This window comes from Mercenaria mercenaria, chromosome 6, assembly GCF_021730395.1.
Source record: "Mercenaria mercenaria strain notata chromosome 6, MADL_Memer_1, whole genome shotgun sequence".
Taxonomy (NCBI): Eukaryota; Metazoa; Mollusca; class Bivalvia; order Venerida; family Veneridae; genus Mercenaria; species Mercenaria mercenaria.
In genome coordinates, this window is record NC_069366.1 from 33,818,452 (window position 1) to 33,962,630 (window position 144,179).

Below are 144,179 nucleotides of genomic sequence, written 5' to 3' on the forward strand. Positions count from 1 at the left end.
TATAGAAAACATTTGCTCACAAAAAATATAATTTTACTCGGAATTGATACCGTCACCCTGCCCTAACAAATGCACCGAATCGACAATGTAAACCCTTAAATTGTAGATCACAGATATACCTTCAATGACAGAGAGGGACAAACGCATACGATTAAGTCACTATAGCCCGATATTAAAAAAAGTCTTGTAATGCGGTTCCTACCTGGGTTGACTCGTATACAGAATCGTTTTGTGAAAGCTGAAAAATTAACTAGTAAAATATATCTTAGGTCATAGTAGCACGAATTACTAAAGCTTTTAATATCGTGTGAGGTTCTCATTTACGTTGAGTCCTAAACGGATAAGTTTTGTGAAAGCTCAAAGTAATCACCCAGTACCATATATTTTTCATATGCAATGTATAGAAAACATTTTCTCTGTAAATATATAATTTTACTCGGAATTGATACGGTCACCCTGCCCTAACCATGCACCGAATCGGCAATGTAACCACTAATATTGTAGATCACAATCTGAACTTTAAAAATATACCTTCGACGACAGGGAATAACAAATACATAAGTCACTATAGCCCGATATTAAAAAAGTCTTGAAATGCGATTCCTACCTGCGTTGAGTCGTATACGGATGCGTTTTGTGAAAGCTGAAAAAATAGTGAAATATATCTTAGGTCATAGTAGCCCGAATTACTGAGGCCTTTAATGTCGTGTGAGGTCCTCTTTTAAGTTTTGTGAAAGCTCAAAGTAATCACCCAGTACCATATATTTTTCATATGCAACGTATAGAAAACATTTGCTCTGTAAATATATAATTTTTACTCCCAACTGATACCGTCACCCTGCCCTAACAAATGCACCGAATCGGCAATGTAACCCCTCAAATTGTAGATCACAATCTTAACTTCAAAGATATACCTTCAATGACAGGGAGGGACAAACACATAAGTCACTATAGCCCGATATTAAAAAAGTCTTGTAATGCGATTCCTACCTGCGTCGAGTCGTATATGGATGCGTTTTGTGAAAGCTGAAAAAAATAACTAGTAAAATATATCTTAGGTCATAGTAGCGCGAATTACTAAGGCTTTTAATATAATGTGAGGTCCTCATTTACGTTGAGTGCTATACGGATAAGTTTTGTGAAAGTTCAAAGTAATCGCCCAGTAAAAAGTAAATAAACCTCTCCGGAGGTTGTGCCTATCCAATTGTAAGAGGCGGAATCTACATTTTATATAATACAATATGCACAGTGTTATTTGTATTCTAGAATCTACCTTTACATTGATAGGGAATAGATCCTACGCGTAGCGACGAAAATCGGGATCAATCCCTAGATACGGTAACATGAGATATACCGAATGAGATATCTGACATCGAATTAAAAGAAATGTGTCCCTCAGTGCTGTCATTAAATAGTTCTTATAAAAATATTATTGGATGGGTTGAATTCGGATCGATTCCTGTTTGAGGCAGTACCTTATTTCATATTATATATGAAAAATTGAAAGGAGAATTGAAAGTGCATATTTAAGTCATTACAATCAAAACAAAACTTTGGGTAATATTCAATTACGATAAGCATCGGTTCTTCGTACAAACTTGTAGGATTCCTTTACGAAAACATAGGGTCTGTCTGCGAACTGAGAATTCCGATGTAACAAGTCTTAATAATATCGTGCAACTGTAACTAAAGCGTTTATAACTCACTTGCAACGGAAGTATATTAAACTAGAAATACTTCTCTGTGGAATCGGTTCAGTCTTAAGGGATGACTTTCTCTAAAGTTGGACAAGAATTGAAAGCTTACATAGCAAAAGGTAGTATACATGGCATATAAAATATATGAGGCACTGGGTCAGTTGTTTCAGTCTGTCACAGAATTCAACCATATACATATTACAAGTCTTAGTAATATCGGTCCACTGTAATTCAAAGGATTGTCGACCTATTGCAATGAAACTATACCTGTGTATAAGCTTGTGAGCTACAGCATTCTCGCATACCAGATATTTACCATGGGTACCATGTCCAACATCTGCTAAATGAGAATGAAACTGCAGCTGCTGAATTGATTAAGTGGTAAGGACAGGCTGACGGTTTGGACAAGACTTTTAATTTTACATAGCAAAAGGTAATATACATGCCATATGAAATATTTTTATGCTGGTTGAATTGTTACACGCACACAAAACTGAAATTCTACATGGGAGAAATTGAGAACTGAACACGATACTAAAAGCCTTAGAAATATCGGGACCCTCTAACTTAAGTGTTTGACGATCTATTGCAATGAAAATGTATCGGTGGCGTAAGCCTATGAATCACAATTAGAGATGATTCATTGCTAAATCACTTCAGTGGTTAGGGCAGGATTATGTTTCAGATGTATACGCAGATTTGATACATTTCCGGTTATTAAGTAATCGTATAAGGTAATTTACAGTGACGATCGACAATATCCGTACGTTTATGTATTCTCCGTAAAAGATGATGGAATTCTTTTGTTTTACGGACAACTAGTCTAAGAATGGCGTTGGGTGTATAATTATATGTTAGGACGGCGATGGGTTTATATACGTTAAGACGGCGTTAGGTTTATATACGTTAGGACGTCGATGGGTTTATGTACGTTAGGACGGCGGCGGTGGGTTTATATACGTTAGGACGGCGTTGGGTTTATATACGTTAGGACGGCGTTGGGTTTATATACATCCGAGGAATTTCGAATATTGTCGAGTGTCATTACGGGCACAATACCGTTATAGGAAACAGTCAAATGTATTTTGTTTCAATACAAAAGCGTATGGTTAAGGGGATTTTCTAGGGGCAATAAAACTCGTCTACAAATAAAGACTGACATTTGTTGTATAAGATTTTCATGCTAATTACACTAAGCCGCAATCAAAAAAGACATACACAGAGTTTTAGCCTGAAATTTTGTGTTTATGGCATTTAATCAGAGATAAAACAATTTACGTGTTCCTTTAGGGCTTACTGTTTTACAAGATATAAATTGCCCCTTTGAAAATTCTAAGAAAGGTTTTGGACAAAAAGATATGTATAAAACGAGAGCGGTCAGGAGACAGAAACGCTCAATTATTAAACAGCTTGGTCAATTGGATGAATACGAAAGTAAAAAGGGGGCATAATTTGTAAAAATACAAAGTAGAGTTATGAAACCTGTACACTGCGTTTCAGAACATCACAGTTAACAAGTGTGTGAAGTTTCAAGCTATTCCCATCTGTGGGTTCTGAGATACCGGCTAACATACAAAAACGTAACCAGATTACTAAGTCAAAAAAGGCACAACCTTGTAAACAAGTGCTGTCCGTAAGACAGCGCGCTCCACTATTCGGGGATTTGACAGTAAAATGAATATATGTCTGAATAACAGACCTACTTTAAAAGGAAGATACACCAAGGGACATAATTCCATCAAGTACACAAATTTGAGTCATTGGGATTGTTACAACACATGCAGAAGATGATGATAAAGATATATTTTGAGTTTCAAGTCATTATTTTATATAGTACCAAAGTTATGTCCAGATGTTATGTTTCAAGTCTTTATCTTATATTGCCTTAAAGAAATATCCAGAAAACGAAGATTGCAAAAACATGTTTAAGTACAAAAGGGGCATAATTCTGTCAAAAACACAATTAGTGTTATGGGGTATGTAGCTACACATGCAGATGATTATAAACAAATACTTTTAATTTCAAGTCATAATCTTTTGAAAGTACCAAAGATATGTCTATAAACGAAGCTTTCGAAAAAATTTAACATGAAAATATTTCAAAGTATAACTCCTTGGTGACCTTGACCTTAGGTTTAATGGGCCCAGCCCCTGCACATTATTTGTCTGTATGCTGGACAATGTTTATGTGAACTTACAGTATGATATAAGCAAAAGTAACAAAGATATTACAGAAAAACAAAGGTTGCCGAAAAACTTTAACCTTAAAAATAACCTAAGTATAAGACCTTAGTGACCTTGACCTTGTGTATAATGGGCCCAGTCCCTACACATACTTTAGTTGTATGCTGGACAATGTTTATGTAAAGTTACAGTAAAATATAAGCAATAGTAACAAAGATATGACAGAAAAATAAAGGTTGCCGAATAACTTTGACCTTCAAAATAACCTAAGTGTAACACCTTGGTGACTTTGACCTTGGGTATAATGGGCTCAGTCCCTACACATACTTTGGTTGTATACTGGACAATGTTTATGTAAAGTTACAGTAAGATATAAGCAATAGTGAAAAAGATATGACAGAAAAACAAAGGTTGCCGAAATCTTTAACCTTCAAAATAACCTAAGTATAAGACCTTAGTGACCTTCACCTTGGATATAATGAGTCCAGTCCCTATACATACTTTGGTTGTATGCTGGACAATGTTTATGTAAAGTTACAGTAAGATATAAATAATAGTAACAAAGATATGACTGCCGTAAAACTTTAACCTTAAAAATAACCTAAGTATAACACCTTGGTGACCTTGACCTTGGGTATAATGGGCCCAGCCCCTGTACATAATTTGTTTGTATCCTGGACAATGTTTTTATGAGCTTACAGTATGATATAAGCAAAAGTAACAAAGATATGACAGAAAAACAAAGGTTGCCGAAAAACTTTAACCTTAAAAATAACCTAAGTATAATACCTTAGTGACCTTGACCTTAGGTATAATGGGCTCAGTCCCTACACATACTTTGGTTGTATGCTGGACAATGTTTATGTAAAGTTTTAGTAAGATTTAAGAAATAGTAACAAAGATATAACAGAAAAACAAAGGTTGCCGAAAAACTTTAACCTTCAAAATAACCTAAGTATAACAGTTTGGTGACCTTGACCTTAGGTATAATGGGCTCAGCCCCTACACATACTTTGGTTGTATACTGGACATTGTTTATGTGAAGTTACAGTAAGATATAAGCAATAGTAAAAACGATATGACAGAAAAACGAAGGTTGCCGAAAAACTTTAACCTTCAAAATAACCTAAGTATAACAGCTTGGTGACCTTGACCTTGGGTATAATGGGCTTAGCCCCTATACATATATTATTTGTATACTGGACAATGTTTATGTGAAGTAACAGTAAGATATAAGCAATAGTAACAAAGATATGACAGAAAAACAAAGGTTGCCGAAAAACTTTAACCAAGATTTGTCTCGCCGACGCCGACGCCGGAGCGAGTAGTATAGCCCCCTATTCTCCGAATAGTGGAGCTTAAAACGGAAAGTAGAGTTATTGAACCTGTGCAACCTTAGGCAGTTTATCACGGTAAATAAGTGTGTGAAGTTTCAATTTATTCCAACTAGTGGTTACTGAGGTAGATTTAGATATTTTTTTTGTCATTTTTCTATTGCCTATCTAGATCACACCAATATCATAACGCTGGCTTACTTGTATGAATCGATGTGGCCTTTGGTCTTGACTCCGCTTAGGAACCCAGATAGCAGATTTTATAAACATACATACATTTACATTTGATTTCTAAATTCACCCGCCTTGTGACCTTACTGTTAGTACCCCTTAGAGGCAATTAAGTAATCACTAGCTATATCTTGCATCTAATGATACTATGGCTTGGTTTGGTTATACAAGTAATATACCTCTGAGATATTCTGCTTTTTATAAATTATATAATCCACGCTTATTAGAAACGAATTTATATTTACTTTCTATGATTTTGCTTGAAGACCTGTATTAAGCAAGAGATTTGCATACCGTCTTCAGAAACCCGAGCAAAAACTAGTTTACCACGCAAAGAAATGCAAGAAATCTTGAAGTCAGTGACGCTCATAATATTGCCGTAGTTAAAATGGCAATCAGCTTACTTCATTTGGCAAGCCGCAGCGAGATGAATTACAAAGGCAATCTTTTTACAGTATAGTAAATTACAAACGTTTTATTTAGAAGTATTAAACTGTCTGTGGCGAATTGAGAAAATAAGCTTCATAGACATTGTCTTGGTTTAAACATTCAGCTTAATTTTCTGATACTACTGGTCGGTTTAAGGATGAACGAGCGTGTCCTTTTTCAGGATATCCACTATAATGTTGAATAAGTTTCTTCAAGTATTTCTTTCTAACAAAATTTGTGCTAAAAACTAATGCTATACATTTATAGCTGCTGTTGAAAAAGCGGTTCGCACACTAAAATTGGCAAGCGCCAGTTTTTGTTCTTTCGGCACAGTCCATTTTGTTAGATCAATTTCAGAGGCATTTATATTTCACCAGTTATTTATAATTGTTGTATTTGTAAGTATTTCTATGGATAAGTAATTGTAAGCTGAAGTACTGAAATATTGTATCAAGTTTATTGGCTTCCTAGAGATGGTCGAAGCCAAAGCATGAACCTTAGTTCCTGATATTAGTAACCGTACAAACTTGCTAAAAAAATCTGCAAAGTCGATACATGATCAGTACACATGAGAGGCAGTGAAGTAATTACTAGCTTATCATTATTCTTGTCCTGGCATTAAAATAAAATGACGTGCATATTCTCCATACTGACCCCTATCCAAGTTAAATGTAAATCTCAGTCTGTCACTTTTGTACTAATTGTTATCATGCGTGTCACAGCATCTGCATTTTTTTTTTGCCACAGCAACAAAACAAAAGGACATGCCTTATATCTGTATATTTCCTTAATTTCCGTTTATCAGATGCTTTCCGAATGAATGCTATTTACAGTTCGAAATCAGCAATAACAAGACTTCCATTTTCCGGAACAGAAGACGTTTAGATTAGGACAGAAACATAAACTCCTATATTGGATTTGCCGGACTTTCATATAAATTGCCGCTAATCGCAATAAACAGAATACGCCTGGAGATCTTAGTTTGAAGTACGTGTTTATGTCGTTTAATCACAGAAGGTAAACACGTCTTTAGGAAACAGTTGTTTGGAATATTTGTTTCCTGCAGTAAATTGCTAGTAGTTAAACTGATGTATCTTTAATGACGTAAAACACTAGTTCATTGCTGAATTGTAAATAAATTGCAAGATAATATAATATAGACATTGGTTGTAATGTGTAGGCCTATATGTACACAAGTTTATAACTGAAATTTTGAAACAGCCAATGTCCAAAGTGTTTTATTCCAGAGTGAATTTTTTGTCATTACCTACCACATGTCTACGTCCTTAAAAAGAAGTAGATTTTTAACGCGTTTTGAACAGGTCATCCTCACCATAAATATACCTTGATTTTCCAAATTTCCTTAATTGTCTAATTTGGACAGACTAAATAGACACCACAGTTACATGAACAGTGACAACATGGAAAGCTTTTTAAAAACTATTGACAAAATTCTCTTCTCCACAATTAAATATGAAAAGAAATTTAAAATAAAATATTTAAGGGAATACCATACAGAATTTACCCCGCGTTTACATTCAAAGTAGTTTGTTTGTTTGTTTGTTTATTTGTTTGTTTTGGGTTTATCGCAGTTTTTCAACAGTATTTCAGTCATGTAACAATGGACAGTTAACCTAACCAATGTTCCTGGATTCTGTACCAGTACAAACCTGTTCTCCGCAAGTAACTGCCAACTTCCCCATATGTGGAGGACTAATGATTTCAGACACAATGTCGTTTAACAAATAGTCACGGAGAACATACACCCCGCCCGAGGATCGAACTCGCGACCCCGCGATCCGTAGACCAACGCTCTTACCTACTGAGCTATGCGGGCGGGCTCATTCGGAGTAGTAGCAGCGGGTTCTTTATTAGAAGATTAAGGTAAGATAAGTTTTCATTAGCAATAACTTTCAAGGAACCACTCTCGTGTCTGCTTCCTGTAATAACCAGTACTGGTGTCATATGAGAAGTCATGATCGTGACCCCAGTGAAGTATTTTGAGCCCCGCCCGCTTAACTCAAAAAGGAGAGCGCAGCTCAGATCTACGAATCAAGGGATCGTGAGCTTGAAACCGCGGTCAAGGCGTAAGTTCTCCATGACGACTTGATAACAGATATTGTGTTAGGAGTCAATTCCTCACCCACTTCTGAATCATAGGGAGAAGTTCGCAGTTACTTGCGGAGAACAGGCCAGTACTGGTAGGTTTATTGTCCAAAATGACATGACTGAAATACTGTTGAAAAATGACGCTTAAGAAAAAAAAACAAGAAATAAAAAACATACAAATAAATCAAATATAGAAATTAGAGAAAGATAAAAGCAACTCTGTTAAGGTCAAGAAGGCGTAATATAGCACCATCTAGCGGAATGTTAAACATTATGCTTGACGACGCCACGTTTTTTTTTTTTGCGATCTATGAGTTGATGGTAAAGATGGCTAAGATTTTGTCAGCATTTGACCGTAACAGTATTCATATTTTACACTCAAATAAAACATTCAACCTTTTTATCACTATGTGTTTCTTTCTTTGAAATTTGAAGTACGTTGTTATTATGCATGGATGTAGCCGCTAAATCAATGACACTTCCTACTAACAAGGTGAAATAAATGAACCGAAGTATAAAATATGAAAGATTGGTAAATAAGACAAAAACAACAACAAAAAACGGTATATCTGATATGAATAAATGGGAGGGTTGTGATGGCAATGAATTTGCGCGTTTAACAATTAACTGCTAACTTCATTCTTATTAGTTGATTGCTCTTTGTTACATACACAAAATAATACAAGCATTTCTTTGTAAATCGGGCTACCAATTATTTCGATAAAACTTAAACCAAACAGAAAATTTAATAATACAACAAGCCGTTAAAAAATGGCTGCAATTAAATGTTACAAACAGATAATGCGAACTTGCTTGAAAAACGCAGTGAAAAGACGTATCTTTTTAACTGTGCGTGTACTAAACTTTACATTTTTTCATAGCACCGTAGCGTGAAAATGAACTCTAGTCAAGGAATTTTTTAATCCTGTTTAATTAAAAGGATATATGTAAATAAGAACGAGCAGTAAAAAGTACCATTTTTATTACGCTTTTTGTGTGTAACATGCATTCGGATATACAAGTGTGACCATAAAAATCGGCAAGAAATTGGAAAATGGCTTACAAATTAAGAATACGCTTAAAATGAAATCTATGTTGCTATAATTAACTTACTTTTCCCTTAATTACAAACAGTTCTGTGTAAAATTTTGATGCACAATATATACAAAATCTGCGCGAGGGGGTGGGGGAGCGTATTTTACACACTATTTAGCCATTCCGCTCGAAAAAGGGATTTAGTAATGGTATGTTTTTACATAAAGTTAGCATTTATTCGGCGAATAGTTGGAGTACATACTTGAAAATTACATAAACGGGCCTGTTATATTAAATAAAAAAAAAAAAAAAAAAAAAACAAAAAAAAAAACACTGGACGCTCCAAAACGTAATTAATCGACATACAATCGTCTATGTCACAACTGTTTGGAACTAGGCTAAAATGTGATTTTTCGACGCCATTAGCGTAGAAAATATGTATTTGACATTTTCAATAATTGTACATCGGGTGAAGATCAGCTTTTGCAGCTTTTGCTATTATTTGAACATGATATCAAGGATTCAACTTGTTTTTGAAATTTCTGCTCATTACACCTTCTTGACCTTAAGATATTTAGTCGTTTCTACAACATAATCAGTTTTTTTCTAGAAAATGACTTTTCTCCAAAATGACAGGCTTTTTGCACTTGGTGGCACAAAATGGATATCATTATGAATTACTTTCTTCGATTTGCTTTTATTTCTCCTTTATGCGGTTTATATTAATATTTATTGGTGTGAAATTAGAATGATGTAATTTCACAATATGAAGGTTCCTTTGCCTATAGAGGTACAGAGAATAAAGTATACTTTCCCTACTTCCTTTTTAGTGCCCCGTATTTTACTACAGCATTGGTAGTAATAATCATGACTCTTCCTTTCCTTAATTCCTACTATTGATCAAGCATCAATTGATAAATGAGCCGCGCCATGAGAAAACCAACATAGTGGCTTTGCGACCAGCATGCTGTTCGCTAACAGTTTTTCTAATTCCAATAGGCTTTAAAAGCGAACAGTATGGATCCTGACCAGACTGCGCGGATGCGCAGGCTGGTCTGGATCCATGCTGGTCGCAAACCCACTATGTTGGCATTTGTTGACTATATCATGGCACGGCGCAAATTATTTATGCACGTGCTCTCCCTTTTCAAAATAAGAGTTGAAATCGAAATTAAATGTTTAATCATTGTTTCACTGAATGTGCCCAAGTGTTACTTTGATAAAATCTCTGAATCAACCAATCTAATGTTGTTTTTTTATACATTCTGGCTGTAAAACATTTGTCCGGTATTTGATTCAGTGAGACATATTGTCTGAAACCAAGCGTCAGATCTGAAAATTGTTTTAAACGGAAGTTTTAGAAACAAAGCCTTTGAATATTTACAAAAAAATCAACGCATATAAAAAGCTCAGCTCATTCGATAGAATACGTTTAATATTTTTGAATTTTTAATAAATCTAAACAATAAGGAATTAATGATAATTATATTATAAACTTGACCATACTGCTGAATGGTTTGTTCAATGGATTAACTTTCATGTTTTCTTTATTCTGTATATTTTATATTCTTGAAATGGACAGGAATAAAGATAATAACAACATATCGTAGGATAGTTTTTATGCTTTACACGTTTAACGTCGTTCTGCCAGAATTATAGATATACGTTAGTACATTAATCCACTGTTTTGATTCCTGTCTTCATATCATATTTCGTCATCGTTCTGACTATGGTTTACCTTCAAACTGTCTTCACATTTGTGTATTTATGTTTGTGACAGTTGTATGTTGTTTGTATGTTTTTGGGTTTGTTCTTCTTTTTTTCTGTTGTTGTTGTTGTTTTTGTTTTTTGTTGTTTTTTTCTGTTTTTTTTTGTGTCGGAGGAGGGGGGTACTTGGCTAAATTTAAAGCAGTTTCTTTTTTCTTGATTATCGATCCTTACGCAAGATAACTTTTGCCTCATTCTATGTTGAGCACGCTTGTTACGTAAAAAAAACCCAGATGAGAGCGAAATATAGACATTTAAAATACAAGGAAATAGTCTAAGCCACAACATAATTCTTTATTCATTTCTATCAGTTCAAACCAACTCATCAAGCGGACAAATATTCAACAAACTAATGTTAAGTAATTCCAAATGTATGCGGTACGTTATCGTTATGTTAGTCGGGCAGCAAGCACAACACAGAATTTACAATACAAAACGGAATTTGCTTTCTTATTTAGTTTTTACTGGTGAAATATAATCCGTATTTTTACAGAATTTGTAGAGGTATATAATAAAAAGTGACATTTTTCTCCAAGTGGGTACATTTTCTATATTTTGAAGCTGTTATTTTCCAAATTCTGTTTCTATTATAATTAGTCTGTTGTTTTTTCTCCTTTCGAATAACCTTTCACTATATATTACACAGTTCTGATCTGTTTGCAGTAGATAGTTTTGAAACATATTTGAACTAGTTTTATCTTATAATAAAATTCCGAACTAAAAAGTTTCATTTACTCGTATAAGTCAATCGTTGTTTTAACTATATAAACTATAGTTCGTTTGGTATTTTCTCAAATTTTAGTAGTTTTTAAATCGATATCTACGCTATTGGAGGCTTAAAAGAAATACATATACAACTTGAAGATGTTTAATATTTAAATAAATTTTCTTGATCGCCTCATTGGCGAATTGACAAATGAACACTAAAAATATGTAGTATGATAGATGGTCGTACCTTATCAATAGGCTGGTATGATTTATTTTGAATTATCCGCAAAGTGTTAATCAGATACTAAAACTATGCGTTTTTATTAGAACTACAACAGAATCTCAGTTCAGATACGTATGTAAGTGTCAGCCAGAATTCACCTCGATAAAAATAACAATTTCAACGTCTTCAAAATGAAAACAATAATTGTAGACAACGAACCACAACTGATGTTTAGTCACTCCAGGTATAGATATTTGTTTCGGTACAACATCCACTTAAGCTGCATTTGCTGGCGTATACGTGGTAAAACCTATTCATCAGTTCCTCTCGTATCCATTTATAAAAGCATCTAGCCGTTATGAACGATTACTTGAGAAACGAAAATTAAAACATGCAGTTTGTTCAATAATCATACTTTTATGACCTGTATGGCCTAAACTTTTATGACAGGTATGGCCATTTTATTTTGAAATTTACTCGAAATTGCACATCTCATAAGTATATAACACAACGACACAAACAAAATGTGAGTGTTTGTAAGAAAAGCTTTGAGGACGTAAACAACCCTTTATGACCTATAATTGTGTCGGTGTGATGTTAAATCAACAAAAAACAAAACTAAAGATAAACAACTTTTAGCCGTGCAGATTCAAGATCGATGCTATATTCAGGGATTGGTCCGTTGGTTTTTCCATAACGCAAACCAATTTAGCTCGTATAAAAAGTTTATCGTAACAGTGGTCAGTTGTTACCAGTAAATGTTAGTTTACTCCAAAGTATTATTACGCCCCACTCCGCCAAGGAAATGTAGAAATCGGTTTGCTTCATTGCCAAATGTCTCACTTTCTAAAAGTTTATGTTAACAGTACAGTTTTCTTTATTAAAGTATGACTACAGTATGGAAACTTATACTCCTGTGGTGTATCATTCAGATTTCACAAATATATTTTTTGTGATCACTGCAATAAAAGTCATCCCATCTGCTTCCATCGTAACCAATCCATACACAGTTCATGCCGGTTGGTTCTCCAGTAGCCCATGCCTATAAGGAGAAAATGAAGTTACGTATACGTCATATAGTTGTTATATTCAATTCCATATTGTGCGTCTTCAACGTGTGTCAAAAGCATCAATTTTCAAATGGATGGCGATATATTTTAATATTATTTTAATGTTGATCTGAACTCTAACTGTATATAAAACCATGTTATATTAAAACCTGAATGAGCAATCAATGTAGTATTAACCTTTTTCAGCTTTTAGTGACGACTGTTTATTCGTGATAAAATTATTTCTTTTCGTAGGATAACAATATCATATTAAATGTTTACACTTGATTTATTCATTTGAAATTGGAAGGTTAGCCATTATACAAATTATCTAAATAAACACGAAGTTTCAGTATATATATATATATATATATATATATATATATATATATATATATATATATATAGGTAGGCAAATATAATGTTACTCATGTAATGTTGTTTATTTTTTCTTTATAATTTTCTTGATCCGGTAGAGATTTTTGCACATATTAACACAACATGTGCATTGGCCTACCTGGAATCCGCCATCTACACTTCTTCCATCAATCCATTTGCAATTTTTACCATAATTACAGGTCATGCCGATCCAGTGTTCAAATTCTGAAATTAAAGTAAAAGCTAATCAAATAATAGCGGGCGACCATGAAATTGCATGGTTTTGGCCATACTGATTAAATTGTGGCAATATAAATTCGTAGATGTCAATTTTAGAATTAAGAACTGTACATGAATTCTGCTCCTTTAGGATTTAATTTCGTGCTTTTTTTTTTTACTAAACTATGAAATCCACAAAAATGTTACCGGTTACGACGGTTTCGAGAAAATCTATTTCCTCTTGACTTTCGAGTATGACTAGACTGGCATTCCTGGACTCACATTCATACTGTAAAGTAAAATTATCTGCTGTTACACAGTCCCATTGTGCCTCGCATAATTATCGTCATTACAAAAACAATGAAATGCCGGCAAAAAATGCATTCTATTAATACATATCCAAATAGACAAAGGTTTCGTTCTTTGTTTTTTCTTGATTTAAAACCGTCTTTTTTTCTGGGCTGAACAGTATTTCTTTTGCTCCGTTAAACACTCTTTGTTTACAGCATTTCAGTTATATACGTTGTTTATCTTCGGTTTGATACCAACTCAGTAGATCAATTCCTTGGTGTCTGCACTTGGTTAGGGAGCTGGTTTAGTTTGATCATTGGCCGCGTCAAAACAGGACGTAAATCCGGGTACCGGCAGCTCCCTTTCTTACTTTTTACCTTTAAATAATTACGTATTCTCATTGCCGACGAATGTCTTTAGACAGTATGGAGTGTGTTTGAAATATATATAAACTAAACTGTTTTTACAGCATGAACTTTATCCTCATTAACAACATATTATGTTACAACGCGCAAACTATGCACTAACTAGATTTCAACGGTGCAACTGGTATTCTTGTAATTAAGAGATAGTTTATAGCAAAATAGTGCTTTAACACTATTTATGCACGATGGGTGGGCGCAGCCCGAGTGAAATTATTTGAACGACGTATCACCACCCGAGTGTATAAATAGTGTTAAAACACGATTGTGCTATAAATTATTTCGATTCTAATATGCCCTTAATCCAAAACAGTAGATAAAATACAGAAGCGCTCTTTCTTGGTCGCAATAAAAACTTTGACGTCACCACACGTAAATGCGACGTCATTCTAGCGTAAAAGTGTTTTAACAGAGGCAAGTATATTAAAATTAGGTGTATGTGCTAGTCGCACAGCATAATATTACAAAGGAACAGATCATAAATCGTATGTATATTAAGTCTACATATCATAAAAACCAATTTGCTACACGCAGGACAATAATTATCATAAAAAATATAAACAAAAGCGAAATGAAAATGTTTATATTATATACAGAGTTATCAAAACTTTGTATAATGTTAGCTAATGTGAGAGAGTAGTTAAAAGCCTACTTGTTATACGATGATATTAATGTATAATAATCTAAGAAATTATATACAATTCAAATGACCGTTTCACGAAAACATCAACATATACCTTTGCCGATTCCCATGTTACATATTCTTCACCGAAGTAGTAATTATCTTCTGAAAACAAAATTTATGAGTTTGGTTTAGAGTGTGCGATATCTAGATGACAGGCAAAAATATTTTATACTCATGGCTCTTTGTGGAATTGTACTTGTTTCATAAGCACCGCCTGTGAAACCATCTGCGGGTGTCTCTAAATCAGATTAGTGCTCTTTGCATATGTGGAGATGTTGCATACTGCTCACAAACTGTTCTCCTCAAGTAACTGCCAACTTCCCAACATGAATCAGAAGTACAGGACGAATGATTGCAGACACAATGCCGTTTATCAAATCGTCACGGTGTATGTTCTCCGTGACGGTTTGATAAAAGACTTTATGTCTGCAATAATTTGTCCTCCACCTCTGATTCATGTGGGGAAGTTTGCAGTTACTTGCGGAGAACAGGTTTGTACTGGTAAGGAATCCAGAAACACTGGTTAGGTTAAATACCCGCCATTACATAACTGAAACACTGTTGAAAACGGCGTTTAACCCAAAACATAAAAAAAAAAACTCGTGGCTACAGGATTTGAGGAGTAGCTTGAATTCCCACCCCCTACAGGCTCGGTCGAATCGGACCTGCAACATTTTTATTTATGTCGTGCTGTAGTTTTCCTTTTTTTTAATTCATATTGACCCAATTTTTGAATTGTACCTGTTTAGATCAAAACAGTAGGATAGATGTTCAACATCAAATACGCAGACAGCAGCAGCTTTGCAAATGCACATCATTTTGAGCGTTAATGACTTACAAAAAGTTCTTCTCAGAAACAACTATACGAATACTCCTGTGGATGATCAAACATAGTAAACTTACCCAGAAAGCAGCATTGTTCACATGTTTCAATTTCTGTAGTATAGCCGGGGCATGGCAAACCTCCATTGCTCGGGGGCGGATCCGTACATGACCTAGCTCTTGTTCTTGTGCCATTGCAACTCTCAGAACACGTGCTCCAGGACATCCAGTCAGCCCAGGCTCCGTCGACTTGAAGGAAAATGAAACATACCTAATGCAATAATATTGTTTATATGAGAGCTAAAATGAAGTTTCACTCTAAACCAGTAAACGTTCTCATAGACATTTCCTAGATTTTTTTCTATGAGTAGAATTTTGAAAGATTTTACATTGCAATTTCAAAATAAACTCTATTTCACTGACCATTAGGGAATGTCACCGTGCCAGGTATTAAAGTATGGGCAAGACAGGTGCATGGCCAAATTGAAATTAGTTTTCAAATGCTAGTGCGAGAACCTAGAACTGAAGCAAACTATGAATTTAATTTCATGGCAAATTGTTATAGTTTTGTAGTCACTTCATCGCATAGAACATTACGCTACTGACTCAAATAATTATAATTTGAAATGTTTAAAGAAATATAAGATGAAAAATAATTTTTTCTGTAATTTTTATTTCAAAGAAAGTTTCTCTTTATACTTAAAATGCAACAAAATACTGCACATGTTCAATCATATAGATGTTCAATGGACGACATTTTACTTTAATACTGCAAAAGTAGTTTATTTCATATTTATCAGGAAAAAACAATAGAAATCATAGGTATCCATGCCTTTTTCTGCAATATTTAGGTAATTCTCGAATTTTGTTTCATTTTTGCCAGGGGTAATAATTATATACGCCTGCATTGTCTCAATCCTTGAGTGTCCGGTTCAGAAAATCGTCAAATACGTTTCTAACTGATGCTTTTTAACGTGGATATTTTATAGATTGAGACCAACCAATTTGTCTTTTACATACTTGAACATATTCATAACTACATTGTTTCAGTTAACGGAAAAATGTTCGACACCGACGGAAAAAATTAAACTTTCTATTTAACGAAACACAGAAACTATATGTAATTTTCTGGCCGCTGCGCAACAGGTTGCGAAGTTAATGTAACAACTGCTAAAATGCCATCAACAATGACGACTCGTTCTTCGTCAGTAAATACGCGCTGATGGAAAAATAGATTTGAATAAAGGAAGCGATTATCCGATTCCTTATCATATTTGCGCCTGAACCATTTTCATAAATATTGATGATCCATTATAGAAATAGCTCTTTGCTTCAGAGGAATATTTAATCTTTTTATTTAAAATAAAAGAAACAATAGCTGGAGATATGATACAAAAGAGTTTTTATAACAGCAACTTTATCTGAGATAAATTTTACTCCTGAAAATTTCACAAACTCATGAGCGAGACAAAATCAATCTATTAGATCTGAATAAAACATCCATTATTAAACTCCGTTTTAACAACAATGTTATATTAAGGCAACTGTTTAATGAGTGAATAAATACTCATTTAACATTATATAGTGTAGATTAAAATACTTTAGCTATAATAAATCGTAAGAAAAATAGTTTTTTACTCAATTATTCGATCTTACTAATATTTTAATTTTCTCTCTCTCTCTCTCTCTCTCTCTCTCTCCATCTCTCTCTCTTGGCATGCATTATATTTCGCTTCGGTATCATGTGCATGATTTCATTTATGGTCACTTAATATTAAATAAAAGTGCTTTATACTAGCAAGAGTAAAAGTCCTAAGGCGATTTGTTTAATTTCATAGTTTTATTCATCACGGAAGTTTAAGTTCCGCAAACAAATTTATATTCTCCTTTAAAAATATAAACGTCGAGTTTAGAAAGGGCAAAGTAAGCAAAAAGCTAAGAAATATGCCACACATTTGGAAAAAAATTCACTGGCTGAAGATTTAGTTGGAAATATCTGCCAAACATTTCATTTTGTATTTTCAACTATTGATAGTTTCCTTTTCTTGCATACCGGATTCTTCAGTTAAAAGCATAAATAAAATAAAACGAAATATTTTTCTAGTACCGGATAAATACAGAAAAAATCCTGTCTGGCGTGCAAAAAAAATATATTGATTAGTCACAAAGGGAGTTTTGCTTAAGAGTAATGAGTTAAATAAATTTTACATTTGACACATTATATTGTATTCACCTTGCCATTTTATATCAAGTTAATTCAGAAATACAGATTGTGAAGATATAACAGAAAGCATCAGTACCAGATAGCACATCATTTAAATCATTTTGACACTTTTTTATGAGGGAAATCATTACGTATAATAGATAAATAGCGCTTGTCTGAACGACCGAGTTATTTAAGTCGCTGACGTCGGAGCATTTGCCCCTCACCGCTGTGGGTTCAAAACATCGCCTGCCCTGTATAATTCTTTAATGCGATGAAACCGACCAAATTGCTTACGAAAAGCATGTGTTTCTATCATGGTGCCCATCCTTGATGAAATAAAGAGGCACCAAGTGTAAATCGTCACCTCAACGCAACAAAGTCGTAACTTATATTAAATTTATAATAAGTTACGACTTTGTTGCGTTGACGAAATGACCATATTACCTACAATTATGTCATTGTTTCTGTAAAACTTGTCAGAACGGCATTAAGATTCGAAATATAGGTATTGAAACATGTGAACAAACTTTCGTACACGTAACGGAAAAATGTAAGGTTACAACCATATAAGTAATGGATAATGTAAACTAATACTCACATTGGACAATATAAACTAACATTCGTATATTCGTATATAAGTAATGAACAGTTTAGACTACACTCATATGAGTAATCGACAATTTAAACCAACTATCATGTAAGGAATCGACAATTTAGATAACACTCATATAAGTAATGGACAATTCAAACTAACGTTCTTATTTACGGATTATGTATATGCAAGAAGACTCAGTAAAACCGAACCTGCTATAATTGTACTAGGTTCAGTCATTAACTCTTAACAGTTAAAAGAAAAAAAATCATTCAAACTTTCATACAGGATAAAGGTTTCATCAATGGAGTGATTTGTTAGTCAAGATTCAGGTTCAATGATGAGACAACGTACAAACAACGTAACTTGTCCTTTCTTCCACATGACCATGATCAATGTTTCTAAAGTTGATGGTTTTAATCAACATCACATGACAATGAAAAGATTATAAGCTGATAAGATTTAAATTTAAAGTTTTAGTAACTATAAAGGCTACAAGTTGTGGGCGCAAAATGCCTCACTTAACTTTGATTTTAATATGATTTATGATCTTGCCTTTAGGATCATTCGGTCAATGCAATACACCTGAATAATAAAATGATTTCATCTTATTGTTTCTATTGATAGCTTGAGAATCTACAACATATAAAGATCAACTGTATATAAAAAAAAACTATCAAATAATACCAATTTTTGTGTACACTTTCCATCCTTCAGCATCTGTTGTTGCGTTTTCCGGGAAAATGTCGCTCAGCTCGCATTTACTTTCATCCTGGTTAAAGTTAACCGACAAACTGTTCTCACTCTTTTCCGAAAGAGCTGCACATTCAGACAATGAACGCGCAGTATGAGTTGCAGTAACGTTAGAAACGCGTCCGTTTGACTGATATTTCTTCATTTTTCCACAAAAACAAGGCCTAAGAAATACAGTAGCCAGACACAATACAAACGCGTACTCAATATCAGCTCTCATTTCTTTACAGTTTAAGGAATAAAACTTCAACACAATTTGCTTGATTTCAACATTAATATTTGTCCGTCACAGCGGTTTCAGATTTAAAATCACGCCAAAGAAAGAATGTTTTCCTTAAATTTATGGCTTAAAAACAAACGCGCATCTGTCAGATCCATGTTAAGGGCGGGGGTGTTTCAAATGTTAATAAGCCCTAATTTTGTGCACGAATCATGAAACCCTACACATGCGCAATAAGGAAAAAAGTTAGCCTGGGAGTTTGCATTCAAACCTTTGAACAAATAACTTGGCATTATATGTTATATCATGACAGACGCCGCTCGTGAGTGAAAGTGGTATGAATTATTAAGGCAAACCAGTCCCATATTGTGCTGCAATGTTTTGTTAGTTGGTTACAAATTTCGTTCATTGACGCAAACGAGAAGTTCATGAAAATTAGTCCTTTAGGAATAGTAATATGACCACAGGAAGCAGTTTGTTTCAACAGAGTTAACAACGGATGTTGTAATGAATAATAATAATAATATGTTACAAATAACAAAAAAAAAATCTTTCACATTTACTGCTACTAGTATATTTGCGCATGTCATTTTAAGTAATTCAGGTGTGAACTCGACATCCTGTTCTGAAACGGGATTTATTTCCGATGGTTCGAGTAAATATATCAAACAATGCATGGTAAGACCGAAAGTGTTTATCAAACATTGGTGAAACCGGAACTGTTTATTTGTTCATGTTTATGGTTTGGTTAGCTACACAAGTCAATTAAATAATCTCGAAGGCATAAATCAAAAGGAATCATATGAGCCTACAAACGATCCTCAGTTATATACGGAAGTAAATTAATATGGCAATTGGCACTTACTTTCAATTAGAAACGCTGTTCTCACTGGCATAAAAGGATATAACACCCGTCATTTTGTAAATTTAATTCATATCTGAATAAAATATCGCATGTTTACTTTAAAACGACTAAGAAATAAACTAAGACTTATTTAACGTTTAACATTTCATTCACTTTTTCCGAAACAATGACTTTCTCTTTTATATACCCTTTAATATGACAGTATCATTGATAGTATTCATCATTTGTAAGAGGGTGGTTTAAGGAAGTTTTTAATTGGTTGAACAATCATTATTTAACTTTGAATTCATTATCAATAAACGATTTTGATTGGATATTTTTTCTTTGTTTATTCTAATAATTTTTGACAAAACAAATCTAAAAATATCAATCATGAGTTTATTTGTGAAAGGATTTTATAACACTTTCAATATGTCTTCGTTTCAGCACAGCAACAACATTTACATGTAAACATTTTGTAAAATTTCTGTGTTTTTTTTATCTTTGGTTAAATAATGGGTCCCTTTATAAATTTTATATAAAATTTTGACCCACCAATCAGTTATAATTAAAGAGACCCACTTACCGGTTCCTTGGCTAGTTGCATAGGGTATTATTTTGTATAGGCTTTGTGCTTGTGTTTCGATGCAATGGTCTCTATTATAAAAAACTAGACATTGTAAAAGATACTTCCCTTCCCTGCTGTTTACCTTATTTATAAATGTCTGTTCTTTGTGATTATCAGTACTGCATTCGTGCTTTATAATATAGGTTATTGTATGCATTCTTTTGTCAAATGTTTCCTACTGGACGTTTGCCCTCGCTCTTCCCCTTAAATTAGGCAATTATAAATAACAGAATGACTTACGTTGCCTTATATATGTCTACATCCTGGCACATGGAAATCATTTGTGTTATTGTGATATTCAAGTTGATGTCTTACTTGAAAGGTGTTCATCACAATATTTTGTGCGCAACTCAATTACGCAGCAAGCGATAACCTATGGCATGTCAAACGTTGCTAAATTATATATGTATGTTATTGTTATTGTATGTTTGTTATTGTTATTCAATGTCGTGTCATTCATATTCTAAAATTTGCAATTGTTACTGTATATGTCGTTATTCTTATTGTATGTTCGATATTCTTATGGTAAAAGTCATTATTGTTATTCTATATTTCGTTATTCTTATTGTATCTTTGATATTGTTATTCAATGTCGTGTCATTCATATTCTAAGTGTAACCATTGTTATTCTATATGTCGTTATTCTTATTTTATGTTCGATATTCTTATTGTAAAAGACGCTATTGTTGTTGTATATTCATTATTGTTTTTGTAAGCTTGATATTCATATTGTATGTGCGATTTCCCGCGATATAAATAGCACAGCGACGCTATACAAATACAATCACATAACAATGAATAAGAATGATACGTTTTGTAAATAGAATCGTCAGATATTGAACAACAATGATGACTTTTACCATAAGAATATCGAACATATTATTATTCATTGTGATGCAAGAACTGTAACATCAGAGTGAATTTTTAAGTAAATAGCTGTATGTATGTATTGTTTCTTCAGACAAAAATTCCAATTTGGTGTTCTTAATAAACTTTGAATATTGAAAAAAGGACGGGTATCTATCATTTTTATTTTTTGTTTTAACTTGTAAAACATCAATATACGAATATGCAAAGTTATAAAAAAAAATCTGTCCGCTAGAAATAATTGTGATATTTTGTGAACTGTGACTTCAGCTTGCAGTATCCGGGTGTTCAAGTGTGGTGTAGGATCATTTTAATTTGTTTGGTGTTAAATAATGTTACTTTGATGGCCGAGAATGTATATTTACCTTTGAAACTAGATAACCAGTGAAGCTACATTAACTTTCTTACTTTCCCCATATATATTTATATCGCCACTCTTCGTTTATATTATGTATATGTGTGCCACCGTGGGCTTATAGCCCAGTGGAATATATTTGAATACACTTCAAATTTCATTAAGTAATATGTTTTAGTGACAAATTTTGCTTTAATTTTAACTAGACGTTTGGTGACATTCCATAAACAAATAAATCAAATATTGAAACTTTTAACGAAAATACTAAACTGCAAATAATATCATATTTTTACAGTCTGTTTTTTTTTTCTTTGTAATTCCTCCAACATTGTTTTAATTATTTCAATATTGCATACTTTTGTAAATCATAGTTACGTTAAGGCCAGCTCACGACATAACTTACGTAAATCTGAATTTCCAGTTTTAGAGAAGCGAAAAAAAAAATGTATACAGAAGGCCTAGGCCTGCCTACAGATTTATCATATTACAAATTTAAGGACGATATGTCTTATCTGAAACCGAACAACAAGTAGTTCCATGTCCTCCATAAAGTTTACGTAATTCAAGTCTGTTTAACTTTCAGAAGGCTTCTGAGATTTATCAAAACATACACTGCTTACGTACATATTTGTCGTAATCTATATTTAAATGAGCGTGCTTGCTTTGATCACATGACCAAAACAATTTTTTATCACGTGACCAAAATAAACTATAAATAACCTACAAAAATAGTCCTTCAGCACCATCCGTGTAGATCTATAATCGGTGTTAAAAGCAAGTTGCGTCTTCTGTAAACATTTTAAATCAAAACTCAGTTCCTTCTAGATAGGTTAATCGAAATTTTATTATTATAACACCAAAAAGCTTGTTTTGTTCACATGATCAGAAATCATCTAACTATCACGGCGATACTGAAAGATAAAATTGCACCCGCGTATCCGTCGAAGTTTGTAGCATAGAAATGGGATTATGGAAACAATTATTGCATGGAATCAACAGAAGAGGTGTTTGTTTGTTTTGGGTTTAACGCCGTTTATCAACAGTATTTCAGTCATGAAACAGCGGGCAGTTTACCTAACCAGTGTTCCTGGATTCTGTACCAGTACAAACCTGTTCTCCGCAAGTAACTGCCAACTTCCCCACGTAAATCAGAGGTGAAAGACTAATGATTTCAGACGCAATGTCGTTTATCAAATAGTCACGGAGAACATACGCCCCACCCATGGATCGAACTGTTATCTTATTTATATTTCATAGAGAAAGATACGATCCTTTCATAATATTTACTGTTATAATTTTTATTTGCACGACCTTGGAAAATAATATCAATATTAGCATCTTTGGAAGCATAGAATGCACAAATATTATTACAAATTTAAGTTGGAATTCCCTCCAATCCAAAAGGAAATATATTAGGTTGGTTTTATTTTATAACAAAGGTTCATAGATCCTAAACAATATCTCGCGCCAAACACAAGACAATCTAGACATTACCATCACTTAGCTCTGCAAATACCTTCTACCACTAGAACGAGGCCATAATCGTTAAAGACGAAGAATGCAACCAAGAAGAAAAATAGCAGACTCGTTTTGATTGAGTCTGTTTATGAGAGGTAATGAAATGTGCAACACCTCTTACGTCCCCTAGAACCGGCTTAAGCGAAACTCTGTCCCAAAGGAACAGAAAATATAACAACACTAAAACATTCATGTTGTATTATGAGAAATATTACAATAATCTACAGCTGAACAATGACTGAATGCAACCTGAAGATCATGATGTATGCTGATATTGAAGACAGTAATAGTTGTTTTGGTGTTTTAAAATTGAATTAAAACACCTTAATTTCATTATAAATATTCTTTTATGGTTGCTTTAGTTTAAGAACTATTCTGAAGTGTCTTTTATCTATGTAATTTATGCATAATATATTCAGAGCCTGCTTTTACCAAGATGAGATCTCATTTGAAAAATTAAAAAAAAACCATCACCTGTCAAGGTCACAGGGGCCTGAATATGGAAACCCGTTTCTGATCAATAACATAAGAACCACCTGACCCAGAATGTTGAAACTTCATAAGATGATTAGACATGTAGAGCAGATGACCCCTTGTGATTTTTTAATCACTTGATCAAATGTTAAGGTCACTGGAACTAGAACATGGAAAACAGTTTCCAACCAATAACTTTAAAATCATTTGACCCGGAACCTTCAATCACGAATTACAGAGGAATTACAGAGTAGATGACCCTTAAGGTTTCTTGGGTCACTTGACTTAAGTGAAAGGTCACAGAGGCCTGAAGATGGAAAAACACTTTGTGATCAATAACTTGAGGATCTTTTGACCCAGAATGTTGAAACTGCATAGATGATCGGACATGCAGAGTAGATGACCCCTGTTGAATTTGGGTTCACTCAATCAAAGGTCAAGGTCACATGGGCCTGTACATTGAAAACGGTTTATTTGAGAACCGCTTGACCCAGAATCTTGAAACTTTATAGGGTGACTGGACATGCCAAGTAGATGATCCCTACTGCAGCCAACCGTTATATCATCTATTGACTTCTTGCCTATTACGAATAGGCATTGCGAGAGACATGGGCATCTTCTAGTTTGGAAATTAATAGCCCTCTTTCAAAGGAGGAGGTGTATGTTGTAAGTATTATTGTTTGATGATGGATGTCGGTCAGTCTGTAGACCAATCGGTTTCCGGATGATACCTGGAGAATGCTTGGGCCTAGGATCATGAATGTTGATCGGGAGATTTGTCATGACCAGCAGACGACCTCTATTGATTTTGAGTTCAGTAGGTCAAAGGTCAAGATCACATTGACAATAGAACATATTTTCATTTGGCCAGAAAACTAGATAATGTTTTGGTTTTAGATCACATTTGATACGGAGGTCATTTAAGACTGGTAAATGACCCGTACTTGTTGATTTAAGGCCAATACGTCAAATGTCCAGTACGCAGTGACTAAATAATTTCTGTTCCTTGTCAGTTTTTTCATGCAAGTGTTCGACAAGCTCTTGTTATAACTAGATATAACATTTGATGTTATTCCCCTTGTTGCAGTAAACGCAGAGTGTTTTCTCAATATTGATTGAAGAGTATGAGTAGCATTATGCATTTTAAGCATTTCTTACGTTAAGTTCGTAATAACCGTAATATGGTATCAAGCCATGTTTTGATGTTACGAGGCAGACACATTTGTTTATACTGTCATACAATGAAAGCTTCTTCTAATTCACGTTTATGAAAGTTCCTACGAGATTTTTTTTTCAGAAACAGGTTTTTGTTCAAGTCTCAGTTTAAACGAATTATTTGAAATATTACAATAGATATAGATCTGAATATTTTAGTTAGCCATTCCTTAGTCCTAGCTTTGTTGTTGAATTGTCAAGGGATTTATCGCTCCTCGTCATTTTTTAAACATATACTTCCGTTTCAAATATTATACAAAAGGAAAACATTAATTATCGTCTGCGCATATATTGATTCAGCCTAAGGTCTATATTCCAAAACGGAAGTATGCAAACTTTAGAATGTGCAATAAATGAAGCATCTCTCCGGTATGCATGATAAAGATTAAGATTTGTCAGAGTGGCATTTAAGGACAAAATAACTATTATATATAAATATACTGGATTTATTAATAAACACGTTGTTCCTCTTATGCATTAAACATTTCTACAAACTACTACCAAGGATGAAATCTTCTCATGATTTAAAGTGTTTAGGAATTGGGCGACAAAGTTGAAAATTCCTGTCTCCACAAAACCTAATTTACCTTCTCTCCTTATCATGATTTGAATATGTTGATGTAATGTTTCTGTAAGGTAACGACGGGAAGTTAACCTAAGCAGTATTCATTGATTCTGTAACGGCACTAATCTGTTCTCCACAAGTAAGTTCAGGGCGAACGATTTCAAACTTAATGTCTTTTATCATTCATCACGGAAAACTTTTACCTCGCCTGGAGATATATAATATACGACCATGCGATCCGTACATCTACACTCTGCCTACTGACCGCTCTGACCAAATTATTTGATAAATCTGTTTCTGCTTGTGTATAGAAATCAAAGATGGCTCACGATAAATCGAATAAATGGTTATATGCTACATTAATATAACGTACGTAGTTTATTAATCTTAAGATATCGCCGCAAATATTCAATTTTTTAATCTTTTTATCGCTAAGATTGAGGAAAACAAACTATTACAACTGGACATTTTGGGGGATTGTTTCGAAAACGTTTATATAAATAAGAAACATTCCGGTGACAATTTAAATTAGATCTATCTAAAAAATAAATTGCGAAGCACAGAGAGCAGTATCGGGACTGCTCCTATCGGATGGAAACTATGCACTTAAGGAAAGATTTAGTAAAATACAGGATGCAGTTGACCTTCAATACAGTCAAATTATAAATTCACACCAGCAATAAAATGTTTAAACTGCACGACTGTCTATGCAATAACGTAATTGCTCGCTAAAGGTCAGAAAAGAAAACATAAACAACAGTTAAACATACATACATGTACCACCCTCGAAGACATTTAAGATAATGTATAGTTTATATATTGACCTTGATATATAAAGTCAAAATTCACGAAACACGCTGTTACCTATAACACTTATCAAACAGTAGATCTTAGATCATTTTATAGCTGAATCATTTGTCATCTCATTTTGGTTAGGCCTTGTAACAGTTAACTGACAAACGTACGTATGATACTTCAAAAACAGGAGTAAATGAAAAGGCTCTAAATAGACATAAATTGTAAATAAACAGTGTAATTATCAATCAGAATACTAGATTTTTATCTGATTTTTCACATGCTATCCTCTGTACATATTTGTCAACAAGACAACAATCCTCATTACATAATACGGCTGTCACCAGTACAGTAGGGTAAACATTTCTAAGATTATATCTTTAACTGTTTAAAACAGCCATTTTTTTTTTCTCAACAAAAATAGGTCGGTCACTGTTTGTAAAATCACAAGCCTCAGTATTCTAATCAATTAAAAATAAATAACAAAATTTTTCGACATTCTGTGAATTTCGAGGTGATCATCTCAGATTTGAAGTATTACTGTTCGTGATCTGTTAACTCGTTGGCACTATACAATACACCTTTGTCCAGTTTTAGCATTCAATTATTAGTTCATTTTGTAGATAAGCGTTAATACAGCAAGGTCTTACCTCTGCTTAAGAAAATTGACTGTGTTCGTTTCTCCACTCGGGTTCATAAAAGTTCAATTTGGCTCCGAGATGAAAATAGTTGTAACAACTGCCCTACTCTGGCACTGCATGTTCGTAAGAGGCAAATAATACGGTCTGAACATTAGGTTTTGTTGTATCTCTGTGATTTCAGCAGGTATAAAAAATTGATTTTATACCTCATATTTTTATTTCAGTATAAATCAGACATAAAACCAGAATTTTAGTCCTGTTTTGCGCCATATTGCATGTACTTCGATGACGAGTCGCGCAACAAAAACCAAAATAACTGTTTGTTACACGTAATGAAATGTCCAATCCCATGCAGTCTAAATAAAACATGATTTTTATTCAAATCTGCTATACTTAAATTAAGATAATATTATGTTTTCAAAAATGCTGAGGAAGGCACAATTCTTTACACGGTTTTGAAATTCTCGTAAATAAACTAAAATATCAATATCAGTCCAAATACCGGACCGGTCCTACAAATGGGTAAGTCTTCTATGCCAAGGTCAGCTAGAGATGAACAGCCAATAATACTGAAGACTTTAAAACTTTAAAGTAATATTTAACAGTGATGATAGAAAACGAAAATTGAGAAGTTCATGTCTGAAATCATTATACATTCCGTAAGCAACTAATTTGTCCGTTGGAAAGAGATGGGTTTTTTTAATATCTTGAACTGTCTACCCCGAAAATATTTCTTCGCATATTTTTATTAGACACAAAGCATTCATGTACATGTGACGTACAGCATTACAGTATCTTAATGTATTTCAGATGTATACTATATATTAAAAGGTTTCAGACAAATTTGATTGGCGAGATTATGTAGGATTTTAGAGGATTACATTATGTTAATCATAGGACAAAATTTATGTATCAATACAGACATAACCTATTAGGAGTAACAAACCAGCGTAGAATTACAAAATCAATTCAAAAAATGTCTGGGTAATTTCAATGGAAAGTAGATTTCTTCGTCTTCGCCTGAGCTATGATATAAATTACAACAAGAACTGACATATTCAAACGAATGAATCTGTACATACAAATATAAGCGTCTAAAAAATTCTTAATTCTTCGATTGTCATGATTGGATAGAGTACTTGTTCGTTTCAGCAACGCAAATCTGGCTTTCTAAAGCATATATAGCTAATAATAGTGACACAGCTAACAAGATCAGAAGAAATAATTTTCAATCCTGCACCTTTGTGACACGGCGTACAGAAATGATATAGTAAAATGTTATTAGAAATATATTGCATTGCTATACAAAAGTGACAGAAGCCGGTCTCGAAAATACGCCACCATTTCACTACAGGCAAAAAGGGTTCATAAATTAGCCGCACTCAAAAATAAGTCGTTCAATTTTTTGTATCAATAATAGTATCAATGACTTTATTAGGACACCACATAAGAAAGCAAAAGTTGCCAATTTGTACATAGCAGATTTATAACCATATGTAATAGCAATAAAACATACTTTGGAATAAAAACACTTACAACAATGCAAGTTATGCTGATTTTTAAAACCCTGGACAAATTAAAACTTTAAAACCAATAAAACTCCTGTCTCAAACACTTCTTGTCACGTCAGTTCTATTAAATTAAAATGACCGGTTTTTATAACACAATACCGTGTTTATCACATATTGTGTAAGTTCTTCATACTTGTTGGGCGATTTAATCATAGGTGTATTTGTTTGTTAGGCCAGACAAAACTTTTTTATGATTAATTATCTGTTAGCATCGGATTATTTTCTATAAGAAATTGTAACAAATTTAATCAAAACAGATGTGTCAGAAGTATAAGTATTTACCGACGTCGATGTTTTTACTAAAAAGCAAAAATATGACATCAGTATCTTCAGTATTTCGGTACTCGAAAATACGCCGGTTTTAACACGGTTACTGAATATATGTACTCAAAAGTTCGCCGGACTCAAAATTAAGCCGGCCTCGATAATAAGCCACCAAATCCTTAGGAAAATTAAGCCGCTGGTTATTTTCGTGATTTCAGGGTATAACATACACAAATTCCGAGCCATGAATTTTGGCCAACATTTGCTACTTTCTACTACATACGTATCTACATAATTATTTACAAGATGTATTAAATGAATGTAAGCAAAAATTCCTAGTCCTGAATCCGGTCAAAAACTATACTTTTTACGCAGAAATACAAGAAATGTCCGTTTTTGGCACTATATTTAGTGTACTGCGGCTCATCCGCTCAAATCACACTTCAAAGATACATATATATTCATATAATTATGAACAAGAATTGTCCTATTTTGGGCACTATATTTAGTGAACTGCTGCTCATCCGCTCAAAGGTACATTTCAAAGGACTTAATATCGATAGAAGTACATGTGCCAGACTACAATTTGATACCTTTAATTTCAACCGAATTTCTACCAATCATAAACCGAAGGAGAACACTGTGCGTGTAAAGAAATATACAAGCATGGATGAAATTTACCCGAAGAAAATTGACAACTAAAAGTTTGAGGGCCCTAGGTTGGGGCTTCATATTGCTATTTCGTAAATAAGGTGAATGCTTGATCATATTGGTTCACCCTAGCGTTGATAGCTAGCTTAACTTCTGGGTCCTGAACTTTGGTCAAACTCCCTACCTTCTACATAAATATATGTTATAATTACATGTCCGTTTTTTTTTTATTTTATTTAGTGCACTGATGCTGATCCGTTCAAAGACTAAGTGTCGTTTGAAAGTGCATGTGCCAGACTACAATTTGATACCTTTCAAATGGGGGAGGGTCCTGGGTTGGGGCTTAATATTGCTATTTCGTATTTAGGTCATATGGGATCACCCTAGCGTTGATTGGACAATATGATATTTACAAGCTTCACATTGAACGGAATCAAACTGAAGAAAACGTCAAATAAGAAAATATTACAATAAATACCGGAATATTACTATCATCTTAAACTTTATCTAACGTACTCCGTGACAGTTTGCAATATAGTATAACCTGTGATGATACACAAGTTTGATTTAAATGCAATACAACGGTCAAAATAAAATTATCCGCAAACTGAGATCATTTATCGAACTTTGAGTGTAAGAATGATTTGGGAATAGAAAAGTTAAAAATAAACAAAATAATATATCAAACTTTTTCTTTACATTAACGAAATTAAGGAACTTCACCATCTGTTGCTAGCAGTAGTAGTGTTACTTTCGCAAGCTATATTAAAATAAAAAATATGATAAAATTTTGATTGTATATGGCTTAGCTTTACTTATATCATGACTCCTACAAACTGCCAGTGTCTAGATAGTTCTTTGTGATCGGCCGAAAATTCAACAACATGCAATGTCAACATTGTCAGCTAATGAAAAGTAACTAGTTGAACTTTATTTCTAATGACGTGTAATAAAACACTTACTGAATGACTTGTGGGTTAATAGTCAAAATTATTCTATGGATTTAAGTACCCTGGGCAATCTCTTATTATTAACAGGAAAGGCATAAGAAAGAGTACATGTATAATATTACACATACTTATTATAAAAACTACCATATTATAACAACTGCGTATGTCAGTTGTTTTGACCTAAGATACATCTGATGTCTTTGGATTTGATACATACGTAATAGCGCATGTATTTTTTAAACCAAAACAAGCTACACAAATTCAGTTGAAAGACTTTTAAAATAACATTAAAAAAGAAAACACTTTCTCAAATGTACACAAATAATCTATTGTTGTTACATCAAGTTTACTATAGATGAATACTGGCAACTGAATTTAAAATATATAGCACCCAGCATAACTTTTGAAAATATTTACTTCGAAAAACGTATATTTCTTTCGTTATAAGTTATGAAAATATTTATTTGGAAAAAAACTCCACAAATATACTACATTCGCCATTACTTACGACAACTATTTATTTGGGAAAACATACTTAACTTATTTTGTCAATATTGTCCCACTGTTCACAGCAAGAAGTTCGGTGGAGTATCTGAACAATGACAGGTATTCCAGTCATATAAAGTATAATGGATTCGTTTTGAAAATTTAAAAACAAAACAGAAGTTTACGTCAGGGTCTTCTTCTTTGAGCGTCCTTAACCTATCATTTTCTACGGCTTCCACGAATTATATGCCACGGGATGGAAGTTTTAATGTCAAAGTATTAAAACTTGATATCAATTTATCAATTAAGGAATTGTTACAACAAATAAAATTAAATTGAGCTGGAGTACTTGTTACTTTGATTCAACCATTTCACCAAAGAGTTTTTTTCTATTAATATTAAAAATCTTCTTTGGTTAAAATATAACTGTGAGAGTAGTTTAAGTGTAAACTGTTTCCTTTATCAACAAATATGTTTACTCCATTTATCCTCGTTTGTTGAAAACTTTTCAAAAATTTCAAAATAGAATCAGTCAAATAATTGAATTTATATCTCCTTTTAAATGAAGTGTGTTCCCTAAACACTAATATAAAATCGATGATTCAAACACTATCTTTTCAAAATCCTCTATGCTCACGTAAAATTCTCCAAACATATATCGTGGCATCGTCAAAGGTGCCGCTAGAGCCAACATCAGGCTCACCGAATTAGAAATCGTTAATATAATGCATCCTAAGCTAAAGAAGAAATGAAAAAATAAATAAACAACGACACGTCTTTGATGTTTAATTTTTATTTTTACTGTGCTATTTTGCAGAGCTATATGGCCAGACAGAATTTAAAGCAGAGGTCTGAAATTAGGTGGTACCGTACTGACAATCGCCAAATCACCTTGTTTCCTTATTTAATTTCGTTTTTTTATGTTTTTAGCGGGCCTTCATCTACAGTTACGTATCACAAATGCCATATTGCATAGTGGAAACACGTGATACTACGGGAATATCCAAGTGTTATTTGTAAAGTGCAGGTATTGTAAAGGAAAATATTTTGTCCAACCATTAAAGAACCAGGTTTAGAAACTGTCGGGTTTAGTTTTGGCAATGCATTGTTAGTTTGTAAAACATAAGTAATGCAGGATTGGTTGATGAACTTTAAAGAAGGTCCGATACAATCGAGATACTCAACTTTTCGTACTTAGGTCATATGGGATCACCCTAGCGTTAATTGCAAGCTAAACGTCTGGGTCCTGAACTCGGGTCAGAAACCGCTATTTTCTATGCATATATAGATAGTTGTGTATAAGAACTGTCTACGGGTTAATTGGCACTTCTTTTTAATTTACTGCTGCTCATACGATCAATGTCACATTTCAAAAGTCTTAGTGTCATTGGAACATGCATGTGGCAAGCGACAATATGATATCTTTTACAAGCTTCACATTGAACGGAATCCAATTTAAAAATAAAACGTCAATTAAGGAAGTATTACAATTAAAAACCAAAGTCTTACTGTCACCTTATTCTTTTTCGAACGTTTGGTCCCTGTTTCCGAGCCAGCTTGCAAATAGAATATTAAACATGTGATAATGATAACCTCTGAACATGTCTATTTTTTCGATAACATATGCTCCCTGTATAATCAGTTTAAACTTGAAAGAGAATTAAAACAAGTCTGTAATCCTTCCATAGCATGCTCCGTACAGACAAACTTTGTGATCATAACGAGAACGTGTGTTCATTTAGTGACATTCTAACTCAATAGTAAAATGTGTTCGTTCCAAGATTGCAAAGAGATTTGAATCCCAAATGGCTTTATCAGTTTACTTAATTCTACCTGTTTTATTATACACACATAATCTAAATTTAATTCTTTTTTAATTTATTTCAAAGGGCAAAAGGGCAAAGAAACAGTCAGAATTCAATGTGTTCGATATATTTCAATTTCCCCTTGGTTGGTATAAAGGTGTACAGCACATTTTTTTTTCAGAGAGATTTTACTCGCACTTCATTTTGTTCGTTTTGTTGCAAGATGTAAATATAACAAAAAGTAAGCTCAACAAACAACTATGCTTGTTCACCCTGCCTAAAAATCAGAACGTAGGTAATTAAATGTTAGCTATGTTGATATATTCAAACATTCAACAATCGCATTGCTCATGCATTATTTTTATTTTTTAATACAAATGAATATTTATGGGTTAAACTTTTGCTATAGTCCTTCTTCAAGGATGACGTGTTATGATAACAGATCGATATGACGAAATTGTCATAAGTTTCTGTGACATTTTTGCAAAATCACATACCATAGAATGCAGACAGAAAGGTTGGCAACAAGAATATGACAGTCGTACATTTAATTAGGTTCGGCTTCAAATTTGTTTTATTACAGTTTATGTTTTTTGTGCAATGCAGTATTTGGTCCTGATGTTTATTTCAAAATATTGACATTCGCCCTATTCTTTTCCGTTGAAAATTATGACGTTCATTTCGTATAAACAGCTAAAGGCCAGGCGCGAAAGTGACGTCAACGCTGCTTAATAAGTGATAACGGGCTACTGTTTTGACAGCAACAGAATGTGTGCAATTTATAATATAATCTTGTTTACAAATGGAAAGGAAATATAATGTTAATATAAGAAATGAAACATTCTTTCGGTGTAAGCGCGTTTCATGGATTTACCGATCCTATTCTGTCATTCATTTTGCATGAACACTGAAAAAAATATTTCATTTCTTAAATCCATCTGTTAAAATTATCTGCAGGTAGACATTCAGAAATAAGAACATAGCTCATACTACTGTCTGTAAGAAGGCATAGAGAAAATATTTACTTAGTTTATACCATTATGAGTACATAGACGCTGAGAAATATCTATGTAGTTCTTATAATTGACATCATCGTTTAATCATTTAATTTAAAACACACAAAGTGATAGCGGCAAAGCGATTAGCAGACTCGGCTAAAACGTCAAGTCAAATACAGAGAGAGGGTGAGTAGCGATATGTTTAGCAGGTGGACTGCAACACCTTTAATCCCGATTCAATTTCCGGTTGCGATTGATGTTTGACCAGTGTTTAGTTATAAGTGATCTACTATTCTATTTATTCCGGCAGTATCAGCATAGAGTGGATGCTGAAAATGTAAATGACACCTGACGTGAGCCCAGCTACAAGTAGGTTTTTTCCCTCCATTTCAGATGAGAATGTTCATCGACTTAACACTCTAAATGAGAAAATGATGGTACTTCACTGCGTTTAGAATCTAAAATAAAGGATTCCATGGCCATGCGGTTAAAGTTACTGACTGCTTATGGAAGATCAGTGGTTCTACTCAGGTACCTGCTTTGTCAAGAATAATGCCCGGATGAAAACGCTTTGTCTACCTCACAATTAAATGCTCGAAAAAGCTGCATGATTTATACTTCAGTATAGGTGTGACGAGAACTAAACAAAGTAAAGCAATGTTTAAAAGAACAATGTTAAAACAATAAAATTATCAGTCAAAATGTGACATACAAATTATCACCAGTATGATATACCACAGAACACACTCGCGGGTAATGAGAAAAGATGGCATCTGTAATATACATATCATTTCATAGTTTCAACTTTATTTAGTGTTTGCCATATCATACATGAATATGCTTCATTAATATTAATACATACTAAAAAGTTTTTAAAATGATTAGATAAAAACAGTTCCCCGCTAAAGAAAATAGATCTAGTTTTGTACAGCCATGACATACAGCATTGACGATATCTGACAGATTTTATCATAACCTTGTCCGTGGCTGAGTGCTTCCTGCAGTAGAAATCTTTAACATATCAGTGTTACGGATATTCGATGTCTGCCCGTATCTAGGAAAGTACGAAATATATTAATGTTGACCTGGTTTTTACCCCCATCGTTAAAGCTTAAAGATCTTCTTATGATTTGAATGTGTGTCAAATGAAAAAATTAAAATTAGATCATAATACCTCTGCTATAACTATACACATAAAGTAGATATCAATGCTGTATAGACCGGAGCAGTATTCCAGAGAAAATACTGCTGCCTCTAAGAGAAATGTCTGCAAAAAGTAATAGAATTTCTTCTTCTTATATGTAACTACATGATGCATTTAGGCTACAGTAGGTTTTTCATCTTAATTGTAAAGAAATTGAAATTTACTTATACCACAATCTTTAGAACTATTAAGTGCGGTGTTTGTTGTGTTAGTACTGATATCAATAGTCAATCGTTTCCCACGTTTATGTTTTAATCACGAAGTAATTTACGTTTAAATTATTTTTACTCGTTTTGATTTTACGAAAACTTCAAATCAGGACTTCTGAAATATCACTCTTAAAAGTATGTTAAATTTCACGGAAATGAAAATTTCCAGATATTTGGGTACTTGTATGGATTTCCTCTTCGTTCCCAACGATAATTTCACACCGACATTCGATTAAATTGTAAAAACAGATTGACTGTTTCCCATTTGAAAGCAAACATTACTTAAGTCAAGGTACCGGTATTATATCATTACAAAATTAACGCCTCTGTCCCGCGAAAAACGTGTGCAATATTATCTCAAGGAGTGGTGTAGACTGGAAAATTATTAAGCGGGAAAATAACAGTCCACAATCAAAACAACGAGAAATACACAGTAAGCAGAAGTTTCAAAAAATAAATAAATAAATAAACGGTTGCAGTATCATCTAACTCAACCAATGACCTTCTTTCCTTGACCTGTCCGATACGTCTATGAAAAGGATTCATTTTAAACACAGAATGCAACCATGCAAACGCACATTATACTGGGTTTAATCGTTTGATATTGATATACGGTAAGTTTTTCATCATTTTTTGTATTTTATGATGATATCTTTATTAAAAATGGAAGAGCTACAAAGAGCTTGATCCCATGCAACATACTGCTATTAAGGAAATGCGTATCTTCTCGTAAATAATGGCACAATTCTTGCAGACAGTTGCATGATCGCACACAAATGTTTACTAAGTAAGGTGTTACGTCTTAAAACAGAAAAAAAGAAAATAAGAATAAAGACTGAATAGAGCGATTTTATTGTAATTACCCCGTCCGAATTTATGTAAGATATCAATTCGATATGTTTTGTTGTTACGGAGATATTCATACATACTTTTTGATGACCTGAAGGTGTGCTGGGGATAGACGAAGCAATTAGATTACTGCGCAGGGAATAGCTATTAAGTGGACTGAGGATAGTAACAATGTATTTTGAATAATCAGACTTATCCATTGCATACGTCTGTTTACCCAAAGTCGGAGTGATATGGTTTTGACGTTGTTTTCCATATCAAGGGATTAAAGCAAATTTTTAAACTGTTCTAGATGCTTCTGAATCGATATGTTCTTAGAACATTTCCGCTCCGACCCCTCGATATGTTTTTATTTACCAATCTAATTTTTCAAACCCATGAACTTCCTACACATGACACGATCAAATACAGTTTGGCTACTAAAGCTTAAATGGCGCTACAATTATAAATCAGAGGTCCAAAACAGTAAATAAACATCCCAGAAGCTGATCTTTCAGCTAATTCAAAGAACTGGAAATACATTATTTTGTTTCCACCATAAGTTAATTGTTTGTTAACGTATGCTTTGCCTGACTGATTGGTAAATAAGCTACGAAGTCTGAAATCACAAACATGAAGTGACTGACACGCTGATGGTACATTTTACCATTTTTAAACATTGTCTTTGCAATAGCTTCCGATATTTACGTTAGATCAGATTTATTTATTGCAAAATATACTATTTTCAGCGATTATGCGCAACCGTCATTCCGTTCTTCTTGAGTCAATTCTAATATTGAGATAAAACTTTGAAATAATCTTAGCTTGTCTAGGAAAATATGGTCACTCAAGTTTAACTCTGATTAATTGAGGAACACAAAACGTATAACCCTTTGTACGTTTTTGCACAAAAAAGACATTAAATAGAAAAGAAATAGTGTGATCAAACTTGGAACATGTGAAGCTTTTTCAAAATTTTGGTCACTGGTCGATGTTGCTGTTGTAACAGTACACATGATTTCTGTTTTTAACTTCAGTGAGAACTTAAGCAGCTTGCATATAGACTGTTGTATTTCGGGGTGCATGGGTCAAAGTTAGTGTTTCTTAAGTAGAGATACAGTTTGCACCCAATAACATTTTTTAGAAATGTTGTGCTTTTTAAGAAAATATGTAAATAGTTCAGCTTCATAATTTCAGTAAAGAGACAATAGTGATATATCCATTTTGCTAATTATTTCACTTATTTGTGGACAGAAAATGAAGCCTAAACTCGTTCTGCGGGAGATACCAATTAAGTGTATTTGTCTTAATGTTACCATCTTTCAGTGATATTCTCTGAAAGTACAAGCGATAAGGAAGGATTATTTAATCACCTATGCTGCAATAAAACCTACTGATTACTGACTAGTTCTACAAATGAGTAAAGATTCTATGTCAGGTTAAACTCAAGATGAAAACAGAATTCCACCTGCTAATTATATTGCAGACATTAAAACTTTAAAGTGGTATTAGTGATGAAAGAAAACCGAAAATTGAGAAGTTTACGTCTACAATTATTATACAGTCCGTAAGCAATTCATTTGTCTGTCGAAAAGATTCTCTTTTTTTGTCTGGAACTGTCTGCCTCAATAAAATTTCTTCGCATAAATTCATTAAGCACAAATTATTTATGTACATGTGACTTGCAGAATTTAGGTATCTGAAAGTATATCAGACGTGTACTATATAAAAGGTTTCAGACAAATTTGATTGGTGAGATTATGTATGATTTTAGAGGATTACTTTAGGGTCATTGTGTACATTCACAGAACTATGCATTATGTTCTGCTTAAGGTTCATTCTATCGGAAAAAGAGTGGGGCTAAATAATTAAGATTGTCGGGTTTGTTACTGAACAAAAGTTACAAAAAGTATACACCAATGGATTTGTCTTGGAACGAAGTATACGACCAGATAATCAAACTACGACTACGACTCTTTCATAAGTCGTACGATGACGAATTTGATGACAAAATTGGTCATGATTTTTCAAAATCAAGGACTGCTTCAAAATACATGAGGAGTCCATTTAAAACGTATTAATAGACAGACAAGACATGTATCTAGTTCCTGCTAACCTTTGAGTTACCCAAACTTTTTTAAAAGGCTGACGATTTACGATTAAAAATATACTTTAGAATGGTTCAAACGATTGTTTTCATCGTGCTTTGTTGACATGACGGACTACTTTTTAGTTACTATAAATATTAATATAGCACGGGGAAATCACGTCCGATTCCCGCCAAATATGATAAAGGATAGTTCTTCACGCCGTTTACCTAAAGGGAGTTCTTTATTCCGATTATCCTTTTCGGCAGTTTTATAGATCCAATAATAACACTATTCTAATAGCACAATCAAAAAGTATTTTCAAAATATTGTAGAATCTATAACCTGAAATGAAATCTAAATTATCTGCTACATTGAACTATCTTACTTTTTTCAAAGTTAACGGTCTATTTAATATGATAAAAGCGTTATCATTCAAATCTTAGTAAAAAATCTAACGTCCATTACGTCTTTTGAATAATTTTGACTACCAGGCTTGTCAAATTGTAATCAGGGGCGGATACGGGATTTGGTGTTAGAGTGGGCGTAAAATAATTTAAGTTCAAAGCAAATAGCGGGGTCCGGGGCATGCTCCACCGGAAAACTATAAAAAACAAAGGATCCATCTGGTGCATTCTGGGGTACTTTATTTGCTATTGATAAAGAACTGGTTTTGTGACAAAATCAACAGAAATAACATGCGTAGCGAGCGAGAAAAAAATGCATTCTTTTCACTCAGAACAAAAGATAAATTATCAATGCAAGTATTTTATTTTCTTTAGTCAGCATAAAAGACTAATTATGTACGCGAGCGTAGCGAGCGAGAAAAATGAATATTTTGCAATTATTTTACCCAGAACAAAAAACAAATTACCTATGCTCCCTCGATTTTAGCCGTGGGGGGGGGGGGTGGGGTGGGAGGGGGGTGCAGGGCGAGGGGGGCGCCCCGGTGCGCCCCCATCAGACATGTTGAGTAGATCACCCCTATTGATTTTTGAATCACTTGATCAAAAGTTACAGGAACCAGAATTTTGAAAACAGTTTCCAAGCAAGAACTTTAGAATCATTTGACCCAGAACCTTCAATCACGATGATAGGAATTACAAAGTCGACTACCCTTATTGTTCTGGGGTCACTTGACTTAAGGGAAGGTCACAGAGGAATGAAGATGGAAAAATTCTTTCTGAATCAATAACTTGAGAATCACTTGACCCATGTTAAAACTTTATAGGAAGATTGGACATGCAGAGTAGATGACTCCTGTTGAATTTGGGCTGACTCAATCACAGATCAAGGTCACAGTGGCCTGAACATGAACACGGTTTACTTGAGAACCATTTGACCCAGAATTTTGTAACTTCATAGGGTGATTGGACATGCCAAGTAGATAATCTCTATTGCAGCTAAACATTAGTATCTCTTTGTCTTTCGCTCCTATCCTCTATTGACTTCTTGCCTATTACGACTATGCATTGGGGGACTAGGGAGACATGGGCATCTTCTAATTATAAATTTAGTTGCCTTCATCTAAAAGAGGAGAGGTATATTATAAATATTAATGTTTGATCATAGATGTTGGTCTGTCCATAGACAGATCAGTTTCCGGATGATAACTGGAGAACGCTTAGGCCTCGGATCATGAAATCGGGAGATTTGGCATGACAAGCAAATGACCCCGATTGGTTTTGAGTTCAGTAGGTCAAAGGTAAATATCACATTGACAATAGAACTTTTTTTGCCAGAAAACTAAATTATGATTTTGTCTAAGATCACATTTGATACTGAGGTCCTTTAAGACTGGTAAGTGACCCACAATTATTCAGTAGGCAGTGACCAAATAATTTCTGTTCCTTGTCAGTTAATTCATGTTCTACAAGCTCTTGTTATAACTAGAATCTCCAAACAACACATAATTATCAATTAGTCCATCACATTTACTGTTATTCCACTTGTTCCAGTAAAAGCAGGGTGTTTCCCATTGATTTGTTGAAAAAAAAAAGCTTATAATTCAAAAAAGAATTTGAGCAAAATTAACCAAACCTCATAAATTTTTCAATAAGCACACGAGCTTTTCTCATATATTATTTTATTCCCTTTGACAGAGTAAAAGCAGAGTTTTACCCATCGATTTGGTAAAAGAAAGGTTAAAAATGCTTATTAATCAAAAGTAGTTTAACTAGAATCACAAAACTTAACCTAATTGTTCATGCCCATTACCAGATGCTGTCAACCGCTGTCCAAATCAGTTCTCTCAGTGCTTTGATTATTTTTTATTGCAGGCATTTGTCTTGTTTTCTTGTTAGTAAAATTAAGAAAGGTCTAAATTTTATTTGAGATTAAGCTAGCTAAAATTACGGTTAATTACCTATCTAGTCTTTGTTAGCAAACTTAGCTGAAGTCCTTGATATTCCCCCATAAGGCTCATAATGCATTTGCTCCTCACGTGTCTGCCAAAGTTGTTGTTATGAACATAGGCTATTTTTCTTTCGCGTTATATCCTATTTTCAATATTTTTTCCAATTTTATCAAAGGTACGAATACTGATTAACATATGGAAAGTTTTACTTATTCCAATACTTTTGATTACCTTTAACTGTATAAGATCATAAGCATTACCCAAGCAAAAAAATCAAGTAACAAATGTTATCAAAATCGTGAATAAATGGTGAACAAATCGGGATTTGCCGATTTATTAACACCATTTGTTTACGATTCATTTAATGAATCGGAAGCAAATCGGGTTTTGCAGAGAAAGCCCCTCCCAAATTCTTTGCAAATAACTGATTTGTTTACCATTCATTAGAAACAGATATTTTGTGCAGTACCATTTATTACCGATTCATTAAAAAGTAAAGTTGTGACTTTTTGGGCGGGAAACATGAGTATATTGTCAGCCATCTTTAATGCATTTTGACGGGATAACTGAAATACACAGCCAGAGACACCATGCACATGCATCCTCTAAAATACTGGAATTTTAACTGCTATGGAGTAAGTGTAAATGTTTGATTGTCTAATATAGCTCTAAAAGGACATGTTTAAGTGCATACATTAACACTTTACACTATATTTGAAGCTGTTAAGTTTTTAGGAAATAATTACAAGATTGCCATATGTTTTCATAACAACTTTAAAGAAATTTTATAAATTAGATCTGATGCATAATGTTCTAATATGTATCATATTTTTGAATTTTGCAATTGCTATATTGTAAATAGAAACTATATATTCCATGTTGTTCTTTCCTTACTAGAACATTTAGTTTGCCATTTTTATAGTTAATGCTACCCTTTCTAGAGAATTACAATTCGTCCTCAAACTTTTTGTACCCATGCTTTCGTCCCTTAAAAATAATGCTAAGTTCTTAGTACGATTCATTACCGATTCATTAGCACGATTTATTACCGATTTATTAGTGCCACTAATTTCCAAATTCCTTTCATTTCAACTTCAGCATAACCGATTTGTTACCGATTCATTATTTAGCAAAACAGTTTAAAGTCCTGATTTGTTACCGATTTATTAAACGATTTGTTTACGATTTATTACCGATTCATTAGCTCATTTGCATACCATTTTAATCGTGATCAAATCGTGAACAAATCACCCGATTTGTTTACCATTTATTACACCGATTCATTCCAATCTTATTTTTGTTTGGGTACTTACAGTAGTGCCTGTCTTACTAGAGGTTTCTAACTATATAAGTATGCATAACATCTATTTAGACAGCTGCTTCATCTGTGTAAAGCGCTATGGAACGTAAAGCTAGCTCTCATTTTCTCAAATAGGTCTTAGTATTGATTTTAACTTGCTTATTACATACGGTTAGATAATAAACAATGTCTTACAATCGCTTTAGTGCTGTAGTTCTTTCCCCTTCAACACCGGGAGCTTTTTGAATAAAGGTCTTCCAGTGATTAAATAGGTAGGCAGTTTATGATATTCTTCGCTTCCCTCGCTTCTCATACATTTTGTAGGGACCAATATCCCGACACTCTATCATGTTTGATGGTTTTCATAAAAAGGATTTTGAAAGCATGAAATGCAACTCAACAAAAATAAATGATCAACACGGAGTGGAGATGCACCTGGTGTATCTCGAATTCATCTTCTTTGATTGTAATACTTTTTTAGAGTACAATCCTTCATGTATATGAGGGGTAGTTAATGGTCATGTTTTGTGCTATCGTTTCTATGCATCTTAGAAGACTAGCACTAAAATGTCCCATTGTACCCCGAAACCGAGTCACCCCGGGAAATATCATAGCACCCATATGGCAATGACAGATATAAACAATTTCATAAACTTTATTTCATCTGAATTTCAAGGATAACAAATGCTTAACAATCAACATAAACAAATATCAAATGTCATTTAATTACAAAGACAGACCTACCTTTAACTTGAAACAACCATTATAACTGTTTATTAACTGCTCAAAATCTGTAACATGACACACTCAATTTAAATATAAACAATTCTATGCACTTTACTGAACCTTAACTGCAATGACAATGATTCTAAAACATCAACATCAAATTGTGTCATTTAATTACAATGGCAGACCTACCTTTAACCTGAAAAAAAAAACAACATTTATGCCTTAGGTAAAACAATACAACAGTATCAAATAAACACACATATCTGCTTATCTGCTTATTAACTTCTCAACTTAATGTATAAATTGACTTCTCATAACTGGTTTATTCAGTAATAACATGTCAACAATATTCATGCCTTTACACAGCAATAGTGGGTAAGGTCGAGGTCAAACCTCAGCTATTTTTCAGCTCTTGCAGTGCCTTCATTATTGTTTGGCTTAGGCAATTTTCTTTACAATGTCATCAAATTCCACCTCATCGGTTTTCTAAGCTTGTTGTCTGGTATTATGAACATTAAAGTCTGATATATTATGGGTTGACGTTTAAAAAATCTCAGTTGATAGGTCAAGTTTTCTACATTTGTATGCATTAATTAACCAGTGTAATAACATGTGGGTTTCTTTTAGTTGTTCTCATCGTGCCCAAACCCAAACACTCTTACATTTTCAAAACAATATGAAGATCATCTGCTTTACTGAGATTAAATATTTTGTGAAATTATCAATCAATGAGTGATCTACAAATGATTTTAAAGGGTTCACTGCATAACTTTAAGAGACAGTACTAATTTTATGATAAGTTTTTGTTTGTTTGTTTGTTTATTTATTTATTTTACTCAGAGTAGTAAAAAATAAAGAAAAAAACTCAACTGAAGTTTTCTTTTAAATCTACCCTCTTCAAACTTCTATTAAAACAGCTTGAAAAAGGCAAGTGACTCAGATAGATAGTTCACTTTCCGGAAAAACGTTACATCTGATGTCCCGTGGTGGGAATGTCCTATAGTCCTATACTGCCCCGGTCTCCTCTACAAAGGGGACCTACCCTAGGCTTCCATCAACCGTCTGCAAAAAACGTTTCGGATCGAATTACTTTCACATTTTGTAAAATTACTGCAGTGAAACTTTATGCAAAAGATCACCATGAAGTGCAAATATGCATGACATATTTAGTTTTAAACAGACAAACATGGGGCCCTGAAGCCGCTATTCCCATTCTGCAAAATGTTTGATGAGCTAAATACCACATTTTGAAAGGGATTCCATTGCAACTTCGTACACATAATCAACATGTGTAGATATTCGTTCTGAAATGTGTTTTGGATGAGGGGTACCCATGCGCTTATCTTACCTTAGATTTTAAGTGTGGTTTGAAATGGATTACAAATGAAGAAATACGATCATCAGGAAGTATAAAGGTGCGTAACATATTTCTCTGGGGAAGGCAGAAACGAAGGCTCCCATATCTAGAACCTTCATAACCTTATAAAAATATAAAAATATAAAAAATTTTGGCGCCAAACTGTCTTCATTCCTTTGATAAACTGTATTAGGAGGTATTATAATCACATTTCAAGACAGCTCTGGTTGAATACAAGTTTATATCTTTTTCCTTCGTCTTTAGGCATTTAAGGCCTTTGAATGAAACACACATCATTTGACACCGGTCCTCACCATTCTTTTGATCAAACAATAATACAACAGACACATTCCTATCCGCGGTTTCATTTCATACCAAGACCTGAAATATTTTACTAAAGTAAATATTTATCTTCAATTCTTCTTGTACCTGCCTTGATGGGATACGTCTTTAGTGATTGAAAAACAAGTTTATGAAACTAAGTGTTTTGCCTGTATCCATGTAATCTTTTATAGATGAATGCACAAAATATGATATGTACGTATATGTAATCTGAACTTTGGCACTGTTTATTTCATGAAGGCACAATAAGCTTTTCGCGATGCTATTTTCAATCTATCAAAATACCACTTTTGTTAAACTTGAAAAGGATTAATTTGGGTAATGTGCCTTAAGATTTCTTTATATTCCTTTGATAATACAAATAGCGAGGACGGTAGGTAAACACAGAACAAAAAATCAAGTTGTGACATATTTACAGGAATATGAAATTCTACTCTTGGCGCAGAATAAAGCTGATTAAGTGTTTTACCTTTAATACTATGGCAGGTACATATATATATAATAATGCAAACATGTCTCAAGAAAAATAAGACATTTATTTTTTGAAGTACTTTTCTAATTTTCAACAGACAATCTTCCTATGCTTCATAACGCAACGCTTTTCCCCATACTGCTTAAATTAAATAATACTAAAGATTGATAACATATACGATCATATCCATTGTATTGCACTATTCCCTCAAGATGGTTAAGTTGTCTGATATTTCTTTATTTATTTATTTATTTATCTATCTATCCTCCCAACAACTACTTCTGAAAGAGTCCTCCATATAGGTTACAGGTGGCAATTATTAATCCCTTACTGATTGAATACCAGCTTCGAGGACTATAGGATAGTGCTTTTCCGTCCGTCTGTCATTCCGTCAGTCCGTCCGCAATTTGGAGTCCGGTCCATATCTCTGTCATTCATCTAGGAATTGTAATATTACTTGGCACTAATTTTCCTCTTGATGAGACAACTTGTCATGTGAAAACCACGGATCCCTGGCTCAAACGTCAAGGTCATATTTGGAAGATAAAGGTCAATAGGGCTTTTGTCCTGTCCGGTCTGTAACTCGACAATTTTAATATTTCACAAATGTTACCAATAAAACTACGATCTGCCAGGCACAACTTTTAAACCCAGTCAAATGTTAACATGACAAGGAGAGTGTGTGTTTTTGTCCGATCCACTCCATCATCCATCCACGTATCTTAATATTACTTAACATAATAGTTCCCAATAATCAGACAACGTAACCTGTTTAACATTCAGAACCCTAGATCAATGGTCAGACTGAGTGTCAAACTTGGAGATCAAAAGTCAGTAGGGATTATTTCCTTCAGGTTCATGACTTTGTCATGCAAAACAGAATTGAAATATTAGTTGGCATAAATATTTTCCAGGATGAGACAACATATCATGCACGACTTCCGGACCCTAGTTCAAAAGTCAAGGTCCCACTTTGAGGTCAAATGCTTTTTTCTCTTACTGGCCAGTTACTCAACAATCCTTACAGTGATTTATATATTATTTGGTACAAATGTACCCCATAATAAGACGACATGTCATGCGCAACACCCAGACACCTAGCTCAAAGGTCAAGGTCACACATGGAGGTCAGATTGTAATAGGGATCTTTTTTGTGTGGTCAATAACTCTGCCATTCATGAAGGTATTTAATATTACTTAACACAAACGGATTCCATAGACAATGCAGCATCCTCTACTCTAACTCAAGGTCAATATCACAGTAGTATGTCGAAGGTCAGAAGGGTTTTCTTTCCTTTCTGGTCCATAACGCTGTCATCCATTCAGGGATTTTAATATTATTTTACAAAAAATTCCTCATAATGAGACAGTGTGTCATATGTGATACCCGGACCCCAAGCTCTTCTCTTATAATTTCATTTAAGAAATCACCCTGAATATCAAAGGCCTTGAATTCTGACAACAAGGCGGTTCTTCATGGCCTCATTTAGAAATAATACATAAAGCATCCTTTGAAAACCAGGCAGTAAGTGTCAAACTTTTCATAGAATGACATTTTTAATACTAATTATCAAATATCGATATTCAAATAAGATATGTAGTATGTTCTACAGTTTGTAAGAGCTAGTCTATTCACAACTCCACTCTAAGAGAAGCATTCTTGTCATTATAAAGTATCATTTAAAGGATGTTTTTTCTATTAAACATGGTCTTGTTTTAATATATTACAGAAAGATACTATTGAAAAAGAACAACCTTAAATACATTGAACAAAATACGGTCAGTCGATACAACTACGAATGTACTTATATAACCCCTCTCAGAAACTTCTGCAAAATCCTCAGAAAACCGGACTTTTGAATTGGTTCTGTCAGGGTCCGGTTTTCAAAGTTTTTACTGTATATGCTTTATTTAATTGATGATTAGTAAAACTTTATTATATCTGCACCACCATCTTAGCTTATGAAACAAGATATTTAACTCATTTTATTAAAAAGACTTAAATTAATTCTCACGAGTCTGATATTGTTATTGTAATGTTTTACATAAAGTTGTTATTTTTTAATCTTAGTTGAAGACGATATTAAAATATAAAAATAAAGAAAGAATCAAAACACAACTTAACCCGGTTAGTAAGGTTTATAAATGTTCTGGAGTTTTAATTCAATTGTTTACAAACTCAGTTATTCAAGAAACAGGCTGAAAATGATTTATTATCTTGATTGTTATATACAATAACACAAGATAAATATAAATGTCTTACAATTTTCTTATATGAGAAAATGAAGTGGTCGAGTAACCAAAGACAGCACGTGTATACGTATGTAAGCAACAGGTTTTGACTTTTTTCATATATCATATATTTTGTTAGATACTTCCTATCACGTGTTATTGTTTGAATAAAATTTTAAATAACCCTACTGGATGGGTATATTAACAAAGTAGCATTAGATTTGGCCACACTCTTAAGAAAACACACATCGAAAATGTTTTCAATGACTTTCTTTTCCATCATGAGACACTCATTATATACTTGTATATGTAGAAACACGATCTGTTTGACAAGATTTTGGGTGATCAAAAGCGGCAAACTAAATATATTACATTTGAAGATCATTCCAAGGTAAGCGAAGGGCAAACATGTTTGAACGAGTTTCTGCACTATCATTTTGTAAGGGCATGCTTTGAGCTGGCACACACCTTGAAAGGAGAATGTCAAGGTTTTCCACGAAAAACTATTTGTAAACTATCAAAGTATAAATTTTCACAAAAGGTGTCATTCCAATATGAATAGAAATTTCTTTTCAGATTAGAGAATACAAATAGATCGACATTGATAGGAGTGATCAATGCGGCATACAAGTTGCATGAAATAATCACATAAATGGGAATTCTTTTGACAGTTAAATCTATAACCTCTAAAAAGTCCTTAACCTTTTAATAAGCTAGGTTCATAGCCAAGTTTTGAAACCATTTTAGGCTGATAAAGTAACTAAGCATAACAAATAAACAGTACAATAATCTGGTTGTACTCTTTACATTTTTAATTATTTTTAAAAAAAATGTATGACATATACTACAAAACTTTATACTCAAAACGATTTACAAATATCGGACATTATGGAGCTTTATAAAATGAAAAAGAAAACATTTCCATAAAACATTAGTTAAATTAATAAATATGTTCAGTAATAATGATAATTTGTACAATACAAGAGTGAATGTACACAACGTATTCACTCAAATTTTCAATTATAAATTTTATATCAATTGAACATCTTCAATCTTTTGAAAATGTATACTATACAGGTATGACTTTATCTCATAATATAGGTTGCCAATCACGCATGTTCGACAAATCCCAAAGTCAAAGTAGGGATGGTAGGTCATTTTAAGCCTCTCCGATTATCATGTTTCATGAAAATGTGAGGATTGTAAATGATCTACACTTTAATAAGATTCTGGGAAATAGAGGACGCACTGCTTATTCCAAATTAAAAACAAAATAGCTTTTTGCGAGACGGGGCGTGGGGTGAGGCAGGGGGTTGTTGAACGCCTGTGCGGCATGCAAGTCTACACTTACCCTATTTGCAACCAGTTAGACATGGTAATGAAAATAAATTTATTCCCCGCTAAAAAGCTCCTTAAATAACAATACTGTAAACATATGAAATGGTTCAGTCCGAGGAATCAGTACTCAATTATAACTTGTCTGAAACCAGAGTTTAACAGCAGGAGAAGGCAATATAAAAATCCACTTCCTCTGTCCATCTTTGTAGCATTTAGGAGAAGAATATCACAGACTAAGACATGAGAAGTAGTCACAGCATCATCAAATAGAATATCTGTAGAAGGGTCAATCCCCAAACATGCACTGTGTTTTACAATTTTTGAATTGTATCCTACTTTGATAAGCTCCCTAACAAATTTTATCGGTATTTGATTTAAATAAGCATTATGTTAAAATTTCCTATAATCTACATGCCCATAGTAAACAGTGTGTATATAACCAAGTTTGAGAAGTGTTTTTGAACGCCCCCCCCCCCCCCCCCCACCCGCCACGAGTGGTGGGGCGCGGGGGAGGAGTGGGGCGTTATAGCAATGGTCTCCGTCCATCCTTCCGTCCGTATCACTTCGTGTCCTCTCCATATCTCCTAAACCCCTTGAAGGATTTTCGTGAAACTTAAGTCAAATGATCACCTCATCAAGACAATGTGCAGAACTCATGACTCAGCTTTATGGCCTCAAGGTCAAGGTCACAACTCAAGGTCAAATATTTTAGCCTTCCATTTTGTGTCCGCTCTGTATCTTCTAAATCCCTTGAAGAAATTTTATAAAACTTGGGTTAAATGATTACCTCATTAAGACAATGTGCAGAACCCATGAGTCATCCTTGCCGGCTCAAGGTCAAGGTCACAACTTAGGGTTAAAGTCTTCAATTTTGCGTTCGCTCTGTATCTCCTAAACCCCTTGAAGGATTTTCATTAAACTTGGGTTAAATGATCACCTCACCAAGGCAATATGCAGAACGCATGAGTCAGCCATGTTGGCTCAAGGTCAAGGTCAAAGGTTTTAGCCTTCCATTTCGTGTCTCCTCTATATCTCCTAAATCCCTTGAAGGAATTTTATAAAACTTGGGTCAAATGATTACCTCATCAAGACGATGTGCAGAACCCATGAGTCAGTCATGCCGGCTCAAGGTCAAGGGTCAAGGGTCAAAGATTTGAGCCTTCCATTTTGTGTCCACTCTGTATCTCCTAAACTTCTTGAAGGATTTTCATCAAACTTGGGTTCAATGATCACCACATCAAGAACTCATGAGTCAGCCATGTCAACTCAAGGTCAAGGTCACAATTCAAGGTCAAAGGTTTGAACTATGTAATTCCTAAACCCCTTGAATGATTGTCATGAAACTTGGGTCAAATGATCATATTATCAAGCCAATTTGTAGAATTCATGAGTCAGTTCAAGGTCAAGGTCACAGCTCAAGGTCTAAGGTTTACCCTTTCACTATCCATTACAGTGGCGGGGGATTTAACTGTCTTTCAGAATGCCTTGTTAAGGTTTACATTCCTATGAATTTTGTAGTTTGTGATAGCGGTAACTGTATTGTTTTTTATATTTAAAATCGACTAACAAGTTGTTGCAGAAAGCAAAATTGCATATTGAATGTGAGGGGAATTGACAATTTTGAAGTTGGAATCGTCCCTTCACTTATTTTGTTTCTAAATTACCAGTAGCAATTGTAAGATGAAAGTCTAAAAACAACACTTCTAAATCTGATGTATTAACTGTCTAGGCTGTAATTCGCTTAGAGACATGTATTTAAACATGTCTGAAAATATAAGTTATCCTTATTTAAAATAGAATCAAGTTACCTTGAGATGCCATTAAAAATAAAACTGAAATGGGTTGGTCATAGTTATACCAGTTACCTGCCTATACGTTCTGTAGTCAAATATAATAAATGTGTTATACACTTCAACTGCAACGCTTCACATATCTGATCGCAGGTCCAAAATTTGTGTATTAGAGATGCCTTTGTTTCATTTCCTGCCAACTAGATAGCATTTGCCTTGCAACGTTTTAGGTCTATGTCATACAGACATGCAAATATATCTTTCCAAAATTAACTTATATCTATATGTACGTACGTGTTTTATTAAGGTAATTTTGGTAAGAAAATTTTGAATGATATTTAGCTAATAACGGACTTTTAATTGGCAAGGTATTTCATTTTAAACGAAACATCATTAACTATTTCACAAGTAAGTGAATTAATGGATATCTATTTATTTTATTATGTTGGGTTTAACGTCGCACCGACACAATTATAGCTCATATGGCGATTTTCCAGCTTTGATGGTGGAGGAAGCCCCCAGGTGCCCCTTCGTGTATTATTTCATCACGAGCGGACAACTGGGTAGAACCACTGACCTTCTGTAAGCCGGCTGAATTGCTTACTCACATGAAGAATTCAACGCCCCGAGTGAGGCTCGAAATCACATCGATGAGGGGCAAGTGATTTGAAGTCAACGACCTTAGCCACTCGGCCTCGGAGGCCCCTAGAAAGGACATCACGTACAAAAGAAAACTTTCATATCAGTAAAGTAGAACTAAATTCCACAAAGTATTTACAGACCTAGTAAACAGAAAAAGACATCAGGAAACTAAGCAAAATGTCGTAAATGTCTTGATTATGCGAACATCAATGCATTGGATTGGCTGTTTAGCATAGCACAGTATCTTTTTCTATTACCCTGCGTATATGTTGCCTTTTAACCAAGGTTGAGTTAGGTTAGTAGCACAAATGTATATAGTTTAACCCGTCCGCTTAGCTCAGTAGGTAAAGCGTTGGTCAACGGATCGCGAGGTCGCGAGTTCGATCCTTGGGCGGGGCGTATGTTCTCCGTGACTATTTGATAAACGACATTGTGTCTGAAATCATTAGTCTTCCACCTCTGATGCAAGTGGGGAAGTTGGCAGTAACTTGCGGAGAACAGGTGTGTACTGGTACAAAATCCAGGAACACTGGTTAGGTTAACTGCCCGCAGTTACATGACTGAAATACTGTTGAAAAATGGCGTTAAACCCGAAACAAACAAACAAACAAACAGCGCCATGACTCATAAAATTTCCGCATAATTGGTTAATGCCGGATAATAGTTAATGAGTTGTGTTACAGTTGTAATACTTAAACACGGTATAGCAGAGATCCCATAAAACGTAGCACGGTTATATGCCTATTCAAGAGCGGTGGGGAATTGCACCGAACCTTACCTTAACAACAAAGATGGCAGCACTACACAAAATGTTTTTTCCTAAATATTTTGTTTCTTTTCCTAAAAAAAGCTGGAGAAAAATCATTTTGAAAACAAAAAACCTGCTACACACTTTTTGGAACATACAGTAACGTTTTAATTGTTACTAGCTGCTTGTTTGTTTTTCGTTACCTTAAATATTTTAAGTTTCAAGCAATTGTTATCATAAGGCATAACAATCGGTTTATCTAAATGATCTCTCGCTTTTTGTTCCTCTGTCTATTCTTATTTCTGAAATAAATCAGTTCTTTGGGTCAAAAGGGGAGGGAGTTCATAGAGTCCGACCCCTGCTGCCCTCATCCCCTCCCTACACAAACCTCCTGCTCGTATGCCTATGTGGTAAATTACTATTTTGTCCAACACCTAATAGAGCAAAGTGGTCTATTACCAACCCGTTTATAATATCACCCTTTTCATTTACTCTTTTATTGCAGCCGTGCGATATTTAAATGCTCTGCACCCAAATCATGCGAGCATTAGAAAAACATATTTATAACTGTAATCTGATCTTAAACATTTTTTAATGCAATGTTTTATACAAACAATCTAAGCAGTCGATAACTGTACACTTTCCATATAGGTTAATACTGTTATATAGGGCTTTAAAACCGCTGCATTATAAATAATATAACTAGTCGTGTTATTTCCATAGTGCAGTTTGCTTTTGTGAAACATGGCGTTTGATGTTTGGATTTAAGATTGGGCACTTAATTTCTAAAAGAAAAGTCAAGAGTTGTGAGTATTATATAAACTTCTTTAGAGATATACTTGTTTATCACATGTTTGACGTCGCGGGAATGTAATAAAGCCATTACTTAAAAATGATAATACACTAGTGTAATAAAGCTTTGACGTTGACGTCATTTACAGTATAGAAGACGTTGGTCAAATTGACTTGTTTGTATAGTAAAAGAAAGTAGGATTTTTGATGTTTCGACAGGAAAAGCTAACATTTGATAAAAAGAATATTACATTTGTGACTTTCCACATTGAATTTATTAAACTCGTTGAATAAAATTGATAAAATGCTCGACAGAGCCTCGCATTTTATTATTTTATTCAACTCGTTTAATAAATTCAATATGAAAAGGCACTCATGTAATATCCTCTATATAAATGATTTACTATTTATAAATTGAAATGCCTAAAATTATCAAGAGTAAGTACTGAAGACCACATTGGCAAGGAAAGCAAGTCCGTGTAGTTGTTGCTTTCATTGAGATATGGTATTTCTTAATTTCAAAGTTTGAGTTTTAGGGGAAATTTAATTAAAACCGGATGTTCTTTGTTTCATAAAAAACTTAATTATTTTATTATTTTATTTCGACATTTTCTAGTGCATCAGATTATTAGAGACTTTAATTGCCATAAAAACTGTACAGCTGCAATAGAAAAGGAAAACAAAAACGGGTGTTTATTTTTATATAAAAACATGTTTTATTAAATTTAACCTCTGAATCTACCCCATTTCGCTTCTTTCAATGTTTTTGAACCAAATAGTCTTACGACACAATTTTGATCTAGCAGAAATAATGCTGCCAGTACATACTGAAACACAGAAAAGTAAACCAAAACACGTGCTATTGAAAAAGAGCAGGAGGAAAGGGAGAATAAGTATTCGGACTACTTATGACTTGCATAACTTTACATTTGGTAAATGATCATCCGTATACTATAAAATGGATAATGATGAATAAAAAGAGGGCCAGAATGGTCCAGTTGTAACACTGTCCGACTAAGGAACCACGTGTCATCAAACTATAAATTACTAACATTTTATTAAATAAGAGTCCCGTGTACGGGTGCATTACACTTGGATATACAGGGAAGCATTTGGAATTGGAATTTGTATTTGTACTGTCCTTGCACTATTATTACTAACAGTCTCATTCTGGTAGTATGCTTTCTAGCTACGCTACTGGTATTTCTTACGTCGGCCTTTTTACATAGCATCCACTTGATACGGACAAGGGACCATTCTATATACAACATAGAATGCAAGGGCACGAAACATTTTAATTCGTGCTGGCGTGTGCACAATTAATGTTAATTTCAAGTAGACGAAGTAAAATGCTTCGTTGTTCCATTACGCATGAGCATATATGTTATTAAAAGTTTTCTTGCAGACAAGTTCTCAAAAGTGCAAGCAGATGCATATTGAAAATTTACTCCAAGAGATTCATAGGCTGTACATTTCTTCCAAAACTTTTTTTGTGAAAGACCGGGATATCCTTGTATTTTTGAAAATATTTCTGCAAGAACACATCTACCAAGCATCAAGTATACCTTTAGATCAAATGAGATACAAAAGCCACGCACATGCCACGCAGCATAACGAGATGACCTGAATAAGTCACTATAGATTTCTGAACATTCAATGTAGTATGTCGCGTTACACATTGGTAGATGTCGATATTCCTGGATTTTTCTGCAATAATGAGGAAGGACGTTCAACATTATTGCATGTCGTACTTTGGTGTATATTCTTCATAGCCAAACTGCTTCTGTTTTGATACAGGATTGAAAACTAATCTGTTGACACTTGCACAAAAATTTTAACTGGGTCAACCGAAAGTACGCGAAAGTCACGCGAAAGCTTGCTTTTACCATTGCTTTTGGCTTATTAGCATTTCACTAGAAAGTAGACAAACCAAAGTCCACAGAAACAAATAACTTCGTAATAACGCCCAAAAGCGAATATTACAATAGAATAGGAAGTGTCTGACCTTTCAGTAACTATACGTCTAGTGACAGGACGCCTAGTCTGTCCTCTGAACGTTAAGTCGATATTTTGAAATAGGTAATAGCTAACACGCTTGGTTTACAAAGCCCTCACAGGTCTTCAAATACCATGCAGACCTATTCCGGGAATGATAACTGACTTAACTACATGCTCCTTTGTTTTAAATATGTAATCATTATTGGTTTTTGTAAAACGTTCTTTGTGTATAAAGAAAGCATGCTTACATGTGTGTGCTTACAATAAAGATATGACATATATACTACAAGAAAAACTCGTGCACATATGATAAACATTGAGAGTCTTTCTGACATGAGTAATTTGCGTCTTTTCAATTGTTAAAACAAATCACATTAAAGTATCACTTCGTGGAGATTTGACAGGGTATATCACCGGGGTTTTTTTGGGGTTTTTTTTTTGACATGTTAACTAAGTTCATTAATGTCCTTATTTTGCTACTGAAACAGACAATTCCATAAATGGTACATTTTTGCAACTAACTTTTTTATATATACGACTATTTGCTTGTTTTGCAATAAACCTGAACATGTGAAATATTAAAATCATACGCCGTCTATACTAATGGTCTATAAAAAAATAAAGATACAATGAAAAGACTTTATAACATGATAATTGAGAAATCCGGCAAATTCTATTTTCAAGCTTCAAAGCTTTAAATTGAATAGGATATTTTGACGAGATGTAACATACTGCAGACGTAAGTTGTCACGCAGAATGATTTTATTACTTTATTTTAAGATATCATACAATAGTCGCAAGGTCGTAGAAAATAAAATCCAATAGAAATCAAATAATTATTTATCAACGGTATGACAGGTATGACACCGGTACAAAGTCATACGATATTAATGTATTGTAAAACTGAATTACAGTGAGATATTATTTTTGGTGATTTCATATTTTTCAATGGCATAATAGGTAACTAAATTACTTGTATTATATTTCAAAAGACCTTAGTTCTTAAAGATTATCAGCTCAAGATTTCAGTGTTATAATTGCTTTTAAATGTCGTTGAGATAAATCAACAATCACGCTATGTAAAATTGTTTTTATGATTCAAAATTGTTAGAAAAATGTCTGCTCAATGATAAAGTAAACGTCTTGAATGTAACTTTGCTATAGCTATGGTATTTAAATGTATTTTCTAACATCGGGACATGGAAATGTGTTCCTTATACCCGATAATGCGCTAAAGTTATAAAGGTAATGATTCTTACCTATCTGGAATGGGTGAAACAATTTATTTCCAGTAAAGCTCACGGCAGGAGTTATATTACCCCCCCCCCCCCCCCCCCCCCACCCCAGCATCCAGTCTAGTCCGATGCTGCTGGAAAGTTGGAAACAACATACGTACCAAACACTAGTCGGGATCTCAGCCGTGGCCAAAAATCAAACCCGGATCGCTGGCGCTATATTAGAGTCAAACTGCTACGCCTTAGGGTATCAGTTTCGTGTTACAGTAAGTAAAAATAACAGAAAAATAAAGCAGCAACTATTACAAATTACAATTTTTTTTATAAAAGTAACAATTCAAATACCTTAAAACTTCCAATAGCCTAAAAATAAATCTGATTTTTTATCCAAAGAATATAAATCTTCTATTTAAAGATAAATCTCTTTAAATCCACAATGTTAATGTAAATCTTTCAAATATTATTTATCAAAACTGGCAATATTTTGCTCTTAAGCAATACAGGATTTTTTTTTCAATAAATTGACAGTTGGCGAAAGCCCCGAGAAAAAAATCCGTAGGCATTTTTAGTACAATACGGTATCATACATTAAAATGTTCGTTGGGGTATATGGAATTCATCCAGGGTGGATACCAGGCTCAAATATCCCTATTCAAGTTTTCGTGAGGCCCCAAAAGGGGTGCACGTGATAAGAAATAATAATGAAAGTAAAATGTTGTTTAAATTACAGGTTAAGGTAAATCTGAGTTAAATATATAGTAGGCTGGAAAGATACAATTATATAATATAATTTGACGTATAAATGTAATTTTCAAGTGAAATTAAAGACTAAGAGGTCCTAAATTGGGGATTCTCTGTCAGACGGCATTAACATGATGATGTGACGTATCCAATATGTTAAAATTTGCGGTACATTGGTATTAACATGTAATTAAGAAATTAATGTTTATCGTCTATAGTATCCAGTGCATATAAAAAGACATTTTACATTTTCTTTGAAATTTCTTATATAATTCAAGAGGCCCCAAAAGGAGTTACACTCAAAATGAACAATTTTAACCGGACATGCTGCATATCATTTTTTCCATCAACGTAACATTCAGTCAAGTTTGTGAATATACTCATGTAGTCTTAAAACATAAACTGTACTAAAACTTATTGTGTAAAGTAATTTTATTGTTTTTATTATTGCAGCATCACTTTCTATTAAAAAGAACACACACACTCACTTTCTATTAAGGTCTGAGAACACTAAAACCGAGACTTTTGTAAAACACTTTGATACATATAGAATAAGTAACTCTGAGAATTTCAAGAAATTGTAGAGCCAATACATTACATATACATGTTACTTCTCTGCATTTCATTTCCTTATTTTCATTTAATTGTTACATCAAATAACAATGGCCCATTCCTCAGCTATTTCTAGACGTGATTTTGTTCAAAGTTGCTCGGACGATAAGCTAGTACACATGTTTGATGAACTTCGGACTATCCGGAATGAGCAAATAGGGTGCAGTAGAGGAATTTTTTCTCTTCAACAGACAATGGCAGGCATAGACATGAAAGTAGGTCAAGTGATTGATGTTACAAACGCCCAAACGGAACTTTTGAAAACACTTGCCTTCAGATCTATTGACATTGAAGCAAGATCAAGGCGGAATAATTTAATTTTTCGTGGTTTTTCTGAGAAAGCTGGTGAGAACTGTTTTGACATTATTTGTGAGTTTTTCGAACATAACCTAGATATTGATCCGAGAGACATTTACATATCCAGAGCACATAGATTAGGTACAAAAGACTTAAACAAGAAAATACAAAGTAGACCAATCATTGCTAGCTTCAGGGACTTTGGTGATACTGAATATATTATGGGCAGAGCTAAAATGCTCAAAGGTACCCCTTACTCAATAGATGTTGATTTACCTCGTGAAATTCAACAGGCTCGGTCCAGACTATGGCCCAAGTACAAACAATGTAAACAGGAAAACCCGAGGTCAAAGGTCGCCATTGTTTATCCTGCAAAACTGATCATGGATCGTCGTCTCATACATGACGAAATGCCAGAATGGAGCCGGTACATGCGCAACAGCAGACTATCAGACATTGAACATATCGAGAAGCATGTAATGCAACAGTTACAACCAGAACCTTCTGTAAACGCTCAAAGGCGGAATCTAGGACAGGAACCAATGGATTTTATTGCCATGCCGCAGCCGCCGTCATATGGTTCAACAATCAGACAAAATGACTTACCACAAGTAAATGAGTGTCACTCGGTTCCATTTTCTGTCAGTAACCGCCCTCCTGTTGCTAATCCAATGCCAATGCAGTTGCCCCCAGTTATTCAAGCACAATTGCCTCCCGTTAATACAACACAATGTCCTTTCCCACAAATGAATTTCCCTTCAGTGTCCCAAGCATATCCTCAGGCAGTAAACGAACATCATATCCATGAACTGTCAAATGTCAAATCACTTGATAATGCTTATCCGTTCCTGACAGGTGCTACACTATTTGGTGCGAGCCCGTATTTTGTTACACCAGTCTCGAATACCCAAGATAATGTCCATTTCAGTGACACCACTACTGCCGCCCAGTCCGAAGCGGGGCAGCCGTCAAATAGCGAGTTCTTTCTGTCCCAGTTAAAAGATATATCGGAAGTGAAATCCCCGTCTACCTGCCAACCACCTATCTCACAAGTCCATAAAAACACACAGATTGAAACTGACCCCGTGTATTTAAATCTTGACTCGGAATCATCAGTGACCAATTCAGATACAGTCACATTAGACGGTGGTCCTGTTATTGTATGTCCGCCCAATACACAACAGGTAAATAATACGACAGAAAGTGGGTCAAATAGCAGTGAGGAAAAACCGGTTTCTTCTGACAGAGGTCGATCACGAAATATGCGTGCAGTATCTAGGTCGGAGAGGCGCTTGCACTCTTCTAGTCCGTATAGGAGAACAAGCGTCGAAAATACAAGGAACAATGACAGGGTTTCTCCCGTGGCTAAAAATAGATTACCTTGCCGGGAAGATGAACAGGAATCTATTAATAGATTAGGTCATTCTGTCAACAATACAGGTCACTAGTACAGACAGGAGAAGGTGTCGCTACGGTTCGCGCTTTTAAATATTCAAGGTATTTCTTCAAAAAGAACAAATAAACTTGAATCCCCAGAATTTCAACAAATATTTAAAGATAGCGACGTGGTACTGTTGACTGAAAGTTGGACAAATGATTTTTCACAGTTGGCTGTCAATCAGTTTGAGTATTTTGTTTTGAACAGAACTGAAAATAAGAAAAATAGTAAAAGGGCATCAGGGGGTATTATTGTATATATAAGAAATGAATATGTGTCTAGTGAAACGCTTGTTTTTAAAAGTAGTGATGATATCATATGTATAAAAATTAATGGTCTTAATCTGTCATTAGAGAATGATCTGTTTATCTGCTTATGTTATGTTGTGCCGGACGACAGCAGCAGACAATCTATGATAGATTCTAATGTATTTGATAGGTTAATAGATTATATAACTAGTTTAGATGCAAAATATAAAAATGATTTTAATCTTTTACTTTGCGGGGACATGAATGCCCGTACCTCAGATTATCCTGACTATGTAACAGATGATAATTTTATACATATGAACATGTTGCCTGATGACTATGTTATTGATACTGAAATGAAACGCTTTTCTCAAGATACTGGTCGAATGAATAATAATGGTACTTTACTGCTTGATCTATGCAAGCATACTGGATTACGTATTTTTAATGGCCGTGTCGGTAGTGATAAAGGTATAGGCAAATACACGTTTGTTGGGAACAGAGGTTCCAGTCTAGTAGACTATGTAATAGGGACACAAAGTCTTTTCAGATTTATTAAAAGTTTTAATGTCTCAGACCCGAATCTTTTGTCTGATCATTGTGTTGTCTCTTTTACTTTTGAATTTGAAAAGCCATGTGTTCATGAAACAAATACTGAGTATGAAAACGTGAAATACAAATATGTATGGTCCAATGACCTGAAAAATGATTTTATTGATGGTGTTTCATCACAGTGTATTGTTGATAAATTAAACAGTTTTAATGAGCATATAAATGTTGCGGAAAACAATCAAGATATTGATGAGTGTATAGATGAATTTACAATTTTGATAGAAGAAGTTGCGTCCCCTTTGTTTAAAAAGTATATAAATGTCAAATCTGATAATGTCATATCCTCTGATAATAATAATGCATGGTTCAATGAAGAATGTTTTGAAAAGAGAACTGTTTTTTATAGAATGTTGAATACTTACAGATTAAATAAATGTGACGAAAACAGAATTAATATGGTACGTGCAAGATCTGATTATAAATCATGTATTAGAAAATGTAGATTTGAATACGATAAAGCTGAATCATTAAAATTTGTTCAAGCTAGACATAAAAATGCAAAACTTTATTGGAATATGTTAAAGAAAAGTGCTGGCATTCAACGGTCTAATGTACATATTGAAACTTTTGAACAATACTTCAAAGCTGTCAATAACCCACAGAGCCATTTTTACTCACCAGATGAGGATATTACATATTTTATTGAACGTTACGAAAATGATGAATTTGGAGTTATGTTTGATGAATTAAACATCACAATTAATGAGTATGAAATTACCAAAGCTATAAAGCAACTTAAACCTGGTAGAAGCGGAGGCCCAGATACCCTTTTGAACGAATTTTTTATTCACGGTAAACATGTATTTATGTCATCATTAATATTTTTATTTAACAAAATTTTCGAAAAAGGTTATTTTCCAGTAAGCTGGTCTGAAGGTTTTGTAATTCCATTACATAAAAAGGGCAGCATTAATGACGTAAATAACTATAGAGGCATAACGTTACTAAGTGTATTGGGTAAACTTTTCACCCGCATTCTAAATAATAGATTGTCTCATTGGGCTGAAATATATGGTGTATATGTAGAAGCGCAAGCAGGGTTTAGACCGAATATGGGAACTACTGATAATATTTTTGTATTGCATGGCCTTATTACTCACATGCTTAACCAAGGCCGACAACTTTTCTGTGCATTCATTGATTTTACTAAAGCTTTTGACTACATTGTGCGTGATAATTTATGGTTTAAGATGATAAAATTAGGTGTACGTGGCAAAATTTTGAATATAATACGATCTATGTACTCAACAGTGAAAGCAAGAGTAAAATATTGTAACAAATTAATTGATGAATATGAATGTATACTTGGTGTAAAACAAGGTGAATGCTTATCTCCCTTTCTCTTTTCAATGTTTCTAAATGACTTAGAAGATCAATATATTAAAAGTGAAATAGAAGGCATTGATGTTAATATGTTTAAAATGTTTTTAATTATGTATGCCGATGATATTGTTATTTTTGCAAATAGCAGAGATGAATTGCAAATTGGTTTAAATGTTCTGTCAGATTATTGTGATAGATGGAAGCTTACCGTGAATACGTCTAAAACTAAAATCATGATATTTAGAAAAGGAGGAAGATTACCTAGAGATATGAATTTTTATTATAAAGAGCAGATTATTGATATTGTTACTAAATTTACATATTTGGGTATCGTTTTTACTACAGGCGGATCTTTTGCAGAAGCACAAAATACAATTGCAGGCCAGGCAATGAAAGCCATATTTAAAATGAACAAATATCTTTATAGATTTGTAAATATTTCTACTTCTCATAGGTTGGATCTTTTTGATAAGCTAATAAGTCCTATTCTTAACTACAGCAGTGAAGTTTGGGGTTTTGTACATGGCAATGCAATTGAAAGAGTTCACATGCAATTTTGCAAACGCATATTATGTGTTAAGAAAACTACTCAAAACGATTTCATATATGGTGAACTCGGTAGATTATCTTTCCAGTCAATGCGTTATTATAACATCATAAAATACTGGGTAAAAATATTGCATACAAATGAGAACAAATTTGTTAACAAAGTGTATAATTTATTGAAAAATGATTGTGAAAATTACCCAAATAAAACAAACTGGTGTTCACTAGTAAAAAATCTTTTATGTACGTTAGGTTTTTATGATGCATGGTTTATGCAAAGTGTTGGTAACACTAACCTGTTCCTATGGCACGTAAAACAAAGATTAAAAGATCAATTTGTACAAAATTGGTCAAGTAGGTTAGACAATTCAAGCAGGGCTATATTCTACAGACATATTGCTATTTTTAAGTTTCAACCATATCTCAATTGTATAAACATCAAACGTTTTTGTACAGATTTTACTAAGTTAAGAGTTTCTTCTCACAGATTGCATATTGAAACTGGCAGATGGACTAAGCCAAACAGTACACCTCTTAATGAAAGGAAATGTTTTTCTTGTGATGTTTTAGAAGATGAATACCATTTTGTATTGGAATGTAAAGTATATAATAATCTAAGAAAACGTTTTATTCCCATGTATTACTGGAAAAGACCAAATATGCCAAAATTTATTGAACTGTTAAATTCTGAAAATGTTTGCATAATACGAAAGTTAGGGAATTTTGTGAACAAAGCTTTTGCTTTAAGAAAAGAAAGGTTATACCCAGTTGCTGTCAACGAAAATAATGTTAATGTTTCTTAATATTAGATACTCACTTTTATTACAGACGTATGTATTTCGTTACTGTAGTATGTATAGATAAATAAATGATTTAATTAATTTAGTAAATGAACATAAGTGCTATATGTACGCCTAGACACGGTATACTGTACGCTTTAAACTAATATTCTAACCTCTCATTTATAGTCATTTTAACTGGTATTTTCTTAAGGCAAACTGCCATAAGAATCCTAGTTTAATTCTTATTTTTGCAGTGTATTTTGTTTAACGTAATAGTATCATGATAAACTATAATTTACAGTTTATTTGATATGTTGAGCTTGTGTTTCGTTTCGGCAAGGTCAACTTTCATATTGTGTATATATAGTATACATATGATGTGTATATGATTGAAAATGTGTATATATGTGTTTGTATAAGCATACAGGATATAACATATCTATTGATCGAATGCTACCGGTACTACATTTACCCACATAGTATAAAACAATAATATAACATATGTATTAGTCAAAGCTATTACATGTATCCACTATTTACAAAACAAATATATATGTAAAATGACGAGATTCTGTAACATGTGTAATGTTCAAAATGTGACACTAGTAAGTTCTGTTTAGCACTTATTCATATTACTTTAATGAAATCATTATTTTTGTATCATCATGTTTTCTTAAATGATTGATATGTTTGTAATTGATATGCAATTTATTGTATACCTTCTCCGATGAACCATATCATTGTATACATTTGTTAAACACTGTCCTGCCATGTATTATGTTTTGTTCTTCCTCATGGGCTATTTTGCCTTATGGAACTTTGAAAAAATAAAACTATATCAAACTATATCATCAATAAGAGTGCGTAAAATATCGGTTTATTGGTACTAACTTTTGAGACACATATAGTCAAATTGCCCAAATATGGAATACTGAACCGATATATACACTCAAAAAAGGAAACACGCAATATCACTTTCTGGCAAATATTTCATTTTTTTTTGCAAAACATTGTGTGTAAATATTTGATGTACATTGATATACACATATAAATTGCCAAACTTTTTCAAAATTCGAGTGCATTTGAAGAATAGTGAGAACTATTCTGTTCACTCTGGTGTCGGTGTCGCCTTTGTTGACATCCTCACCTTGAATAAGTTTTTGCATGTAAATTCATATCTTAGCAACCAATATATGTGTTGGATTAAAACCTTGTTAAACTTAAAAATTGTTGAATAGTCGAGCGCAAGGCTTTTGGGCAGCTATTGTTATTAAAATCGTTATTGGACTTTATCCATGGCCAGAACATGCATTTAAAAAAAAATATTTTGTTGAAGCAGTGGTATGCCATAACACCAATTGACATTCAGTTGTTTTGAAATGGTGGAGTCACCAGATGTAATAATACTACTACAATATAGAAAACCTTGTGTGACATTACATGTAAATGTTTGTGATCGCGTCTACATCACACGAAAGTGTTTTGCAAGGTAAAAACTTCAAACTTATCAAACTTAAACTCTTGCTAAATTTATTAATCATTTAACAGTATCAAGACTTTTACGGATATTTGGTATGTCATTCCTTACTGATGATCGAATTTCTGTATATCGAAATGTAATTAATATGAGTTTCTAAGGTGGTAGTGAAATGAATTACAACACAGGCGCCATATGCTCATGTAACACAAGTCATGCTTAGACTGTCCAAAAGAATGGATGTTGCATTTTTACTTTTTGTGAGTATTTTCAAAGCACAAGGCTAGACAAAAAAATGTCGCATGGACAAATATTCATTAAGAAAAACTACGTTCGAAGAAAGAACCTCCCCCTCAAACAAAAACCCCATATCAGTGCTTGTATGGTTGTGTACATGGTTAACTTTACACTTTAAATATACATGAACAAAGTAAAATACATAGACAACGAGAACGATACGGACACACAAAGGAACAAAGTGGAGCACAGATTTGGAACTGTCAGTTGCGAAAACACAACTTGGAAATTAAACCAGTAAAAAGTGAAGTAAACCTTTCTTCTAATCCTTCCAACTTTTCAGAGCTGCATAACAGTGTAAAATAAAGACGTGATGGCAGTATGTACAATACGAAATGTTTCTGTAAATGTAGATACAAAGTAAGCCTAACAACTTCTAAGACATGTACTCAGTTCTTTTAACCTAAGCAAAATAGGCTTCTAGAGCATAATAAGCCTAGAAGTGAAAACAAATGACCATAACTACATGGAGGGCCCTCAGGTTGGAATCTAGCTCTGGCCATCACTCAAGTGCCAGGAAAATCGTTTCATGCATTCATTTGTACATAAAAATGCTTACTCTTAGGAATCCTTACAAGTATAACTATCGTTAATAACGAACAACAAAATATACATACTTAATCTATCATCAAAATTGTAAACAAACAGATTTCACAGGTCCTGGACATTCTTGTTCCTTTAGCATGAATAGAGGCGAGTATATGAGGACAAAGAAGAGCCGATATCTACAATCTGCAAGGCACAAAATTACACAAAATACTAATGATTACATTATTTTTGAAAATATTAGAATTTTCTAGCCCCTTTGTGGCTACTTCATAAACACTACCTACCAAAAACGTAGCTGGTTGGGAAAATAGGTGCTACATGTTCATATGAACATCAGTGATCCTTTTCAGGTAATGAAATACTTGCAATAATAAAATGTAACTATCAGCTGTGCAGTGTCATTGTGACATTTACTGAAGTGGACTTACGCCAGTACTGGTGTCATGTGGTACATGAAACGCTGACCTCCAGATTGAGCAGCGGAAACCTAAATAACTAAAAATAAACTACCTAAGAACAAATATTAAATTGCTGTGAAGAAAATATTCTGATAAATTTTATGGTTTACAACATATGAAAGAAGAGGGCAATTTACCATTTTTTTTTCAACAAACTTTAAAATTTGCTTATCAATTATTCTGCAATAACATGACCCCATAGTGGTGCCTTTTTTATCATTTTGTGTACTAGAATGCCTGTTACACACCTGAACCTTAAATACTCAACCTTACTATCGTAGAGATTTCAGAGTAAAAACAATATACTTCTAAATTATGCGATACCTATCAAAAATTTCAAAAATATTTTTTCTAAAAACCCTGTAATGGGCCTCAAATTCTAAAATAATTAGTGTGATGAACATATTTTTTCATATTACAATACATTTTATCTAAAGCAGATACACATTTCATCAAATAATGATAAAAATGAAAAATTTCTTTAATTTCCCTTAAAATTGAGAAAAAAATAATTTTTCCACTTTTGGGGCCTCACAAAAAAATAAAAATGGCTTTTTGAGCCTGGTATCCACCTGGTTGAATAGAAGAAAGAATAACGAACGTTTTAAGGTATGATACCATATTGTACTAAAAAATGCCTACGGATTTGTTAACCAGGCCTCTTTTCCAAGTTAGCCAACTGTAGCTTCTTTAATATCCAAAGATAGTACTAGTGATCACTCAATGACACAAATAATAATCCTTCCCTTCATTAACCTGTACACCTGTATGACACCAGTCCATAAGAAGAATGAAGTAACTGTATGGTTAAAAACTTAGTGATAAGTCATTTCATTGTAATTTCAATCATGGTAAATGCTGAAGACTATGATGTGCGATTTGTTAGAAACAACATTATATCTAAACATCAGCTTATATAGTGATTCTAATATATTTTTATCACACTTAAAACATTTTCCTATGTCATACAAAAATCATGTATTTGACATTTTTTTGCATTGAGTTAAGTTCTTCCCACAATAATCCAGGTGTAATTTGGGATTAAATATTGATCAATGACTTGATAGGTAGGACTATCTGCAAGAGGGGATACATGGAAATTAAATAAAAAAGTTTAAGAAAATCTTAAACAACATGCTTCAAAATGGTCAAATCAAGACTTATGTACTATATTCCGTCTTAAATGTTATATTTAAACAACCAATGTTAGTTTTTAATTACTTTTTATAATTCAAAGTTTTGGGTACAAGTTTTGGGTACTATCTTTATAATATGGTTTGTCATACACATCTGATTCACGTCGAGAAAATATTCAGTTATCTGTGGAGATAAAGTAAATACTAGTTTAGAATTTACATAAATAAAAGATTGTAAGATAAACGGCATAACACCGAGGATAACAAACGACAAAACTTTATACAGTGAATAAATTTAATAATGTCTAAAAGCATACAAATAGTAATTTGATATGATGAACAATATTCGGCAAAAGTCATGAAGATTTCTATTCAAAAATAGAGAAATGTGCTATATCAAATCCCGCACCCATCTCTACTACTGAGAACTTGTTGAAACACTGGGTGCAACCCCGAAAACGTTACAGAATAATATCCTGAATAGTAAAATTTGCGTTTTCCTACAACACGCGTTTTCATGTAAATTGTACGGCAAATTGCCACTATTTGCATCATTAATGAACTCGGAGGAACTTTTTGATATTTGTAAATTTTGCGATTTTAACTTTTGTCGTTTTTATTTCTGTTTGTGTTCATGTTTAGTGAACTATTCCTCTGATAAAGCCTATACTTAGACGGAAGATGTCTCAAACAAATTTTACTGAGTAGGTCAGTTTTAATTTTTCAAATAAATTCCAGGACCTGTTTAACATAAAATATTTCAATCTTATCACAAAGTCAGTTGGGATACATAAATCTGTGTGTATAAAACAGACTTTTTTGAAACAGCCGATAGGGAGTGAAATAAAGCCATAAAAAGAATATTACATTTGTGACTTTCTACATTGAATTTAATAAACTCGTTGATAAAATGTTCGGTAGAGCCTCCTATTTTATTATTTAATTCAACTCGTGTAATAAATTCAAAATAAGAAAGATATTTATGTAATATCCTCTATTTACCTAGTCACTCACTCGCGGACGTCAAGTTATGTACGAGTAATTTCCCATGCCCCTTTAACGTTGGTATGATATTTCTCTAAATGATATATAAAATGGTAAGCTACAACTGAAATAAACGTTTTATAACATAGCACTTTATATTATCTAAGAAGAATAAATTAAAACAGAAACAGCTAAAATGTCAAAATTCACCAGTTTTTGAAGTTTTTCCATTTTGAGGCACTTTTATGTAGAAGGGGCTCCGCGGGTTTCTATTCAAATGATTTCGGTAATTTATAACATCCAATTTACAACCTTAACATATTTGTTCTTATTTATTAAAACGGTATTATGTAAATTTCTGGTGAAAATAATAATAAAAAAATAACATCTTAAACAATCAACAAACGAAAAAAACCTCCACCAGTACCCAGACATGATCCAAAAATAACATCTGGGGCTTTGTATGAATGCCCCGTTTTCTATATGCAATACAATCAATTAAGATTTGGACTGAGTCCAGGCACCGACCTGAAATTGAAAATATCTCTCAGAATTCAAATTCGCTGGGCGTACGATTGATGAATATTAGCTGGAAACAGCTAAAACTACGTAGCGCAGCGTAAACAATTAAAAACGAATAAAACAAAACGCACAAACATTCAACAATTAATTTATGACCAAGCAAGGAATGCGATTCCTACCATAATCGTTTGCATGACTTTGGGCATTCAGTAACGAATACATAAAGAGGCCAGACGGGTAACGAGAAACGAGTATTTTTCGTTGGATCTATACAAATTTGACATACAAACTGGTGTCAGAATTGATGTCGTTATATATTCATAATGAAGTTTATATTCATTTTGTATACGTGTAGTGCGTGGCACCCCTGGGTCAGTTATGGGACACTACGATTTTTGGAAAATTACTTTTCTTGTGTAAAGTGATTGTATTGTCAACAACAGAAAACTTTGATATTTAATGATCAGGAGTCTGTTAAATAAAGAATTAAGATAGTAAGAAGTCTTAATATAAATCATCTAATGCTCGCTGCATCTATCTGGATATGTAAGTAAATTGTTACCAGACTAAGCATACTGCTTTGCTGTTCACCAAAATGAGTAAATAAAAACAAAACAAATTAATAATTATTTGTATTATTTTTTCTTCTTCAGTTATTCATAAACAAACAAACATCTATATTCTGTCCTTCTGTCACAATTTAATTCATGTACCCCCTTTCACTTGGGCTTCCAGTCTTAGATTACAATAGCCCGTTATTAAAAGCATTTCCTGTCTTTTGTTCGTCTATTTTGCAAAACTGTACACTCCATGTATATTAACTTGTATTTCAGCTAGGGAAAATCATGGCGACAGGTGTTTCAAGTGGCCACTATTCACCGGAAAATGAGAACTTCTGCAGATACTTTCGACTTGTGAATGAAACTGGTGTGAAACCTTTAAGGAAGATCCTTGAAAATGAAGCAACATCTCGGCAGATGACTGTCGAAGTTTTCTTGGGTAACCATAAAACAACTATGCAAGTTTTAAGGCAGAGGGGTACGATTCAGAAACATCAATTCGATATAATGTACCCACAAACAGGAAACTTTCAAATGAAAAAATTGGATATAAGTCTTCTTTGTTTAATTATTAAGAACACATGCACTATATCATCGAGAGGTCGAACAGCAGCGGAAGATCTTCGGAAGTCTAGAAACGATCTTTGTCACAATCCAGTAACAGCTTTATCAAGATTAGATTATGACACAAAATTTTCGAATATTCAAAATGTCATTAAAACACTTCTAAAAGAGTGTCAAGATGTAAACTTTGAGACAGATGTCGAAAGGGAGATAACAAACATTGATGAAGGACCTATAAGTGTGGCATCAATGCTACCGCTATTTAAGGAATTTATCGATGTGCAACCTTCAATGCATAATATTGATGACAAACTGTTTAAGTTAGAGAAATCTGTATATGTACTGTATGAAAGAACTGGAGAGTTACACGACGAATATGCAAGCGTCGAAAAGCAGCCAAAGCTGACTAAGGAAGCTGTAGAAAAAATACTTCAATTGGGTAAGTCCTCTTTCTTGCATTCAGTAAATTGTCACATATGCATGCACTAGAGACCAAACGTAATGCCACATTTTAAACCTGTGATTAAAAAGAACACATGTATATATCACTGGTTCAACACAGTTATGTGTCACCTGCAGTACTAGTAACTGACTGTTCACAGGAGAACCTGCCTTGTGGAAGCATTCCATGACTTGTAACTTCCTTGTCTAACTTATGAAAGCCTTAATTATGTCTAAAGCAGTGTTCTTTATTTCCTCAATTATAACTTGTTTTGCGCTATAGCTATTATTTAGAAGCTACTATTTACTTGTGCTCCCCAAAAATTTGTGGCATTTAGATTTGCCGTTCTCCGTACGTCCGTCCGAATAGTGGCGTGCATATCTCAAAAAATATTTGACCTAGAGTCATTAGACCTTATGACTGATAATCAGCATGTATAGTTGCGAACCCTGGATTTTGTTTGGGAATCCAGAGCTATGGCCATTGATTAAGTCAAAATATGCATAAAAGGCCGAAAACTCTCTGTCACACGTATCACAAACAGTATTTGACCTGGTGTAACAGTCCTGTAACATTATACGAGATTTATTTAGCATGTAAGGATGTGCACCTGTGGTTTTGTTTGGTATTTTACATAAGGGTCAACGCATATTTCCGGACGTAAATACCGCTGTGTTACACTGCATTGCATACACGTATACAAATACAATTTCAGTTTATAATTTTACTTATAACTAAATTGCCATTATTTTGGATAAAAGCGTTTTGGATCTGTCCTGCGGAACGCTAGGAATTATAATTTTTCCATTATAATTCCAACACAAACTGCGTCGGGTTAGCTATTGTGATCGCTCAACGTGTCTGTCGTCCGTCCGTCGTCCGTCCGTCTATCCACATTCTTTAAACAACACCTCCTCTGAAACCATATGGTGGAAGTTGATGGAACTTGGGCTGGATGTTGCTTGGGTGGTCTTCATCCAAAGTTGTTCAATGGTTCCGCTTGCTGGTCCGATTTTGAAATGATTTCACACAAATGGTCCTTGTCTGATCAATCCGACTTGTCATAAAAATGACCACCAGTGGTCATAGTCATTTTTCCCTATAGGTATATAGAAGCAACTTTAAAATCTACATGTATAAAACTGCTGGTCCAATGGTCCTTGTTTAACACTCTGCCAAGACTGCGAAATTATTAGGATTTGTCATAAGCCATGGCCGCCAGGGCTTGGTCTCTTTTCAGTGTATGTATATAGTGGAATTTTAAACATCTTTCTTGTCCAATACCACAGGTCCTAGGACTTTGATATTTGACATGTAGCATCATCTAGTGGTCCTCTACAACGGTTATTAAAATTGTCGCCCTAGGGTTATATTTGGCGCCGCCCTAGCAGTCACGTAGTTTATATAGACTTATATGTGAAAAACTTACAAAATCTTCTTGTTCAAAATTATAGGGCCTAGGGCTTTGATATTTGGCATGTAGCATCATCTAGTGGGCTCTGCCAAGATTGTTAAAATTGTATCAACATGGTCAAATATTGCCCCGCCCCGGGGCTAACATGGTATAGACTAATATAGGGGAACATTTTCTATGATAAAACAACATCTTGTAATAGTCCTTTACCAAGATTGCACAAATTATCCACCTGGGGTTAAAAACGGCTCCGCCCAGGGGGCGGGGGGTGGGGCGTAGGTCACATGGATTAAATAGACTTGTATAGGGAAAAACTGTTTTTAAAAAAAATCTTGTTTTTACTCATTCTGCCTTAAAGCGTTACCTCCACTTTACTCTGCTTATATTTATCTTTCACCTACCTAGGAGGCTGATAAGCCAATCTGCCCCAGAATACCTAGAGATTCCGCGAGAGATAGCATTGATTTTGAAGGTGTTTTTAATTGGGATATTGTTGATGATTAGTGACATGTAACTTCAAATATGTGTTAGGTATGGAATTTGCACTCTTTGTAAGTAAATGGAATAGCTACACAACAAAGTTAGCTGTGCGGTACAGTCATTTTTAACAGACTGTTGAATTAAAGACACAAAAGAATATACCATAATCTCTCATCATATTTTGTTTTGGTTAAACAACATTTATAAAATGCTAAATTTTATCATACATCTTTTTTACACTGATTCTACTCAGTTATATGCATCCAGGCAATCAAAACACATCAGGATAAAGTTGTTTCTCATACAAAATAGTGCATGTATTTAAAATGAAGATGTAATAAAATGGAAATTAGTGAATATTTTAATATTTTAGACAGAAACTATAATTGTCCTGAAAATGAGACATTCTTAGAGACTAATTTTCAGAAAACATGTACTTTATTATGAAAATTTGAATTCTGAAACAATTTTGTATACGAGGACTGTTAAAAAAATACGTAGACTTTTTCTCTATCTTTTATTTTCTTCAGTGAAACTAAACAAGAAATATATCATCATAATTCGCAATCTTTCTGCTAACTGTACAGCAAATTTGACATGTTTTTGACTAAACAATCAGGAGTTACGCCTCCTCGAAAACAGTCACTTACACGAACCCGCCGCACGATGATTATATTTTAACGACGTTAACAACGTCTTGCCTTCATCGAGATGATTTCTTTAAGTTTACATTAATTTCTATTTTAAAATTTATTGTATAAATTCAAATGAACAATACTTAAGTCATAATAAATTGTTTGGTTAGAATACTAGAAAAGTATAAACATTTATGCCAAGCATCTCAGACAGGGTGCTCAACGTGAGTACTTGGTCTTTATCTAAGACGTTAGTCATAGAGTCATGGACGTTTTATTTTCTCCCTCCACCTTCGCTGTATTTAAGCAATTCTGGACCATTTGCGAATCGTTTTTATCATTGAAGATCAAGGCACAAATGACCGAACATTGTTTTGGCGCCTTCTTCATTTGTTTATCAATTTCAGTTGCTATTCGCCAAAATGTTTACGTAACTAAGCAATTGCTTGATTTTCTATGCGAGTCAATTACAACATTACACGCATTATAAATAGTAATACTCACTTAATTCAAACGTTGTTTACTTTCGCGTCCCAGGTTCGAATAACGCCATACTCTGAGTGCATGTCGCCCTGACGTGTTACTGCACTTAAACGCAATTTTGGGCAAACAAGTATACTATCGGTGCGAACACTAGCGATCGAATTCAAATTTTGAGAGATGCAAAAGCTACTGCGCCGGGTCTGCGTAGCTATGGTAATTAAAACGTTCCACGCGCTTCGCCTGTTAGCAGCAATTTTATAAAAAAAATTAAAGAAAGATTGCGAAATACAATGATGTTTTTCACATTGCTCTTTACAAAATATGTGGATTTTGACAGCCGAAATCTACGTTATTTTTGAACCACCCTCGTAGTTTCTAGTATCACACGCAAGTTGTGAAACTTATTGAATTATTATTGAAATTTTATTCTATAGAACGAATGACAGTTTCAAAGTTTAACATTAAAAATGAAATAGATGAATAAATAAATAAATAGATATCCACGAAGATGATTTTAATTTTTCATACACAAATGAGCATTATCATACCGCATATTAGGTAAAAATGAAAGGTTTGGTGTGTATAAGTGGAAGATAGTTTAATCTTACATGTAAAAGTAAATAGTTTAGTAATATTCTCTTTTCAATGATATAATCCACAATTCTACCAGTTTTTGTGAGGTAGTGTTGTGTGCATCCTTATTACGCATTAATTATAGAACATCATGATGTGACAATGATCACGCGGTATGAAAAAATGCAAAATATTTCTTTTTTTTTTTTTTTTTTTTTTTTTTTGCATTTCGATATGATGCGTACACGTTTTTTTTGTGACGTAATTATGTACGTCTGTCTTTATTTAAGTGTATTTTTATAACAGTACCGAACTATGTACAATTCAAATTTGTTCCGCACTCAAATGTTTTTACTGGCACAATATCTAATGTTTTGTTTTTTTGGAAATAAAACATAATAACGATAATAATCAGAAGTAAACCCATTTAGCCGTCAAATTGTTTGATCACGCAGATGGCATTATTTCCCGCATAGCGACGAGCGAAAAAGTTCTTATTCTTGGGTTGCCTTTGCTCAATGAATCTTCGTTTGTATTTATTTATTTATTTATTTATTTATTTATGTTTTGATCATATAAAGAATCATCCGTAATTTTTGGGCTTCGAAAAATTACAAGTTATAACTTGAACGACGTCCCCTTTAACAGCTTTTTTCAAAGGAAACATATATTTTTTCACAACATCTGGTTATATTTATGTTTGAAAGATGTTACGCAACAATATATTTGATTGGTCAAATTTGTTAGGAAGAACTAACATATTTTATTATAAGACCAATGAAATCTGACGACTGAAAGCGTCACGAAGAATTCAGAGCTATTATTGTAAAGACGCATGGCGTGCGTTTGCCAGATGCAGATAACAACATCGCCTAGAAGCGGCACGCGGTATAAAATAAAAATCGACCGACGCATTGATACGTCGTGCGTGCAGAATGAGTTGAACCATAAGGTCAAGAGCTTCGATAATTAGTATGTGGCATGCTCTAGTGGTTCTCTACCACAATTGTTCAAATTCTGACCCTGGGGTCAATATATGCCATGCCCGGTGTGGTCCCTTGTTTTACATTCAATTTGACTTTTATAAGAAAAATCTCTAAAAATCTTTTAGTCCAGAACCATGAGGCCCAGACATTAGATATTTGGTATTTAGTATTATTATCTAGTAATCAACTATCAAATTTGTTCAAATCATGAGACTTGGGTCAAAATTGACTGCGCCCCGGAGTCATCAGTTTTTACATTGGCTTATATAAGGAAAATTTATTTTCTGAAACCATATTGCCCAGAGCTTAGATATTTGGTATGTAGCATGCTCATATGAATCTCTAACAAGATTGTTCAAATGATGACCCTGGGGTCAATATAGGCCATGCCCACATGGTCCTTTGCTTTACATAGACTTATTTGTTTTTGAAGCAATGACAAAGAACTTTGCACCGCAAGTAAAATGTTCGATACAGATACTCATATTAAATAGTCTTAATTGTGACCTACTGACCTACTTGTTCGTTTTAGAAGTTATAGCATAGAAAGTTTGACCACAATGTCATGTATACTTTTTGGCACAGATTTCAATACTCCATTGAATAGTCTTAACGCTGACACCTCCTTTCTTGTTTTTGAAGCTACAGGAAAGAGCTTTGGATCACTGTATAATGTTTGATACAGATTTCGACACTAATCTTGAATAATCTTAATCATGACCGACTGACCTTCTTTCTTGTCTTTGAAATTACAGCATAGAACTTTGAACCACCTGTATAATTTTTATAGAGATAATATTTCAATACACATCTTGAATAGTCTTAATCTTGACCTACTGACCTACTTTCTTGTTGTTTAAACGAACAGGATAGAAATTTGGACCAGTTTATAACTTTTGATACAGATTTCAATACTCATTTTTAATATTCTTAACCCTGACCTACCCTACTGACCTACTTTCTTGTTTCTGAAGTTAAGCGAAGAGATTTGAACAACATGTATAATTAGTATCAGATTTCAGTAGTTATCTTTAATAATCTTTACCATGACCTACTCATCTAGTTCTTTTCTTTGTTTTTGAAGCTTAAGCAATTTAGCAAAAACAATTTGTTCAAGCAATTAAACTCCGGTGAGCGATATAGGGCCATCATGGCCCTCTTGTTATGAAATTGCACTCTGTGTATCATTAAATTTCCATGTACACCACCGTATGGACACATCTACGGATGTCTCAAATTTGTGTTTTCGTACTTGAGTGATCATAAGACAGGGGCTAGAGGGCGTGGACGGTAGCATGCATTTCCACCACTGCAACATTTTTATTTTTGCTGTGTTGCGCGATGCGTGGAATTTTCACTTTTTTATTTTATGGCACACAACACACTTTCCGAAATAACATGTGGTATAATCGTGGTGTTGACATCTAAAGTACGGTTCAAACAATCAACATATAATCATTTCATCTCTTTTTCAGATCTTCGACGGAAAGAATCAGACCAAAGTATTAGGATACTTTGTGGTATGTTATTTCAGACATGATTTTGGTATCTTAAATGCGATTTCTACATTTATCTTTTAGTAGTTTGCCCGAGGAAATGCCATCAAATTTTGTATAGGATAATTTAAAATAGACCAAACCTTAAGATTCATACCAAAAGGTCAGTTCAAAAAGTTGTAGAGCACATGAGCCAAAACTGCCACATGCTTTCTTTTTGAATCTGCAATTTTTTTTTATTCAGTTATCCTGGTCGTATGTTGAAAAGAACTAGAGGTAATTTATTGAGACTGCATAAAAGTACACAGTTTACATCTAAAACTGTTAAAATAAATTATAGCAAAAGAGTGCTTTAACACTATTTACGCACGATGGGCGGTTAACGTCGTGCGTAATAATTGCACGAGGGCGCAGCCCTTGTGATATTATTTGTACGACGTTTTACCGCCCGAGTGTATAAATAGTGTTAAAACACTCTTTTGCTATAAATTATTTCGTTTCTAATATGCCCTTAATCTAAAACAGTAGATAAAATAGAGAAGCGCTCTTTCTCGGTCGCAACAAAAACTTTTGACGTCACCGCACGTTAACGTGACGTCATTCTAGCGTAAGAGTGTTTTAACAGAGACAAGCATATTAGAAATCCAGGTAATAACTTTAAAATTGCTGAAGGAAATTTCTTAAAATTTTATACAAAGATAGGAAACATTAATGGAAAGTGCAGTGTACAAATTCTCTACATTGCTTACTTTTTTAACTATCTCTCTTTATTAAATTTACACAAGAGTATAACTCCAAAACTACCAGCAGGCTTTTGTTGAATTTTCACAAAATGGCAGGAACCGTTGAGAGAAAATACAAAATACAAAAACAATAGCTCTATCATGCTGACTTTTAAATCATCTCCCTGTACACAAAGCTAGTAAAAATTAAGGAGAAAGGCAGTGGAAAAGTGCCGTAGATCTATATTGAATAATTTGAAAATACCTGCATTTCTGAAATTTGATTTTCTTGTCCAAAGTTTTCAAATTACTGAAGACATCTCATTAAAACTTGACATATAGATAGATACTGTTGCGATAGTGTGCAGTGTATAAGACATATAACCCAGTTGGCTTAGTGTTTCCTTGTCCGGATCATATCTCACGAAAGTACTGACAGCTTTTAATCAAAATTAAAATACAAATAAATACAAATGAGAGGAAGTGCAGTGCGCAAGAGTCATAGCTTGTTCTGTACATTTTTTAAATTATGTCCCTTTTTGTGCTTATTATTTTTTGTCCAGACCATAACTCAAAATGTCTCAAAAGACATTTCAGTAACATTTAAAATATAGACAGGTATTGATACAAGTACAACAATGATAACTTTGTTTGGCATTTTAAAAATTATCTGCATATTTGTGCTTAATATTATTTGATAATGAGTTTGAAAATTACTGAAAGGAGAAGGTTCACTTTTGCCAAAAATTGCCTAAATTGAAAGTGTCTAAATGGAGTTATTCCAGTTTTCTGTTATCAAGTACTGTTTAATTTACCTAAATGCAGCATTGTGCAAATTATTCTTTATCGAAGAAAAAGGTCTGACGTACTATCATTAAGGCTATGGGAATTTTTTAGTTTTCAACCGAAGTGTCAAAGAAATTTGAAATTTTCAACAGAAAATGACCATAAATCTGAGAAGAAGCTCGACCTTCTAAAACACGCAATGCGACCTAAATATGGCAAATATGTTCATTTTTCTAAAATATGTGACTTCAGCAATATTCAGTGACATGTTTTGAACAAAATAATAATTTTCTGTTTCAGTAAAGTTAAATTCACTATAGAAGATAAACATTCTAGAAAAAAACTATTTATATTTTTTCCAGTAATCACCAGTTTTGTTTTAGCCATATAAGGCTTTGGCGAACGTTGTCCTTTGTCACATGGATAGATGGGAAAAAGAGGAAGTTATCTAAGCTTTCGTGAAGTTAGTGTAGTATTAATTTTCATTTGTTACATTTTTAAAAGTAGACAAGAGCACTTTATCTGGAGCTTTAGGACCACTATGACAAATAATTAACGGAACGAGTACCTGCTGCCACACAACAAATACAATTGATTTTCCTTGAATATTGCTAATAGACATTATAATTTGCGAATTAAGACGAAGTGTACTGTTGACACCTAGGACGATCGATGTTTTAAGAGAGACATCTCATCAATTAAATCATATTATATGCAGACGAAACGACAAGCCCATAATAATTATAAGATCTGTCTTCTCTTCTTATCCCCTGCCGGAGGCGAAGGGATATTGTGTTGGCGTTGTCCGTCCGAATATTCATCCCTCCGTGCGTCCATCCGTCCGAAATTGAAAATGCTTCTTATTCAAAAGGTGTTTAAGCTTGAATGATCAAACCTAAAATATTTAAAAATAAGCGCACGACCTTTGCTTTGTGCTCCCTGCTACAAGTAGACACTGTCGTTTTTATGACAGAAAAACTGTTGAAAAAGACGTTAAACCCGAACACACACACACACACGCGCACGCACGCACGCACACACGACCTTTGCTAATTCTAAGAAGTATAAGAATAGAATTATCCCCCTTGACCTGTAAAAACATAGATTTTAACCTTGACTTGATTGGAAATATAAAAACGTTTATAATTCAAAGAGTAGGATAACCAAACCTCACATAATTATTAATTAGCACATGACCTTTGCTCACACTTAATATTATTTGTCTTGATCCAATAAAAGCAGACATTTTACACTTAGATTTGGGAAAAAACTGAAAATGCTTTTATTTCAAATTATTAACTAGCATATGGCCTTTCCTTACACATATATAATATGCTTTTACCTAGTTTCGCCCCCCCCCCCCCCCCCCCATCCGACATGGTAAAAAATGAAAATACGCCCCGTCAGGTCAAATAAAATGTACTATAAGATTCATGTAAAAAATATGGCGTCTAGAGTGTTAGTAATGTTTTTCTATGATTTGATTTATTCTCCCGCTGACCAAGTTTCAAACTTTACCTAGAATTGATTGTGGTAAATATTATGACTTTATTTCATATAAATTAGGTCAACAGTTTAGTCTCTTAGGTGTTTACAAAGTCTATTATTGGCTTAATAACGTAGATTTTCATCCCGTTTCTTTGATAAAGGCAACTATTCTGACACGGTTTTATAAGATCCACTAGTAAATATTACCTCTAGAGTGTTAACAGTCTTTTATTTTTCTTCAGCATCGTGACTCCGTTTTTGGTCACAGATAATCCGATTCTAGGCTATATCTAGATTTTAAAAAATCAAATACTCTACATGTATATTAATAAGATCGAAAATAAATTATGGCATCTAGTGTGTGAAAGATGTTTTTCTATAACTTCACCTGATGACATTAATTTTTGATTCTAGATAATCTAGTTTCAAACTTGATGTAGATTTTATTAAGACAAATATTCTGACAAGGTTTAATATAGATACAGTAATTAAATGGAATTATGATATGACATAGTCACATAATGGCCCAGTGTCAAACGTCAACATTTTCTACACAACATTCAAATTAAGTTTCATTTACATCGGACTAAAATGCAACCTGTAGAGTGTCTCCTGTGAAATTATGAACGACGGACGACCACGGACGAAGACAGACAATTTGAGCACTTTGTGCTCAGATGTGCTAAAATTTTGGGTGCGCAACTCCTAATGTTGATTAAGATTCCCTGCACAATTTCATAACGGTCGTTCAATACTTTATGCAATATGTGCATTACAATATTGCTCTGACGAACAGACGAAGCCACATCTACATCCCCACCGCAAAGTGTTGGCATAATAAGCCGTGCATACCGTATAAGTACTTTTTTCTGTGGGCTTAATATCTGCTTTTTTTTCAAAAATGAGATGGTATTAAATTTCTGCGTACATTATTTTTGCGGTGTCTTTCTTCTCACATTGATGAGATTTATTTCTGCGGTTCTGTATTCACCGGTTGTTTCGTTAATTTTAAATAGACAGGTACGTATTTTGTTGTTATCCCAGTTTGAAAATAAAAGTTGACGAATACTGATGTAACATCGTCATCATCACATAATGTTAACTGTAAGACAACGTTCACAATTATTTGTGAAGTTACGAAGCAATTAAACTAGTATGACCGAAAAAAGAAAGACAATAAGAGGATTATGTTCATTCATTGTTGCAGGTCATTTTATAAATACTTTCATGCCAATCAGACACGAAAAGTGTCTGCATCTATATTTTCAAACTTTCTCATTTGTGCATTGTAACGGTATGATATTTTTTGTTAATCGTGCATTTTTTTTAAAGTCCCATACAAATAACAGTAAATATGACCATCGCCAGGCGCATCGGTTAACAATAGACACAAAGGATACAATGGATTGTGTTTGTCACATTATTTAGGAAAATTGAAACTGACTGCTGTTTAAAAACTGGCATGTATGAAAATATTCGATGTTTTTATTATGGTTAATTCAACAGCAAAGCAATAATAAAACGGTTCTATTATATTACCGTTACTAGTAAATGTTCAACTTCGGCTAACTTTGGGACACAAGCCGATGCCGATAACGCTATCATGCTTAACCGGATTTTATGGCGGCTTGTATCGTCTGCGGATTTTAAATCTGCTATCTTATTGCCTTTCGCAGAAAACGCAGAAATAAAGTTCTCGCAGAAAAAGTACTTACACGGTATCACTATATACGCATTTTCCTTACCAAACAAAATATTATAAAGTAATGTTGAGATGGCCCCCGAGAAAAATCGGTTTTCATAGATGTTCACACTCCACTTAATTCGCAAATGCCTAATAAGGAACGGATGGAAATGTACTATGCATAAATTTAGGAAAATTTTAGCAGTGTGCCCAATCTCGTGATCGCGCCACGTCATTTTTAGCTCGAAAGTGAAAGTGGAAAAGTAAACAAAAATTATAAATCAGAGCGTAAGTTTTTATTCAATATATTTTGTTAATATCATGCACATGATTCGAAACCTATTTGAAAATGTTACCCCGGGTACTGCGATTTCCCCGCCAAAATCTTTTCGTTTTAACGCTATTCCAGTTCAATTGACATGCATTGAGAACACCTCTGAGTGCACAATGTCGAAAGTGGTTGAACAGGAATAGCGTTTTTTTTTCCCTCCTTCTCCTTGCTCCCCCTGTCGACCCCTCCTTTCACATTGCATTTGCGCTTTCCCCGTTTTTTGGCCTCCACCTTTACTATGAGTTGGTTTTCGTGCCCCACCCCCCTCCTTTATTTCGGCTGCTGGAGTCCTGGGGCGGTGCACGATTGTTTTACCCTGCTTGCTGGTGTTGGTGCTTGTGTGTCTAAAGCGGTGCCTTGCAGTATTGTTATATCTTACAGGCGCGTAGCTGCCTTTACGCAGATACGCCGCTGCGTAGTGAAAATCTGGCAAGTATACACAATTAAATTGGCTAATCTCTTTCGTTGCAATAAGAAGTCTATATCATGCAACGGAAGTTGCTTCATACGCAATCATTGCTTACTTCATATTCTGTTTAACAATTTATGTACAGTTTTTACAGTATTTCGTTATCTAGATCGCTCTACCATGCTATTTGATTACTTATTTCGTAATTATCCTGAGCATGTGAAATATAACAATCGTATGCCGTCTGTGCTAACGGTTTAAAAGGGCAAACTTCTATAATAGAACTATAACACAATATCAAAAATTGAAAACAAATTGGTGGCTTTCAAGCCTAAAAGAAATTTTGAATAGGATGTATTACATGTATATAATACTGCAGACGTAATTTTCACGCATAATGGTTATTAAGTTATTTTCAGACACCATAGAATATCTGATATATCTTATAATGGTACTTAAGTGATACAATTATCAATTATTCCATGGTCACATTATCGAAGAAAATAAAATAAAACAGAAATCAAATAATTATACCCAATTATTGCCCGGGTATGACACCGGTACAAGTCATCCGAGGTTAGAGACTAATTCAGATAGTTTGTGCCATCCAGTTCACAGTGAGATAAATACCTTCTTTCTTTATTATTGGTGATTACATGATTTTCAATGACATAATAGGTAACTAAATTATATGTATTATATTTCAGAAGACCTTAAACAAGATTCTTAAAATTTATCAGATCAAGATTACAGTGTAATACAATGTACTTGGTTTTAAATAGATGTCGTTGAGATATATCAACCATCACGCTATGTTTTTAATATTTGTTTTATGAATCAGTATGTTATTACAATATCTACCCAATGCTATGTTCAACCCTTGTATAAAACTTTTCAAAAGGACTATTAGGCTATAGCCTAATATCTGTTATTTCAATGTATATTTTAACACTTGGACATGGAAATAACTATGTTCCTTTCACCCGATAGTTTCTATAATCATGTTTGCTATAACCACTTTGTTTTACATTGAAGGGACATTTTAAATTGTTCCTTATAACAAAAAAATTACCGAAAATTCATTATAACTGTGTTCGTTATATTTGAAATTAACTGTATACATTAATTTTACTAGCGTGAAATCACAATGGCGAGGTACGAGATCAGAATGGCGAAGTGCGAAATTGTGAATGTTCCGTAATTTCGCGCTTCGCCATTGCAGTCTTGCGCTTCGCAAACATAATTTTGCGTTTTGTGCTTCTCCATCATGCACATGTGATAAGCGAAACGTTGGATCACGACGGCGAAACACGAAATCATGACGGCAAAGCACGAGATCACAAGCGCAAAATCTCGAAAATTTCTTAATTTCGCACTTCGCCACCGTGATCTAACGCTTCGCCACCGTTATTTTGCTCTTCGCGCTTCGCTACTATGCGCAGGTGATACGCGAATGGCGAAGCACGAAATTGCTAAAATTTTGCAATCTCCCATTTCGCCGTCGTGGCCTCGCGCTTCTCATATTCATAGAGAAAGCAGAGCATCAAATCACAAACATTGCTTAATTTCGCACTTTGCCATCATGATCTCGCGCTTCTCCATCATGGACAGACGATACGTGAAGCGCGGAATCACGATGGCAAAGCTCGAGTTATGGCATAATTCCTTTTAACAGCTATCGTATATATATATATCCTTATAGAGATATCCCTTGAATGATATATCCAGTCATAATAATATTTTGAAAGTGTGTTACCACGAACCATCTGTTTTGAATAAATATTTGCACACATGTAGGCCTACATGAACCACAGTTTACATATGCAATATTACACGAATATCTAGTAAAACAATACATTTAATATAAAAGAAACGAGAAAAAATAAATAATTCTTGCATAAATATACGCTAAAATTTGCACCATTTGCCGTTCTCACATTAAAAAAATAATCAAGGGGAGGATACCCCGACCCCCACATAACCTCTGCGTACTATGTAAAATGTCCCAGCTACGCGCCTGTCTTACTTGTCTGTTTTTTCCATGTTATTTAGTTGGGTGTGGTTGTGTGGTTATCTTTGATACATGAGTGTCTGCGCTATTGTGGTTTACGTTGTAGTGTAACTGTGATTAAGGAACGTAGCATTCCTTTTGTATATTCATCCTTATTCTACTTTCCCCTTCCACCTCCTCCCCCACCCCCTTTCTACCCCTAGCCACTTTCTCCCCATCTATCTATATTTGGCATAAATTTATTTGTACTTGTTAGATTTTTGAAGCAACCCGTCTGTAATATTTTCTTTTTATTGTGGGCCTACGTTGCAAATGCGTTGCTCTGAGGCTGTGTTTAGTGCTGTGTTTAGTGCTTCCGAGAAATCTACCTTTACCTTTTTTCTTTTACTATGACTTTGATTAAATTTTTATTACAAAACAACCACAACCGGGGTTGAACTGCTACCTTTAAAATACAGAGTCCAAAAGGTACCGCAGACTACAGCCTTGGAACAATGCGCAAAGGTGATATTGTTTCAGTGTACATCAATATTTAAGTAAGCAGACCTTTTGGTTATTCTAAAGTTTACCTATAAACCAAGTTTTATTTCAGTATCTCAACTCACACTAAACTTATTAAGCGGACATGACAATTTTTTCGCCATTAATTTTTCCATTCATCCAACCGCCAAACGGCAAGGTCGGTCTCCTATCCAGTTTATCAGTTTAGCATGGCCTTAGATATGCATTGACATTTCTCTTTTGTTCAGTCTTTAAACACCACGTTTTTTTTTTGTTTGCATTTATTTGACTCTGTCAAAAGTTTGATAAACGTATTAGTCTTTTCGTTACATTCAACCTTTTGCGCTCTGCATGAATATGATTTCGTTTATCTTCTAACATTTTTTTTTCTTCATTGCATTTGCCTGTTTATTCTTTTGATTATTCCATTATGGCATATCATTAATGTATGGTTCTGTTATGAATTGTTCATCTACATTTTTTCAGGTTAATTCTTTTTACTTATCTTTTGGTTAAATATTTTAATTTGCTGTATTAGTCAGTATGTCAAATGCCAATTTTAGCTACCTAACCTAAAATTACAGTATGCACAAAATATTTTTGCATATAAAGGTTCTACAACATGTACCTTCATAGAAACTTGATGATGCAACTTTGTCATCAATATTCAAGATGGCCGCCAAGATGGCCGGCAAAAATGCAAAATTGACTTATCTACTAATCATAGAAGATTTAGACAGGATTATTAATGTATATATTATTTTTGTTGCTAGAGGTAACAAAATAAATATTAAATGTATATTTCAAAGATGAAAATCATCTGAAAAATTCAAAATGACTGTCAAAATGGCAACCAAAATGGAAAATCCTTAAAAAGTTTTATTTTGCATTAGACTCTCTAAATGTGCAGGTTTTCCTACTGTATATGATTACCTCTAATAATTGAAAATGTTTACACATGTAACACTTAAAAGGTTTCTTTAGTAAATATATAACAGCGAGTTGGATAAAATAGATGTTCTTATTCAAAAGCATTACAATTTGAACACAAAACATATATATATAAGAATATGGTATGATTTGTGATCTGTTTGCTACAATTCACAGTAAATACACTGAAGGACTTTAAAATACCCAATCTATGCATTTGTAAAATTTGATTCAAGAAGATAATTGTAATGCTTAAGCATAATATATAAGGTATAATAATGGAAATTTGTCTGTGCGAAACGAAGCGTGACTACTGTTCATGAAGCTCATATTCGGATAAATATTATTCGGATATCGGTTGCCGTCGCTGGATAGGAATAGCAAATAACTGTTTGCCTTTACGTTGTTCAAAGATAGACAAATTGAGCATTTTGTCCAATGATAAAACGGTTAACTTACTTTTTACGTTGCAACACGCCAAAGTAGGTTACGTTGACGTAATGTAAAACGTTAACATATTGGTGTTAAACAAGAAATCATAAAGCCGCAGCCTGTCCACTATAATTTTGGTGACTGACTCTCCCATACCGATATATGTGGTTGGTGATTGATATTTTTCGATTTATAGCATTTCAATAAAAGTTGAAAAACGCCTTTAAATAGGTCGGGAAATTTTGGTGAAAACGTTGCTTATGAGCTTGGTATCTATGCCAACATGTAATAACATTGAAGTTTTCTAAATGCGTGGTGTGATTTTTGTATAAGGTGAGATACAGCACAAGCTGCACATGCATAGGCGTCAGCGGTCACGCTTCATATATCACTGAAGGAATCATAATGTCAGATCAGATTAAATGATTAATAATAGGCAAATACAAAATTGCCTGAATACATCTTGCAAGAATGAAATACTAGTAACTGTCATGTATGGATGAGCGTTTATAAAGTCCTTGAGGGTTTATCAAGTGTAACCATAATGCTACTGTAATAAATTAACTTGTCCTAGTGTTGTCTTAATATAAGAACACTATTATTCAAATACGTTATATCCTGTTTGACTTTCCTAAAAGCTACTGGACGATTGACATGTATAGCACTTCAGCTTTCGAAGTCTCTGCCAGATTAACCAGGTTTGTTCAGATTGAACACTGTTGTCAGCTGTTTGGCAACGGCTGCCTTCCAATGCCACTTAACTTGGATAAATTATCGCATCCAGACAGAAGGGCATTAGCAGCTAATAACTAGGGCATAATAGCTGATTTTTATATACCTTACATGTTGCTGCAGATCCCTCTATCGTCCGCTGAGTGTGAGCAGATTTTGTGACAGTGACATGTGCTGACACATTCAGATTTGTTTTGACGATGCACTTTTACGCTTTGTTGATGCACGTTATAAATGACTCAAGGATTGGTCATGCTGTCTGCTGATGGGGGAATCTGTGCTCAGCAGACAATATTGTAGCAACATGTAAGACTATAAGGATGTTATATGACTGCCTGTGTAAGACAGGGTTCTCCTAAACCCAAGGGGCAGCGTGGTATGGAAAACCGAGCATTAACGAGTTTTTTTAACCACGCTGTCCCGAGGGTTGGGAAATCACCTGCCTTACTCAGGCAGTCATGTGAGATAATTCTTTTTGCCTTCTGTTAATATTACTGTCACCTTTTCAAAAATATCATACATTAAAAATTGCTCAGACACTAGGACGTCATAATACGATGTCAGATTATGACGTCAATAAGCGCATATGTTCTCCAGCCCGTCTTACCCCACGTGGTGGCAAGAAACATTCAGTTATTACATTCCAGTTTTTAGCAGCTCATTACCTGTCTGGATACGATTTGTTGTCAAACTATGTTGCACTGGAAATACAACTGTGTTCAAACAGGTGACAAGAGGATAAGGATGCATTCTAGAAAAACTCTGATATGTAGATAGGATATGAACAAGGTCTTTGGAGAAAGTATCAGTTTTTGCCACCACGAAATGAAAGGGGCTTAAAGGCTATCCGATTTCAAGGAATGATATTTGGGCATGAAAAATGAAAACCAAAGCTACTCTACCAACAATCGTTGCTACCTGCATTGGAATCGTTTTATGGGAATGTTAAAAGTGCACGTACAGACATGCATATGATGGAGTGGTTCGGACCCTGACATCCTTTAAATTCTGATGCTATCAGTCTTAGATGGAACAAGGATACAAGTCTTAAGAGGCTTGTACCGGCAACAATCCTTGAAACCAAATCCCACCCCGGCACCAGCTTTGTACTAAAGTTCAATTTTTCGGGATCAGAAGTTTCAGAACAACCATGTGCAACATCCCTCTTTCGTTTTGCAGCTCACCTCGCCAGCACAATATTACTGCCATTAAAACTGTAGCTGTCGAAAAGGTTTGGCGAAGGATGTAGATGAAACACTCAGTGATGCAGATGATTATTCTAGTGATTCTGACGGAGAATACGAAAACCTTACAAATATATACATGCCAATCATTTAATAGCTTTTTGGAAAGTCATGCACAATATATATATAAATTAAAGTGTACTTTTGTAACATACATAATACGATGATAGAACAAGGATCAGTAAATTGTATGGAGTAACATTGCAATGATACTTGTTATATCATTGCTGGCATTTCTAGCAAATTGTTCGCAAATTATACCTACTTCTTATATATATCTTATGTTCAAATTGTTATGCTTATGAATAAGAATATCCATTTTATCCACCTGTTTGTTATGAAATTACTGAAGAAACATTTAAAGTTTTGTAAATATATCTAATTATTAGAAGTACCCATATACGATCGAAAACATTCGTTATACCTTTGATGTTTATCATGTTGCTTCTTGCATAAAAAGAATACATGTATAAACATTGCAATCCTGTCCCAATCTCCTGTAATTTAGGACATACGCGTCTTTGTATTTTTGGCGGCCATATTGGCGGGTATCTTGAATATTTCAAAATGTTCAATGATGACAAAGTTACATCATCCAGTTTCTATGTTGTAAAAATATTTTGTGCATACTCCAATTTTTGTTTTTTTGGTCGGCACACTGACTATATTTCTTATGGTTATCCTCGAAGTTCAGCGCTTATTTTTATATTTCCTATGATGTATTTTTATCCCCAGCCTGTATGGTTTTCTCGGTGCTTCCGAGGGATCTTCTTACCAGATTTTATTTACTTTTCAAAGCGGGTGTTGAGTGCTGTGTGGCGGCCATAAAAAGTCGCCCCGACTTCATCTCAGTGTTGTTATATGTTCTGGTCCTTCGGGATCATTGATTTCAACTCGTTTAGATTTGAAGATTGAATACTGCTTAAGCCGGTGCTAGGGGGCGTGGGCAGTGTTGCATTTTCAATTAGTGCTCATGAACAGACTCAATGAAACCGAGTCTGCAATTTTCACTTTTTGCCTTGTTCTCGGTGCTTGCGAAGGATCTACTTTCCAGATTTTATATATCCGACTTATAAATAACATTTACATAAGCGAATTCCCCTGCGGAAAAGGCGGAGTTGGACATGTTAAATGTCTCCGTCCGTCCATTTGAAACAATTTCAAACATTGAAAGGAACTAAATTGCACAAGAACAATCACTCTACCTTGCTTACATTTTGAATAGTGTCACTTTCTTTGATTTACCCAACCTACTTGTACCCGCAGACTGACTCAAAAACTATCAAAGAGATTGCATTAAGGCGGAAGAACAATAATTCTATCTTGCTTATCTCACTTTCTTTAATTTACTGAAAAGCATTATTTTAAACCCATTAAAGGAAATTGAAAGACGATGTTGAGCGCATGTGCACTATAACAGAACTCCATCCTCCTTATTGTTTCAGTTATATCCCATTATTAATTTGCAGGGCATAAGTATGCATGTGCCGGAGGGAATTGATCACTTTTCTGTTGTTTTCAATAATCTCCATCTATTTAATTTCCTCATATTTTTGCCCAAAGCATAACTGCGACATTATAAAGGGATTTCGATACAACTTCACAATGATTGAAGAGTAAGTGCAGTGTACAAGAACTGTAACTCTACCTTGTTCACTTTTTTTATTATCTCTCTTTAATTACTTTTCTACTTTTCCGCAACTCATTGAGTTGTAAAAGAATTTATTCAAACTGCATACAAAATCGAGAAATGCTAAGTAAATGAACTAAAACTTTACTTTGCTTATATTTTTAATTATCTCCCTTTTTAGCTCACCTGAGCACGAAGTGCTCAAGGTGAGCTATTTTGACCGGTCATTGTCCGGCGTCCGTCGTCAAGCGTCGATAGTCGTCCGTCAACATTTGACTTGCTAATACTCTAGAGACAACAGTTGTGACCTAATCTTTATGAAACTTGGTCAGAATGTTTATCTGGATGATTGTCATGTTTGAAATGGGTCATGTGGGGTCAAAAACTAGGTCAGTATGTCAGATCAAAAGAAAATTTTGTTAACACCCTAGAATACACAGTTTGAAGTTTGAAACTCATGAGAATTAGTCAGAATGTGTGTCTTGATGACTTTAAGGTCGGGTTTGAATTTGGGTTATGTGAGGTGAAAACCTAGGTCACCCGGTCAAATCAAAGGAACAGCTTGTTAACACTCTAGAAACCACAGTTGTGATTCAATCGTTATGAAACTTGGTTAATGGGATTAAGAACTAGGTCAGTAAGCCAGATCAGTAAGCCAGATCAAAGGAAATCTTGTTAACACTCTATAGAGTCCACATTTCAAGTTTTAAACTCATCGGAATACGTCAGAATGTTTGTCTTGATAATTTCTAGGTCATCTGGTGTAAAAAACTAGGAAACCCAGTCAGATCAAAGGAAAAGTTTGTCAACATTCTAGATGCCACATTTATGACCCTATTTTCATGAGTGTTTATCATAATGATTTTCGACAAAGTTTGAATCTGGGTCATGTCGGGTCGAAAACTAGGTCACTAGGTTTCAGTTTGGAACTCATGAGAATTGGTCAGAATGTTTGCCTTAATGGCTTCTAGGTCAAGTTCTAATCTGGGTTAGGTTGGGTAAAAAAATAGATCATTCGATCAAATCAAAGGAAAAGCTTGTTAACACTCCAGGTGCAATATCTATGGCACTTTCTTTATAAGACTCGGTCAGATAGTTTGTCTTGATGACCTCTAGGCCAAGTTTGAATCTGGATTATGCGGAAATAAAAACTAGGTCACTAGAGTAGATCAAAGGACAGTCTTGTTAACACTCTAGAGAACATAATTTAAGTTTGAAACACACGAGAATTGGTCGGAATGTTTGTCTTGATAAATTCTAGGTCAGGTTTGAATATGATTTATCTGGGGTCAAAAACTAGGTCACCCGGTCAATTCAAAAGAAAACTGTATTTGTGCAATAGAGGCTGTATTTTCAAACGGATCTTCGTGAAATTTGATCAGAATGATTTTCTTGATAAATTCTATGTCAAATCTAAATATTAGTCATTTGGGGTCAAAACTGAGTCTCTAGGTCAAATCAAACGAAAAGCTTGTTTACACTCTAGAGGCACTTTCTTCCTACACACTTCACGAAACTTTGTCAGGATGTTGCTTTTATGAAATATTTGAAGAGTTTTCTGTATTATGTGGGGTCAAAAACCAGGTTAATAGGTCAAATCAAAGAAAGTGCTTGTTTACTCTCAAAACGCCATATTTTTATACCAATATGGATGAAAATTGCTCAGAATATTTATCACAATGAAATTTCGGACGGGTCAGGTTGGGTGTAAAACTAGGTGATCAGGTCAAATTGAAGAAAAACTTTGTTTACACTCTAGATGCAACAAGGTTGCTCCAATCTTCGTGAAACTTGGTCAGAATGAATGAAACTTGGTCAGAATGTTTATCTCCTTAAAACTGGGTTATGTTTTGTCAAAATTTGGGTCACTAGGCCAAACATGTTTACCCTATTATGGTGTGTTACTCAGGTGAGCGATTTAGGGCCATCTTGGCTCTCTTGGCTACTTCACTCAGAGCACTTGTTATGACCTCGAAAATTTTGAAAATATTTTGATTAAATGTTACATAGTTCCAGAGGACATTTTGTTTAGAACATAAACCACAACAGTAACTCTAGATTGCTTTTGGTTTTAATTATCTCTCTTAAGCAGTACGAGCTTGGTTAAGAACAGATAAAGAACATAACATTTGTATACTTATTTAATGCATGATCAGTTCTTCTCCGAGTCGTTTTTTCTCTTTTACCTTTGTTTTTAGCTCACCTGTCACGTAGTGACAGGGTGAGCTTTTGTGACCGCTTGATGTCCGTCGTGCGTCGTGTGTCAACAATTTGTAAAAATATCTTCTTCTTCAGAACCACTAGGCAGATTTACACCAAACTTCACAGGAATGATCCTTAGGTGGCCCCGTTTCAAAATTGCCCAAAGAATTTAATTCCATGCGAACTCTGATTGCCATGACAATCGAAAGGAAAATCGTTGAAAATCTTCTTGTCCAAAACCACAGTAGCTAGGGCTTTTATATTTGATCAGAAACTGTTAGCCGGATTTCAAAAATATTTTGCAGAAATGATCTGTAGGTGACCCTCTACCAAAATTGCCTAAGTCATTCTGTTCTGCAACTGACAGGAAAAAAACTTTAAAAATCTTCTTGTACAAAACCAAAGTAGCTAGGGCTTTAATATTTGGTATGTGGCATCATCTAATGGTCTTCTACAAAGTTAAATCAAATTATCCCCCTAGGGTCAAATATGGCCCCGCCCTGGGGTCATATGTTTTACATGAACTTATATATTAGGAAAACTTTTAAAATCTTCTTGTTCAAAACCACAGGGCTTAGGGCTTTGATATATTTTTTGTAACATCATCTATTGGTCCTCTACTGAGATTGTTCAAATTATCCCCCTAGGATTAAATATGGCCCGCCCCGGGGATTATATGGTTTATATAGACTTATATAGGGAAAAACTTGGAAACTTTTCTTGTCCAAAACCACAGTAGCTAGGGTTTTGATATTTGGTATGTGGCATCATCTAATAGTCCTCTACCAAGTTGCTTCAAATTATCCCCCTAAGGTCAAATATGGCCCCGCCCTGGGGGTCATTTCGTTTACATAGACTTATATATTTGGTACGTAGCATCATCTATTGTCCTTTACCATGTTTGTTCAGTTTATCCCCTTAGGGTCAAATATTGCCTCGCCCAGGCCCGGGTCACATGGTTTAAACAGAATTGTATAGGAAAAAACTTTAAAAATCTTCTTGCCTGAAATCACAAGACCTGGGCCTTTGATGTTTTGTATGTAGCATTGCCTTATGGTCCTCTACCAAGATTAATCGATATTATTATAATACTAATAACTATTATTATTATTATTATGTACAACGCCATTGAATATATCATTGTATAAAAATAGGCGTTTAATCAAATTATTCAGTTTCAGTTTCAGATTGTTCAAGTTATTACTCTTGGGTGAAAAGAGGCCCTTCCATGGGGGTCCATAGTTTTACATATACTTACATAGGAACAACTTTAAAAATCTTCTTGTTTTGCTATGTTGCATTGCCTAGTGGTCCTCTATACCAAGATATTTCAAATTATGCCCCTCAGTTGAAAAGAGGCCCCACCCAGGGTGTCCAAAAATTTACATAGACTTATAAAGGAAAAGAAATCTTCTTGTCTGAAAGTTCAAGGCCAAGGCCTTTGCTATTTGGTATGTATCATTGCCTAGTTGATTTCTAATAAGGTTGTTTGAATTATGCTCCTGGGGTAAAAAGAGGCCTCGCCCCGACCAACTTTCTTGTTTTCTAAGATACAGCCTTGAAATTTTGGTGACATGTACAGTTTTGCACACTGATCTTAAAACTTTCAATGACCATGAATGTGACTTACTGACCTACTTTCTTAATATTTTAGCATCCGTTTGACATTTGATACGTGTAGCTCATATTACTTAGGTGAGCGATCCAGGGTCATTATGACCCTCTTGTTACATAATATATATCTATTCTTTTTGACCACTTTTAAATGAAACATTTGCTTCGACGGAGTGAGGGTAGGTAAGTCCAACATGCCTCTTGTTTAGTCTTCGTTTAGTTACAGATGATTATGCAACTACTTTTTTCAAGGGAAAGGTTATACTGAATAGTCTCCATGATATCATTTTTACATCGAATGAGCTCTTGATAAGATTTTGTAACATTAGGAAATAATATATGCCACAAAATATTACAGGGTCGTCATTTCAATGCCAGGCATATTGGATCTACTTTGTTGGTTTTATCAAAAACATCTAAACTATTAAGTCCGCTATTATTTCTGTATTTTGTATCTGTTAAAGGTTGCATGCTTATCTATACAACAATCATTTCACCTACTTTTGATCTTAAATAGTGTTTACATCGCGCCTATTATGAAATAATCCTGATTGTGACTGATTGCTCCGATAACATTAGATTTGCAGTCTTTATTTGAATCATAAATATTATAATTATCAAACGTTTTACTCTCCAGGTCAAATTTCTTTACAATAAGTCAATCTAGTGCTATTCCATTTTCTTTTATATCATTACAAAGAAACTTTCCATTAATCAAACCACATTCAGCTGCGCTTTTATCCGCTGACATAAGGTTTCATACCATAATCTGATGTCCAGTTCTGATATTTAATTGATGTAAAATGATTATACATGTACTTGCAATAAAACCTTTTGGTGAAGAGTGAATATACTCAAAACAGAACACCTCTAAATTCATGTTATTTGTTTCGAAATATTACGAGTTCATTTTGGTAGCGACTGTACACAAAAATGCACGTTAATACGTGCATTATTTATCGTGCCAGTTTTAATATGTGTATTAAGTGTGATTCAGTCAAGGAAAGCAGAGCCTTTAGAGCATATACATATATCTATAAATCTAAAAATACTGCCATTAATATGTGCCTGAAATGAAATTAAATGAAAAATTTCAATTAGATTTTTTAATAAAATTTTGCTAAACGTTCAATATACTTAATCATGTGAATAATTTCAATAAAATGTTATTCGTATTTTGCCTTACGTGTAATGAATTTAATCAATGAATATTTCTTTATCTAAAATGTTTTTCTGACGCCAAGAAAAAAATGCCAGTATGATCGAACATTATCTGAAACATTAAAATATCATATTATACACTATGTCTTATAATGTTCCAAGTTTTAGCTCACCTGAGCAATGCTCAGTGAGTATTTGTGATCGTTAGATGTCCGGCGTCTGTCTGTCTGTCGTCTGTCTGTCTGTCAACATTTAGCTTGTGTATGCGATAGAGGCAGTTTTTTTTCAACTGATCTTCATGAAATTTGGTCAAAATGATAACCTTGATGAAAACTAGGCCGAGTTTGAAAATGGGTTATCTGGGGTAAAAAACTAGGTCACTAAGTCAAATCAAAGAAAAACCTTATGTATGCGATAGAGACTGTATTTTTCAATTAATCTTCATGAATTTCGGTCAGAATGGTTATCTTGAAATCTAGGCCGAGTTGGAAAATGGGTCATCTCTGATCAAAAACTAGATTACGAATTTCGTTAAAGTGATAACCTTGATGAAACCTGGGCAAAGTTCGAATATTGGTCATCTGGGATCAAAAACTTGATCACAAGGTCAAATCAAAGATAAACATTGTGTATGAATTAGAGGCTACATTTTTCAATTGATCTTCCTGAAATTAATTCAGAATGATTGCCTTGATAAAATCTAGGTCAAGTTTTAATATGGGTCATCTTTGGTCAAAAAGTAGGTCACTAGGTCAAATCAAAGAAAAACCTTGTGTATGTGATAGAGGCTGTACTTTTCAATTGATCTTCATGAAATTTGGTCAGAATAATTGCCTTGATAAAATCTAGGTTGAGTTTGATTATGGGTCATTTTAGGTCAAAAACTAGGTCACTAGGTCAAATCAAATAAAAACCTTGTGTATGCGATAGAGGCTGTATTTTTCGATTGATCTTCATGAAATTTTATCAATATAATTGCCTTGATAAAATCTAGGTCAAGTTCAAATATGGATTATCTTGGGTCACAAACTAGGTCACTAGGTCAAATCAAAGAAAACCCTTGTGTATGCGATAGAGGCTGTATTTTTCAATTGATCTTCCTGAAATTTGGTCAGAATGATTTCCTTGATGAAATCTAGATCAAGTTCGAATTGAATTTGAATATTGCTCATTTAGGGTCAGAAAGAAGGTCACTTAGTTAAATCAAAGAAAAACGTGTATGCGATAGAGACTTTATTTTTCAATTGATCTTCATGAAATTTGATCATAATGATAGCCTTGATGAAATCTAGATCAAGTTCGAATATGAGTTATCTGTGGTCAAAAACTAGGTCACTAGGTCAAATCAAAGAAAATACTTGTTTGTACTCAAGATTTTTGCTCCAATTTTAATGATAATTGGTCAGAGTATTTTTTTCCATGAAATCACTAGGTCAAACATGTTTACACTGTTATGGTGTGCTATGGTGGTTTCTCAGGTGAGCGACCTAGGGCCATCTTGGCCCTCTTGTTAAATTGTGTAAGACATGACGTAAGTTTCGAATAAATACTACTTGTCAATCCTTCGACTTAGTCTCCAGATACTTAAGAATCCTTTAACCAGATTACAACCAGACGATCCGCCATTCGTATGATGGTACAATAATTATACGTTCCTATTTCAAGAGTGTTTTATTGATTTTATCATAAATGAAGCACATTTGTATTTATCATCGTTCCAAAACATGCTCATCAAAAACATGATATTTTACTTTAAAGTCTGTGTCCGCTTTTTATGAATTACATATGCTTTTCAGACCAAACTGAGGCTGTACTAAAGGAACTTAAACCAATTGTGCATACGGAACAATTTTTTGAAGCAGAACGTATGTTAGAATCAAAGGGAATTGTAATTGTCAGCGGTGAAACTGGAGAAGGAAAAACATCAACTGCATTAGAATTACTGAGGAGACGGAAGGATAGATATACTTGCATCCAAATTTATAGTCCAGAACATGTTCATAAGATAGATCCTAAAACGTTTCCTACTATATTTATTGATGACATATTTGGCAGTCACGAGTTAGACAAAAGTAAAACTTACACTTGGGCGCCTGTATTAGAAAAGCTGCAAAATCTACTAAATGCCAAAGCGTTTACGGCAATAATAACAACAAGAGAGATAGTACTAAGAGAATGTAGTTCTTCACTTGAAAAATACCCTATGTTTGAAAACAAAGTGCAACTAAGCTCAAAATTGTTAAGCGCTGATGAAAAATTTAATATTCTTTCAGCGACTTTAACTGAAAAGAAAAGGTATCTACCGTCGGATCAACTTAGTAATTGTATTTCAGAATTCAATACTGGCCTAGGCTTCCCATATATGTGTTTTTTATTTGCCTCCGATGAAGAGTATTTTCGTAAAGGCGAAGCATTCTTCAAGCAAGATCTTATTCTTCATTCTAGGATGTTATCTAGATTAACGAAAAACAAGCAGTTTGCATTGCTTTTTCTCTGGATAATGGGTGGTGAATGTCCTATCGCACTTACACGTTCCGATAAAAATGATGAATTATTTCAAGAACTCACTTCCAATTTGAAACATAATATAGATATAAATTGTATTTATACAGAAATTCAGAGAAGTTTTGAAGTAATGGACGGTGTGTTCGTGGGCAAGACAAACGGGCATTATACATTTTCTCATAGCAGCATATATCTCTCTACAGGGTTTTATCTTGCTCAGATGGGCTTGTTTCCATTGATTATATCTAAAAGCAGTTTACAATTTTTCATGCAATGTCTCACTATCAAAGACGAGCATAGACAAAATGTTTTGTACGTAAGGAAAGAATATCATAAAGACCTTGTTGAGAGACTGATTAAAGAGGTCATCGATGAAAAACATATTCAAGAAATGGCAGCATTTCAATGTTTAAATGGCAATGTATTGAATTTACTGATTGAAAGCCTTAAACAAAACAAATTGCGTTTAAGGTCGTTCTTATTTTCAGGAATGGAAAGTGATTATTACGACGCCGAAACGTGTCGGTATAACTTTCTTTCTAGTTTTATACTAGCACGAGCTGAGGAGGAGTCTTGTTGGTTTTTAGAAAAAATATTGAAGATTTTAAAATGTGCACATCCTTTCCAACGAGGACAAAATTGCAACATTTGTCATATGTATTTGCAAGCATTTCGTGCTGCATGTCGAAATGGCAAAGAAAATGCACTGAGGTTGCTGCAGTTTGTCAAAATCGATGGAAGTATGTTAGTTGATGCAGCATGTAGTAGCAATCCCAATATGTACAGAAGAATAAAGAAAAAGCTTGATTCAGGTCAAATAGACATGTATCAAAAACGAGCATTACATAGAGCACTGAAAAACGGACACCTTAACATGTACCATGAAATCAAATTAAGTGGCTGCAGACCAGACACGGAGTGTTTAGTAATTGCAGCTGACTCAAAGTATGAGGATTTAGTAAGGGACATTATTTCTGATTTACAAGTATCAAATGCACTTGTAAGAGACAGTCATGTTCGGTACGTATTAAGTACTATATTTTCATTAAGTGTGTTCGATAGATTATGCAGCGTTGACATGCTACCTGATGTTACTAATATTACCCTTTCTATGAAATCTAATAACAGGCTTGTTGATCCCATTCTGTGGGATCTGAAGTATGCTGATAAAACAAAGAAAGTAAACGCATACGCTCGAATTGCTCTATGGAAGGAATTGATACAAAATCGTGCAATAGAAGAAGCATTTGTTAAGAAAGGTCTATTAGAAACAGACGAATATCTCAAGCAAAACGTGAAAAGTAGTAATGTTGACAATGTAAGTGAGGTTATCCATTACATGGAACAAAACAATGTTTGGAAAAACAAAAGCACACTTGTAAGTGATCTACTGAATCTGTCTTTAGTATCGTCGTCTGCGGTGTTCAAATTTCTTCTCACAAAGAATGTAGTGCCAACACCTGAAATACTGTATATGGCAGTGCTTAGCAGCGACTTTGACAGTGTTCAGCTGATCGTTAAAAAAATGAAGAATATGGGTGCATTTTATCCGAAGAATACCTTAATGAAAAGAGCCGTCTTGGTATCTGTTCACTATATTAAAATTTACAATTACTTGATTTCGGAAGGAATGCTTCCCAGCGCTTACCATTTTCTATATGCTGTTGAATGTCGTTCAGATTCTGGCGAAGAAATTATTCAAAATCTATTTTCTGTTGTTGGATCTGTGGATCTGTTAAAAGTAAGCACAATGCAGCTGGCGTTATTAGGTTCAGTTGATATGATACCGCTATATAAATGTTTAAGTGAGCACGTTAATCTTCCACCAAATGCTCTAGAAATCGTGTCAGGTGGAGGAAATATAACACAGATCAGAACCATCATCAATCATTTGAAACTTCAAAATGCTTGGCCTCCATTTTACAGTGTAATAGAACGAACCTTAATGAAAGTACTCTGTCGTAGAGAAATTTTCAGGGACCTCATGAATGAATTTGAATTCAGCTTTTCACCCTTTTATGTATTGTTTGCGGTTAGGGAAAACAAACAACGAAATGTCAGAGAGTGTATTTCATATCTAAAAAAGAAAACAAAATTGAGTCCTGCGAACATCGTTTTAAAATTAGCATTGTTAGAAAGCCGGGAACATATATCTGGTATCTTGCGAGAAAATGAAGTAACAACAGTCAATCTGTTGGAAGACGCTTGTAGCTTGGGACACGCTGAACTCCGATCATATATACTGGCATTGACAGCAAAAACCGGACCGATTGCAATTGACTATACAACCTTAAACAGTGATATTGTGCGGGCATTTTTGAAATATCCAAATTTATGCTCAGAAGACCTTCTCGAAAGAGCCATAAAAGTAAGCGATGGCATTGTCATCTCTGAGTTAATACAAATTATGCAGTCACAAAACAGCGGTTTTCCCTGTGATGCATATGCATCTAGAATTTTGCAACTGTCTGCCAAACGATGTGAAATTTATGTTGTTTTATTAAAAATGAGATTCAAACCGACAGTGGAATGTTTGATCAGAGTAGCGAAATGCGGTTCCTTAAAAATATATGCTAGAACTCTGAAAAGACTTCGAAAGAGACATCTGCTCTATATCGACAGTACAAATGCCAGATTGGCATTAAAAGAAGCTCTTAAACGAGATGACGTTAGGTTTTACACAATCATTTCCGCATATGGCATAACACCTGAGCTGGATGACATTTTGTATGCTGTTCAAAATGAAAAATTAAATGTGTGCAAGTTTCTTGTGAATGATTTACCGAAGTCATCCTATCGTTGGTCGAATGGAAAATTTGTTTTGTTGCTTCGGACAAATTTTCAGGTTGGTTTAATGTTATTGAGAAAGGGTTTCAAACTAAATACTGGTGACCTACTTAAGGTAGTCGAATATTATTTTGAACAGGAGATGTCATTTGAAACAGTTAGACGAATATTTTGGTATCATTTCAATAACTGCCATTGGTGTTTCACTGATGAAAATTTGAAAACTATCAATGAAAGAGCAAAAGATGATTCACATATATTCAGTCTTGTTGAAGGCTATATTAGCACTGCACAAGAAAGACGAATTTTTCAAGCGCTTAAATGTGGAGATCAATGTAAACCGGATATTTGGTTTAGTGGATATGCATTTGATGCAATCACGGTAATAACGAATGTTCTAAAGCAAATATTTACTTCAAGGGCCACGCTAAGTGGGACATGTGTTAGCGCAATTATAAAACTTTTAGAAAGCATGAACACAGACCGTAGTCTCAAATTTCTATTGAGTGTTTTGACAGATGATTTGATAAAAACTGTCCGAAGTGCAGTTACATTAACAAAACAAGACAAAGATCAACTGAATACACGAATCATCCAAATTGCATTGGAAGAAGCAATGTATAAGGATCCTAAGGGTAAAGATATAGAAAACGATTGTACTTCAGAAATATACAGTACCATTCTAGATACGTGTTGCATTGAACCGACTTCATACTGTCTTTACTATGGATTAAAGTACAGAAGGGATATTTGTTTCGAAAAAACATTAGATCGTCTTCCAATTTCAATGAAAACCTCCGACGATCCGTATTATAAATCTACAATTGCTTTATGTTGTGAGAGGTCCGATGTCAATACCTTCCATCGACTTTTGAAAGGGCCCAGATGCATTGACACTGAACTACTGTTTGAAACAGTTTGTAGCAATAACAAGAATTTTTTCAGCAGGTTCAGAAATATTTTACAAAAAGAGAAAATGTGGGATGCATCGTTAAAAGAGTATTGGATAGCTGCTGCTATGTACAAAGCTAAATCTGAAAACCTTACATTTTTTATTTATCAATTTACGTCAGAACATGAAGTTCAGGAGGACAACACTGGGTACACAGTCTCTTTTAGAAAAAACGATGAAGATGGTTACGACCAACTTTCTGCTCCTGAAAGGAAGGAATCGCTTTACGGAGTAGTTCATAAATATGCAGAAGTGGATGAAACCGAAACTGAATACGCATAGAATATCATGCATTCCACCTGTCTTCATTTAATGTGTAAGTAGTAACAGCACGTTAAATGAGATAGTGCATAGGTAATTTAAGACAGGTTTGTCATATAACTGACTATTTCTTCTTTTGTTAATATAAATAATTGCCTGTATCTAGAATTTGTTTATAAGGCGCAGATAATCATTTTAGATATGTGTAGTGAAAACTTATATTTCGAACTTACGTTTGCATATGTATATTTTAATGTAATAAAACCGCCGCTTTGGGTCACGTTCCAGAGCGGGCACAGGTGTAGATAAATAAACATCCTCCCCGTTTCTTGAGATGTAAAATGTATTGTTTTTATTGCGGTAACCAAATATAAGTAACCATTTCATAGTCCTACTGGACTGGCAAGAGTTTAATGACATAATGATACTTAAGTTACTTAGATTTTAGATTTACAGTATTGTTTACAACTAGTATGTTTGTCGACGTTTTAATTATACGTTGTAGTCGTAAAATAAATAAAATGACATGATGCCTAATTCTGCTGAAATTTCTGTATGGCTTAAGCGATATAATTGTTTAAACGTATGCCATTTGAGAAATGTACTTGAAGAAGCATTTAAGATACATGTATTAGCAAAATATATGTGTGACATTAGATGATTTGTAAAGTCTTGGCCATCTTCTAACGTAAAACTGGCTATTTTGACTTTTTTTCTAATTATTGCATGTAGAGTTTTGAAAACACAAACCTACTAGGTATAATATCCTTTTAATAACATACAGGAATTTCAACAAAATGAATTCATCCTATTATAAGGTTAAAGACCTTGTTCCAGGTCAGAAACGCATAACTGTTCCGACCAAGATAAATTATGAAGAAAAAAAGAGCTGAAGGTATTGATATCTAACATTATTACAATTTTGTATTACAAGTTTGTATATGAACACATTTTTACTTTATATTGGAATTGTTATAGCACGTACATTGTATTTGTAACATATCGAGTGTTGTGTTTGAATATTTATCAAGTGCACACGTATGTATTGCCGTTTTGTTTCCTGTTTATTGCTTTACCATAGAAACCTGGTGCGCTGTGTAAACATAGCTTTTTTCACTTTTTGAAACTTTTAACTAAATATTCGCATGACTGGTAGAACATAATACTGATTCAAAGCAAATTAGTAGATCATTGTATGCTTTCAAAAAATGACAGCTAGTCATTTGTTTCAAGTTTAGCAGATTATCAACAAACCACAGACGGAAAATATGTGTTTTTGTGAAAATTGAATCGCAAATAAAACATTTTTACCATGATCCTAAAGAATTGTCATTTTATTGGCATGTGTCTTAGAATCCAGATAAATACTTCAGAAAAGGCCAAACTTCTGGATAGCTCAAAGTGTTTCATACGATAATATAGTACGTGTAAACTTTTATGCATTTGCCTTAAAACTGAAGAATAAGTAATTTTTTCATTGGCTTAATCATTTTTTCCAGGAGTCCGCTATATGCAATTTTGATACATTGCCATCTGCAACTAAATTTCAATGAAACAACATTTGTAAAGAAATTAACACTATATGATAATGACTTATTATTATATTTCTATTCCATATAACGAGAATGTTACTCGTAAAATGAACGTCTCGCATCAGTTGGTAAATGAACAATATACCAACACTGTATTTATCCATTACGTGTTTGATCAAACTGTCCCGTACTGCTTGATAATTAAAACACTATATAAAAATATGTCCCCCCCCCCCCCCCCCCCCCCCGCCCCCACCATTAAGAATGTCACTTATAAAGAAATGAATATAAACAGTTTTCAGAATTGGATTTTGAACAAAGTGATGTGGAATTTCTGCATGTGCCATTATTGCCATCAAAAAGAAGATGTGTAACGGTGTCTAGAACGGAGAGTTTTGAAAAGCGCTGAACTTTCTAGAAGTAGGGGCCTCTGTGGCTGAGTGGTTAAGTTCTCTGAGTTCTAACCACTTGCCCCTCACCGATGTTGGTTCGAGCCTCACTCTGGGCGTTGAATTCTTCACGTGAGGAAGCCATCCAGCTGGCTTAGGTAAGGTAGGTGGTTCTACCTAGATGTTTGTCACGATGAAATAATGCACGGAGGGGCACCTGTAGTCTTTCTCCACCGTCAAAGCCGGAAAGTTGCCATATGACCTATGATTGTGTTGATGCGACGTTAAACCGAACAAAACAAAACAAACTGTCTAGAAGTGTGGCCCCTTTAAGAATTTTTCCAGAATTCAGATCATATATCAGTAAATTGACAATCGTTTTGAAGAAGATATACAGGTTTTGTATGTTGTTCAATTTTTAGATAAAACACTTTCTTTCTATAATTTTATGATGTTCAACCGTTTTTAAATATGAATCTAACTGTTAAGAGATATAAATTCCTTACTGATAAAGTTAAAACATGACAGCAAGCTTATTCATAGTTTGACAATTACCATTTAATATCTGACATCTAGCATTTGGCATTCAAACTTTTGTTTATGGCATATATTACTGGTTTTGAGCATTATGTATAACGAATTTGGCATTTTTCACTAAGTGTTTAACGTTTGGCAATTAGCCCGGCATACATGTCTTCCATACATTATTTAGATTCAATACATGTACGGTATTTTTTGTGATATATTTGTTTTAAGCATGACTAAATGGATTGAGGAATTGTGATCACGCTGTTTTCGTTGTCCGTCGTGCTTGCGTACGTGCGAGCTTCCATTCGTCCGTCCGTCCGTCCGTTCGTTTGTCCGTCGTCATATTTTCAAATTTCTTTTAACGACATCTATTTAAAAACCTCGGAGAGGACTTTGAAGATACTTTACACAAATGATATCTGGGTGGTCCTATTTCAAATGTGTTCAAATGGTTCCAGTTCTTTGAGCATGTGTGTCACTATGGTTAAAATAAGTTTCAGCTATCAAAATTTATCAAATTTCTTCTTTTAAGCGATAATAGCTATAGCCTTGATATTCGGGTTGTTATACCGTGGTTCGACTCTATACCGTAAATGTTCTAATTATTGCCTTAGGGTCAGAAATGGTGACGCCCCTGAGTGTGCGATGTATATACAATATATAATACATAGGAAAAATTTGAAATCTTCTTGTCTGAAGGCATAATAGCTAGGGCTTTGATGTTTGCCGTTAGATATAACGGTTTCACTCACTACCATATTTGTTCAAATATCGCCTTTGGGTCAAAAACGGCCAGACACCTGTGTGTGACATGTACTTACTATAGGCTTAGATATAAGAAACTTTGAAACATAATAGCTAGAGGTTTGACACTTGGCATGTGATAGCAGGGTTTGACTGTTGGCTACCGTAATTGTTCAAATTATTGCCCTAGGTTCAAAAATGGCCGATATGTGTATAATATTGTCATATATAAAAGACGCTTTGAATATACTCTCTGAATGAGCATTGATATTTGGCATACGATATCAGTGTTTGACTCTCTATTATAGTTGTACCCTATGTTGAAAAATGGCTAAGCTACCTGGTGTGAAATGTTTATACTACAGGTTAATATATAAGAGAATATTAGAAAATAGTCGCTGAAGCTATAACGCCTAGATCCTTGATATGTGGCATTTTGTAATTGGGTTTGGCTCTGTAACATAATTGTTCAGAGTACTGCCCTAGGTTCAAAAATGCCACACCCCTTACTGTGATATATTCGGATGCTCACTTCTACGGTAATATATAGATTATAGACTTATATAAAATCTTCTTCTCTGAAGCCATAAAGCTAAAGCCTTGATATCTGGCATGTGATAAAATAATTTGACTCTCTGCTTCAATTATTAATGTTATTGCTCAAGGTTCAAAAATGGCCACACCCCTGAGTGTGACTTGTTACCCTGTACTTGTACTATTGTGTTATACAGAAACACATTGAAGACTTTTACACAGGTGAGCGTTTTTAGGTCAATAACCCACATAGTTTTCTTTCTTAAACTAACTGCGCGATTTTTAACACGAGTATGCGTCTTTTCCCTGAATGTATATGATGTCCTTGAATTCAGTGCATACATTTTGTATTTTTAAATTTGTTTGTTGCAGTGTTGAACTTAAACTTTACGTTAGTTATAATATTGTGAGCAGTTATGTTAAAAGAAGTCATCTTTCTTCTAGTTTGTAACACTTAAAACCCCATTTAGATTATAAATGTACGCAGTCGCCTCATTTGGCACGTGTTTGAGCGCTTTGTGTACAGAGGATCTGTTGTTTGATCCCTAGCCGGTATAAACTAAATAACAATACTTTTGTTGTCATTTGATTAATTGGACGAAGACAACAACACAAAGATGATTTTTCTTGACATAATGGCTCACATTTTAATCTGTTAATACACTTGAATTTATTATCTGTTGACTACTATTATGTCCCTGTGTATATGTGTGTTATAATGCATGATTTCTTGATATGCATCGATTGTTGACATAATCGATTGTTTAAATGTTCCAATTTTATAGAGATAAGCATTAAAATGTAGCTAAAATCGTATCAAATGTATTAAGAATGTATCTTAACTCATAACGACTGCATTCAAAGAGTGCTGATTTAATTAACGGCTTAATTAAAACATTTTGGTGAACTGTGGAAATGCACAGTCATAATTTTCAGTACGTTATCAATTCAGGACGACAAAAATATCGTCTTCTGGTATCGATCGGCTCTTTAATTACTCATTTACTTCCATTAAAATACACCATTATAATTTATAAATAAAAGCTCAGTTTGCTCGGTAATTGTAATAGAAGGAATGATGTCGTTAAGTCAGTTATTTTACCTTTGCACTAGTGGATTACTTTTAAATTGTAAAATCGTAACAAACTACTAGTGTAAAAGTGTAATAACTCTTATTTTTGTGAAGGTTAGTGCTTAAATACCTAGAGAGTATTAGAAGTTCAGTAAATGAGTTAAAATGTTAATTATGTCATGGTATATAACCACTTTGATCTTTGGTCTTCTGTTATTATAGCGATATTTTCAGTAGCAAGATTGGTTTCAGCATTTTAAAATAATAAAACTTTATGTATTGTAATACGGAAGCCCATAAAGGCAATTTGGAAGAAGAAAAGCTTAGCTGGCAAAATATGTACGGATGGTGTAATGCTTAGTAGCAGCCATAATAGTTTTGGTCAATTTATATAGCTCATGGGTCGTATGGAATCAGTTAAGAAATTTGGTGGTTTATTTTCTTTACTCTCTCCAGATTTACTCCCCTTAAAATATGATAATTTCTTACATTTTTATCTCATATTTTTCCACTAATTTCAAAATGAAATGTTATCAAAATTGGAATAAGATACGTTTATATACTTATAGATTTTATAAGCAATAAACAAATATACTTTTTGTATATAATTATGCACATTTTAATCCATATTTTGTATTATAACATATTGTAAATGTAGTACAATGTTATCTTAATAGCATCATTGACAGATGTACGTGACATGTGTTAAATTTTTTAAGTATATTTAGTGACTTTTGTTTTACATTTATGAGTAGTTGCATCTAAATGTTTAATCATAATTTCTATATCATTTCAGTATAATGTGACTGGGTGGAGTATCATGTCGCGTGTCTACGGCGTGATATTCCATGAAAAAAAGACGCTAAGCTCGAACACACACACGCGCGCATGCACACGATTTGACTATGAAATGTGCGTATTCATGGAGGGCTTTTACAATCTTACTTGTACATGAAATAAAATTTGAAAACTTAGAATACATGATAAAATGCCGTGTGATTACCTGTAGATTAACAAAAGTTCCTTTTAAAAACTTATATATTTTATACACAAAACAATGTATTACTATATAATGCATTAGATATAAATAGTTAACGTACATTGATATAGGGAATACTGTTAACCATATAAGATAAGACAAAACTACTGTTTGATTTATCTTTTCCATAACAAGGTTTTTCAAATGTCCTTTTTATTATGCAACATCTGGATATAAGATACACATCATTCTAAAGATTGAAGCTTCCAACACATTTTTAATTACGATATTGTATTTTTCTCTAGATAAAAGCTGAGCAAAATCACAACTTCTTACAAAACAATTTTTTTTAAATTTTAGAAATAAAAAACATGGAATTATTGCTTTTTTGCAAACTAGATATCCTTAAATTTTGAAACGTTTTGATATCAGGAATCATGAATGAATTTTATAATGGAAAATATTATGTCAAAATCGTTTGTCTTTTATGATTTATAGAAAAATTATCAAGATCTTTTCAACAGTAAACAAGCTGGAAGATAACAGAGAAAGTATTGCACTATGATTAGAGAAGAAAAGAAAATCTTGTGAACAAACGGTCTACGTTTAAAAGGAAAGTAGGCAAATTGGCGCTAAGAAAATAGCCGCCAGTCTTCCGAAATTTTTAAAGTTGAAGAAAAAAGTACATAATTTGCTTTTATTCCTTTGATGTCTCTAATCTAAAGAAATATTAAACATGAAAATCATATTTATAACATTACCATAGGTATGCTTATTTTTTCCATCTTTTGTTCAGAACATTGGCACCAGACCAGAAAGAAAATGCCTCTGTACATGTTATACCCTACCCCTAGTATTCTATAAGAACCATGGTCATGAATGGGAAAATATACTAACCCATTTCAATCGCGTATTTCATACCTAAAACACACAGTTCGGTAAATGTGTACTTATGACATTAAACAAGTGGTAATTTATCTTCCATTGTGTACCGGTCACATTTTCTTCAACGGTACAAAAAAAAAATGCTTGAACTCCCTGGTGAAGTTCCGGTCTAGATTACAAAACCGTTGTGATTGGCTGATGTGAAAATGTATGTCAGTCTTCATTTTACTATACTACTACTAAAATGTTTAAATGCAGCATAGATGTGCAAAATGAATTAAATAAGCAGAACAGATGTATACCAATGTATGATTTCAAATTCAAAATCATATACAAGATGAATTTCATTCATCATTTCGAGCCTTATCGTAAAACTGCTAATATATTGCATTCTGTTTTTGTTTGTTTTCATTTCGCTTAACATTTGCACACCACCGTGACCTCTAGACCGGAAGTTAACATTGACTAAAGCATGAAATATGTGGAGCCCCTCTGCAATATGGAATATTGAGACAATGTGACTGGTGCACGATGGAAGATAAATTACCGCTTGTTCAATATACTAGGTACCCATGCACCGAACTGCGCGTTCTTGGCGAGAAATGTACGATTGAATTGGGTTAGTGCACTTACCCGTTCATGACAAAGGTTCTTATAGAATACCTAGTGGTAGGTATAACATGTACAGAGGCATTTATTTCTGATCTGGTGCATGTGGTTCAGAACACTAAATATTGGAACTTAATCAGAATAGCATCAGTCAAACAGCTCAAGAACCAAATAGATCTTGAAAACGAAATTTATGATAAAAGGCCCTTATCAGCAGTTTTAACGATGACAGTCAAATTATTTGGTAAATATACCTGCTGTATGTCCATGCTTTATATAATATTCTCAGTTAGATGAGACATTTGAATAAAAACAACTTATTTTACTTATTCTCTTGAGTTTTGATATTTCTGAGATTTGTCTGCCATTTCCTCGTGTAAATGCTGAGTACTCATTAGATTATGATTACATGTTTCAAGCAGATCATAAAGAACATCTTTTTCATTAAACAATGAGTTTTTAAAATGTTCATTTATGTGGCTGGAGATGTTAACATATAATTACAAATATTGTTTTCCTAATTTCATGAAAATTTAAAACAAAATTTGAAAATGTATCAGGAAAAATTCAAAAATTAAAACTTTAAATTGTTTTCCAGTTGAAGTATTAAACAAAATATACTTAATAATTAAGCAAGTATTTTTAACACAAGAGCTAGCACTTCATAAAGTATACAAAACAAAACAGTTTTGCAGAAGCTTACAAATTACTATACCACATTTTGAAAATAAGAAAGTACTTTTAAAATGCCTTCAAAATTTCATCAAAATGAAACACGTATAAAGCAAGCAATATGCTAGAGGAATCGTTGTTTTTTATTTGTACGGCCATATTACTCTAAAGATGTGTATTGATCTTTATATTCCACATAAATGCATCTCTGGTTACTTAAAGAATGTTTCATTGTCTGTATTTAGATTAGAATGTTGGTCGATTTCTCAGGCCTTTTGTTCAAAAATAACTTACAGATATGACTTAGAATACACGCACTCACGCACGCACACACACGCATTCACGCACGCACACTGGACTTGTCTCATCTAGGCCTGGGAAATAAATCATTGCAATCATGTAGTCCATTTCATGATGTATCTTTTTTTACGATTCTTATTGCTGTTTATTAGTTTTGCTAAAGACTTGTATAAAAGACGATAACTGACAAGTATCTATTATATTGTAATATGTATTTTGCAATATGTTTGTTGAAAGATAATAGCAATGCGAAAATCTATGAAAGATATATAATGAAAATGACAATTAGGCAAACTGTGTTTTTATCCTTTATTCCAAAACTCCTACTGTTTTTTAGATTATATCGAATTATACTTCATATGGCTGGTTGGTTACAATACCTCGATTCCTTTTAAAAACTGACCAGATCCCATTATGCGTCCCACAGTTATGGCCCTTTAAAGGGCCAAAATTTGCTATTTTAGCTTGTAAACACGATAGAGACCATATTGTTCAATCAACTTTATTCAACGTTGTATTGGCATAATATCTCGCTACTTTTCGAAAACTGGCCAGATAGGATGAGATCTCATCATTGGGTCCCAGAATTTTGATCCCTGAAAGGGCCACAATTTACTATTTTGGTTTATGCAGTCATATAAAGACTTTATTTATTGTTCGATTTGATACAAACATGCAAAATATCTTGATGCTGGTTTCATGATTAATCCGTCAGATCCAGTTATAAGTTCAGAACACGACAGAAGTGACATTCTGTATTTGATTTTAACCACACTAACACAAAACATGTCACAATAAGATCTCGATTCCTTTCGAAAAGCGGCTAGATTCCATTATGGGTTCTAAGGTTACTGTCCTTGATGAGGCCCTTTCAGATGATCGTTAGGCCAAGTTCGAAACTGGGTCATGTGGGGTCAAAAATCAGATCACCAGGTCTAATCAAAGGAACAGCTTATTAAAATCCTATAGGCCACACTTATGATCTTATCTTCTTGAAACTTACACAGAATTTTCATCTTGATAATTCCTAGGCAAAGTTTGAAACTGGGCCATATGGGGTCAAAAACTAGGTCACTCGGTAAAGTCAAATGAAACGCGTGTTAACACTCTGGAGGCACAATAATGAACCCGTCTTCATGAAACGTTGTCAGAATGTTTATATCTTGATGATTCCTAGAACGAGTTAGAAACTTGGTCATGTGGGGTCAAAACCTAGGTCACACACTCAAATCAAAGGAAAAGCTTGTTAACACTGTAGTAGCCACATTTATGATGCTATCATAAATGGTCAGAATGTTAACCTTGATGGCGCCGAGGCCAGGTTTAACAGGTGAGCAATATAGGGCCATCATGACCCTCTTGTTTAATCAACCTATCTGCAATATCTTCCATTACAGTTTCTACTCGTGGCAGGGCAGGGTTACTTTGCAATAAATGGCACTGCCTGCGTTTGCTCTGTGCGCTAGGCTTCCGGGGAATCTATCATTTCATTTTTGAAATAGAAAGATCACATGAGAAATGTAAATCCTGGTCAGAATGTTTGTCCTGGTGAAAATCAAGGACAGTTTTGAAACAGTCATCCGGGTTAGAAAGCAAGGTCCCTTGATCAATCCCTAGAACACCATATAAGCACTAGATGCCAGATTTTATGTCCCCGCCCTCCTTTTAACAATAGGAAAATACTGTTTTGCTCATTGTTGTTCGGCCGGTCTATTAGAAGATTGGTAGGTCGTTCAACAGACACTGGGTTTACTACCTATGCTTTGAAGGAGAGTGGCCAAATTTCAAAAGATGACTGGTTTCTAAAAAGATCATCTGTATATCTAATCAAGTAATAATGCGCCTGAAAAAAGTTTCCTATCTGTCTTCAATGTTTTGAAAAAAAATTTCTGGTTGCCAAATCAAGCATTAAAACAGAACTGGTTCTAGATCAGACTGCATTATGCTATACTGATATTTATCACATGTTTGACGTTGCGGGCGTGTAAAATTCCATTAGGTAAAAACGAAAATACACTAGACTAAGTGTAATAAACGTCGATGTCATTTGTAGTAGAGGACACGTTGGTAAAATTGACTTGTTTATAATAGTAAGAGAAAAAAAAAAGATATTTTTTATGTTTTACATGTGATAAAAAGCATATTACATTTGTGACTTTCCACATTGAATTATTTAACTCGCTGAAAGTCACAAATGTAATATCTTTTTTATCAATTGTTCAGACTTTCCTGTTGAAACTTTGAAATCTTTTTACTATATAAACAAGTCAATTTGACCAACGTTTCCTATACTATGAACGAGGTCAACGTCATAGCTTTATTACATTAGTGTATTGTCGCTTTATTAAACTCCCGCGACGTCAAATTTGTGACAAATAACTGTATATAATACTGTGTATACAATATCTGATTCAGGGGTGCACCAACCTAAAAAGGGGCAAGCATGCATTTTTGACAGCCTAGAATTCATTTCTCAGAGCATTTAAACAGAAATTTTCTGCTCGCTATGCACGCAGATCTTGTTTCAGGAGTATCATATTAAGCTTAAGTCCAGAAGGGACCAAACAATAGATTCGCTGTCTAAAGATAAGTTTTACAAGATACTTTGTTTCTTCTCACTTTCTCTTTCCATCAGACTGCTTGTACTTTGCATTAAGTCCAGACAGTTTTTGCTGTACTTAAAATCATTGAAGTAGCTATATAGGTGAACTTTATCAAACATTCTTTTAAGAATTTACATATTACAAGTCATACAGGTGTGTTAGGGCATTGTATTTGCATACTAAATTAATAATCTATAAAGGGGGAGATTATATTTCATATTCTAACACGACCAGCAAATAACATAATTATATACACACACAGAAGAACATTTTGCGATAACCAATGCGTGTGCAGTGATGTCATCCGATCCAGGTTCGTAGCACGGTCGTAAAAAGTAGTTACCATTGTTTTCTAACACTGTTGATACTTGTATGTGGTATTAGAATAGAAATAACAAGTTTCCAAGTGTGCCTACGGCCGTCGTCATACATTCCCACGCATAAGAACTAAAAAACACTGTTTATTCTAAAATAAAACACGATTGGGAACTTATCATTTTTTAAATATATTTTTCCGAGGCAGCAAGTCTCCCTAACCCCCTAATTTAACCTTCATCTTCCGGCTATGCTTCTTGTGGCTCATCTGTCTTTAGGTTTATATATATTTTAGTATGGTGGTGTGACATTAAATATTGACCCCGTTGAAAATTGACCCCATGGGTCAGTTTTCAACGTTGAGAACTAACCCCGCCTCATTTCAACATGAAATTTCGACCGAAAGGTCGTTGAAAACTGATCAGTTTTTAAATTTTGATCAGTCATGGGGTCATTTCTATACGGTTAGTTAAATTTGTATGCGAGATTATCTATATGTTGGACAGGAGCCTGTTAAAACGAAAGTTTACCACCATGATTTTCGACATGTGGGTGGTGTGGGGTTGGACTTAGACAGACACATGGAGACTTCCATACAGGAATATCGAGATATTTATAAGAGATCTTTATTATAGTGATATCTCTTTACGTTTATAAAGATATATCTTTATATATTCATTCAAAGATCTTCCATAGGGAAGTAGATATAATAATTCATTAAAAATCACTCTTTTATTGAATTTTCGGCCACCTGGCCTTTATCAAAACATGAAAAGTCATTGATACAGCTATGTAACATCCATTACATGGCAAAACTAACAGAGCTTTTAGATCTTCTCCTGATATATGTTCCTGTCACATTTGCCTACTGATATTTAAAGGGGAGGTAGCTGACACCACAAAGAGACACACATACCAGACAGTAACACATACCAGTTGTAGTGATACCAATCTAGTGTATGGATTACTATGCAAACCACGCAATAAAACAATATATGTTGGGGAAACTGAGAGGAGTCTGAAAGAAAGAATAAGTGAACACTTGCGTGATATCAGACAGCAGGTTGACAAGCCTGTTAATCGTCATTTTATAGGTCATACTGAAATGGACTTGCAGGTGGTAGTACTGCAAACGTTATACCATGAAGGTCGCCTTTACAGACAGATAATAGAGGAGAAATGGATGAAGAAGCTTGCAACGAAATTTCCACATGGTTGCAATGTTAAATATAACACATAAATTGAGTGACAGACACATGTGAAATAATACGGGAAGTGACATTACGTCGTTTGACGTCGTGCTTACAGGAAATGACGTCACGTCATTGAGACAAAACAAGTATTATAAAATGGATGTTACATAGCTGTATCAATGACTTTTCATGTTTTGATAAAGGCCAGGTGGCCGAAAATTCAATTAAAGAGTGATTTTTAATGAATTATTGATATATCTTTATGTTAAAATATGGAAGCGTTCTAGTGCCAAGATTGAAATATTGTTATCTCATAATTTGGTGCTTATAATACTAGGTCATAAATACGAGAGCGTAGGACTTATAACTTCTAATTATGAGATAAAAATATTACAATATCATCATTTTTCTAACCTTTGATCAGTTTTAGTTTTTGTATAATATCAAAGTAAATGCACCAAATATTCTTGTAAATATTTATTGTATGTAATTTTACGAATGTGTATAATCTACCTTTTTTAAATGCGTTTATAGAAAGTACAGATATGGCTTTTAGTCATTTATAAGTCTGTTTAGAATGTCAACATGTTTTAATGGTTTTATATGGTGTGTACAAATTGTAAATGTTGATGTGACTTTCATTAACTATACATCCACTGGCACTAGGACGCTTCCATGTTAAAGTCATAGCTCTCTTGTGTAATAGGTATCTATTTTAGACGGTTTGCCATAGAAATATGTGTAACTGGCAGAAATAGTAAACTTATACTCGAGGAGCTTATGGGGGACACGTGACTAATGGTAAAACGCTTGATCAGTGTTTGTAAACACCAACATATTTTTGGCGTGTAAAAAATGGGTGCGTTTGAAAATACACCGGCGGCTTTGATGTTGTGTTTCATTGGCTGAGCTAAGTCAAGTTCGAACAGAAACACTGATGCCGCGTAGAAAGCGAAGTTCTTTTAACCAAAACGAGCGCCAAAGTGAAAACGCTTTAAGTTCACATTAGCTATTTGGTCTACAAGCAAAATGGAGGGTCAGGATAAAATAAAGACTTATATACTGTGACTCAAATCCACGACCTTTAAAGGGAAAGGGAAGCCCTATTCTTAAAACACAGTGATTGTTAAATACACTTTCCTTGCTTTATGTCAAGTGTACTTATAACTGTACAAGAACTGTTAGAAACTGCCAAAATGAATTTGAGGCCTGTCTGTATTTTTACAAAAACTGTTTAATAAAAGGCAGTTTACATGCGATTAAAATAGCTATTTACATACCTCTAAAAGGTCTGCGCATGCCAGGTCATTCATTAAGTGGCTTACTGGCCTTTTAATAATTTATTTCGGTAGCAGTGTTTGCTAGATAACTTTTTGTTAGCACTATTCTCATTCCAGTGTACAATTGCAAGACTGGTTCTCATAGTGTATGAAGTAAGCAGAGTAATGCTTTCTTCAAATGCTTTTGTTTTGATACATGTAAATAGTGTAATTGAAAGATTCCATGGTATAAACACAGTTTTTAGCATTTCTGTAATTTAAACATCTTGCTTTTAAGAGAGGCAAGAAACAGTTGGCGCGAAAAAAAGTACTTGTTTCGCACTACTATTTTGTGACTTTGTTTTAAAACAAAAGCTGTCGACTATTCGAATCTTTGACATAATGGAATTAACTATTATAATAAAACAAGGTTCTTAATTTGTATCATATTCAAGCTCAAGCTTGAGTTGTCCTACTTTATTATTTTAATATGTTTGATCACTGGAAATACCTGTTTTTATGTTTCAAACCAATACATAGAGCAGTTACTGAGATATGGCTTTGATGGTACTTGCATGCAAAACCTCAACCAGAATGTTTTTAAGTCGAACATGAGACATAATCTAATTATATTCAAGGAAGAGTTGTCTAACTTGATTATCCTAATAGGATTGATCACATGGAAGGCGGTGATCATCCGTGATGTTTCAATCCAATAAATCAAGTGGTTGCTGATATATGGTTTTGATAGTAACTTGCACACAAAATCTTAACCAAGTTGAGACGCAGATGGCGACTCCGACGCCAGGGCGAGTAGAATTTCGAATAGTCGAACTAATAAAATGTACGACTGCATGCGTATAGCTTTGAGTTCTATTTACTTTTTACTGGTTGTTTTAAATTCATAAAATGTATCTTCATACGACACTAGTAACGGAAGAGTTTAAGGGCCTCAAATTTAGATATAATTCACTGATTACAATAATTGGATTGTAACAGTTAACGGTGCGCAATCGGATATGACGTTCTTTTATAAAGAAAATTTATACATAATTGTATTCCTTGTGTATATCTGATTATAATCAGACAGAAAAGTATTTGTGTTCGTATTTAACAATCTCAGTTAAGTTTTCAACGTCGTGAAATGCGCGGTCACTTTTCGGGTTGTTTTAACAGGAGAGAAAACATGTGTTAACAGGGATTCTCGTGCTCACGTGCTGTTAAAACACCCCATTTATATATGCGCGTTCCTGACAAAGCGTAAACGTACAAGGGTCCCAATACGGATAATTCAAATGGAAATGACGTAAACGTGAAAAAAAACTCAGAGATTCTCACGCATTTTGAGGAAAATTTATGTTGTTGGGGAACAATGTATGTATTTATTAGTTTTATGCGTTTTATGCTTGAATAGAGGTAGCTCATGTTCATTACGTGTTTATAACATTTTCAGAATCCCTCGGTGTACGTTGGTACCCTCATCCACCGGGTTCGGGCACCAACCAAACCCTCGGGAATCTGCAGATGTTATAACACCGTCTGTAAAGGACCTGATTTTTGAAATTACAGCTGTAAAAACCTGTATGTAGAAATGATCAGAAATACAGTTGAAATTTACAGGTGTAAAATATGAAGATCTCATTTTACAGCTGTAAAAATATTATTGTTGAAAGTTACAGCTGTAAAATGGTGGTCTCAAAAGTACAGCTGTAACATTTTTGAATGGAAACATGAGTATTGTCAGCCATCTTTAATGCATTTTGGCGGGATATAACTGAAATTCACACAGACATCACATCTTCTAAAATTTTGGAATTTAAAGCGGTAAAGAATAGGTTCAAAGGTTTAATTATCTATTATAGTTGTAAAAGGATATGTATAAGTACATACATTAACTATGTACACTATATTGGAAGCCAGTAAGTTTAAAAGAAATAATTACAAAATTGACATATGTTTTCATGACAAAGACAGTTTTATAAACAAGATCTACGTATGTTCTACTTTGTATCCTGCTCTTGAATTTTGCAACTGCTATACTGTAAACATACTACATATTGTTCCTTACTTACTAGATCATTTATTTTGCCGTTTTTGTAGTAATTGCTACCCTGTCTATAAAATTGCAATTCATCCTAAAACTTTTTGCACCTCTACTTTCATCCTTTAAAATAATGCCCTCTAAAACACCTATAATATTTCTACAGCTGTAACTTTTTCATTTTTACAGCTGTAGCTCATTTGCATATTTCGAACTGTTTTACAGTCGTTTTACAGCTGTAAATTGAAATCTACAGCTGTAAAATCGATGTTTTTATAATATAAATTGTACTGGTGTAAATTTGAAATAATAATGACTGTTATTTTGAACAATAATACAGGTCTTTTACAGCTGTAAAATTTCAGTCACCATTTTACATATAGATATTAATAAGCATCTAAAGATGTGTAGCTGGGTTTTAACTTCTATATCTGACCCATATCTACAGAGTTATGGCAGATGAATTGCCAAATAATAAGACGTATTGATTAGCTTGTGGCGCGCTCGAATCTATAACTAAATTTTAACATTTATTACTTGCAGTCCTGAAAAATACATAAATGTTAACTTTCATCTGTACGGTAAATTGCGGAAGATTATTGGGAGCAGTTTTCAACGTTGAATTATGATTTGACTATAGTTGATCAGTTTTCAACGAGGGTCAAATTTTCACGCGTGGATGGATCATTAAATAACGGGTTTGGTCAATATTCAACGTTGAAAAGTGATCAGTCATCTGTTGAAAATGGAACCATATGGAGTCAATTTTCAACGGGGTCATCGTCTAATACGTTACACTGGCCTAAGCATGTCCGGTATTCATTTTTTTTTTACATCCTGTTTATATCTTGGGTGAAAGTCATTTAAAGGGGTGGGGGGGGGTGTTCATTTCCCAGGGAAATATATTAGCACTCCAGCATGTCAATAATTAATAGTCATCAGCAAATTGGATACTCAGTTAGTGGTCAGCCAGATATATTTATCTTAAACATATTAATTACATCACATGTGTTTTATGGTTTGGCTTGGTGTTATCAGTACTTTCATTTTTTTTTTCAAAATAGAAAAAAAAAAGATTGTGGAAACGATGCTGTTTGCTGCTGTAGTACAATTTTTTGCAATGCTATTCTCGCTATTAATTCCTTGAGATTGTGTAGTCACGGTTGGTGAAATTTAATTTGTCAATATTATATAACTACTGAAACAAACAAGTAAAAAGCTGGTTATAGTTCAAATTATTATGGATGTTTTTCATAAAAAATAGCATGATGTCATCAATGATTAATTATTTTAATTAATTATGAGATTTCTATATGTATACGCTGGTCAAAATCAAATCGTTTGCATATGTTCCGTATATATAATATACGATTTTTATTAATAATAAGTTAAATTAAATTTCGTATTAATTAGATCACAAGTCGACGTACACTTTTGAGGACGAGACGGGGCGGTTCAACCTTTGAATTGGAATCACGCCTACTGATTCCGTGTCAATGTTAATAATGCAATATTATTTGGTATTCCTTTTTATAATATCATGACGGCATATTTTGTATCTTTATTATTGAGTTCTTGTGAATTTTATTTTAGAATAAATTTGCAGTATAAATTCCTCACAGTATAATACATAGAATAAATTCAATACATTGTACATTCAAAGTGGACATAAGGTACATGTGTTGGTATGAAAACTGGCCCGGGATTACAAGAAATACTTTCACTTAACACTGGAATTTCAAATATCCAAAATGCACTATTATTTGTATAAGACTGCAAATACAGATAAGAAAGACCTATAGGTGTGTTGAAAATAAAATTTGGTACCTTGTTTTGGCCTGGTTTACTAGTCATGAGGTATCTAGATGTAATTATTTAAACTGAGAGCCACATTCCGCACTCAGACTCAGATAAATTACAGTTATACTACATAATTACAATGTACTGAACTATACTTGAAAATGTAAAAGACAAATGTAACAATCACATATTCTTACTCTCAATATAGTTTCAATATGCACCTCAAGAGGAAATTTCACATTTTATTTTTGTAGCTGTATTAATTACAAGATAACATGTACTTGATTATTAATGACATCCCAGTCGGTCATTTTGAGTAATATTTTCAAAACAGGGTAATTGAAACAAGGGATCACAGAGTGATCTTGGCGCCCACCAATGTGCCATTTTTGAGTGTTCCAAATTTCAAGACTTACTGACTAGCTCAAGGTCAAATTTCATTTCCGTACACAACACTGTGCATGTGGTTCAAATTCGAAAGCTGTAGCTTGAGAAATGTGAAAGTAGGTTACTAGATCAATTTCAAGGACAAAGTTCTTTGTACACAAAACTGCATGTGCGACAAGTTTGAAGGCTGTAGTTTGAGAAATTTGAAAGTAGGTCACTAGGTCAATCTTATGGTCAAAGTTTATTTCGGTACACAAAACTATGCAAGTGGTCCAAATTTAAAGGCTGTAGCTTGAGAAATGCGAAAGTAGGTCACTAGGTCAAAATCAAGGTCAAATTACACTTCAGAACACAAATCTACGCATGTGGTCCAAATTTAAAGCCTGTACCTTCAAAAATGTGAAAGTAGGTCACTAGGTCAATGTCAAGGTCAAAGTTTGTTTCGGTACACAATCCTATGCATGTGATCTAAATTTGAAGCCTGTAGCTACAGGAATGTGGAAGTAGGTCACTAGGTCAATCTTAAGGTCAAAGTTGATTTCTGTACACAAAACTAAGCAAGTGATCCAAATTTGAAGGCTGTAGCTCGAGAAATGTGAAAGTAGGTCACTAGGTCAAAATCAAGGTCAAATTTTATTTCGGAACACAGAACTATGCATGTTGTCCAAGTTTGAAGCCTGTACCTTCAAAAATGTGAAAGTAGGTCACTAGGCCAATGTAAAGGTCAAATTTCATTTCGGAACACGAAACTATGCATGTGGTCCAAATTTGAAGCCTGTACCTTCAAAAATGTGAAAGTAGGTCACTAGGTCAATGTCAAGGTCAAAGTTTTCTTCAGTGCACAAAACTATGCATGTGGTCCAAATTTGAAGGCTGTAGCTACAGAAATGTGAAAGTAGGTCATTAGGTCAAAATCAAGGTCAACTCATGTAAAGGTTCATCTTGCCACTCAAAACCATACATGTGGTCCAAATTTGAATGTTGTAGGATTTTAAAAGCTTTTCCCTATATAAGTCCATATGAACCATGTGACCTCCAGGGCGGGGCCATATTTGACCCTAGGGGGATAATTTGAACAAACTTAGTAGAGAACCACTAGATGATGCTACATTACAAATGCCAAAGCCCTAGGCTTTGTGGTTTGGACAAGAAGATTTTCAAAGTTTTTCCCTATATAAGTCTATGTAAACCATGTGACCCCCGGGGCGGGGCCATATTTGATCCTAGGGGGATCATTTGAACAATCTTAGTAGAGAACCACTAGATGATGTCATATGCAAAATATCAAAGCCCTAGGCCCTGTGGTTTTGAACAAGAGGTTTTTCAAAGTTTTTCTCTATATGAGTCTGTATAAACCATGTGACCCCCGGGGCGGGGCAATATTAGTCCCCAGGGAAACAATTTGAATCTTCTTGGTAGAGGACCACTAGATGATGCTTCATACCAAATATCAAAGCCCTAGGCTCTGTGGTTTTGGACAAGAAGATTTTCAAAGTTTTTCCCTATATAAATCTATGTAAATTATAGAAATAAACAAAGGGCCATAACTCACTTAAAAATTGTTGAACCAGTCTGATTTTCAGGGGGACACAACTAGGGTACCAATACATCATTCTGACAAAGTTTGGTCAAAATCCCCCTGGTAGTTTCTGAGGAGATGCGATAACGAGAAATTGTTAACGGACGGAAGGACGGAAGGACGACGGACCACGGACGCAGAGTGATTTGAATAGCCCACCATCTGATGATGGTGGGCTAAAAAACACAAAAAAAAAAAAAAACCATAATAAACTCTGATAAAAACCTAACTATTCGTCTCTGTAGAAATTGTTCTTGAAATGCATAAAATAAAATGGAAATATCTCGCATATTAGTGAACAGTTTGGTCCTAGATTACATGCGTTCTGGCTGGGTACACACTGGCTGCTTTGACAATTACCAGTTGGTATATCAATGTGCTTTTGTTGTTCATTGAAAACATATAGTATAGTCATGAATAGTACATATTCAGGACTGACTAATTGATAATCACAGCAGGCCAGAAGGTCATGCTGGAAATGGGTGGTCATGTTGGCTTCTAGTAATCACTGGGTAATAAAATAAATTAAACGATGATTCTTAATAACCTGACAATATAAGCTTCGTGCTATGACCACCAACCGCTACGAATATCCTCCTTTAACAGCTGATTAAAACTGTACATTTTGAATTGAGGATGAACAATTCTACAGGATTTTTTGTATGGAATAGATAATAATTTCTTAAGAAGTGTACAGGTGTTCTGAGCTGTATTGTTAGGAAGCCTGAACCTTGAAAATAGTTTCCTCTCGTTATACCAGAACAACTTGACCCAGTGTCTTCAAACTTCATAGCATGATTGAGCCTATGAAGATAATGGTCCTTATTGTTTGGGGTTAGTAGGTCAAACATCAAGCTCATAGTATGTATGGGAATGAAAATGGTACAACACCTCTGGTTGTTCTGTTGAATCAGTATATAATCCGTTGCAAGGCTGCTGTGAAAATAGCTTGTAAAACGTCATAAAAACAAAGACAAATATCAAACAGGGAATGCCACGTACCAAAATCGCAGCCTCCCCAAAACGAAACCTACAGCACGCAGACGTGCACACCACAAACACACACACATACACGTGCACACACACAAATCCAACACACGAGGACAAAACGAACAAAGGAACACACAAACATACACGCGCATACACGCAAAGCCTACACAAGAGGACAAAACGAACAAACAAAGGAACACAGTGGGGCACCGCCTTGGAACGGTCAGTGGCAAAAACACCACTGGGGAGCTTAAACCGGTTTATGGTGCGCACCCAACTTCACTCTTACCCCCACCATGTTCCAAAGACACGGGACAGTGTAAATAAAAGTAATCCCCTCCAGGTGAATCTCTAACACACGTAATGGAAACAAAAAGACATGGCATGTAAAACACAAAAATGCTCGTGTATAAAAATATAAAAAGCAAACCTTTAGAACCCAAAACGTATGTACTCAACCTGAATCGATGAAAACATACGAACATTTGAGATATGGAGTATTTCATTAATTATAACGCAATGCAAACTGTATTTAAGCTAGAAGATTAATACCGTGTACCGTCTCGGAGCGAACGCAGGGATTATATGTTCCATATTTGGTGTTTTAAATACTAAGCAAAAAAAAAAAAAAAAAAAAAAATTAAATAAAAGAAAAATAAATAAAAATAAATAAATAAATAAAAAAAACGACATAAATTCAATGCTTCTTTTTAATTTTAGTGTCCTGTTTAACACTTTAACAGTACCTTGTCATTTCATAAAATACTTAAAATGGCTATCATTCTTCTTGTGCTTTCATCAATTTACGAATAGAAATAAACCAAGCAAGTGTAAATTTTGACCAGTTTACATTTAACATTTTTATGCAGGTCAAATCATATATCGAGGGTTCAACGCAATAAGGGCATATCTACATATAATAATCATATGTAGATACGCCCTTATTGCGTTGAACCCTCGATATGGTCAAACAGCGTATCAACGTATATAAATTACGCGGCATAACGGGATTCGATTTCGGGGTATCGTCAGATCCTTAAATACAACGAAGGCAACTCCTTTCTCTATACAGTTGCATTAAAATGATGTTTGGTTAAAGGCAGAAACTTTCATAGTGTAAACTGTTACTCAAAACACACTATTTTATTTCTCTTTTTTTGCGTGCTCTCTTTCTTTGTACTGTTATAAAATACATAAATATTCAAAGTATTGAATTAAATGCCTTCATATGTAACACGCTTCACTGTCAATTCAGAGGTCCGGGGTTCGAATCTCGGACCAGGCACTGGAAATTTCTGAAATGCTTTTGAGTGTCTCCCACCTAACATAGAGGCCTGTACTGGTTCTTCCCGAGATAGGCCGCTTCGCGTGTATCGGTGCTTTAAAGAACCAGACTATCTATTCGTAAAGAGCTAGGCTAAGTAAGCCGGAAAAGTCTGTATCTAAAAATGATTTCTCTGTTGTTTTTTTACCTCACTCTGCTCCTCTGGTCAGATCGCTTTGTGTCTGTACTAGTAGAGGATGAATTTCGCACCCTGTGTGGCTGCGTTTGCTTTATGTAAAGCGTCTTCTTTGAACGTGTGAACGTGTTTACAATGTATTATGAAAAGGGCGCTACAAAAGTAAATCTGGTATAATAATAATAATAATACGGTTCGAATTCTGTGATTCTGTTTCCTTCATTTACTACATACGTATTTTTATGTCTAAAATATTGAACGTATTGGAATAAGTCTGGTACCGATATTCGGCAAGAGGGGACGTTTGAATTGTTCCTGTACATGTCCGTGCGTCCGTCCGTTTGTCAGTCACAAAATGCAGGTCCTATGATAACTTTTTTAAGTACAAGATATTTTATCACTACACTTGGTACATGTGCAGAATTTAAAGTTCTTTTATCAGCTTCGTATTTCTGCCAGTTCGTCCGTATGTCCACCTCGCATTTTCTACATTGTAGTAGTGTGCTTTCGATTTTGTTTATGCGCGGACGGCAATAAAGGTACTTCGTATGTTGCTTACTTATTTTGTACAGGTGTTCTTCGTCACGAGAGAAGTGAGAAAAGTTTTTGTTACTAAACCGTACTGTGACATTGACCTTAGACATGGTACTTGGACATGACACTCAATCTAATGATGGTTAACAGTTGTGCCAAGTTACATCTAAATCCCTCCATGCATGAAGAAGAAATGCTCCTGACAAAGCAATTCCTGTATTTGACATTTGGTCTCTAAGTGTGGCCTTGACTTTAGACCAAGTTACATCAAAATCCATTCAAGCATGAAGAAGAAATGTACTGGACAAAGTTCTCGCTCATGATACTCCGTCTCATGCACGCCTGGTAATATCCTGGTCACCAGAACGCTACGAGCTCCTTACGAGGTTTTCAGTTGAATTTTGGCAAACTCATGCGGCGTCCGTACGGACATCGTTGATTCGTAGAACAGTCGTGCGGATTTTACAAATACATTGTATACCTTACCGCTATTTCACGCCTACTCGGTTTGCTTCTTGATATCAGTTAAAATGCAAACATGTGACAATGAAAGTGCTTTCATGACGAAACGACACTTTTCACCGCTAAGTCAGCTTGCTGGTAAACATCGTCACGACCACAAATCGAGAATAAATTAGCAACAAAAAAAAAAATAAATAAATAATGAAGAAATACTCCAGAAAAAGTTTGTGGACGCCGCCCATATGTCCGGTCTTTCAGACGGGCGTATAAAAAGGGACAAAATTTAATGGTCAGTTAAGCAAGTCGACTCGTGGATGGTTGTTGCATGCATTTCCACTACCGTCCATGAACAGGCTCGATCAAATTGACCCTATTTTCTATTTCATGAACACTGAACATCATCTTAAGTATACTAGTAACATTGATCAAATAGTTTTTAAATCATCTCGCATTTCTCAAGACAGCTAAAAGTAGGCATTTAATATATAATGAAAACTTATGCATCTCAGCGAAATGTTTGACGCAAGTCCAGCCTTTTGGTAGCGATTTTTCTTAATTGCATAATGTTTGTAACTAGATACTGCTGTTGATGACATCCAACTGAGTATACAATTTATAATACAAAAGACCCGTCACAAGGACGGATTGCTACAAAAAGCAAAACCACGCATTCTTCAAAGTGTATTTATTCGTGTATATAAGGCATAACAAAGTTTTGAATAAACGTCATTTGTTACAACATCAGTTTACAAAAAAGTAGTGCCCTTAGCATATCCATATACACGACTTGTGTCCATTTTATGTCATTCCATCATAAAAACTTCAGCGCTTTTCGTTTTCCTTACATATTGTACATGGCTTTGCAATATACAATTATAATAAACCTATCTAATAACCATTCAATACGCAAGCTAAAGTCAAATCTGAGCACTTCCGTATAATGTTGAAATGACAGCAAAACTGACCTTCAAAGTTGAAGAATATCTTTGTTCATACCTCTTAAAACAATACGTTTAATTATTCAAGAATGTAGTGCGACAGCGTAATATTAATATTATAGGAAATATTACTATTACAGTAGTGCAAAAATGTATTTATAACATAAATACACAAAGTTCCAACAGTTTGAAGTTTTGAAGAATTACAACATCCTTATATTCGTTTCAAATTCAAATAAAATTCTTTGATAATTCCAGAGAAAGCACAGCAGAAGTAAGTTGCTTAGAGATATATTCTAACATGGTTAGATTTGATTTCTAGTTAAACAAAGAAAATCAAGCCCTGTATATTCTGCGATAAACAATGGTTGAAAGTGGACCGGTAAGAGAACATTATGACGTCAACTATGACGTGCGATTCATGACTACAATGATAAATGAAGTACAACATAATGTTTATCAAAACATCTTCGTCAGCATATAAGAATGAAAACAATTCACAAGGCTTTCTTGTGGTTTATCGTTTAATTTACCACTGTTCATCGTTCAGATGGTTAGATATTAAACCTGTCGGGCTAAAGCCTTCGTGGCTCAATTCATACGCACCTGAGCTCGGAACCGTGTCAAACTTCTCGAAGGTGTTGGTAACTGGATAAACTTATCCTGCATCAAAATATTAGCATGTGATAGCTTATTTAATCACAACAAAATTAACAGGATCATTAACTTTACATAGCTGAGGTAACTCTCAAATAATGTGCTTTTTACAATAACATTATAAGGCAACTATTCTCAAAGATCTAATAGTCGTCAAAAATCGATCCATACAATTTGACTATAGCTTTTATGATTTAGAACAAAATTATACATGTATATGAGTGCAAATAACAATTCAAAATTCTGTACAAAAGGCAATAGTCCTAACCTGCTTCAAATGAAACTAAATCATTAGGCCTCTGAAGAAACTAAGAAATTAGGCCTTTTAATTAAGAAGGATTTAAATCACAAACAAAAAATATATATCTACAAATTACAAGTAATTAAAACATGGGTAATCTGTAAGAAAAAGGTAGTAAGGTATTTCGGTAAAGGAAACCATTCATTAGACATACAGATTCTTTATCACTTGGGGTTAGTGCAAGACGAAGCTGGTAGGTCCTTATTAATCCAGAAGCTGACTACATTTAACACTACCAACACTTAACGATCAGTGAATAAAGCTACTGGAAATATTACTGTCTACAACATGAAGAGCTTTGTCATAATAATGGACAACATAAATAAACTCCTGCTTCAAGAAATACCTAACTTCAGCTGTTAAACGCTTTACAATCAGAAGTGAAACAGTTAAGACATCTGTAGTGTTATTTCTAAATAAATCTCTCAGAATGTAGTATATGTATGATGTCGAAACAATATTCAAATACAGTTCAAACTGGAACATTCACACACTCAAACAGTTACACACAATGTATAACATTTATACGCGCTACACATGGCTGTTGACACAAAAATCTCCTACCAAAGCGAACAATAAGCATAATAATGACACTAATACAAAAACGTCACCTCTGCAAACAATCGAATAACGTTCAGTGAATTTTTGTTCTTATTTACAAACTTCAGCTTGTGCATTTTTATTCTTATTTACAAACCTCAGTAATAATGTAATAACCAAGTGTTACTAATTCAAACTCCTTTTGACAAAAAAATGTGAATAAGGAAATCAATATGCAATAGCCTCTGATTAAAAACATTTTCTTAGTGGTGAAGCAAGCAGACATTGAATAATTATTGCATAATATGGGTTCATAAAACAAAGTATAATTTTATATAATACAGAAAAATACCAAAACAAGAAAATATCTGGTACTAAATTAACAGCTGATAGAGATCTGTACAAAAGGTTATAGTCCTATCTGCTTCCAATTAAACTAAATAATTAGGCCTCTCAGGAAAAATGATCATAGACAAAAGATTAAATCTACAAACTAAAAAAATATTCCAACATAGATATTTTGTACATGCACTATCAGATTAAGATTAAGGTACTTCAGTAAAGAAAACCATCAGCTAGCCCGACCTTCTTATAAGAATATTAAGAGTGTTTCCTTTTGAAAACTTTGGTATATAAATTCTTAGTCACTAGAGGTTAGTGTAAGATGAAGCTAGCAAATCAGATGCCAACACCCAGCATCACCACAACATAATGATCACTAAATAACAACGCAACTTCAACTCTTATGGACATAAGAAATATTACTCTCAACAACATCCAGAGCTTTATCATAACAATGGACAAAACCAATAAGCTCTATTTCCAATCAGCTGGTAAACGCTGAACAATCAGAAGAGTAAAATGTGTGCTGCTATTTCTGAAAACTTACAGCGAACAATAAGCAAAAGAATGACATTTCTACAAATAACGACACCTCTACTTATATCGAATAACGTTCAGTGCATTTTCAGTCTTATTTACAAACCTTAGCAATAATGTAATAATCAACTGTTACTAACTGAAACTAACTGAAAAAAAACGCTGAATAAAGAAAATCTGAATATGATAAAGTCTCTAGATAAAAACATTTTATATAATACAGGAAAGCATAATTTCATATAATACAGAAACATATCAAATAAAGAAAATATCATGTACTAAATTAATAGCGGATAGAAATGTTGTCCAAAATTAAAGCAACTACTATTGATGAACTGAGCAACCAATGGTAGACCTCTAATCAACACACCTTTAAGAGCGGAAATAACTATGTAAAAGTATAAACAAAATATGAGTACTACATACATGTCAAACGATAACCGCAGGTCTAATGTTGTAACTGGCACAAGGGCGATACTTGTATGCTGCTTTAGGTTTACGAGTGCCAATAACAACTTAAGGCACGACCCAGCTGCTTGGAGAGTTTTGAGAGTTGTTTATTATATAGCTAATCGCAGCTTCTGGTGACATTTCAATATCCGATGTCGTTAACATATTATAATATGAATAGAAATAACCATTCAAAATTCAGTACAAACGTTTTTTTCCCAACCTGCTTCCACTGAAACTAAATAATTAGGCCTCTTAAGAAACTAAGAAATTAGGTCTATTAATAAAGATGATCACAAACAAAAGAAAAAATCTATAAATTACAAAAGAAATTCAGTTGGAAGGTACTTCAGTAAAACCTATACAAACTGCGTTTTCTTGCAAATACTTTAGCATAACAATTTTCAGTCACTGGGGGTTAATTTCCTGTTAGTGTAGATGAAGCTGGATGGTCCTTATGAATCCAGAATCCAGAAGCTGACAAAATCAAACATCATCAACACCTCTTATGGCCATCAGAATTATTACTATTGAGAATGGAAACAGTGGTTATTTCTAAACAGTTTATCACAGTACATGGCAAAAGCACACAAGTACAAGTCGGAACAATATTTAAATACAGCTTAAACAGGAATAATCACATATTCAAACAGTTACAAACAATATATACAGTTTTATACTCGACACACATGACTAATGGCACAAAACATTCAGGGTATTTTGTATTTTTATTCTTATTTACAAACTTAAAGTATTCAAACTCATTCTGACAAAAGAGTGCTGCTTTAGGTGCAAGAATGCCAATTACAACTGAAGGCACGTCATAGCTGCATGGGGAGTTGTTCATTACATAGCTTATCCTGCTTTCCAGCTAATGGAATAAATGACATTTTCTGTTCAGACGTCTTTGACACAAATGTTTATGACGTTCTATAGGTAACACTAGTGAAAACTAATAAAACGTAAGCAGGAAATACCACTGTCGATAAATAATTACAAAAATGAATTATGTTCAAATGACCAGAAAAAACACAAAATAATAAACAAATTTATACATTCGGTAAGAAGATCATTCTGTATAAATACTTACAATCGTAAAAAAGTAATTTTCTTAGCAATGTCTGCAGTAATAAACTGTTCACTACGCTAATTTAAAAAAACAACAACAATAACACTGAATACATAAAGTATATAGCCATGACAACTTAACAACTGTCATTTATTGTTGGCAAAATTGGTAACCTGCTATTACAGGTATGTTCTCGGGTTCTCATAATACAGACACACAACCCTTTGTATGTTCTACAAGCTATTGCTCATTACAGCCTCAAGAAACCAAACGAAGCTACATGTTTCAGGTATAAGAAAACGAAATATAAATAAGAAAGCATTGCAACAACATAAATTTGATGAAAACAGAAATTGTCACGCGACATTATCTTTCATACCAGTTATGATCTTGTCTATGTATCAAGCACACATCTATATCTAAAAAGCATACAATAAACTAAATATATATTATGTCCCAACACCTTAAAATGAAAGTGTTGCTCAGGGTGAACAGTTGTCAAAATATCATAAATATCAACAGGTAATTGCTCTCTGCCATTCAAACATAACTTAAATATGATAATTCTATCATCCGTGTATATACAATATTTAAAAAGATGGCGTAACAAGATATGCTACATAATTTGGCTTTCCGATGATAGAGAAAACCCGACATTTGATTAAATGCCTTTATCTAAATGTCATTTAAGAATGTCTTACAATTACAAAATGTAAAGTATTCCCGCTACAGTTACTTTTAAGCGCACAGAAATATTCCAAAATAACAAAGTACACACAAAATAGTAAACCATAAGACACACTGATGAATACCTTTACACACCGAAATCAAGTCAAGAACTATTTTCATATCTAAAAAAAAAATGACAACAAATATAGTTAACACCTTATACCCCTTGTATTTGTTCTAGCCTTTCATACAGTGTATTTGTTTTAGCCTTTCATACAGTGTATTTGTTCTAGCCTTTTCTAGCCTTTCATACAGCTGATATTTACTGGACAGCCACATCTTGTAAGCTTAGGTGATCTTCATCGCTGGCTAAATAACAATCCTGAAATCAGAACAAAAGTTGTTATCAGACACCGCATCTTGCCATTGCAGATAAAAACCTTAACAAAGATTAAACAGAGAGGCAACAATGTTGAAGTTTTTATAATGTTTAATATATACATTTAACAATTCAGTGGTGAAATATTTTTATTCAAAATCAGTAAATAAGCATTCAAATATTTTATTTTTAAAATTTATTTTAAAACAGCAGCCATTCTGATTCTGTAGGAACAGGACAGATGTCCTTAAGAAGAACACAATCAAGTAAGAAATCTGGAATGTGGGTGGTGACAGGGGTGTGGATTTACTACTTTACATGTTGATAAATATTCGCGGAAGGTCTGAAAAGAAAATTAAAACAAGAGGGTCATGATGACCCTGAATCGTTCACCTGAGTAATATGAGCCACGTGTTTAAAATGGCAAACTGATGCTAAAATATTAGAAAGTAGGTTAGTAGGTCACATTCATGGTCACTGGAAGTCAGTTTTAAGATTGGTGTGCAAAACTGTACATGTCATCCAAGTTTCAAGGCTGTATCTTAAAAAAACAAGAAAGTAGGTTAGTAGGTCAAAGTCACTGAGAAATGACCCCTAATCACTTGGGATAATCAGGTAATTATAATTAAGCAGTCTAGGAAATATTATCTGATATTTTTTCGGCGAACGCCGTCTAAATTCGTTTTCATTACCTATGCCACGTGACTTCAGTTTGCAAATCAAACTACTTGATAAGGCATTATAGATAATTTATCAAAATGGAAGATGTATGCAACACTCTGCCTGATTGGACGAGAGTGTCAATTTCTTTCACTCTGTTGATTGTGCTACGCTGAGTGAAATGTAGACAAAGCGTTTATCCTAAACGACGCTGTTCACAGTTTTAAAGCTAACTTTGACTCAGTATATTTAGCAAGAATATTGATATATCTCAAAATGATAAGTAAGTTTAATAAATATGATAAAAACCTGTTCAAATACCAACATATATCAAATTAAAGAAAGAGCTGAATACGGTCTGCGTATCACATGAATAAGGGTGTGATAAGAGTCTTTTATGTAGAGAAGTGCTTTTTAAAAGATTTTCCTTGTTACAATTGTCGTCTGTATATGAAAAGGTTTCTTGCTTTTGTGACTTATTCAGATTGCATATTAAAATGAGTACATGTTTGCGTTGATATATTTGTTATAAATTATTTAACTGATTTATTATATATGAATATTTTTCTTTAGTATGGTATGCAAATATTGAACTCAGCTGAAATCTGTTTTATTATATATATGCTATATAATGACTGAATCTCATTACACTGAAATGAAGGTACGCTGCATACAGTTTATCTATGTGATATGACTACGGTCAAACCTTGCTTATCAAACATAAATATTGAAATAATTACAACTGTATGTTTTGCTTGACCTTCACTTTTTTATAGGTGTGACGTCATTGTCCAAAGATTCATGAATAGCGAATATGCATTTGTTAAAGCGGGATCAGTTGACCTATTTTAGAAATAAATAAAAATAATAAATAAAAAAATGCTTTAATTGATTTTTTCTCATGTATTCTAATCAAACTTGATTTGTAGCATCTTTATTAGGCCCGCAGCCAACTTTGTTCAGCTGGGACATTTGACCCCTTTTAGGGGCTGCTAGAGCTAAAACTAGAATGCCTTTATACAGCGTCTCATGAACAACTTGGTGGATCTTTGTCATACTTGGTCTGGAGCATCATTATAAGGTCCTCTTCCAAATTTATTTATATAGGAACTTTGGCCCTATTAGGGACCACTATAGCTAAAAGTAGATATGCCTTTCTTCGCATTAACCACTAAAATGTAATGGATTTTTATCAAACTCGATGTGTAACAATATCGTAAGGTCTCCTGCTATTTTGTTACAGATGGGGATAGGGACCAATTTAGCTAAAAATATAAACACGTTTAATGACCTCTTCTCATGAACCGCTTCATGAATCTTCATCAAACTACTTCTGTAATTATTCGTCTAAGGATAAAAGAAACAAAATTGCAACCCTACGAAACCTTTGCGAAAAATTAAAAGAGAACCATTTAAATTGTTAAAGTGCGGTGTTTAGTTTTGCAATTTGAAAAATGTTAAATGAAAGATGAATGTTAGATGAAAAATTCATAAACTTCTTTCCTTATTACAATTCGCAGACCATCATTTTTAAAGATATTTCTTGTTAAGTATTTATTCCTATAAAACTCGTATAACAAGTGACCCCAGGGCTGGGCCTCTTTTCACCCTAGAAGCATAATTTGAACAATCTTACTAGAAGACCATGATGATGTTACACGCCAAATATCAAGGCTGTACGCCTTACGGTTTTAGACATGAAGATTTTTAAAGTTTTTCCATTCGGTTGGCAATTCTTCAATTCTTTGAACAGTTTTGAAAAGGGGCCATCCAAGGATCATTCCTGTTAAGTTTAGTGAATTCTGCACAGCGGTTTTCAAGATTTTTTTAGAAAATGTTAGACGGACGGACGACGGACAACTGACGATGAACATTGACGACACTGAGCAGTCACAAAAAATATGGGGGGGGTGGAATTGTTAAGGTGACTGGGTGATGGTACAAAACTTTACAAGTTCATAATAAATATTGATGAAGATAAAAAACGAAAACAAGAGGGCCACGATGGCCCTATATCGCTCACCTGTGTACCATTGCTTTTAATGAAAAAGATCAAGTTTTGACATATATCACATAGGCATACTCATTAAATATAATCAGGACAAATATTTTCTTGTAACAGTCTATTTTGACCTATGATTCACATACTAGTCAGGGCCAATCTCCATATCAAGTTTGAGGGCCCTGGGCTCAAATGCTGCATTTTTGTACAAGCACGACTATTTCTTACCCTGGAAGACTTAAATAACATTTAAAACCAATCTCATTAGATGCTGCTGAGGTATATTCATTTAAATAAAATAAAGGGAGGTAGTTTGTCATAAATTCACTCAACAGTTATCTACCCTGATTGTCTCAGTCCAACTAATGACAATAATGAAATTTCAAAGGAGTTCTGTAAGTACTTACTGAGATAAATCCATTTTTATTGAAATCAGGGGAGGTAATCATGCATTGGTATATGCATGTAGAAGATACAGAGTACAAGCTTTTTAAAATAATATATTAGAAAAGTATTCATATATTCAGTCAAACCTGTCTACAAAGATCCTTGGGGGAGCGAAAATTTGGTCTTTGTTGGGAGGTGGTCTTAATTCACAGGTTAAAATACACTTTAAATGTTGAAATGGGAAACAAAACATGTGGTCTTTAGAGACAGGTGGTCTCTGTTCAGAGGTGGTCTTTATCACAGGTTTGACTGTTTCAAACCAATCTCATTAGAAGCTGTTAGGTATGTTCATTTACATAAAAATAAAGGGAGGTAATTTGTCATAAATTCAGTCAATATGTATCTTCACTGATTGTCCAAGTCAATCTGATGGCATAAATGAAATTTCAGATCACTATCTTCATTAGTTATGGAGATATACCCATTTTAATTTGAAACAAGCAAATTCGATGAATTGGTATCCCCAGCCGAAAGGGTCTGTGGTGAGGAACGGCAAAAAAAATATATCCAGCAAAAAGTTAATAATGTTACAAAGAAGCAAATGATTTCATTAGTCAAAATCAAATTAACAGAAAATGAAAGTTTTTGTGTGTGTGTGTGTGTGGGGGGGGGGGGGGGGGTACAAAACTTTACATGTTGATTATACATATTGATTGATTGAAAATTACAAATGAAAATTGGGAGGCGTGGGGGGGAGGTGACCAAGGCAAGGTGGCGACCAGGCCAAAATGGCCCTAGGTCCCTCACCTGAGAAACACATAATAACAGAGTAAACATGTTTGACCTACTGATTTCATGGAAACAAATATTCGGGCAAATGGACCAAAAACGTGGTCTCTTGAGTTTTGACCTGGAGCAATGATCTTCTTCCAAGGTTTAGACAAATATTTTCTCTGATATGATCTAGTGACCGAGTTTTTGACCCACCATTGTCTTGATGAGGTAATCAGTTGATCAAAGTTTCATGAAAATTCTTCAAGGGGTTTAGGAGTCTCATACAGAGCAGACACAAAATGGAAGGTTTAAACCTTTGACCTCGAGTTGTGACCTTGACCTTGAGCCGACATGGCTGACTCATGGGTTCTGCATATCATCTTGATGAGGTGATCATTTGACCCAAGATACAGAGTGGACAAGAAATGTTATGGACAGATGGAGACCATTCCTATAGCCTCCAACCACTCATGGCGGATTAAAAAACTTTACTTATGACCTTGCTAGGATGCTACAGATCAAGTTTGGTATAATTCTGACAAGTAGATTCAGAGATGATGTTTAAGAAAATTGTGAACATCAGTCCAATCGCATTAATATTACTGTAGGTTTACTTATTTTAGCGGTGTACTAATAACAGCGCTCTTAGCGCTATCGCATGTGCGCTAATTCATGTCCGCGCATTAATTTGTCCAAGCATTTTCATGTTCATTTTCATTTGATGATGTTTTCTTCGAACTTTTGCAAATAATTACTCTTGAGAGTTTGCACTAGTTACACTGCTTGCTAATATTTTAAGGTTCGTATGATATTCCTGTTTATTGTTCATATTATAATTTTAAATATATAATCATGCAAAATCAAATATTTAAGTTTGTAGTTTGTGTTTTTCTCATTTGATCAAGTTGTTATCGATTTCCGTATCACCTTCGGGCATGTCCGTTGTTGCAGTCGCTCGTTTACGGAAAGGTATAAACGTTTGTATTAAGACACAATGCATGTAGGACAAAGGGGATTCAATGATTTAAATGTGTGACAATCTCGTTTGATTTCAGCAATTATAACTAGTATACAGAATATATAACACGCAGATTATTATAATTAAATACAAGAAGACAATACAGTTACGTAGGCAATATTATACTGGGAGCGCGACAAAACATCGACAGACAAAACATTGACACGACAAAACGCCGACACGACAAAATGCCGACGCGACAAAAGCTCGACAAAAAACATCGACACAAACATCGACACATAGTTTATTTACACTTTTTCTTCATTTTCAGGGGTTAAATTACCTTGAAATTTTTACACATATCTGAAAGGTTCGGTCTAAATCTTCAGACAGTCAAGATTAAGACTCGAACATTTACGGTTAATGTTCAGTTAATGGGTGGTGGTATCAAAATGTGCAGTTGTGAAAACTGTTGTCAGGTACTGACCAAACTTACACAGCTGACACAAAATTTAATACCAGTTCGATTAAGTGCAACACTGATATCTTTTATGTGACAACAACACAATTTTGATGACAAAGAGCTTAGTTTGGACATACTAGGACATACTAGACAAGTTTCGTGTCAAATAATATCATTCTATGTCACAGATAACAGCTCATTTTGTTCATATTCGTAAGATAATATCTGTAACACGGGTGGTAAACGCGCAATCCAATTCCCGCTGGGAATACGCTTAAAATGGATTGCGCAACGTCCGGTGCTGGTGTTGCGCGTAAAAAAAAGACGAAATTGAGGTATGTGAAGTTATGATTTTGCTTAGTATGAGACAAGAATAAATTTTCTCGAAAAAAGCAAAATGCTATTCGACACAAATATGAAAATACATCATATGTGTAAAATATCTGGTTTGTAATTTATGATTCGGCTCTATTATCACAAAAACTCAGGCGACACGAAGCGTGAAAAAAGTATGAAATCAACAAAAATGGGAGTTTCTGACCTCATATGCCTAATCTGAGGACATCTGATGCTTTTTATGATAACTCAACTGTTATAAAGTAACGAATATCAAAATTATTTGCTTCAAATCCTGCTTACGGGGACATAATTGACAAAAAAATCATCAGGAACGGGGTTGCGCACCGGGAATGGAGCTGCTCGTATACATCATAATGTATATAATATATACGCGCAACTCCATTCCCGGTGCGCAACCCCATTCCCGATTATTTTTTGCCAATCTTTCCCCCAAAAGTAACATTTCATTCAAGTGTATGTAATATTCCTGACTGTTTTACACGCGTTTGATCATTAGAAGCGTCACATTTCCAGAAAGAAGGCACAAGAGTTAGAAAATTTGCATTTTTCATGATTCCATGCTTTTTTGACAGCTCGAGCCAGCAGAGTTTTCGTGATAACAGGGCCGGTTCTTAATTTAATAAGTTGGTATTTCACACATATGATCTTTATTCATTTTTGTGTCGAATAGCATTTTGCTTTTTTCGAAAGCACTCGTAAATGTGTCATTATTTACAAAAACAAAAACCCACCTACCTCGATTTTGTATATATTGATGCGCAACACCAGCACCGGAAGTCGCGCAGCCCATTTTTAGCGTATTCCCAGTGGGAATTGGATTGCGCGTTTACCACCCGTGTGTAATTTAGTCAATAATGAAAAGAAGTTAGCAATATGGTTTAAATTCATTCAAATTAATTGAAGTATGACAAAAATGATATACGTTCTCTTACCCTGCAAAATTAAAGACATTATTTAGGTAAGATTTAAGATATTGGCAAAACAACAAAATGTCTATTCAGTGGATTATATATGTCAGTATCGACTCAAGTTATGCGATTTCCTTTGATCAAACTTTATATGAATAGATTGGTTTTCATTGTACCGTTAAAATCGATGTATTTGTCATTCATAAGTTGTTGAACTGTATACATTTAGTAATTATTAACAAAAGCATAAAACAATAAAACAGAGATAATTTGACAACCCTGTATACAATACTATCGCTTTTAATTTTTTGATTATTTAGAAGGAAACATTAGCCTAAGAGTTATTGTTAAAAATCAACGCCATAACCGTTTTTTACGAGTTGTTAAAAAATAACCACCGAATACTAACTGTAGTTAAACTATAGAATTTCACTAACGCCGCGCCACATTGTCTCAAACGTCGTTAATTTTGGTCATCATATCATGTGCGTGAAATTAGCCAGAGCAGCCAGAGTAGCCAGAGTTTAGCCAGAGTTCGGCCAGAGTTCAGCCAGAGTAGCCAGAGTTCAACCAGAGTTCGGCCAGAGTTCAGCCAGAGTAGCCAGAGTTCGGCCAGAGTTCAGCCAGAGTAGCCAGAGTTCAGCCAGAGTTTAGCCAGAGTAGCCAGAGAAGTCAAAACTCTGGTTACTCTGGCTAGCCAGAGTAGCCAGAGTTCAGCCAGAGAAGTCATAACTGTGGTTACTCTGGCTGGCCAGAGTAGCCAGAGTTCAGCCAGAGTAGCCAGAACTCTAGTTACTCTGTCTGGCCGGAGTAGCCAGAGTTCAGCAAGAAAAGCCAGAGTTTGTAGGATGTTAAAATGTTCTGGCTACTCTGGTCAGCCATAGTATCCAGAATAGCCCGAGTCACCTGGATTTTATTTGCTTTGGTTAGTCTGGCCAGAGTAGCCAGAGTTTCTAGGATTTAAAGAGCAGGCAGAGTAACCTGGTTCACAAAACATTTTCCGTCTTAGCTGAATTTGATTATGAAACTTAATATGTAATTTCTATCTAAATAGCATGTTTAAACTGAATTTCAAGTTAATTACTATTTTTAAGTGGCTATTTAGAGTAGCCAGAGTAGCTAGAACTCTGGTTAATCTAGAGTAGCCAGAGTAGCCAGAACCCTTGTTACTCAGGCTGGCCAGAGTAGCCAGAGTTCAGCCAGAGTAGCCAGAGTTCAGCCAAAGTTCAGCCATAGTAGGAAGAGTTTCTAGGATTTTAACATGTTCTGACTACTCTGGTCAGCCCGAGTCACCAGGATTCCTTTTGCTCTGGTTACTTTGGCTGGCCAGAGAAGCCAGAGTTTGTAAGATTTTAACATGTTTTTGCAAATCTGGTCAGCCAGAGTAGCCAGAGTAACCAGGTCCCATGTTCACAAAAGTTTTTCAGTCTTACCTGGATTTGATTATGAAATTTAATAATTGAGCAGTGCCATAAGAAAACAAACATAGTGGCTTTGGGACCAGCATGGATCCAGACCAGGCTGCGCATACGTGCAGTTTTGTCAGCTTCCATGTTGTTCGCTTTTTAAGCGTATTGGACTTTGAGAAACTGTTAGCGAACAGTATGGATCCTGACGCACAGGCTGGTCTGGATCCATTATGGTCTCAAACCCACTATGTTGGTTTTCACATGGCACGACTCATATGTCATTTCTATCTAAATAGCATGTTCAGAACTGAATTTTAAGTTAATAACTATCTTCAAGTGGCTATTTAGAGTAGCCAGAGTAGCCAGGACTCTGGTCACTATGGCTGGCCAGAGTTTAGCCAGAGTAGCCAGAGTTCAGCTAGAGTAGCCAGTCCTGGTTACTCTGGCTGGCCAGAATATCCAGAGTTCAGCCAGAGTAGCCAGAAACCTGGTTGCTCTGGCTGGCCAGAGTAGCCGAGTAACCAGAATGTCAATTGCTCTGGCTACTCTGGTTAGGCAGAACAGCCAGAATTTCCGAAATGTCCATTGGTTCTAGCTACCTAGGCTAGCCCGAATAGCCAGAGAAAATACTGTAATACCTATTGCGAAATGACCCTTTTGGTTCTCTCAGGTTTGATTTTTGAGTGTTTAATATATCAAGTGATTCATAAAACGGACTTCAAAGAATTGTCTTATCTTTTAGACTGCAGCCAGAGTAGCCAGACGTTCTAGGATTTTAATATGTTCTAGCTAGTCTGTCAGCCAGAGTAGTCAGAGTGACCATGATTTCATTTGGTCTGGCTACTCTGGCTAGCCAGAACAGCCAGAATTTTCGAGATGGCCATTGGTACAAGCTACCCTGCTAATCAGAAATAGCCAAAGAAAATACAGTAAAACCTGTTGCCAGAGTAGCCAGATTAATCAGAACTCTGGTTACTGTTGCTGACCAGGACAGTCTGTTTAATAATTTTCACATAGTCTGGCTACTCTGGCTGGCCAGAGTAACCAGGAATAACTGAAATGCGCACGGGTTCTGGTTACTCTGGCTGGCCAGAAAAGCCAGAGAAAATACAGACACACATGTAAACTAGAGCCATTTTTAAAATGTATGACCCTTTTTCATAAAAATCATATTATACATGATTAGGTTGCACTAACTGTTGTATATAATTATAATGTAAATAAAAAGTTAGACCTGTTGCGTTTTGTGTGTGTGGTATATGAAGGCTGAAATTCACAAAGATTAAAGCGGACAGGTCTATATATTTATGGTAGATGTTTATGGTAGATTGAAAGTCTTTAAAACACGCCTTGCAAAGTCTTTCAGGAAAATCTTTTAAAATCTTCTCATAAGAATTGCAATGACAAGAGTAAAGATATTTTACATGTTCAAACCAATACCCCAGAGTCAAAATGGATCCTACATAAGTTTTCAGAGCCACAAGGGTAAGAGCTGAAATAGTTTGCATGTAAATTAGCAAAATTTATAATGGAGTTCTTTCAAACTTGATTGAATCACCACCCCCGGGGCAATATAAGTCTCTCTCTGTGGATTTTCAAGTATACTTTAATCTTATACAATATAAGTTTAAAATTTCCAGAATACCCAGAATTTAGAGTTGACAATTACAAATTGTGAATTTTTACTATGACTGTCATATCCCACAAAGTCCAGGTAAGCGATTCAGGACCACAAATGTCCTGTAGTTTATACTGATATCATAAACAATTTCAGTGAATTCCATATAACTTTGAGTGTAAAAATAAAGAATATTTATTTGAAGGCTTCTTGTTTTGTATTTATTTAACTTCAGTGTTTGCCTTGAATTTGTACCAAATAAATTAACTTGAAAACATAACGATAATATAAAGAAATTGGAGAATAAATTTTTCTTACATGTTGACAACAACCAATTCCTGAAATTTGCATATTAAAGTTGACGAAATGTTGACATGTGAACACATACACTTAAAGCGGCTTAATAATGGTATTTCATCTAATACGTGAAAAATTTCTCACAACCCATTGCCCAAAATTGATTCCGTTCCAACAAACACCATGTGTATTAACTCACCTTGTATCTTATAAACGAATCACTTTATACATATATCCAATCGTAAACATACTTGGTCTTTGTAACTGGATTTCACTAGAAAAACTTTCACAAAGGATTCGCATCTATAAAGCGTAGAAACTGCTTTGCGTGTCCCATAGAATCTCTCATATCCCTGGATTCACATTTCCTTATAACCGTTGTTCTCAATCTCAAGAATGTGCATTCATTGGAAACAAAAGGTCATTGGATATCTGCTTCTATTTCTTATAGTAACGATAGAACTCATTGTTTCCTATAACCGTCTCAATCTGTAGTAATTGAAGGCTCACACACTTTACCAGTTCTTTCAGGGGATTCCTCAAGGTTCAGTGTTGGGTCCTTGTCTCTTTCTTTATTTTATCAATGACCTTCCTGACTCTGTTAAAGGCAGAATACGCTTATTTGCTGATGACACTATCATATACCTCAACATAGATTCGTTAATAGACTCTTACAAAGTTCAAGATGATTTGACAAAATTAGAATAATGGGAACGTAACTGGTCTATGGAATTCAATCCTGATAAATGCGAAGGAATCTCAAAAAAAAAAAAAAATATATATCATCTTACCATATATATTACTTAATCAAGACCTAAAAACTTCAGAAAATGCTTCATATCTTAGTGATGTCTTAACTTTGAAACACTTACTGAAATATTACATCTTCAAAAGCTAGTAACACTCTCAGATTTATACAAAAATATGTACAATTTTATAACAATAATATTAAAGAAACTGCCTAAAAACATACGTTCGCCCACAATTAGAATACTGTAACACCATATTGCATCCATTGCAGAAAAAACTTAGTATATGAGATTATTATCATTATTATTATTATTATTATTATTATTACTAATCCAAATTTGTTGAGCGCCCATTTAATATAAAATATACGTTCAAGGGCGCTTAACAATTAAACATGTGACATATTGCAGATATGTAGGTAAATCATAAAAACATGGCATATGCAATATTAACACTGAAAGTGAATGATTTGATTAATGGTTATTTGTATAACATTAATCGGGATGCATGTATTCTTCTATGTTCTAGTGTCTGCCATTAAGTTTCAAATATTGATGTTACGCTGCTTTGGTATGAGTAGCCAGAACATGTTAAAATCCTAATAAAGTCGTGTTACTCTGGCTGAACTCTGGTTACTATGGCCAGCCAGAGTAATCAGACTTCTGGCTACTCTGGCTGAACTCTGCCTACTCTTGCCAGCCAGAGTTACCAGAGTTCTGGCTTCTCTGGCTACTATAAATAGCCAACTGAAAATAGTTATTAACTTGAAATTCAGTTTTAAACATGCTGTTTAGAAAGAAATAACATAGATCAAGATCGAATTCAGCTAAGACTGAAAATGTTTTGCGAACACGGGACCTGATTACTCTGGCTACTCTTGCTGACCAGAGTAGCCAGAACATGTTAAAACCCAGAGTAACCAGAGTTCTGGATACTGGATGAACTCTTTCTTAACTCTGGCTACTCTGGCCAGCCAGAGTAACTAACCAGAGTTCTGGCTACTCCTGCTGAACTCTGGCTAGCCAGAGTAACCAGAATTATGGCTACTCTGACTGAACTCTGACTACTCTGGCCAGCCAGAGTAACCTGAGTTATGACTTCTCTGGCTGAACTCTGGCTACTCTGGCCAGCCAGAGTAACCAGAGTTATGACTTCTCTGGCTGAACTCTGCCTACTCTTGCCAGCCAGAGTTACCAGAGTTCTGGCTTCTCTGGCTACTATAAATAGCCAACTGAAAATAGTTATTAACTTGAAATTCAGTTTTAAACATGCTGTTTAGAAAGAAATAACATAGATCAAGATCGAATTCAGCTAAGACTGAAAATGTTTTGCGAACACGGGACCTGATTACTCTGGCTACTCTTGCTGACCAGAGTAGCCAGAACATGTTAAAACCCAGAGTAACCAGAGTTCTGGATACTGGATGAACTCTTTCTTAACTCTGGCTACTCTGGCCAGCCAGAGTAACTAACCAGAGTTCTGGCTACTCCTGCTGAACTCTGGCTACTCTGGCTAGCCAGAGTAACCAGAATTATGGCTACTCTGACTGAACTCTGACTACTCTGGCCAGCCAGAGTAACCTGAGTTATGACTTCTCTGGCTGAACTCTGGCTACTCTGGCCAGCCAGAGTAACCAAGTTATGACTTCTCTGGCTGAACTCGGCTACTCTGCAGCAGTAACAATTACTTCTGCTGAACCTACTTGCCAGCAAGTAACCAGAGTTTTGACTTCTCTGGCTACTCTGGCTGAACTCTGGCTACTCTGGCTGAACTCTGGCCGAACTCTGGCTGAACTCTGGCTACTCTGGCTGCTCTGGCTAATTTCACGCACATCATCATATCATGATGGATAGATAACCTTCAGGTAACTTATAAGAAATTTGGACCTTGTCATGGCGTAATAACACCTGTTTCGATCTCCTATGAAGGTATTCATTTCATAATATTTATCGACGTAGTCTTTTTTCAAGTGCAGTTATATATATCAAAATTATTTTCGACCATAAATGCGACAAAATGTCGACACGACACTATGCGACATGTCGGTCTTTTGTCGCATCGATCAATTGTCGCATCTGCGTTTTGTCGTGTCGATGTTTTGTCATAGACCCAATATACTTTATATACTGTACGTAAAGCTACATCACAGTTGAAAATATCAATGAAAAAATACAAGTATCATCACGGCACACTATCTTAAAGTCGTACTTGGTACATGTTCAGGTTGTATAGGGTCGACAGTCAGATTCGTCAGATTCGTATTACAATAATTACAGCAGAAACACATAACATAAAAATTGCCGACGGTTAAGTTTATTTCCGAAAATCTTCGTGAATCTCCGTAAATCTCCGAGAGCCTCATCTCGGACAGCGCTAAAATTTGAAATTAGCAGTCTCGCGAGAGCGTTAATTCATGTCCACGCATTAATTAGATATTTCACCAAAAATTGCGTTTGCGCTAAATTTTTGCCGCGCTAATAAATGTAAGTAATAGCTCACCCTGAACCTTCAGTCAAAATGAGAAAATTTGAGATTAGAAATGCAAACTAGATGCCCACGGGCAACATTTCGAGCCCGTCAGCTGTCAAAAGGACTGGGAGTTGACACGACACTCTGTCTCTTTGAGGCAAACATTTATGCCAAATAAAAAAAAAAGACTGTAAAAAATTACAATATATAAGTTATTTGTAGTAACAACAAAGGGAAGTAAATCTTAAAAAAATCTAAGTCCACACAAAAATCCTTACCAGTAGAGATAGTTCAAAATACACCTCAAAATTGGAAGTAACATGCATGTTGTACTACAGAAAAGTGGTCTTGATTTTTCCCTAGGACAAGTAATAAAACAAGGCAGTCTGAAAGACAGCTAAATCCACCGCCACTGCTATGGATAGTGAAAGGGTAAACACTTGACCTTTAGCTGTGACCTGGACCTTGAACTGACATGACTGACTCATGAATTCTGTGCAACATCTTGATGAGGTGATCATTTGACCAAAGTTTCATGAAAATCCTTCAAGGGGTATAGGAGATACAGAGCTCAAACCTTTGACCTTGAGTTGTGACCTTGACCTTGAGTTTACACGGCTGACTCATGAGTTCTTGATGAGGTGATCATTTGACCCAAGTTTGATGAAAATCCTTCAAGAGGTTTAGGAGATACAGAGTGGACACAAAATGGAAGGCTCAAACCTTTGACCCTAGGTTGTGGCCTTGACCCTGAGCTGGCATGGCAGACTCATGAGTTCTACACATCGCCTTAATGAGGTCATCATTTGACCCAAGTTTCATATGAATCCTTCAAGGGAATTAGGAAATACAGAGCAGACACAAAATGAAAGGTTCAAACCTTTGACCTTCAGTTGTGACCTTGACCTTGAGCCGGCATTATACCGACACCGGGCTAGCCAGTCCTAGAACTACCCTCTTAATCCTGAGCGCCAAGCGAGAAAGCTACTAGTACCATTTTTTTACGTTTTTGGTATGACATGGCCAGGGATCAAACTCACGACCTCCCACACTCGAAATAAGTCGTTTTTGTAATGAGCGGACGACATTTTGAAAGATATTAACCTGATGTGCTCAAAGGTGAGCTTTTGTGATCGCCCTTTGTCCGTCGTCGTCGTCAACAATCTACAAGTGTGTAAAGTGTTTATTGAGATCCATCAATTGGTTACTTAGATAAAGTAAACAATCCTCAACTTACAAAATCAATGGAAAAACTCTGCTTTTCTGGATCAAGCCGGATATTACTATAAGTGAGCAAAGGCAATGTGCTGATTAACAATTATGTGAGGTAAGAATGAGCATTTTTCAATATTGGACATACAGATGGACACACAGATGGAAAAATGTTCTTATGAATGAACATTTGTCCGGTATTTCTTTTGTTACAAAGTAAAGTTTGCTCAGACACCTGGGTGAAGGACGAACAGCTGAACAGACAGCACCACCACCCCCTTCAACAGGGGATAATTAGCAATAAGAATAGAAAAGATTACATACCATCATAGACAGAAGATGCTTGATTAAAAATTTACAATATAAGCTATTTATAACAACAACAAAGCGAAGTAATTCTAGGTTTTTGCAATTGACACTCCGTCTCATGATGGTGAACAATTGTGCTAAGTAACATCAAAATCCCTTTATGCATGAAAAAGAAATGCTCAGGACAAAGTCATTCTTGTATCTGACCTTTGACCTCTAAATGTGACCTTGACCTTAGACCTAAGGACGTGTTTCTTGCGCATGATACTCCGTCTCATGATGGTGAACAATTGTGCCATGTTACATCAAAATCCCTCTATGCATGAAGAAGAAATGTTCCGGACAGTCATTATTGAATTTCACCTTTGACCTCTAGATGTGACCTTGACCTTTGAGATAGGAACCTGGGGTTTGCACATGACACTCCGTCTCACTGAGGTTAACATTCATGCCAAATATAAACAAGATTGCTCCATGCATGTCAAATTTATGGTCCGGACAAACAAATCCGGACGCACACACGCACATACTACGAACAGCCATTTGGACAAATATGTCTTCGCTTCCGCAAGCGGGCTTGACAAAAATAATCTGGTGGGTTGAAATTTCAAAAGAATAAAACACATATTCAAATTCCAAATTCAGTAAATTTACATCCCCCGCCAAAAAAAGTGCGCGCGCGCGCGTGTGGTGTGTGTGTGTGTGTGTGTGTGTGTGTGTGTTTAACGTCTTTTTCAACAATTTTTCAGTCATATAAACGACGGTGTCTACTTGTAGCAGTGAGCACAATGCCCAACTTTATAGTGCTGCCTAACTGAAATATCACGCCGTAGACACGTGGCATGATACCCCATCCAGTCGCATTATACTGACACCGGGCTGGCCAGTCCTAGCACTACCCTCTTAATCCTGAGCGCCAAGCGAGAAAGCTACTAGTACCATTTTTTTACGTTTTTGGTATGACATGGCCAGGGATCAAACTCACGACCTCCCACACTCGAAATAAGTCGTTTTTGTAATGAGCGGACTACATTTTGAAAGATATTAACCTGATGTGCTCAAAGGTGAGCTTTTGTGATCGCCCTTTGTCCGTCGTCGTCGTCAACAATCTACAAGTGTGTAAAGTGTTTATTGAGATCCATCAATTGGTTACTTAGATAAAGTAAACAATCCTCAA

General features: G+C 34.4%; 1 protein-coding gene and 1 long non-coding RNA gene across 2 annotated transcripts; one reads left to right on the forward strand and one right to left on the reverse strand.

The window, feature by feature from the left end:
• Positions 1 to 52,247: 52,247 nt before the first annotated feature.
• Positions 52,248 to 108,206, forward strand: LOC123550546 (uncharacterized). Its single transcript, XM_053545591.1, has 4 exons — positions 52,248 to 52,421; positions 68,496 to 69,225; positions 75,275 to 75,319; positions 94,969 to 108,206. The coding sequence occupies exons 2-4, from the start codon at positions 68,508 to 68,510 to the stop codon at positions 99,696 to 99,698; spliced, it is 5,493 nt and encodes a 1,830-aa protein (XP_053401566.1). The 5' UTR covers positions 52,248 to 52,421; positions 68,496 to 68,507; the 3' UTR covers positions 99,699 to 108,206.
• Positions 108,207 to 123,212: 15,006 nt separating this feature from the next.
• On the reverse strand, positions 123,213 to 135,391 carry LOC123549173 (uncharacterized). The gene is made up of 2 exons (XR_008371314.1): positions 134,766 to 135,391; positions 123,213 to 128,429 (listed from the first exon to the last, which is right to left on the reverse strand). It is a non-coding gene; the product is annotated as an uncharacterized LOC123549173 (long non-coding RNA).
• Between the last annotated feature and the right edge of the window lie 8,788 nt (positions 135,392 to 144,179).

Coding starts and splice junctions, on each gene's coding strand:
- LOC123550546 (XM_053545591.1), top strand. CDS start 68,508: ATGGCGACAGGTGTTTCAAGTGGCCACTATTCACCGGAAAATGAGAAC. Junction 69,226..75,274: donor AGAAAAAATACTTCAATTGG/GTAAGTCCTCTT, acceptor TCTCTTTTTCAG/ATCTTCGACGGAAAGAATCA. Junction 75,320..94,968: donor AAGTATTAGGATACTTTGTG/GTATGTTATTTC, acceptor TATGCTTTTCAG/ACCAAACTGAGGCTGTACTA.